This window comes from Peromyscus eremicus, chromosome 11, assembly GCF_949786415.1.
Source record: "Peromyscus eremicus chromosome 11, PerEre_H2_v1, whole genome shotgun sequence".
NCBI lineage: Eukaryota > Metazoa > Chordata > Mammalia > Rodentia > Cricetidae > Peromyscus > Peromyscus eremicus.
Window position 1 is genome coordinate 14,093,885 of NC_081427.1, and position 144,179 is coordinate 14,238,063.

Sequence of the window (144,179 nt, forward strand, 5' to 3'; positions counted from 1 at the left end):
TACAAAGCCTAAAACTTCATTATCATGTTCTTTACAGAAAACTTACCGACTCCAGATCTAGGAGTCATTAACTAGCGCTATAGTTTTCTGATTATTCATGATGTTGAGGGAGGGCAATGTCAGGAATTAAAAATTCTCTGTCTATTTTTTTCTGGAAGTTATGAACATTAACTGGGGAGAGACAATTCAAATTTTCATTTAAGATTTTCTTTGAACTTCTATTTTTATTTTTTTAAGATTTATTTATTTGTGTATTACACATGTGTGTGGAGCTGGGAGTGTGTGTGTGTGTGTGTGTGTGTGTGTGTGTGTGTGTGTGTGTGTGAGTGTGTGTGTATAGAACCAGAATGGGTGGTTGAGTGTTCCCCTTTATCACCTACCACCTATTCCTTTGAGGCAGGATCTTTCTCTGAACCCCAAGGCTTGTATTTTCACAGCAAAGCTGGAAGCTGACATGGTCCTCATTTGGAGCTAGAGTTACAGGTGTGTACGGGATGCCCAGTTTGTTACTTTGGTGCTCTGACCCAAATTCACATTCTCATGATTGTGCAGTAAGGAGATCTTAAATGCTGAGCCATCTCTCTAGCCCATCAGCCTCCCTTAAAGGAACTGGCCCTAGATTAACATTTGACAGAACACAGTCAGATCTCATCTGCAATTTGTGGTGCAGTGGTTAAATTTATTGGTCTTGGAACTACAGTGCTTATGTTTGTATTTTGACAACTCTCCTGACAAACTTGGACAGGTCAGTCATGGAACTGCTCTTTGCTTTAGCCGAAACTATATCAGAGGACCTGCAGTCCAGGGATGCTGTGAGGTTCGATGAGTCAATGCCCAGAGTGCATCCAAAAGTAGCTGGCCTATTAGCCAGTATTCTGTATGCCTTAGCTCCTAGTAGCATCAATTTGATATCTTGTGGTGGTATTATTTTCCCCCAAATATTGTGCACCCTAGTAAACTTATCTGGGGTCAGAGACAGAACAGCCACTAGATACAAAGGCTAGAAAATGGTGGCACTCACACCTTTAATCCTAGCACTCCAGAGGTAGAAATCCCTCTGGATCTCTGTGAGTTCAAGGCCACATTGGAAATGGCCAGGCATGGTGACACACGCCTTTAATCCCAGAAAGCGAGCCTTTAATCCCAGGGAGTGGTAGTAGAAAGCAGAAAGGTATATAAGGCGTGAGGACCAGAAACTAGCAGCATTTGGCTGGTTAAGCTTTCAGGCTTCTAGCAGCACAGCTCAGCTGAGAGCCATTCAAATATGAGGACATAGAGGCTTCCAGTCTGAGGAAACAAGACCAGCTGAGAAGTTGGCCAGGTGAGGTTAGCTGTGGCTTTTTCTGTTTCTCTGACCATCTAGCATTTCACCCCAATAACTGGCCTCAGGTTTGATCTTATTAATAAGAACTTTTAAGATTCATGCTACAATATCTGATCATCTGTAACATTCTTGGACAACTTCCCCTTTCCCCCCTTAGCATGCTCCTTGTTGATGATGGCTCACAATTTAGTTAGGAGAGAAGAATCAATTGTCTGACTCAAGGTTCTGACAAATGTTCTTCCAAGTGATTTTCAAAATGTGGTTTCCAAAATAGCAGAATCAGTATTGCCCAGCAACTTCATAGAAATGAAAATCTCCATGTAAGATTTATTGAGTCAGAGACACTGAGGATGGGGAGCAGCTGGTGGTGTTCTGGTAAAAGCTCAGTAACTAGTTCTTCTGGGAACAAACGCCATATAGTTCTGATTGGTTTAAGTTCTCTTGCAGGTCTGACTTCAAAATTCCAACATGATGTTTTTGCAATATGGAGTTGGGAAGAGATTCATTCAAAGCAGTGCTCCTGAGCTGGCAGGAACAATCTGATGTCATGTCCTGACTGTTCAGTAGTCTTTCCTTTTATTTTGGAGACACAGTTTTCTATGTAATCCAGGTTAGCCTGGAACTCACTATGCATTCCAGGCTGGCCTTGAACTCACAATCCTCCTGATCCTGGCTCCCGAGTGCCACGTGCTGGAATGACAGATGTGCATCGAAGCTTTCCAGATGATTTTGATGTGTGCATGCCTTCAAGCACCATTATCCTGACTCATCTCCAAAAGATTTGCTTCTCTAGATTTGTGATAAGAAAATGTGGCAGAGTGCCTGCCATCCTTTGGCACTAGGGTGTCTGGGCACAATCCTAGCCTTCACTTGTGGCCCACATGTGGTTGTGCACAACTGCACATCACCCATTATAGCTGTTCCAGCTGTGGAGCTGCTGCTGCCGCCAACCGACACGTCACACATTTGAGGTGCTCCGGGGACTTTCACTGCTGCCGAGGGCCTTTGGGTAAGATGATGATGTTCCCATTGCTGCATTGTGTGGGCAGATCTGTAATCCTTCCCTGGGGCTTTGGCACGTGATGGACTGTACCTCACAGTGATTATGTGAGGCTGAAAGTGGGTTTTATTGCTAAATTTTATGGGACAATCATAAAAATGCTCAACATGGTAACTTACAGAATCTTATTACCACGTTAGGTCCAGGCTGTAGGCAGGAAGAAGCATCACTTTCCCCTCCTTGAGTTACTAAAACAGATTTGGGTGGAAGGGATCTTAATCATTTCTTTCTGATTACCCTCCCCTCCCCCAATTAGGTCAGCTGGCTTCATGTGTAGAAATGCCGCAGAGGCAGAGGTCAGTGTGGTAAATTTGAGTCCAGAGATGTATCCTCCACTCCTCTGGCCTTCTTATTTGCAGGCTGTGTTCACACTCAGTGTTCTCACAAGCTTCACACTCAATGTTCTCACAGCATCACACCCACTGTTCACACAAGCATTGTACTCAATGTCCGCACAAGCATCACACCCACTGTTTTCACAAACATCACACTCAATGTTCTCACAGCATCACACCCACTGATCTCACAGGCATTGGCTTTACTACCCAATACAATTACCTGAGAGAGAGAAAAGCTTTGTTTCCGTGCATCCTTTTGGAGGTCTCAGTCTGTGATTGATTTAGCCTGGTTCTTTTTCGGGGCTGGGTCAAGGTAATACCTCATACAGGGATCTTGTAGTAGAAAAAAGCTGCTCACCTCTGACCAGGAAGCAAAACACAGACAAAAGGCTGGGATTTTGTGCCATCCCCAGAGGTCAGACTGTCAATGACCTAAAGATCCCCCCCCCCCCCCCCCCCCCCCCCCCCCCCCCCCCCCCCCGCCACCAGCCTTGCCTCTTAAAGGTGCTGCTACTTCCCAATGGTACCATGGAAAGGCGACATAGACCTTTGAGTCACATTTAAGATACAAACTACAGCACTGGTCTTCTCTTCTGCTATTTCTTCCTTGTTGATTCCCATCTCCCAGGCTACCTCCTCCTCTGGTTTGTAAACATATCCTTCATTTTGTCCAGATACCACAGGGAAGTGTGGTATTGGAGAGTTCAGTCCTCATCCAGCCCCAGGAGTGAATCTGATTGTAGCTCTGTTCACCTCAGCATTTTGTCATGGTAATTATCAGTCTACATGTCTAACATCCCTGACAGTGAATACCAGCTTTATGAGCTAATGAGCCCTTAACATTTGGCCTTTGTTACTGAGCAACTGAAAACTTAATTTTAATTAGTTTAAAAGAGAAGTTTCAGGCTGGAGAGAGATAACTAGGCAGACAAGAATACTTGCTATGCAGAAGACCCAGGTTCAGCTCTCAGCACCTCTATGGCAGCTCATAAGCATCTGTCACTCCAGTTCCAGGGGATCTAACACCCTCTTCTGGCCTCCATGGACATTGTACACATGTGGTGAACATGCATACATTCAGGCAAAACATCCACACGTGAAATAAAAATAAAGCTTCATTAAAAATAATTCATCTTCAAAAACAAACAAGCAAACACCTTCATTGTACACACACACACACACACACACACTCTTATAAAATAGAAAATACTTTATATGGCTGGTGGCTGTCATACTAGATAGCACATAGAGTCTAAACTGTGATAATTGCATCTGCATGCCAAAGGTCAGCTTGGGAATTACCATGTGAACCAGTCTAAGGATCCAACAGTGAGGGATGGAGATCTGGGGAAGACTGTTTTCCTGTTAAAGAGAGGAACGCCCGGAAGCTCAGGCCACCGTTACTTCTCACCAGTTCTGTCCCGTCCCTTCCTTTGTTTCTGGCTATGCCCATCGCCATGTGCCCCATGAAAGGTTGCTGCTTGGGAACTGTCTTATAATGCTAAGAAGAAGCTTCAAATAGGTTAAAAATTGTAAGAACTAACATTTGTACAGTCCTCATTGCATGCCGCGTTCTAGATAAGCACTTAGTTGACTTAACCAATTAATGCTAACAGCAAGGCCACAAGGGAGGTATTATTCTGTCTAGTTGACAGAGGAGGAACTGAGCCTGGGGTAGTAGACAACTCGTAGCATTATCTTTATAACCCAGGAACACAGGACTTAATCTCAGGGAGATGTGGTCAAGGTTCTGTTCTTTGTTATTACACCACCACCGTCTTCTAAGGCAGGGATGACTGCAGAGAGCCACACAGCCCTGTCTCTAAACTTCTTGTCAAGTGAGAGAAGCACGTGAGCTTCTGTTTGGAGCTACATTAGGTCACACCTGTCGCCTGTACTTTTAGCCTCACACATCCTCGGTGATAATGGGCATTTTGAAAGCGGCTCCCTCTCAGTACCTGAGTGACTCAGTCCTCTGCCAAGGGCGCATTCACTGCAGCTGTTGGTCAGAAACCAGCTCAACATCAGAGGAAGAAACAGCCATCTAAGGCTGGGGACAGCAGTGGAGATTGTGGTCCCAAATGGTGGAACCCACAAGAAGATTCCATTGGTGTCCTACTCTAACAAGCCTGCTCTCTAACATCAGCTCCTCACTTATCTCAAATTGGGAAAAACAAAACAAAACAGAAACAAAATAACTTTGCCCAAAGGTCAGAACAAACCATCCAATGGTACAGGCTAGCTTTGAGAACATCTCTAAACCGATGCTGAGTTCAATCCTTACGCATTCTCTCCTTATCATCCACTCAGGGGCTGGGTTTCTCCAGTATCCCCAATCGTCTTTTGTTAGCATTCAGGATGACTTGATGTTGTGTTTCACTGATAAGTTGAGTTTGACATCTAGACTTACAAAAGTGTGGAAATAGATAAATGTCCAGCCCAGTGGGAGGTAAATGTGGACCAAGGGAGATGTTGAGAGCCTTTGCTCAACAGTATGGGATGCGGTGAGCTGGCATGAGACACACTCCCACACGAAGCCATTGCAGGAAATCGTTTTCCCTCCTCACAGTTGCCAGGATTCTTGCCTGGGCTGACGGATGGCCCTTCCTTCATCCATTCCCAGTTGCCTTCTCCTTCCCTGATGCTCCTGTTGCCTGAGTCATGGACGTGTTACTCTCTGCTGACCCTGACAGCCCGTTATTAAAGGTGGGCTTGCCCCTTCATCCTCAACGGACAAATGGAAAACACAGGGAAGAGGGAAAAGCAGAGAAGGGAGCTTACAGTACAGCCACGCTGAGAAGAGGAAGAAGGAGGTTTAGTGACTCCTCCCGTTCATCTTTCAGGGTCCTGACACGAGGTTTAGGTTTAACATGAGGTGTTCCTATCTAAGCCAGTCTGGTCAAGATGTGCCCCCGGTCATCACTGTTTCAGCTTCTGATCCTGAAAGGCAGTCTGATGGTTTGTCTCTCCCAGGGAGACCACCTCCTCCTTCGGCACCAGACTTCAGCCTTTTCCTCCCGCCAGCATGAGACTCCTGGGGAAATTTCAGTCCCTTGGGGCCATTCACTCAATGGTTTGATAGTAAAAGGGAGTGTCTTTATCAAATATCTTTTCTCCTGCCAGGATGTCACATCCAGCATAGGCTCAAGTGGGGACAGAGCTGCAATAGCATTAGGGGGCTTAATTCCAGAGGAAGGGAGGGTGAATATTATCTTCAGAGAGTCCCTGGGCCTGTCCCTCAGCACGATCTTCTCTCTTTCCTCCACTCAGAGTTACGGAGTATATCCTGTGTGCAAAACATGGGGGACACAAGCATATGTTATTTATTGTCAGGAGACAAAGCAAATGACTTGAGCCCCCCTCCCCCGAGTTCTATTTCAGGGTCTTTTTCAGTGTATTTAAACTCCACGCATCACCTTCGTATCAAAGCTTCAAGACAGGTAGGTTAGACGTCACAGTCTCATTCCTACGAAGAACGGACATCAAAAGACGTTCTCATGAGATGTGAGTCGTGGCAGAATCAGCTCCCAAAGCTGCATCTTCTGACTCATCACCCTCCTGAGTCATCTGACGTCAGAGCCTGGCCTGGGCAGGCCCGTCACTGAAGTTATCCCCCTGCTCTGCCACAGAAATTTCCAGGGTCCTTGTCTTCCTTGTGCCAGGAGCCCTGCACAGTGGGGGAAAGGAGTACTACCCGCATCCTGCAAGAGCCTTCCAGTTAGCCTTTGAAGTACAGAAGCCTGGGATCAAAGGGAACATTTTTTTGAACTCAGTATTTGTCCTTGATCTGCTACAAACCTTAATTTAATTAGCAACATAAACTTTGTAAAGACATCAGTTTCTTAACTTGGTTCAACTGATGCCATTTCTTTTAGTTATAAGTAACTAAGACCAAATATGGGAGAGATATAAATGAACACAATAGACTATATAATACTTCTAGCTCCTGAGTGTGTCTGGTGGTACTCACCCAAACGCGTATGCCTGTCATGCTTTGATGAGTAATGAGTTATGGTGGGAAATATTTTGGATTCAGCTATTAACTTTTGTTCCAGAAAGGCAAGCTTCCCAGATTCCTTGATGCTTGAAATGATAGTATTTTTGGAAGGAGCATGCTAACATTGTGATGTAGTCCTTAAATCAGGCATTTTAAGAGTATCAAAGCATTCCATCTTTATAGGGGTCTGTGACACAGGTGTTCCTTTTTCTAGGTCAAAGAATGGATTTCCCATGTTCACACAATCTAGATTTTAATTCATGAGAGCAGAGGCCAACCAACCCCTGATGTGGTTTAGTGGCTCCTGGTAACTTCTGACCTTGGGAAAATCATCCAGTCTTCTCTTTGCTTGAGAACTGAAGAAAAGTCATCCTGGAACTTACAGTCTCTGAAAAACCACACATTCCAAGCCATGGTCTCTGGGGAGAGTGACCTTTTCACTCATTCTTACAAACAAGGGTGTGTGTGTGTGTGTGATTATTGTGTGTTGTGTGTATGTGTTTTTAATATGTACTTATCAGTGTGGGTGGTTGCACATGTGTCTTAGTTACTTTTCTATTGCTGTGCCAAGACACCATGACTGTGGCAACTTATAGAACAAAGAGTTTATGGGGTCTCACAGTTTCAGAGGGTGAGCTCATGACAATCACGGTGGCCAGCATGGTGGCAGGCAGGCAGGCATGGCAGTGGAGCAGAAACTGAGGGCTTACATGTTGAGACAACAATAATGAGGTAGAGAAAAGTGCAGGGGGTGGTGGTGAAGAGAGAGAGAGAGAGAGAGAGAGAGAGAGAGAGAGAGAGAGAGAGAGAGAGAGAGAGAGAGAGAGGTGGGGTAGACTTTCCATCCATCTTCCCAGGGTCTGCATTCATTGTAGAGAGATCTAGCATAAGCATTTACTTTAGGGAGAATTCCATGGGGAGGTGGAGACCTCGCTGGCCAAGATTTCATTGGCCTTGAGCAATGTCTTCTAAAACCTATGTTTGTAGCTGTAGACGTGGACAGTATTTTGGGTTGGTCATTTGAGTTCGCCAGATCCCATAATGCATGGTTTCATGACTCTGGTAATAAATGACATGGTAAGACCATGAGCTAAAATTAGGGCTCCCTGCTTCTATTTTTCACTTTCATTTTCACCTTCTAATGACCCCATTGAAACTCTGTAAAGCATGGGCTAACATAAATGGTAATTTGTTCTTCTTAAGTCAGGGCATGCTCTTAAAACAAGGCAATAAAGGGAGAGAGCGTAGTGTGGAATGAAGGAAGGAGGAAGAAGAAGTAGAGGAGGAGGAGACGTTTGGGGAGGAGGAAACCCATGCTCCCTGACTCCAAACAGAGGTCAGTTCTGACACCTTAGGCTGCCTAGAATTGTCTCCATTCATTCATCCTAAAATGACTCTTCACAGGTCTTTGTCTTTCAACAGTCTGCCATGTCCATCCCCTGACTTGGCTGGAGTTTTCTGAAATCTATGGGATGTGTATTTCCCTCCCTCTGCCCCTCACCCTTCCCACCACTGCCATCATTTCTTTGGCTTGGAAACCTCTAAGCTTCTTACTGGAATTTGCTGCATGAGGTTAAAACCCCAACAAGCAAAATGGGATCTTGGCATAAATCATCCGTCTTGTGTTAGAGTCACATTCAGAATAACTTACAATGAAACAGATTGCCTGGTAATGAGGCTCCTAATGATTTCTCTGAAATCTTAATTGAAATGATTACTCTAGAGGAGTGTTGCCAAACAAAGAGCATGTAATTTGTAATAAAAACTATTTCAGTGTGGGATGAAACATGAGGACAAACATGGAGGCAACAGGGAACGTGCTCTGGCTTGCAATGAACTTCACTCTTCTTCCCTCCCCTTTCCCTTTCTCTCCCCCTCTCCCTCCCTCCCTCCCTCCCTCCCTCCCTCCCTCCCTCCCTCCCTCCTCTTTCCATCCCTTTATTCCTTCCCATATCTACTGAATACAGTTATCACACTGAGTGGATGTTTGCTGGCTACTGAAACTGGATAATTGGCACAGAGACTAACAGTCTCTTCATTCTGTTGTCTACACTTGACACTTTCAATAATAATAGGAGACAATTTGTCAGGGTCATAGTTTGCTGCAGTGGCTCAAGGTGACCGCACTCCTTATGAGAGATAGTGTGGGCCTGTATCAAACACAGAGATAAGAGTAACCTACTGTCGTTCCTTGGGGTCAAGGCTGTCTTAGAACTCTGGAATCCCCCTCAGTTACCCAGAACCATCTGCTGAGATGGACCACCTCCAAAGTTAGATAGACTGCTTATTTGGGCAAATCTTTGTTGCATTTCCTTCAAAAAATGCCTCCTTCTTTTCAAACCTGGGGCCAGGGATGTCCCAGAAAAAAATGAAAACAAGCAAACAGGTAACAAAAGAAGAAGAAGAAGGAGAAGGAGAAGGAGAAGGGAAGGAGGAGGAGGAGGAGGAGGAGGAGGAGGAGGAGGAGGAGAAGGGGAAGGAGGAGGAGGAGGAGGAGAAGGGGAAGGAAGAGGAGGAGGAGGAGAAGGAGAAGGGGAAGGAGGAGGAGAAGGAGGAGGAGGGGAAGGAGGAGGAGAAGGAGAAGGGGAAGGAGGAGGAGGAGGGGAAGGGGAAGGGGAAGGGGAAGGGGAAGGGGAAGGAGGGGAAGGGGAAGGAGGAGAAGGAGTAGGAGGAGAAGAAGGAGAAGAAGAAGAAGAAGAAGAAGAAGAAGAAGAAGAAGAAGAAGAAGAAGAAGAAGAAAAGAAAGACAGAAAGAAAGAAAGAAAGAAAGAAAGAAAGAAACAAAGAAAGAAACAAAGAAAGAAACAAAGAAACAAAGAAACTAAGAAAGAAACAAAGAAAGAAAAAGCAAAGAATGGCCAAGAGGAATGACTGGTTTATTACAATGTTAGTGGTGCTAACATGTAGTGGTTGTTTTCAACTTTAAAGAGCCACCCAGGAGAACGGAACAGAGTAGGGGAATGGCATCTAATTTAAGAGCATTTTCCTTGGAGACTTTTACAAGGCCTTTTCCTGGAACCTTCAAACCACTCTCCCGAACCGTTTAACCATGTTCCAGCCTAGCAGGGGCCAGGCACTGCGGTGGGAGTACAAGATGATTGGGAAAGCCTGCGGTACACAGTTAGTGGCTGGGTGTGTGAGACGGTTCCCAAGTAGAAATCTGACCAAAGAGACAGGCAGGAGACAGAAGAATAGACCAAAAGCAGTGATCCTGAGATGACTCATGCGGCTGCCACATACTTCCCACCTTACCCAGGGGGCTGTGGGTACAGTTTGAGGCTTTTGACATTGTAATTACTAGGTCTTGCTCTTTCGGGGGAGTGCCTTATCCTACCTATTCCAAATAAGCAGCGTGTTCAACCACACTCCAAGCAAACGGTTCTGTTTTGGATTTTCCAGGGAATAGAGGAATGTACTCCGGGCACATAGTTTACCTCTCCTGCTGCACCAGGGTAAACTTCCTAGAGCGGCTAATTCTCCTGTGAGGCTTGGCAGTTCCAGGTCACCAGCAGTGGGGATCAATGCTCCTCCCTTCTTCCCTGAGTCTGTGGCCCCTGCATTCCTCTTCTGCCTGATACCCACACACTGTCCCCCGGCAGTGCCCTGGCATCTTCAGGGACAGGGAAACAACAGGACTCTTGAGGGACCCTGGGTGCTGGTGAGTGGTTCTGGGCCTGCTCATCCCTGCGCACCCCTGCCGCCCAGCATCACTGGAGTTCTGCCACCCTCAGCTGTCACCCCCTGCTTTCCTGGGGACTCCTGTACTCTTACTCTTTTATTCCTTGGGGAGTAATCCATTTTCTGTCCCTATTCTTTCTACAGTCCCTTCTGTGGGCTCTCCCATCTTCCCTTTGACCAAATTTCCTCCACGGGGCTGGGTATGTGCATTCTATCAACAACCCACGATCACTTCCTGTCTGTTATGCTCTGTTATGTTATGTATGTGCTCTGTTGAGAATTCCATGGTTTGTGATGCTTCTTGTATCCCTTCACCCTCACTATGTGTGAGATTCTGATGACTAGGTCCTGACACCTCCAATTCAATTAAGTGGTGGTGGTGGTGGTGGTGGGTGTGTGTGTGTGTGTGTGTGTGTGTATGCTCACACTAAGTACTCTGGCTACCACAGCTGAGACTTGAGTTCCAATTTTGATTTTGTCCATCTTTGGATTATTTCCTTAGTGTTTTTAGGTTTGCTAGCTCTTTTCTGAAACATGGTTCACAGAACCTTCCTATGATACAGTATTTGGAGGATTCCACGAGAAGATACATTCAAAGTGTTTAGCATGTGTTGGGTCTAACCTGAGCTAGGTCTAACCTGAGCAGCGTTGACTATTATCATATTTCGTCTGCTGGCCTTCCTTCTTAACTCATCATCAACCGAGGAATTTTCCATGTTCTTCGGACCTGCACATCCATCTTTAATTTTTTAAACATTTATTTATTTTAATATGTGTACGTGGCGCAAGGGTGTGCAAGTGTGTTGTGGTGGTCATATGAAAGTCAGGGGACAACTTGCAAGAGTTATCTCCTTCCATCATGCAGGTTCTGGGGATCAAACTCAGATTGTCAGGCTTGGTGGCAAAAGTCTTTACCTGTGTGCCATCTGGATGACCCCCAACACAACCGTTTCTCCTGAGAGTTCCTGCCTTCCTTATTCCCAGGACATGCAGCTCCCACACACATCTTTTCTACTTTCTAACAATTGTCTAGCTCCAGCCCCACAGGTTTCTTAACTCCTTTCTTCTTCCTGTTGGTAGTGATTCTCTCCTGTTCCTTGCATCCTTATCTGGCCTCATCCTGCATCATCAATCTTGCCGGGAGTTTGCGTTCACTGAGATCAACAGAGACTGTGATGTGTGTCTGATTCATCTCACCTGAGTGTCATGTCTATTCTGTGGTTATAGCTCCAGTAATGACTCCATTCTATGGGATTGTATGGGGCTGAACCACTCCCTGAAGCTGCCTTTCAAAGCCCCAAACTCGATGACATGTGGAGTACCTGATCATTTACCACTCATCAGGAGACTAGGCCCTAGGTCACAAATGTCTTTGATCACACGGGGTGAGTTGTGTAGGGTGTGTGCTTGGTAGAGGAGGTGAGATGGCACTTTTCATAGAGATTTTTACTGTCTGAATTGTGTGTGGAGTTTGGATGAGAAAGGGCAGAGTTGTGGGAAAACTCCACATGGGCTTATATTCCTATGATTTTCTTCAATTTCTCCTGAATTTTCTTTAGTGTGTTTAGGAATGCAAGTGTGTTGCAACTCTGCAGAAGCCCACAAGGACAAGGGACTCTACTATATGGAGAGACTGTTACCAGGGATATTGTTCTCGTTTGGGTCAGACCCCTAAGGCAGGACTCCAATGGGAGACAGTCTGCCTCTGGCAGAGAGAACGCTGAGCACCAATTAAGAAGTTCTGGGTGACTGTGGAGCAGAGATAAACCTAGACAAATTGGCTAAGGACTTCCCTGCATCAGGGACAGGTGGAGCCAGGACATGAGGGGACAAGACTTAGCTCTGCTGTGCCTGCTTCTTCCAATTGCTCCGAGGGTGGAGTGGTTTTTCCACAGAATGGAATAGGCAGAAAGAGAAATTCTTGAACGTAGTAGAACACGCGAGCATGGCCATGTCCTCAGACTATTCTGTTTGAAATCTATCAATTCTCAGAAGCCAGAGACATTTCTGTCTAAGCTACGTACCTAAATGCATTCTAGGAATTTCATTGTTAGGATAGCAGGTCTGTCCTTCCACGAAGGCTGCAGATTCATGTCTGTAACCCTGGATGGTATCGTCTACTTCCCACATAGGCTATATGGTACAGTCGTCAGTTTCTAAATTACAGCGGTGCATCCCTAACTGCCGTGTGCTGTGGGCAGTTGTAACCCACTAACACCAGATGAGGAATTTTTCAGCTCTGCTGAGTCTTACGGGACCCCGTTACATCTGCCTGCCATCTATCATCGACCAAAGTCCTCAGGTGGCATGTTACCATACACAAAAGATCTCCCAGAAGCAGCTTCTTATTGGCTGTCATTAGGGAACATTTATTCATTCTTATAAGGGGAAATTAAGACTAGAACATAGTTGTGTGATATAGGGAGCTGGAGAACTGGCCTCCCAAGCTCTGTTCACCCACTGTAAGGCTGTGTGACTTAGAGAGGAAACATCTCTTCTCTGCATTCTCAGAGCTCTTTCATCTTTTTCTACTTTCCCCTTCCCTCCTTCCCTCCCTCCCTCCCTCCCCCTTTCCCTTCCTCCCTACCCTCTCCTCCTCCACCACCTCCTCCTTTTTTCCTGTATAACAGATTGAACCTGGAACCGCACACTTGTTAGGAAATAACCTATATCCACAGTCTAAATACCTTTCTCTTATTTCCCCCTTTTTGCCATCGTGAAGAACAAGAAAAAAAAATACAGCAAATACTTTGGGTGACTCAAGGGAACACAGTCGTCTGAAATGCCCACCAGACTGTGTGGTGTTTAGGTCTTAAGGAGACCTGCAAAGTAACACACATGGCTCCAGAAATCACCACAAGCGGTGCACTTGGAGAGAAATAAAAACAATGCTCTCTGTTAAAAATAACTGGGGTTGAATAGAGAGGAGGAGGAGACCGGGAGACAAGCACAGAGGGAATTCCCAAGGACCTTGGGTTAGTTAAGTGTCTCTTCGTAGGCGTTCTTCAGTTCCACTGACCTTTTCTGACTTGGGTGACAGTGTTCTGGGGCTGCCAGGACAAATCCCACAAGCTGGGTGGCTTAACAACAGAACCCTGAGTTCTCACAGTCCCAGAGTCTGGATCAAGACCCGGGAGGGGATGGCTCCGGAGGCTTGCAAGCAGTCTTTGTCAGCACTTCCCTCCTGACTCCTGGCTGGGCTGTCAGCGGTCCAGGGTGGCTCCTGTTTTGTAGACATGCCGTTCCAGTCTTCGCCTCTGTTACCCCACGGCATGTCCCCTGCTCAGAAAGACATCAGTCACATGGGACCAGGACTCTCCCTGACCTCCTTTTAACTTGATTGCATCTGCGAAGACCCTCTTTCCAAATAGCACCACCCTCACAGGAAGGGGCAGTTGGGATGTCGATGCAGTTTGGAATGCTGTCCAGAGCACAGCTCTGACCCAGTGAACAGAAGTGTGTTCCTGGCCCCAGGCACTGGGGAGTTCTCCGTGAGAACAATGCCTCCAAAGGCAGGGAAGGCCGGCCTGCAGCGAGCTTTGCGCATCCTCAAGCTCAGATAGATAGGCTGAGCTTTGTGTGAATTGTCTGTCCTGGTTTCTGTTTGCCTTGTCCTAACCCTCGGGTGTTCAACTCCTAGGCTAGGAGTCTATTTTTAGTTTAGTGAATAATTTATATGTTTTGAAAATGACTAATGAAAAAAATCATCTGCTTTGGACTGAATCAGAGTGTGAGTGTCTGGTCTCCGCCACAACTTTTCTTCACGTCCCTCTGCGTCAGCTACAAGGAAAATGCCTACTTGACCTTTTTTTTTTTTTTTTTTGAGTATCAGCAGAGGTGGGTGGGGTGGCCAGAGAGTGGGATGTTTTCCTCTGGGCAGAGCCACAAACCTGACATTTACAAGCCCCTCATGTTATCTCAGGCCTGAAGTCTGGTACGCATTCTTGGGCTGCCTCGGGTGTCCTGATCACATCCACACTGACCTTAGATTAGGGCCAATTCCGCACACGTGAGTCAGCTACTTTCTAGCTACTGCGGCCAGAAAATGACTTTTTTTTTTTCAGGAGTGTCTTGTGAAATCGTCTTGCTAAGTCTGAGAAACAGTGGCATTTCATTTTTCAGAAACAGTTCCTTTTTGGCAGTGTTAATAAAATGAATGATCCATGATTACTCAAATGAGTTTTGACTTTGTTCTGGAGGTTTTTTTTTTTAAACTACAGTGCCCCCTAGCGGGCCCTGTGTTACTCATGGTTGTTCTGGTTGATCAATTTTCACTTTTGGGTTACATTGAGTCTTGACTTGGCCTCTTGTTTTGTTTTACCCACAAGTAAAGCTCAGCACTGGACTCCAGTACATGATTTGAAGTGTGTGAATGTAAAATCCACGCACAAACCCTGAATCTTCTCTTCCTCTTCGGGGGAGAAGGGATCCCAGCGAAAGGAAATGTAAAATGGGTGCATGAGGAACTCGCCATGGAGACTCGAACTGTTGCCGATGGCATGATGTAGATTCCCAGAAAACCACCATGCAACACGAAGCTTTAAAACTATGATTTAGAAAAAAAATCAAAGCAGGATGTGAAATCAATGTGATTTCACAAATCAAATTCCACGTGAATTTGACGTCTATTTTATGCCGGAGGGCCAGCAACAAGAAACCAGCTTTAGCTGGAGGTCATTTCCTGACTGCTTTGCCCTTCTCCCACACTGGTCGGTTAGCAAAGGCTTCCGACCCCCGGCTGTTCCCTCTCTGTTGGTTGGGCAGCTGGCACAGCCAAATGAGCCGAGAAGTGGGGTGGGGCGTGGCCAGAGAGGAGGATGTTTTCATGTGGGCAGAGCCGCAAATCTGACTGATTTGACTACTGGTTTTGGATAAGGGCAATGTGTAGAGAGTTGAACGATGCCCTCTAAAGTTATGTCCCCAACCTAATCTCCAGAATATATAAACATCAAAGTTCCTGGGATGGGGAAATTATTGATCACTTGTGTGGGTCCTGCATCCATGACAGGAACCCTCATAAAAGACACATGTGTGATGTGAAGAAGGAGGAGAGATTGGCTTGATGTGGCCAGGAGCCAAGGAACGCTGATCGCTGCTGGAAATGCTGATGGCCAGCAGGCGAGAGCCAAGGAGACGTCCTCCCTGCACAGCCATGCTGACACTTGGACTTCTGGCCTCCAGGCCTGGAGGAACATTGTTGTTGCTCAGAGTAACCGAGTTGCTGGAACTTGGTTACAGCAGCCACAGAAGGCTGCAGCAGTCTTCAATGTGCTGGGACTGTGTTCTACACATTTCCTGATATCTGACAGTCATGATTTTTATATTTAATGCTACTTCCAACTGCCAACATTAGACAATTATTACACGCATGTACGCATGTATATGGGTGTGATACGTGTGGAAGGTAGAGGGACTTGCAGGAATTGGGCCGTTTGTTCCGCATGTGAACCCTGGGGACAGAACTCACAGCATCAGACCGGGGCAAGTGCTTTTACCCACTGAACCATCTTGCTGCCCCCTCCCAAGCCTCCCCCCCCATCTTGAGTCATCAAGCTCAGTCAGGCTGTGCATTTCACTCACTGCATTTTATTTGTGGAGCTCCAGTTACACAATAGGTTGTTGGAGTGTGGTTCTTGATCAGTTTCTCTGCCAGTTCACGCCTAGCCCTGGAGACCTGTGTGCCTTTACCAGCCAGCTGAAAAGAAAAAGATTTATTCTAGCTTCACACATGTTGGAACAAAATGCTAGGGACTGTAGAGAATGGAACAGTCTGATGTCTGAAGAGGAATCAGTGTCAAGTGGCGCTTCTGAGCAAGGGCACTGGCGTACGTCTTTTTTTTTTTTTTTTTTTTTTTAAAGATTTATTTATTTATTATGTATACAGCATGTATGACTGCAGGCCAGAAGAGGGCACCAGATCTCACCACAGATGGCTGTGAGCCACCACGTGGCTGCTGGGAACCGAACTCAGGACCTCTGGAAGAGCAGTCAGTGCTCTTAACCTCTGAGCCATCTCTCCAGCCCCTGGCGTACGTCTTAAAAGCTGCTCATGTGACAGACCTTATTTCCAATCTACAACCATTAAAAAGGCTTTGTAAGTTCACATTGTATAGTTCTCATGCTTGAAATAAGACACAGGGCAGCTGGTGGACTAGACTGTGGTCCTCCTGGCAGCCAATCCATCCTGGGAAGGAGCCTTTGAAAGCAGAAGGGAGTGGGGGAGGAGCAGGAGGAGGAGGAGCAGGAGGAGGAGGAGCAGGAGGAGGAGGAGCAGGAGGAGGAGCAGAAGGAGGAGGAGCAGGAGGAGGAGGAGCAGGAGGAGCAGGAGGAGGAGGAGGAGAGAATATTGGGAGAGGTAGACAGGTGCCCCAAGGATGCCTTTGGTCTCTGTCCTCCTGAAGGATTGGAGTTCGTCTTTGGCACTATCTACGTGGTCTCTCTGGGCTTGGGACGACAAAGAGGGAGATCTATGCAGTTAGTGTGTGGTTAGGAGACTTTCTGGGTTGGAATCCAGCTTTACTACTTGGGGGTAGACAAGGTCTCTATTTTCTCTTGACCTTCATCTCTGCTTCTATGAAATGCCTATGATAAGTTTACTTTTATAAGGTACTATGGCCGTGGTTGAGGGAGATAATGCAGGCAATGTTCTGAGGCTGGTTTCTGGATACAGGAGCTGCCTTAGAGCTGTCAGCTGTCAGTGGTCACTCACACGTTTATGCTTTAACTGTGTGATTAGTATGAGACTCCTTGAAACTGAACCTGAACTTCTATAATTTAGATGATTTCCTCTAAGAGGATCACAACAGCATTGACACCTTGTGTAACCTTGAAAGTAGGGTTGCAAACAGGATTGTATCATGTAGGAGTGAGCAGAGACTGTGTAGAGTTGGTATTGTGCTGTGTGCTGTAGGTAGATACACTCGAGGACACTGTGCTGTGTGCTGTGGGTAGATACACTCGAGGACACTGTGCTGTGTGCTGTAGGTAGATACACTCAAGGACACTGTGCTGTGTGCTGTGGGTAGATACACTCTAGGACACTGTGCTGTGTGCTGTAGGTAGATACACTTGAGGACACTGTGCTGTGTGCTGTAGGTAGATACACTCACAGGACACTGTGCTGTGTGCTGTAGGTAGATACACTCGAGGACACTGTGCTGTGTGCTGTAGGTAGATACACTCGAGGACACTGTGCTGTGTGCTGTAGGTAGATACACTCGAGGACACTGTGCTGTGTGCCGTAGGTAGATACACTCGAGGACACTGTGCTGTGTGCTGTAGGTAGATACACTCGAGGACACTGTGCTGTGTGCTGTAGGTAGATACACTCGAGGACACTGTGCTGTGTGCCGTAGGTAGATACACTCGAGGACACTGTGCTGTGTGCCGTAGGTAGATACACTCGAGGACACTGTGCTGTGTGCTGTAGGTAGATACACTCGAGGACACTGTGCTGTGTGCCGTAGGTAGATACACTCGAGGACACTGTGCTGTGTGTTGTAGGTAGATACACTCGAGGACACTGTGCTGTGTGCTGTAGGTAGATACACTCGAGGACACTGTGCTGTGTGCTGTGGGTAGATACACTCACAGGACACTGTGCTGTGTGCTGTAGGTAGATACACTCGAGGACACTGTGCTGTGTGCTGTGGGTAGATACACTCGAGGACACTGTGCTGTGTGCTATGGGTAGATACACTCGAGGACACTGTGCCCTGTGCTGTAGGTAGATACACTCGAGGACACTGTGCCCTGTGTTGTAGGTAGATACACTCACAGGACACTGTGCCGTGTGCTGTAGGTAGATACACTCTTGGGACACTGTGCTGTGTGCTGTAGGTAGATACACTCTTGGGACACTGTGCTGTGTGCTGTAGGTAGATACATTATCAGAGACTTAGCAACAAATTGCTCTTCCTTATTAAACTAACCTCCCTGTATCATTCTTTGATTCATTAAAGAATTTATCAAATTCTGCCTTTACTTAAAACTTTATTCGGGTGGAGAGATGGCTGAGTGGTTGAGAGCTCTTGCAGCTCTTGCAGAGGGTGTAAGTTCAGTTCCCAGCTCACACATCAGGTGGCTGAACTACCTGTAACTATGGCTCCAGGATCCAACGCCCTGTTCTGGCTCCTGCGGACACCTGCACATATGTGGCCTATCTCTCCCCTGCCACATACATGTAAATGGATATAATCAAATACGCTTTAAACATTTCATGAGTGTGTGAGTGAACAAATGATGGATTTCGTAATGACATTTCCAAACGTGTCGTGTTCCTTGACCGTATTCTCTCCCCTTCACCCTTCCCTAACCCTTCTCCTCCAGTAGTCCCCTCACTCTTTCCAATAATTTCCATTCCATTTTCCTGGTGTGTGTGTGCTTGTGTGCATGCATGTGTGTGTGAGATAGTGAGAAGGGGGGGCGGGAGGGAGATACCTAGGTTTTGCATATGAGAAAAAGTACATAAAATTTATCTTTCTGCATCTGTCTTGTTTTTTTTCAGCAGGATGATCTTCGATTCCATTCATATTCTTGCAAGTGACATAATTTTATTCTCCTTTAAGGCCTAAATAAACTCCACTGTGTATAAGTACCACATGTTTATTTTGTGTGTGTGAGTGGAGGGGGGTGGGGGGGCACATGTGTCATTTCCTGCCTGTGGTGGTAAGAGAGCAACCGGGGAGGGTCAGTGCCTGCTCTGTACCATGTGGGTCCCTGGGATTGAACTCAGGTCTTCAGCCTCGATGGCAAGAATCTTTATCTACTGAGTCATCTTGTTGGCTCCCTGGATTCAGATAGGCGTTCTGAATAGGGTGAGACAGACTTGAGGTGTAGACCTGCAGTTCCCGGATGACTAAAGATGCTGAATGTATGTTTGAATGTATGTATTGATTTTACGTCTAATCTATCATTTCTTCCAGGACTTTAAAAAAGCTGCCTGTCTGGATTTTGACCGTTATTTAAGCTAAACTATGATGTAGGCCATATTTTATGACCTGCAAACAATAAAAGTTTAAACAAAGGATACTAGTAGACGAAAGCTCATCAAGCAGTTGGATTCATTGCCCAAGCAATACTATTCCAGTCAGAGGAAAGAGTGCTCACTGGGGCCTTGCCATTATAAAGGAAGACTCGGAGGGAGATGTGATCTGCCTGGCTTTCCTCTGAAAGGCGGGGTTGTCTATTTGAGAATGCCAAGGGCTGCTGAAAGAATTCATCAGAGGCAAAAATATAACACCCTGGAGGTAGGGGTAGTGAGTAATTGACTTAGACTGAAGTCTAGCTCCTGGGGTACACTTTGGATCCTAGAGAGGATACCTAAATCACCTGAGCTCTAAGGTGAGGGAGAGTCAGGTTCTTGGGGTCTTGGAAACCAGGCTTAAGTGTGGGAGTACCATGGGAAGTATGGTTCCCATAGAGATGCATGTCTATCCCAATGACACACAAAATGGGCAGCAATAAGTACCTATCCCCAACATCAGATGCAGACAGGGGTACTGTGCCCTGCCTGTGCTAGATGGCCAAGGAGTGTGTGCATTGTCCCAAAGTGATATGGTTAGCATGGTGGCCCTCTCTTCACTTCCCATGTATTGTCATGTATTGCAGGTCATATTTTATCATTTCTGTTCTATCTTCCCAGTTGGACTGGAAATTCCTCACTGAAGAGGTCATGTCTGATCATTTGTCTTAGTCAGTGTTCTATTGCTGTGATGAGACACCATGACCATGGCAATTCTTATAAAAGAAAGCATTTAATTGTGGCTTAATGCATTTATCTAAATTGTTCTATTATCAATAAAAACTTGGGAGGCAGATATTGGATTAAAAATGTGATAGACAAGAAAGTGGTAGAGGAACAACCAGCTGACCCTCTCTCCTCACTTCCAAGATCAAAAAGGCCTTGCAAATTCCAAGTCCCTCCCTTCCCTTTCCTGTGTGTCTCTCTATCCATATTCCTGGCTTCTCTATGGTCACTGACTCCAGCCCTGATTCAAGATTAACTTTATTAATAGTCTCGGAGTGTCACAGTGTGATCAAATATCCTGCAACAGGGGCTTGTTTATCGTTTCAGAGGTTTAGTCCACTTTCATTATGTTGGGGAGTGTGGCAGCACACAGGCAGACATGGTGCTGAAGAAGTAGCTGAAAGTTCTACATCTGGATACCCAGGTAGCAGGAGAAATGAGCCACTGGGCCTGCCTTGGGCTTTTGAAACCTGAAGGTCCACCCCTAGTGACATAATTCCTTCAACAAGGCCACACCTCCTAATCCTTCTAATGGTGCTACTTTAAAAACATTCAAATATGTGAACCCATGGGGACCATTCTTCTTCAAAATACCATATAATTCCTTCTTAAATGACTAACCTTAAAAACTCACAGTGCTGGGGCTGGTGAGATGGCTCAGTGGTTAAGAGTACTAGCTGCTCTTCCATAGGTCCTGAGTTCAATTCCCAGCACCCACCTGGCAGCTCATGACTGTAACTCCAGTTCCAAAGGATCTGGCACCCTTGCACAGACATACATGCAGGCAAAAATGGCAATGCACATAAAAATAAGTCAATTTTAAAACCTATTACTAATTGCACATATGAAGCATTTATCTAGTAATCTTTATCAATAAAAAACTGAGAGTCAAATATTGGGGTAAGAACCTGAAAGATCAGAGAAGCAGGTGAGCAGCCACAGTCACTTCCTTCCTCTCCCATTCCTCTGAGATCCTCTTTCAGCCCTGCCTTACCACTTCCTGTCTCCTCTCTCTACAGTCCTCCAAACCTCTATGGTCAGCTGGTAGCTAGCTCTGCCCTCTTACTCCAAGCAAGCTTTATTTGTCAGAACACAATAAAAACATCACACAACACACATAAGTTAATATACTACCTTTACAGAAAAGCTCAAATGCAAAGCAAAATTCTCTACTCATTCCTATTCATTTTTCTTTCCACCTTCCTTAGGACATTTCCCTTCTATTCTTAGTAGATGCTCCTGGATAATTCTTCTGTGTTCTACCATTCTCCCTCTAGTTATTAGTTGTCACCTGGACATGTTTCCTATGCGATTTCTGTTACGGGGTAGGAGTCCGATATTCTCAGTTGAGCATGGTGACACGTATCTGTAATGCCAGCACTTGGTCATCCTAGGCTACATGGTGAGTTCAAGGCTATCCTGAAATCCTGCCTCAACAATTAAAAATAAAAAATAAAAGAAAGAAAGATCAGTGTGTTCTAATAGCATTTCCTTGCCTCTTCCTCTTCCAACCTTGCTGCATTATGTTGGTATTTACATGGCTATATTTATGATTTAGTTCTCCCAGTCAGGTGGGATATGTAAACTCATTTCTTGTATAAACTTATAGTTTTCCTGAGGTTGCCACATCTTCTCTTCTTTTGGTTGAGAGCCCTATCCTTTAACTGTTGAGTGATCTCTCCAGCCACTGTTCTCCTTTGTTGTGTTGTCTCTGTATTCATCTCATTTTCACATGTATATCACACTTACTTTCCAAATGCATCAAATAATCTTTAGATTTGTTTATTTTTTTTTTGAGGTGCTATAGCCTAGATCATCAGCCTGTGGCATATTGGGAAGTGGTAGGACCTTAATGAGTGAGGCCTAGTGGAAATCAGGTCATGAGGAGAATGGGGTGCCAACTCTTCCTTTTACTTCCAGCCACTATGAGGAGGCAACCAACTTTCTCCGTCACAGGCTTCCTCTGATATACTGATTTATGGCACCATCAAGGGTTAAGTGACCACACACTGAAAGCTCTCACACTGTGAGATAAAAAACTCAACTCCCCACTTTTTGAACCTTCTTTTAAATTGACTATCTAAGGTATTTTGCCCAAGAAAAGGAAAGCCAACTACCACATAAGAGCCCCCCCCCCCAGGCTGCACACCTCCAACCTTGCTCGTTTCCTGATGAGTTTTCTGACGTTGCTGTAGGGGCCAGTACCCTTTTTGGATGGCTTCCTTCTTCTTGATTTTGACTAGATTAACAGAGTCCTTAAAAAGAAAAAAGGCTGAAGAGGCCTGATTCCCCCCCCCTTTTTTTTTGATGGGCAGATGTGGGGGGGGGGTGAAGTACAAGTATAGGAACGAATCTGTAGCCCAATCTTCCTGTGTTGGAGTTTGCCATCCTGACTCTCGATCCTATGCTTCTGAGGGTTCTGTGCTTCCTGGGGTCCTGTGCTTCTGGGGATCCTGTGCTTCTGGGGATCCTATGCTTCTGGGGGTCCTATGCTTCTGAGGGTTCTGTGCTCCCTTGGGTCCTCTGTTTCTGGGGATCCTGTGCTGCTGGGGATCCTGTGTTTCTGGGGGTCTGGTGCTTCTGGGAATCCTCAGCATCTTCTCTTTATTGCTGGGCTTCTGAAACCTCAGGGTCTTGTGCTTTCTCAGGATATTTCTACTTGTGCTTGGCACTCAAAGTGAGCAGCAATTCTGGGAAGGTGTTTCTATAATTTCTCCTCTTTCTGGGCTATCAGAACTGTGGGGTTGCATGTTGTGGATTTCCTTTTTACTCTTGCTTTCTATTTACCATTGCATTTGTTTTATTTCCTAGGATTTCTACCATGTTAATGATCTGATCATCTATGAAAGTTTATATGTTGACTATCATATTTTAACTCCCAAATCCCATTGTTCTCTAACACTTGATTCATGCCTTCTTGTTCTTGTTTTATGAATGTAACTTTTTCCCCCTCCAGTATTTCTGAGGGCATTGATATGTACCCAATCCCTGGGTTTCTAACTACTTTGGAGGCCATTCCTAACCCCTCCAGCTTAGTTCATATTGCAAGCTTTCTTTAATAACTGTGATCCTTGGCTATTAGGTTTTTTAAAATTAAGACTAAGGTGCTTAGGAGCAATTTGCAAGCTCTAAGTGTGTGGGAAAATGGGTCTAGCCAATTTTATCTAGAAAGTGAATTAATCCTTCCATTAGGGAATGAGGTCTCCAGAGAAGCCTCCAATCTCCTGCTGCAGGGTGTGTTAGTTTCTTTTCTCATTGCTGTAAGAAAATACTAAGTGAAAGCAACTTAAGAAGGAAGGTTTATTTTGGTTTATCTTTGGGTATACTCCATCACATCAGCAGGTGCATGAGGCAGCTGGCTACAGGACATCCAGTCACTAAGCAGAGAGAGATGAATGCCGGTGTTCAACTCACTTTTCCTCTTTTTATTCCGTTCATGATTATAGCTCATGCATTGATGTTATCCACATTTAGAATGAGTGACATCCATTTTCAGTTAACCTGATCTAAAAACTTCCTCGTGGACATGTTCATTAGTATGCCTTTTAGGTGATTATAGATTTTTTTTCAATTTGACAGTATTAATCATCACTGGGATGTCTTGCTGGCTACAGCCACTGGGACTCATATTATAGGACATGTTACAAATGTTCTCTGTCCCAAGCCACATTTTCAGGCCTATGTCTCATGCTCTCTCCTCTGGGCTCAGCAGTAACAGTTATGCTGGTGGTCTGGGTGTGCACCGCCAGGTACATTTTCTTTCATGTAGGAACCAGGGAGCTCTAGGTGTTTATCTCAGCTGAAAGGGTGAGGAGGGAATTCCTGTACAACCTTGGGCATTTCTTGCTTTTAAATCCTGGACTGTGCAAGGATGCTGTGGAAGAATAAAATGACATTCAGAGTCTCTGTGAAAATGACAGTGTGGGAACATTTTGTTTTTCATCAAAGGAGCCAAGCAAGGAAGGATTGCTGGGACTTGTCTGCTTAGGAAGTGAACACCAAGCTTGGTCTCAGTTGAGAGAACCAGCAGGAGCTGCAGGCTAGTGGCTGAGTCTGCCCGTTAAATGCAAATATTCAAGACCTGAATTAAGGACAGCAGCTATAACAACCACATATTAGGACAGGCCTCATGCCTAGGCGTAGTTGGACTCAAAATGAACAACTCCTTTGCAGACTTTTTGTTTCTTTATGCTTTATTTGGACAATTTTTGTTTTATTGGTCTTTTGGCTGTTTGTTTTGATTTTCACCTTGGTGCTTTGTTTGTTTCTTTCTCTTTTTTGTTTTTGTTTCGTGTGTGTGTGTGTGTGTGTGTGTGTGTGTGTGTGTGTGTGTGTGTGTTGGGGTAGGAGAACAAGCAGAAAGTTGGCTAGGTAAGGATCTAGGATGGGCTAGGAGAGAGAAAACATGGTCAAAATACATTATATGAAAACAAAAACTTTAAATTAAAAATATACCATATACGGGTCTAAATATTTTAAGATGTTGGCTCACTTATCCTCACAGTCAGTAAGTTTTGATGTAGTAAAAAATAGCCCCAGGGTTCAGAGCTGCTAAGTAATTTACATTTCTTGCTCACATATGTCCATCATTGGACTGTATTTCTGGATATCCAGTCCTGACACACATGATAATATATTATCCCAGTGCTTAGGAGTGTGGTGGGATGGCGTGAGTTCCGGAACAGCCTGGGATACTCTGGGATACTCTGGGATACATAGCTAACTCTGTCTCAAAAATAAAACAAAATAATAAAACAGTAAAAATAAGTGTCAAACAAAGCAGACCTGCAGTACAGCATGTGTGATCTCCAAAGCCGTCAGAGTCAAACTCTGCGTGTCCCATTTTCTCAGAGAGAAAAACAAGCAAATCCGATCTCAGCGTCATCACTTCACTGGGGAAGGGAAACAGAATATTAATATTATTTTCTATATGGATCCTATTTTGTTTTAGTCAGGGGATTGAACCCAGGGCCTTTTACATGCCACGTACATGTTCTGCCACCAACCTCCAGCCCTAATTGTTTTTATACAAATAAAACTCAGGTACAGAAATCTAGATTTCTCATCTCCAAAGAGGTATTATAGAATGTCCTAGTCACACCGGAGAATCTATTTTGTCTTAGATTTTTTCATGCAATGTTTGAACTTACCAAATCGATGAAATTTAGTCAAGAAAAAAGGGACATTATTATTTTAAGGAGAGAAAATTTTTTCTTGAAAATAGATTTTTTTCATACAGTAAATTCTGCTTATGCTTTCTTCTTCGATAACTCCTCCCAGATCTCCCCCACTTTCCCACCCACCCAAACCATATCCTTTCTTTCTCTATCTTATTATAATACAAACAGGCACCTAAAATAATAAAACAAAATAAGGTAAAATAAAAGCAAACAGCCAGGTGTAGTGGGGCACAGCTTTAATCCCAGCATCCCAGCACTGAGGAGGCAGAGGCAGGAGAATCACTGAGGAGTTCGAGGCCAGCCTAGTGTACAGAGTGAATTCCAGGACAGCCTGAGCTACACAGAGAAACCCTGTCTGAAAAAAAAAAAAAGCAAAAAATAAAAATAAAATAAAAACAAACAAAACAGAATAAGACAAAAAATTAGGAAAGAAAGAGAGATAGAGCTCACCAAAGAAAAAGCACAAGAAACACATAGAGACACTGAGGCACAGACATTCAAACACACAGAAAACCCATAAAAACAAAATTGGAAACCATAAAATACAAGCAAAAAATCTGTAAGGGTAGTAAATAAACAAACAAACAAATAAATAAATAAAGCAAGCAAGAAAAAAAACAAAAACAAAAAATAAAACAAAACAAAAAACAAGCCAAAATAAAAACAAAACAAAACAAAACAAAAACAGAAAAAAGCACTGTGAGATAAAAAAAAAATCGAATTTTTGTTGGCCCTCTACTGCCTGTCATGGGCCTGGCCTTAAGTGTGGTTTGTATACCCAGTGAGACTCCATCAGTGAAACTGATTTTTCCTCTGTGAGCGGTTATCAATTGGAGATAGCTTCTGAGCTAGGAGTGGGGCTTATGTCTACTCTTCTCAGCGCGGGGATCCCATTTGGCGCAGACCAGTGGGCCAAATGCACTATGCATGCTTTCCCTGTCTCTGTGAGGCCACATGTGCTTCCGTCCTGCTGTGTCAAGAAGTCCTTGCTCCCTGGGTGTCCTCCACCCCCTCTGGCTCTGACACTCTTTCTGCCTCCTCTTTCACAGGGTTCCCTGAGCCATGAGGGGAGGGATTTGATGGAGACACCCTATTTATCCCGAGTTTTCCAAGGTGTCTCATTCTCTGCTCACTATCCAGCTATGAGCCTCTGTATTTATTCCCATCTGTTGCAGGAGAAAGCTGAGGGTAGAAAATTCTTAAGGGAAAATGATTTCCGATCAACAGAACCGTATCTTTAGCTTTTGTGTTACCTGTGAATTTTAGAAGCACATTTCCTTCCTATTGTGCACTTGTTGGTCACAAGACCCATCTTAACGCTGACGCTTGTTTCCCCAGATTCCTACGTTGTCCATGAGAACTCTTCCCCGGCTTAGTCTTCATTACAGGGCGGAAACCAACCAAGCAGCTGTCTCTGAAATTTCTTGAATGCGTCTGCCACCTTGTGGCTGTTTGTGAAATCAGCCCGGTAAATGAGATACATGGATGAAAATAGGGAACCTGTCTGAAATACATGTCTGCAAATAAGGAGCGGCCCGGTGCTCCCAAACTGCTAAAGGCTCAACACCACGGAAGCTTATGGCACATCTTACATGTGCTGAAATGTGGCGGTGCAAAAAGAGCCTTCTTACTGCTGCTGCTTCTATTCAAGCTCACTCTGGTGATGCCGGAAAACTAAGGCAGGGTAAGGAAAGGAGCCATCAGCATTAAAAAGAAAGCTAGAGGCCAGGTGTGGCAGTACACACCTTTATTCCAGCACCTGGAATGGAGAGGCAGGTGGATCTCTATGAGTGAGACCCCATCTCAATAAAACAAAACCAAAAACAACAAAAAGAATCTAAAATGAATAAACACATACCTAAATAAACAAAATGCTAGAAATATTATGGGTTACAATGTGTACATAATAGTCAATTACATTCCTTTTCTATGAAACAAATAATTTTTTTTTTTTTTTTTGTTTTTCGAGACAAGGTTTCTCTGTGTAGCTTTGTGCCTTTCCTGGAATTCGCTTTGTAGACCAGGCTGGCCTCGAACTCACAGAGATTCACCTGCCTCTGCCTCCCGAGTGCTGGGATTAAAGGCGTGCGCCACCACTGCCCGGCACAAATAATTTTTATGTGCCTTTCATTCATTCCCATCTTTGACGTTTTCATAAATCGATACAATGTCCTCTAGTTATTCTCACCTTACTCTCTCCAATCTCCCTTCCAGCCCTGTCAGTCCCTCCTCCTCATAAGGCCCTTTCTAATATTCACGTCTTTTTCTTTCTGTTTTGGGATGCACTGAGTTAAACTGGGACCATTTGTGGTCCGTGTGGTCATGCTTTCCTTTAGACTATATGTTTTTGAAGGCAGGGATTCTATGCTTAATCTCATTTTCCAATGCTCTTAAAAACACACTAGTTATTTTGAGATAGTCTGTTGTGTGATATTTTGTTTGTGATTCTGACAAATTAAGCTTTCCTGGAGATCAGAGGGCAGGGTTAGCCACTAGTTAACCATAGAAGCCGTGGTGGCTCATGCCTTTAATCCCAGCACTTGGGATGCTCATACCTTTAATCTCGGCACTCACGAGGTGGAGACAGAAATGTAAAATAGGTGGAAAGAGGATCTCACCCCCTGTTTTGGTCTGAGGATTCAGAGTGGTAAGAAGTCATTGGTGGCTATTCCTCTGCTTCTTTGATAAGACTAATTAGGTTCATGCTTCCATAGTCTAGTAATGACGATTTAAATAAATAGCTTCATCTCAGGTGTATTTAGTAGGCGAAAACTTTCACTGTAGTTTTTCAGTGTCTCCTTGGCCCTCCCTCCTCTTCTCAGTGGAGAAAACATGTACATGTGTGTCCTGATGCTCCATTCTGGATGAGTGCATCCCTCACCCCAAGGGGGCTCCACAGGAAAGATGATTCATTATCTTCCATCCTGATCTCCGCTTAAAGTTTCCAGGAGCCATGCAGGATACTTTTGAATCCATCCAGCTAGTGAATGTCCCTTAAAAAAATCTTTCTGGCCCTTTCCATTTCCTGGATTTTGAACTCTGGGGTGTCTACTAGGTCACATGAAGACATTTGAATTCAACAGCTGAGCCAAGATGCAAGGAGTCCATTGATAGACTCTCACGGTGGATTTCCGGTGGGAAATGGGAGTGCTCTCTATCACAGGGCTAAAATGTAGGGCATGGTCTCAAATGAAGAAGAAAAAGGTAAAGAAGAAAGAAGCAGGGAAAAGCAAGAATAGAATCTCTTGAAATACAACTTCTTCTTTAAATTTATTCACCCATTGCTTTAGCTAATACAACATTTAAGTCAGATTTTCATCTTCAGTATTTGTTTAAAGTTCACTCTAAAATGTCTGGCATTTGACAAGAATTTAAGGAACTGTTTACTTAGTATACTCAAGGCCTTGTGATCAATCTCCAGTGCTGTGAAGAGCAGAGGAGGCCAAGGAAGGAGGAAGAAGATGAGGAGGAGGAGGAGAAAGAGAAGGGGGAAGGAGAAAGAATTTAAGGGAGAGCTGGGAACTCCCTGACCTTCATCCCTAGTTATCCCAAGAGCCTCGGGTCTCCTGGTTGCCAAGGTCCACTTGAGACTTAACAGAAGAGGTAGTACGTGAGGGCACATATTTTCAGGAGCTTTGGCCTCTTAGTGGGGACTATGACACTGTCCAACAGAGAATCCCTGTACAGAATTTCCTGTTTGGACAGCATTATTTTCATCTCCTCAGAAAATAGTAGAGTCACGCTATGGCGGCTTCTGCAGTTCAGTGATTGATCAATACGTGGCCTCACCTATTATACCATTTCCAGTTAAGAAAAACTTACTACAATTGTCCCTTGTGAAATTAATTTCTCCTTACATTAAAGGGCTATATCAACAGGGTCCTCTCAGACCTGGGTGGTAGGAAGTCCTTCTTGCCACACTCCCACCTTTTCTTTCAACTGATAACCGAAGTTAAATAGTCTATAATATTTTCTTTATCAGCTGCCAGGAAGCTGAGAACTAAAGTCCTCCAGCAAATGCACTGACACATTCTGCTAGTTTTCCATGATGGCTGTTGATAGCTTCTGCTCTCCCCCACCTGGGACTTAATTTTACTAAGTCCTCTCCTTAATGGTCCTACTGGGCTGCTGCAAAATGAACTTATAAAAGCACATATTGAGTGGTGTTTAACAAATGGGTTAAGGTTTCCATATTTAAAAAAAATGTAACACTTAGAATAATCTCAAGAAGTAGGCAACATCCTTCTTGTTGTGGGATGTCTTTCTGTACACTGTGAATATGTGTTGCTCTCATTGGTTGATAAATAAAGCTGCTTTGGCCTGTGGCAAGGCAGGATACCAAGCAGAGATACAGGAGAAGGGCTCAGTCTGGGAGATGCCAGCCAGCACCTAAGGAGTAACGTGCCAGTAGACCTGTAACGCCACAGCCACGTGGCCACACATGGGTTGATAGAAATGGGTTAATTTAAGATGTAAGAGCTAGCTAGTCATAAGCCTGAGCCATTGGCCAAACACTTATAATTAATATAAGCCTCTGAATGGTTATTTGGGAACAGATGGGTGGGAGAGATTAGTCCGTTTACACCTTCTTCTCCAGATGAAAAGATGAAGGCTAAGAAAGATGAAGGCTCTGTATAACAGTTTTCCCCCAGACTGAAAATTCCATTCTGTTCTGTATGCAGAAAGTAAACAATTCAAAACAGCATTAAGACGTCCCTGAAACTGACCAGATCCACTAAGTCCTTCCCTGTCAGAGTAAACCGCAAAAGTTGAGAGTCCCTCTCAAGCTAACTGAAGTAAGCTGCAAAGAAGACTCAGAAAAGTCAAGCTTGCAAAGACTCTTGAGACAAGACCAGCTGCCTGGGAGAAGCAGAAAGTAGCTGTGCTGCCTGGAAGAGGTTTAGATCAGAGTAATTTGGAAAGGGTATTCTCCAACTTGTTGAACTGCTTGCAGGTTGTCCCAGCTTTTGGAGCTGTCACTCATGCTGGGGTGAGCTTTGGTGATGCAGCTCTCTTTGACTCATTTCTACTCCTGTAAGTAACCCATCACCTGGACTCTTGTAAGTGATCCCAATAAAACTCATTGGTTTGCCAAGTTGGACTTTGGTGTTTTCTGTACTTTGGTTTGTCATGAGATCCCTATGCTGTGTCTCCCCAGGAAAAGTTTTGTCACAATAGAAGGAATTTGCAAAAAGCCACATATCTACAAAGCAGAGGTGAGGCTAGGGATTTAACTCATTGTCCTCTAACAGCCAAGTCTGTTTGCTTAAGCCTCAAGATGCTCCATTTATAGACATCTAGCTATGTCTTCATGGAGAACAATGGGTACCCCAGAGAACCACTCTGTATAAATATAATCAATTCTGCCATTGAAAAAGATGATTGAAATGATGAGCAGTTAGGAATCTTTGATTCACAGAACTGGTAAGAACCCTTTCACAGGACACTATTAATTAAGGTAGACAAAAACCCAAATAGTGAATTAGCATTGGAAAAATGAGGAGTGATCTATTGGTAATGAAATATATCATCAGTCTTACCCAGCTGTGAATTCCAAGAGACACAATAATGATCAGCCTGGTAAGACATGCCCACTGGAGCAGTAGTGGTGTGGATGTCACGAGAGTAACCAGCCCCTCTTTGCTGGATCTACAGCACATTCCACAAAATGAAACCCATTCCTGTTGCTGTCATTGGGGCCAAGAACCTGCAGCTAGTGAGGTCATGGGCCCTAGAGTAGAATGTGTTACTATTATTATTCTTAAGGAAACCAGCTCCAAATGACTTATTGTTGTACCCATAGACTAGTAAATCTCTCAATTCTAATCAGAGAAGCTTCTATTTTCAAAAGACCTAATTAATAGAGACCCACAACTGCCAAGGTGCAGAAAATAAGAGAGTGCAGAATGCTCACTCCTAAATAGGACAACTACTATGTCATACCCTCTCTTTCCAAGGCTCAGGGATCATTGTGGAAGAGGGGGCGGAGATATTGTAAGAGACAGAGGCAGTGGATGACTGTAATGAAACAGTATTTTACAGGCACAGTACGGTTCCATGTATGAACCTACAATGGTATGGGAAGTGTGCACAAGACCTGTGCAAGTTCATGCCAGACAAAATCCCAGTATGGAGATGGAAGGTGGGCATGAAGTCCTCCCCTAGCCAAGCAACTATGGCAATGACATATTCTGTGAAATGGAGAGTCAGTTTTCTTTGTGTGGAAGAAACTTCTGGGAGTCACTAATGCTCCAATAGAAGGCCACACATCCAAGAATATATGTGCAAAACAAACTGAACTTGATGGGTTTAAAAAACAAAAAGAGGACACAAAGTTGGGTGAGTAGGGAAGGGGGTGGATCTGAGAGGAGTTGGGGAAGAGAGAGGAATATGATCAAAATACATTGCATGAAATTCTCAAAGAAATAGTAAAAAAAGAGAAATATATGTAACTTAATCCCTGTCTGTACCTATGAAGAATTATTGGGTGTATTGGAAGAAGAGTTCTGGATAAACCAGTTTTCTTAAGTTCTTTTGATTGTACTGAATTTGTTTAATCTTATTGGAGAGCAAAAGCCATAAAAATCAACACAGCTGTGATTGATAGGCTCAATAATAGACCCGTATACAGAATATTTCAAAGGGTGAAAAACCTTTTGAAGTTTAAAGCTGTCATAGCTGCGTTATTAGGAGCAAGAAAGAGGAAAGTAATGACTTGCCAATATACAGTGTTGAGCTGCTCTGATTTGGCAGGAATTCTATGTAATAGTCCATTCAGATAAAGCTGGGAAGAAGCAAAAAGTGTTATGTAGAAAGCAGAACATTGTGCAGTGTTCTGAGTTCACCAACCTACAAAGTTAATATAGAGATGAATAGGGAAGGCTAACTACAGGTTAAAAACTCCTTGTTCCTGTGATTGCTATTCATTGATGCATCACCTTAAAACCAAAAAAGCCAAAACAGAGAGGTCATTTGCTCTAGAAGTCCAAGGGCCAAGCCAGATCTTTCTGTTCTGAGGTCAGAATAAGCTACATTCTTCATCCATGTGGAGGCAGTCAGATACAAGGGAAGCAGAAAGATGTGGGAGGCATGACATTAAAAAAGTCAGTGCAGGGAGAGCTGATGAGTAGATAGGCTCTTAGCAGATAGTTCTTAGTCCTGAGTAAGTGCCCACATTATATATATTCTAGTTACCAATGCAACAAATGGTCAATTGCAAAAATTCTTCATTAAACATAGAATTTTATAACATGGCATTAGAGACTTATATTACTTATAAATTGTATGGCCATGGTGGGCTTCTTGCTATCTGTTCTTATATCTTAAATTAACCCATTTCTATTAATCCATAAGTTGATCAAAACACCAAAGTCCAACTTGGCAAACCAGTGAGTTTTATTGGGATCACTTACAAGAGTCCAGGTGATGGGTTACTTACAGGAGTAGAAATGAGTCAAAGAGAGCTGCATCACCAAAGCTCACCCCAGCATGAGTGACAGCTCCAAAAGCTGGGACAGCCTGCAAGCAGTTCAACAAGTTGGAGAATACCCTTTCCAAATTACTCTGGTCTAAACCTCTTCCAGGCAGCACAGCTAGTCTCTGCTTCTCCCAGGCAGCTGGTCTTGTCTCAAGAGTCTTTCAAGAGTATTTGAAAAGGGTCTTAGTTAGGGTTCCCATCGCTGTCATGAAACACAGTGACCAAAACCAAGGGAAGGAGGAAAGGCCTAAGTTTGTTTATGACTTCACATCACTGTTGATCACTGAAGGAAGTCAGGGCAGGAACTCAAACAGGACAGGAACTTGGAGGCAGGTGGTGATGCAGAGACCATGGAAGGATGCTGCTTACTGGCATGCTCTTTATAGTTTGCCCAGTCTGCTTTCTTATAGAGCCCAGGACCACCAGCCTGGAGTGACCCCACCCACCATGGGCTGCACCCTCTCCCATCAGTCACTAATTAGGAGAATTCCCTATGGGCTTGCCTACAGCCCCATCTTATGGAGGCACTTTCTCAATTGGAATTCTCTTCTCCCAGATGACTCTAGTTTGTGTCAAGTTGACATAAAATTAGACATCACAGAAAGCTAAGTTACCTTCCACCCCACTTCAGAAGTAACATAAATTCCTGGGGAGCACCACTGTCGATAATCGGGGGACAACCCTGCAGACCCCCCCCCCCCCGTATTTCTCTACAACCTCAATGAGAAAACACTCTACACATTGTGCAGCAATTTGCTTTAGGCACATGAGAGCTTGTTATTGACACCTTTATTTGTGCCTGGTATTGATAACATCAATAAAGAAAATGAAACAAACAAAAAAATCTTCCAAGAACACCGATACTCTAGCGCGAGGGCCAGGATTTTCCAACTGTGTCAAGTTCTCTGGGCACATTCATGCAAATGTCCATTTGATTTTCACACATGGGGTTTGCTTCTCCTTCATACAAGGGAGTTGGCTCTCTTGTTTCATATCACCTTATTTATTTGGAGAAAAAATCTTCATTCTGATGTTCATTCACCTTTATTTGAGTAGGAGCTGCCTGAGCTTGAGAGACGAGAAACTGCTTGGGAACTTAGGGGATTCATTGGGAGAGCGGAGATTGGTAGACACTGGAACTTGGGCAGTGCTTACACTTGGAGTGGGTGATGCAGTACCTTCTGATTTGCTTATAACAGAAGGGTGAGTCCTTGACGTTCTGCTGGCAACTTGATTTTTGCGTTTACCAGTTTATTTCAGGCACCATTCCTTGCACTGGACTTAAATCAGAAGTGTTTTCATTAGTTTAACCCTGCAGGAGCAGATTTGTGAGTAGAAGCGCATCCCACCAGCGGATTGTCCAGACTTACGGCTCTCTCAGCTCCACAGGCTCCTTCAACAGCCTCGGTAAAGCGAGTGGATGTTCTACAACATTCTTTATGCCACAATAGCTTATCCTCTAAAGGATTTAAGAGGGAAGAGAGCCCCCACATTAGGGGCTACTTCCCCTAAACTAAAGGCCTTGCCCTTTAATCCCTTGCTTGGTGTCTTGCGGCAACAGGCATACCTCGCCTGGAAGAGCCCTTGCTGGTTGGCAAGCAGACCCTGTTTTCCCTTCGGTTTTATGTGATTTGTTCACACAAAGTGCTGGCGAATAGAAATGTACTTGGGAACAGAGGAATTTGTGGGGGAATTATGGGTGATGGAAGGGAGTGAGAACTATTCAGAGGGACTCAGGTTGCTTTCATCTGGAGAAAATTCTGCCAGTACAATGCCAACACCAGCCCGTCCCTCCCACTTCAAGGCCTGAGCTTCCTCATACACAAGTGTCTTCTCAGGTTTGCAGCTATCCTTTTACAAACACAAAGAGCAGGGAAAACGGGGAAACTGGAGTTAAGCCGTTTTCTCTCCGTTACCCAGCCTGTAGTAACAGGGAATGGAATTCAAATTCCTCAGTGGTAATCTTTGGCCTTGCTCTTGAAGCAACCTGCCTGATTGCTGTTCCAGGGGATGGTGGGGGCCTTGAAGGGTGGGTAGAGGGAACTCTACCCAAGTCTGTCTGAGGAAGACACCCTAGCAAAAAGCAGCTTCCTCTGTACCCAGCATGACCAGAACCAAACAAATCAATCCAAACAAAATAATAATAATAATAAAAAAGTCTTGCCTTGCCCAGCTGGGTAGAATGTCATACTCAATTTTCAAGCAGAGTTTCTCAGGCTTTTCATTCTTGACATGATTGACACTTCGGGCTGGAGAGCTGTTGAGGGGCTGTCCCCAGGCCTCTGTCCAGTAGACGCCAGTTCCATCTCTCCAACTCTCACGTGACAATCCCTAATGACATTGCCAAATGTTATCTGGGAAGCAAGATGGCTCATAGCACTGATTAAAGGCCAAGGGCACCCTTTCCTATGGCCACATGAACAGAGAAGCTGGGGTTGGAGAGGGGAAAGACAGGGATGAAACCAACACACAGATGTTGATATTTTCCTTTGAAGAAAATCTTAAATGTATATAGGAGGGAAATCAGGCACTTTCATGTATAATACCAACTAACCCTTTGCTTGTAATTTGTAGATGAGATCTGTTAGTTCTGTGGCTGAAATTTTATACTAGTAGAGTGGAATTTACTTTCAAAATGGGTCTCTGGGGGGGTTTGGGTCGCTCTAGTGAATAGTTCAAAGACACTTCAAGCAAAGGTGGCTGGACTAACACTATTGTCACTGTGCTTTCGCTTCATTCATCTTGTTTTATCCGGGAAACTGAGGCTGACGCCAGGCCTTGGTGGTTGGAGGGGGAGGCAGGACAAGAGAGTCGGAGGTGAAGCTGGAAGGTGAGGTTAGGTCTTTCTACATAAACCAATGTCAGGGATTCAACAGAGCCACGATTTCAAAAGGCTGAATAGACATGGGTGAATTTTTTTTTTTGGAACTGGGTAATTTTAGTGACAAAGAGTCCCTTATGTTATAGGCAATTTTGTGGCAAGTCATTTAGCAAAAATAAATAGTTATGGAGCAACTTGTCTTTTTGATGAAAACCTTTATAATAATGTAGGTTAAGGCTTCTTGGAACAAGTTTCACAGGCAGGTTAAAATGACTGTGATTCAGTATACAAGCTGTGTAGTCTAGCCTTGTTTTTTGGGGAAAACATTCATTCTTTTGGAAAGGGAAGCATCCCCTTTTCATGGCTGTGATGGTGAAAGTTAATTAAATTTACCATGAATCATATCCTTAACCCTAGAAGCTCCCAAATTCATTACTCTGTAACATTCACGATACAATTTCCTACAATTCAAAGCTTCATATGCTAGATTGCTAATTCTCCGAGTGTGTATTTTAGAGATGTTTGGAAGAGAGTATGCCCTGAGCTGTTAGAGGAGTGGCCAAAGATGAAACTAATCCACCCCTCACTGTTCTCTCTGTTTCTATTGAATCTCCCCCATACCTGAGTGCATGCACTCACTTGTGTGGTACTGTGGATTGAAGTCAGGAAGTCAGGGCCTCCAGCATCCCAGGTAAGTGTTCCATAACTGAACACACCCTTGGCCTGCTCCCCTTTCTCTCTCTGTGTACACACACACACACACACACACACACACACACACACACACACACACATATGTATATATATATATATATTATTAAAAGGGGGCAAACAACTAAATCTAATGGGAGACAGCGTCAAGGAGAGAGGCTTACAATTCTGTTCATCTGTACAAGCTTTTGCTTCCTGTTTCCATGGTAACCATTGATCTGTATTCCAGTCACACCTTTGGAAGGCTTGTTTTCTCTCTCCATTCTAAAAGCCTAGCCAGAAGCACCAAAGGTGTTGAACAATAATTATCTTATCTGTTATTTTTGAAAAATTAAACACGAAGATACACAAAGGAAGACAATTCCTACAGGCTTATCCTGAAAATACAGTAGAAATGTCTATTAATTTTAAGATGATCACTGGGATAAAAAGTACCTGAATCCTAAGCGAGTGATGCCACACCATGTAACACCCACCCACCCCTACCCATCTCTACACACTACTTAATTCCTTTAGCAAACAGTAAATATTATTAATTACAAACATTCATCTTATTAATAGAGTGAAATAGAGGCTCACTTTAAGAAGTTTAAAAATAACTCATGGGCTGGCTTTCAACCTGGTATGGTTTTAGCCTCCAGAGGACATTTGGCCATATCTGGAAACAGTTTTGGTTGTCATAACTGGTTCTGGTGTGGGAATCACAGCATCTCAAATAGGCATAGCTTCATAGGTGGTATGCTGACATAAAAGAAAGAGATGTTCAATTGAATAAATCTCATTTGTGATCTGATTTTCTGTTCTTGTACTGTCTGATTTCTTAATGGGTTTAAGCAGTGGGAGGGAGGGAGGGGGAGAAGAGAGAGGTTGAAAAAAAGATCTATCTGACTATCTATCTATCTATCTATCTATCTAGAGAGGGAGGGAAGAGAGGGATGGGGATGGGGAGGAGAGGGGAGGAGGGAGAGGTTGAAAAAAAGATCTATCTGACTGTCTATCTATCTATCTATCTATCTATCTATCTAGAGAGGGAGGGAAGAGAGGGATGGGGATGGGGAGGAGGGAGAGGAAGAGGAAAAGGAGGAAGAAGGGGAGGAAGAGGAAGAAGGAGGAGGAGGAGGAGGAGGAGGAGGAGGAGGAGGAGGAGGAGGAGGAGAAGAACGAGAACCAGCCACCACAAAACATTTTCATCTTTTTCCCATCACTCTTTGATTAAGATTTGACACTTCCATTGACGCTCTTATTAAAGTTCTATCATTTATTTTTCTGCCGGGGGAGAATCATCTTTCCCAGGTGAGATACTGACGGCAGGCACTTACCTTTGGCGTTTGTCTCTTTAAATATGGCTATGTTATGTCATCGCGACCGACCGTGGAGGGCAAGCTCCTTCGGAATTCATGCTCCTCTCTGAGGGTAGATCCAACCAAGAGAACAACATGCGTTTCCATTCCCCCTGTTCTTTTGGGACGAAGCAGAACAAGCGAGCAATCCCGACACAGCCAGAGGGCGCCAAAGTGCTGCGAACGGAAGTTCCAAGGCTCCATGGGTTTCGGGATGGTAAAATTGGCTTTTGTCTGAAGAATGCCGTGCGTGGTTCTAAAAGATGTCACCACGTATTATTTTCCAAATTTAAAATTTGATTTTGCATTTTTTTCCTTTGCCAACAGGTAAGCAAGGCGAGCATATCTCCTAACCCTATTGTGTAACCCGGTGTTACCCTAAGTGGTCGCCGACCGGGACACGCGGACTTAGCAAGGCTGGCCACAGCCTGTCTGGGTGCGCTTCTGAGCAGCATCTTAAACAGTCTGAGAGCTGGTGACTTCCATGAAAGCATAGGCACAAAGAGTCGAAGCCCGTTTTTCCTAGGGTGCATTTCTTCCTTTCTTCCTCTCCGAAGTCGGGAGAGCATCCCCCGAGGGGCGGTGCCGCCCACCCTTCCACCCGGACCTCGGTTCTGGGCGGTGGTGCCTCGCAAAGCTGCAGCCTCCTGGTTGGCCCCGAGGGCGAGCATCTGCTTGGAGACGCCCCAGATGTGCTTGCCTTGGGGGTACACCCTAAAACCCGCGGACATCTGTCTTGATGGTTTCAAGGGAAGCATCGCGTCTCCCCCCCACAACCTCACTGCCTACGTGATAGCAGAATCTCAGCCCGACGTCTGGAGCGGGCTGAATTGGGGTGCAGAGAAAGCTGGCTGCGGCGGCGGGGGCGTAGTTCATCAGCCCCTTAAGTCTGAGCGAGAGCCTGAGCTACTTATTCAATGCTTTCAAATAAAATGTGTGTGAGACAGAGAGAGAGGGGAGAAATCCACAGACAGTCCCGCCGCGGGTGGGGGGATGGAGGGGCGTGCAAGGAGGGAATAGGAGGGGGCACTGGAAGAAACTGTTGGGGAGGCGGGCGAGGCACCGGGCTGGAGGGGAGGGATCTGGATGAGGATAGCCGAGGGTGGGGGTGACTGTGCCGGTGTGGTGACAGGGTGGGGGTGGGCGCTGGATCACGGGGCATCTCGGGGCGCAGGGGCTGCAGGAGGAGAGAAGTTGGGGACCCCCGGGTTAGCGGGGCGCTGACGGAGCGGGCGGGGGCGCGGGGAGCCGGGCGCGGGCCAGGAGCGAGCGGAGGGGCGGGCGGGCGGGCGGGCGCGAGGCGGGCGGGGTCGGCGAGCGAGCGGTGGAGCTGGGCGGGCGGACGCGCGCGGGGGGGAGGGCGCTGGGCAGGAAGGGGAGGGGGAGCGAGCGAGAAATGCAGAGGCTGCAGCGGCGGCGGCGGCGGCAGTAGCGGCAGCGGCGACGGCGGCGGCGGCAGCGCTCCAACTCGCTCCACGCTCCGGGCTCCGCCGTCGAGCCGGGAGAGAGCCTTTGCCCAGCAGCCAGGCACCGGGCCGGACGACGCCAGCCACCCGGGCCCCTTGGAGGCACCGCGCTCACCCAGGGCCGGCACAGGCACCCAAAGCCTAGGTAAGGAGGCGCGCCGTGGGTCCCCAACACCACAGCGGACTCAGGGCCATCAGTTCCCCCAGGGCCCCGCCCCACCCTGAAGCCCAGGGTTCTCCCATCGGTGCAGCCGGGTGCGGCCGGGGATTAGACACAGTGGGCGTGGGGTTTCTCTATGGGGGATCTGTCGTACTGGGGGGATCCCAGGTGATGCTCTCCCCCCCCCCCCCCAAGTGGACAGCTTCGGCCTTTCGTAGGGTGGGGAGCTTGAGGAAGGTGGTGGCGAGGCTTCGGAACCGAGTTCGGAAGGGAGGGAGTGGAGGGGTGGGAAGCTGCTGGTGACCGGGAAATAGCGAATGCGAAACCCTTTAAACGCATGGAGTCCGCCAGCCGCGGTTCCGTGGGCTGAACCCAGCCCTTCTGTCATCGGAACCGGCACAGCCACGGCGAAAGCGCTCGCTCCCTGTGAGGGGCGCAGCAGCAGAAGATGGAGGATGGGGGTGGGGTTGGGGAGGGAGAAAGAAGACACGGAATCTGGTCCGATCAGAAGGGGCGGGGGTTGGCTTGGCCCGCGGGAGTCCTGGATCTTGGTTTGGGGTAACCGAGGAACACGAGGTTCAGAAGGCGGTGTGTGCACCTCCGGGGTAGATCAAAGCCCCAGACCGGTCTGCGGCGGAGCTGTTTTCCCACTAACCTGTGGACATCTCCAGCATTTTCTTTTCTTTCTTTTTTTTTTTTTTTTTTTTTTTTTTTGAGCCTTGCGCTCAGAGAACGCGCCGCCGCCGCCGCCGCCGCCGCCGCCGCCGCCGCCGCGCGCCTCCACCGCCGCCCCAGCCTGGGGGGTGTGGGCTTGAACCTGACAGCGCGCGGCCCGAACGGGCTCAACCCTGCTGCAAGCCAAGATTTCTGTAGGGTTTTTTTTTTTTTTTTTTTTTTTTTTTTTTTTTTTTTTGCCCCGTAGCTCAAACGCTACAACCCAACGTCCGCTTCCCGCTGCCCCTCACCATTTAGAAGGAAAATTGCAGAATGCCTGGATCCGATAGCACACAATGCGTGGCTGGGGACCGCATTCTTTTCATGAATATTCATCGAACGCTTGGCCCTGTTCCTAATCTGCTTCCCCCGAGACATTTCCGCCTTGAAAGGAACTCGGTGGACGGCCTCTGCCCCAGTGATTTTCGCTCTGTGTAAAGGAACACCACGCACATGGGTGCAATTTTCAGTGTTTTGTACGGGGGGGGGGGGGTTGACACACCTCTGTCTCGGCTAAGACCACTGGCCACTTGCGTGGCGGGGTTAAAATAAAACATGAGTATTCAAGGGGCTGCTGTCGGGGTGTGGATTAACCTCCACCCCTGGGAACATAGCAAAGGCTCACAGACCTCCAGTACTGCGGGCAAAATGAATGAATCGGGACTGTAATTACCTATTCCTTTGTCTTGGCCTCGCGCATGCGCCGGAGAGCAGGGTGTGGAGGGCCAGGCAGCCCCATCTGATCTCCCCATCATCCACCCACCCACTCCCCTCCCGAGCCCAGGAACAAAGGCGTTTGCCCTAAATGTTTCATGAAACCTTTGGACACAAATGACACCCCCCTCCCCGCCCTCCGTCTTGGTCATGTGCGTGTTTCTTTCTTTCTTTCTTTTTTTTAATTTCCCCCAGGCCATCACATCTGACACATTCTTACAGATTTCAATTACCCCCCACCCCACCCCCATTTATATCAGCCTTTTTAGCGAGGGAAATTGTGGATATTTTTTTAAACGCACATTGTCCATTGTCCTTTCTGTTCTTAATGTATCGCACTGCAGGGACAGTGGTTTTCTTATAGTTTGCATCCGTTAACTGTTTGCCTGACAGATCTTTATTGCGGGTCACTTGACCAAGGAACATTAGTCTCAGACCAGCGATGGTGTTGCCCCTGGTGATACCACCTGGGACAGATTAAGACATCTTGGCATTTAAACGAACAAGATGGCTTACAGAAAGCCAGCGTGAGAAAATGGTTACCTTTCCAGCAGCCTGAGCCTTTCTGAATTCTCTTGATCCCTACTTTATTGTTTCATTAAGGATTCCAAGAGGCAAGCCCCACTGAGATGGGGAGGAAGACGGAGCTAGGGTTGCTGGGAAGAAGATGGCGAAGCACCACGTTCATAATGCCCGACCCCCCCCCCCCCCCACACACACACATCTACAGGAGCCATGCTAGTCCTTTGATGGGAAATTTTCTTTCAAATGATGTATTTCTCAGTTTATGGACCTTCAGATTTCTCTGGGGGCTGGTTTACTTCTGCTATTCAAAATAGGACTCCCTGTATGTATCCGACAGGAGCCTAATGCTCTGTCTCTGCCATGGTGGGTTGTGTCTGAAAGGATTTCATGCTAAAGGATTTCCAGTGTGTCCTGGTGGAATGACACGTGGTAGAAAACGGCAATCCTCCCTTTTGTTCCTTAAAAAACCAAAAATGCCCTCATTATTGACCACGTTTACTATATCACAGCTTATAATTGGCAGGGCCAGTGTCTGGCTGCCCCCGAAGTGGCAAGGATTTTATTCTCTCTGATCCTTAGCAATGAGTTTTATGTATTTAGAGTTCTGTATTATTCTGTATGAATTATACATTGAGTAGTATAATTTAGAAGGCTATTTGTACTTAAATAAAATCTCCCCACCCCCCCTCCAGGTAGTGTTTTTGGAGGAGTACTAAAATATGGTCTAAAATCAATAGCATTTCAAGTCAATGAGCTTTAGGTTTTTAAACAAAATAATTCTAAAATCCATTAAAAATATTGTGTTACTTTTTTTTTTCTTTAGCCAGTTTTCTTGCCAAGCATTAGCAGATGGAGAAAGGGAACTCTTGAAAATCCTGATATATTGCCCAGCAGTTGACTATATTGGCTGGATAGTGGCATGTGTGCTCCTTAACTGGTGGTGAAGCTGTCTGTGGGTTGTGAGATGGAGCTTCCTCCATTACCCTCATTTAAACATTCAGTGGAAGAGCCCTCCCGTTAGTCTCTCTGTGCTCGGAGGCCTCTTTATAATCCTCCTGGATTTTCCAGAACAAATCACATTATGGCTTTAAATGTACTAATTATGTTTTCTTTATTTTTATTTCCCTTTAACTTCAAGCCATTTGCATTTCATGGTTAGAATAAATGGTGCATGAAATCAGAGGGAAAAAAAAAACCTACCTTTTGGGAATATTGTTCATTGTAAAATAGGTGTCTGTGTTACCATGGAAGTTTTGTAAAACATTGCCCATGAGAATCATTCTTCAGACAGCTCAAGTAGCATGTATATACCACATGTACATGTACACACAATGACGTCTACATACATATTTATATGTACACACTATAAAATCTTATTAATGACAGTACTAAATGAGTTGATATAGAACGTTATTTTGCAGTGGTTTTATATTGGTCTTTGGAAAACAATTCTTTTCTCTCTTTATAAAACATGTTCGAAAGGGGAAGTCTTAGTAGCCTACAAACACCGTCCTTACTTCTAAAATAAATGGTTTGTATTGAGTTTAGCTAGGATGTTCATTTTTCAGGCCTCGAACTCTCTCTCTAACCATCATTAGGCTTTAAGAGCTGGAACAAACTCCACCAAATAAAGGATTTATACAGATTTTTTTGGTCTTATTTTTGTGATCTCTTGTAAAAATTTTGGTTTTCAAAAGCTGTCCAAAAAAAAAAAAAAAAAAAATCCTAAGAACTGCATCAAAGCAGGTGCCCTGGTATCTGGTTCACTGGATTTGCACAGGTCTTTACTGGTGTGAGGAGAAATTTTCACCTTCTGTTTTCCATGATGATGGTTTCAGCTGGTAACTAAGGTAGCTTCTGAAGATAGCCTCCAAGCACGTGGACAAGTTGGCCTTCTCCAGGACAGGCACCATCTCTGTTCAGGTTTTCTCTCAGCTCAATCCTTTCCAACTCAGTCTCTCCCAAGACTTGAGCTAATCTGGTGAGCATGAGATTTACTCTTTGAAACTCCAGAGTTACCACAGGCAGAATTGCTGTAAAGATAAAATTCCTGCTCTGGGGGGAAATTTGCAGGGAGGTTTCCCTGGAGTTTAATGGAAAGAAACTGGGTGTGGACGATCTTTACACAGTGGCTTGTCTGTCTACTTAGGGCAAATGATGTAATGACATCACATCTTGATGAATTTCCTCCCCCCCCCCCCCCGTTGTAAAATTACAGATAGTAATGCCCATTTTCAGGTTATATTAAGGATTACACATGTCTATGAATGACTAAGAATAATGACTGGCTCTTGAGGGCGCCTTAATCTCTCAATCTGTGACGTTTGATGTAGTAAATGGAACTGACATTACTCACCAGTTTCTACAGTGTTGAGCTGCATTTCTGACCCAGGCTGACAGATGAAGACCTAAGTACTTAGCAACATTCAGCCAGAAACAGCCTTTCTCAATATGAAAGGGCCCAGGTATCTCATATGTATATATCATGCATATATGTATATGATATATGCATATGTGTGATGTATATATATAATTTGGTATTTTGTGGGCACTGTGTAGATTTGCTCCAAAGTGGGTTGCACGGTCTCAGGCTGGCCCCTTTGATATCAACCTAGGGCTGCTGATGAAAATCAAGAGGGGCATTTAAGTTGATTTGAGAAACTGCAGAAACCTCAGTTTCTCAAAACCACAGCCATAACCAGTCTTCTGAAGGAGAGCTGCTGTTACATGTCAATCCCTCTGTAGCTAGAAAGACAGATGTGCAGATAGATGTCACGTGAGAAGGTTGCATGGTGAATCATTTGAAAACAAAGAGAATCATAGTCATGTTTTCAGTAGGGTGCAGATCAATTTTAACTCTGAGGAGACACAAATGTAGGAAATAATAGGTGTCAAGCAGTGCTCTCCCTTTTCCTCTGGAAGTTAGGCATGGGATGAAGTCAGAGGCAGAGAGAGCCACGTAGTGGGTTTTCCTTTTGTGCCCAGAGGAGCTAAGTACAAATCCAAGGAAACACATAAAGGAGAGAATTTTGAGCAGCCTAGGCATTTGGTGCACAGAGGGTATGACTGAGTGGAGTCCAGGAAGACATTCCCGAAAGCTTTGGAGATTGGGAAATAGTTCCTATCTGTGAGCACAACAGGGGACTCGAACATGAGGCAACACTTCAGGATGATGTCGGAATGTGGGGTAGAGCGGAGAAGGCTCAACCTTTGCATGGCCTTTTCTCCTTGTCACTTAAAAGCGTTTTTGTGAACTTTTAATTCATAAAAGCTCACTTTGGGTAAGGGAGAAAAGGGACTGTGCTTCAGTAGCTTCTATAAACCTTTGAAATATGTGTTTCAGCAATAGTTTGGGCATTGTGTATAGAATATGGGATTTAGGGAGTATGATTTCTATCGGTTGGTGTGGCTGGGGTTGTGGCCACCTGCATAGATTCCTGTCTCAGATGCCTCAGGTGTGGCTAGTTAGGTGAACTTTAGTAAACTAGTTAGCTTCAGTGTGCCTAACACTCATCTTGAAAGTGAGATTGGAATACAGAGTTCTTGTAAGGATGAAAGGAAACCATGAAGGTAGGACAATGGCCCACCCATCCTCAGCACATCCTTTGAGTCCCCATTCACTGTAAAGCGGTGGACATGCCTATTTCCCTTACTTTATCCCTTACTCTATCGATAGCTAGTCACATGCTTCTTCAAATCAGGTCAATGTTACAAACCAGGCCCATGAGAATGCCTTGCGAAGTGTTTGGAAGAACTTAGAAATTAATGGCTAAAAAACAAACAGACAGACAAACAAAAAACAAAACAAAACAAAACCAACAAAAATTCATAGCTGTAGTTCCTTGAGTATGTCTGTAGGACACTTCCTAGTTCCAGGATGTCATTATGTTGTGATGACGCATGTCATAATTGAATTTTAATCCCCTCAGACTAATCATAATACGTATTTCACCTGAAAATAAATGGGAAGTAGAGATTCAAATAGTGTGCCTAAGATCTGATGGCTTTCAGCCATATTTCATTCATCAATGCTAACTGGCCATTTTATCTTATGTAATAGAGAGTCTCAAAGCTAAGTAAGTAATTCTTAACATGCTAACACCCACAATATTTATCTAAAGTGAGTGAAACTAAATTTCTCAATGAAAAGAGATCTACTGAACAGTGTAAATAGTCAAGCACCAGATGAAGCCAGGGCCTATTGATTAGAGATGCCTTTGTCATAGTGTCCAGGGGCTAATGTCCTTAAGTCACATTTTTTTTTTGGAATAGTGATGATGATGGTTGCTGTTATTCAGATTTTCAGTAAGCATGGATTCACTTGATGCCTCTCTTGCCTTCACATATCTCACAGGTAGAAGCAACGGCCCAAATGTCTTATCTGGAACTTGGCTCTGCAGATATGAATGGGGTAGTAAGTAGTATACATGTGTCCAGTTGTGCAGTTGGGGTTGCCTTGTTAGAATTAGCCCATCTACCTTCACGCAAGATACATGTACAGAAACTCCCTGGCTGCTTCTAGTTACTATCCAGACCTCAGCTTTTGTAAATTCTTGCCCCACTGGAGTACAAGGTTGGAAGGCTCAGTACTGAAATACTTATCTTGGAACTCAAAAGGTTCTTAGAGAAGTCAGTGGTTTGCTATGAGCTGGTTAGTGGCTAAGGGGAAGCCAGGTTATTTCCCAATATAGATGTCATGTCTGCTATCCCATCCAACTGAGAGAGAGTGAGGCAGAGGGAAAAATCAAAATGTCCAGTTGGGTTATTCATATCCACAGCCTGAAACTTACAACAAAAAATTCATACCATTTCTCTCACCGTTACTGTTGTTTGAGAGTCAGTTGGGTTCCTGTGTTTCTCACTGGTTCTCTCTAAAGGGCCTCTTTCACCTTTATTACAGCACACTTGCCCACATGGGGAACTTTCTAGAAACTACCTGTTATTGCTCTATCCCCACGCCATCCATCTCTTTCAGTTTACTTATGTCTACATCTTACATTCTATACATGTGATTTCCTTCTTATTCCAAAGAATATATGGCATGCGTCAAAATGACTCACAACACCAGGCTTTGATACTGTGTCTTGCCTTTCTTCCTAAAGTGAACAACGGTTGTGGCTGGAATGTACATGTTTGAGAAAAGAGCAAGTTTTGGACTCATTTTGCATCACAATGACGTAGAAATATTTCAAGGCCTCTGGGCACATCCAGTGTGTGCACTTTTGTAGACAGGTGATGGGTGCCCCGAGTGTTTGTGTCCTTTGCTGGTGGCATCTGGCCTGGAAGTTTCAGAAAACAAGAGGCTTAGCTTTTCTTTAGAATTACCAGTTATACTGTTTGAGCTGATTTAGGGATTTAAAAGAGCTATGGCATTCTGAAGCAGCCTGTTAAATATGGAACTTAATGTGGAGCTTAATATTGGAATGTTCGGAACTGTTTTTCACAAGTTTTGTTTACATGCACTCAGATTTGGACAAATTGTTAAGTTTAGCTTTAGCTAGGAAACTTTAAGTTCAGATTTAAATCGTCTAGAAGTTTCTGTGACTGGAGCTTTGGGGAATTTGTGTTTTTCCAGAGAAACCTGCAATATGAGAATGACTTCACAGTTTTCAGAATGCTTTAGTGCTTTTGATCATTACTCATGCACTCTCAGAAGTCAATATAGTCCTGGTGTAAACTGGAATTAAAGTTTCATCCTAAACTGATGAAGAAACAGGCGTGCAAGGAAAGCTTGGCGGATTGAAGTTGGGGTATTACGAACTTCCTGGATTGCCTGGCACAGTAGCTTTGAAAAGGTGCACAGCTCGTTCCCATTGGTGGCGGCCTATTCAAAACACTGTTACCACAGACAAAGACAAGAGCAGCTTTAAAAACTAACAAATTCTATTCAGGGGAGTTAGTGTATCAGAAGGGAAAATAGCCGTGCCCTGTTCCCATTCCTTAAAGATACAGGCAGCAAAGTTCTGGTTGGATTACTGAGTCTCTGCAGAGGCTTCCACAGCCCAGGCCATCTGAGGCTATCTCAGAGACCTAGAGTGATGTGAGAGTATTTGCTGTCTTTGACCTTTACAGATGTTCCCAGCTGTTTCAACAGGGGAACCGGTATCAGCATTCTGTATTTGCTTTTAGGCTTATCAAATATGATTGGAAAGAAGGGTAAAAAGGGAGAAATCTGTGACTTGCAGGTGCCCAGGTGCCCCATGGCTTTGTCCTGTAGTCCATGAATAGGGTGGGGGTGAAGTTGGGGGATTACTTGGATGTTTGCTAAAGACATCAATGTGATCAACTAAGGTGTCTTGAGATTGCATGACTCATGTTCCCAAGGGCAGTGGAAAGAATCTTGGTTCACAGTTGGTGGTGATAGTAGTTCCTGGAGTTTCTGACCACACAACCTTAGGTAAACATGACAAGCAGCACCCTATTGACAGGGGTTATGGTGGTATCTGGGCTCCCTCAGTAGCCCTGGTGATCTTTTGTTGACATTCCCCGTCCCAGCTTCCTGGGGCCCACGCAGCTGGACTTCAGAATCTCGGTGACTGGTTTCTCTACAAACAGGAGTGTTGTTCATCAGGTGGATGACAGTCTCCAGGGTGCGTGTTCCTTCTGGTTCACAACAGAATGAGGGAGCTCTGTTCCTTCCTCCAGTGCAGTGACTGACCAATGGAAAACCCCATGGAAGCTTTGGTATTCCTTTCATGGTGGAGGAAGCAAAGGCAGGAAAAACAAAACAAAACAAACAAACAAACAAAAACCCCATTACTAGCCACTTAGCCCAGCACTGCTTTTCTGTTCTGGCTGCTTCTGTTTCGGCCATCTAGAGAGCTTGGCTCTCAAGTCCTCTGCACTGAAGTCTTGGATAGGCAGGGTCTGGGTGAACTCAACTGACTGTAGTGTGGAGAAGGGTAAGGATACCATGGGAGCCCAGTAATTGGTTTCACTAAGGTAAGGCGGGATGCTCTCTCCATGGAAAAGGAATTCTACTAACGCTATTTAAGATTATGTCTAACTGAAAGCAGAGGCTACCCCTCTGAAAGCAGAGCTTGTCAGGAAAAGACAATGTAACAACAACAAAATAAATGCAAAAGTCAACAACGAGCTTCTTAGGTCAAGTAGCCCCCAAACGTGTTAGCTAACAAAAATCACGTTGTTACTCTTGAACCACGAAGGCTGCCCACAGCAGCACATGCTTTGACTGTATCCTTGTTTCTAGCAACAAATGCTGTGTTAAGGAGAAAGGAAGGGGCAGATAAGGCATTTGGCGGACTGAGACAGTGGACTTGTGCTACTGGAGTTTCTCTACAGGAAGAGGTGGGAGTTGATGGATCTCCGGTTTATATCGATATCCCTTGGCTAGGCATACCTTCAAAGGGGCCTTTGGCATCTCTACAGTGAGCTCACCAAGCTGAGAATCTTAGAGAAATGGCAAAAGAGTCCAGAATGATGCACTGTAGCTCCACTCACCACCCCCCAAAAGTGAACCACTGTATGGGGAGTGGAACCATAGCTGGTTTTGAGCTGGGTGTAATTTCTACTAGAGGAAGGTGAGAACTGGAGGAGGTGTGCATTTCAAACAATGCCCTTAGGGTATTAAGACAGTTGTTAACATTAGTAGCACACAGGGCAAGTCAGCATGCCCTGGCATGTTAGCCAGTTTGCTTAGTTTACCTGGTAGAGGAAATAGCCCACAATCAGAAAAATGTTCTAGAATACTAGCCTACATTTAACTGTCTGAGATGCCTTCCCATGAGAATTTCTGATAACACATTTATCTGCCCCTGCAGCTGATTCCACGGCTCCAGTCTTGAGGGGGCAAAGAGGCATTGTGAGCAGTAGGGTTTTTCTGTAAATAGAGATGTTGGTTTAAAAAAAAACCAAAAACCAAAAACCAAACAAACAAACAAAAACAAAACAACAACAACCAAAAAACTCTTCTGCAAAGGAGGAAATGTCTGAACACGAGGGAAGCCTGAGCCAGGGTAATTTTGCAGCTCTATTTCTGAAGGGAAGAAAGGGGAAAGCCATTCTGTTCTGCTTCTGGAAGTCTCTGGATTCCCCTAATGTGGGTAGGGTTTCTGATAAGTACAATATAGGAAGCAAAACTACATCGTTTGATGTCAGCAGCCTATGACTTCTGGGATCCAAACACCACCATTGGCCTGTCGTGTTGTCGGCAGGGATGAAAGGGGAATGGGGATGAAGGAGGGAAGGGGAGGAGCCGAGGAGAGGGGAGGGGTGTGGGATGGTGCACACTAGGGAAGCGGGAGCACTGTGCCTTGTTCTCATCTTAGTGGGCTCCAGTAGCCAACACAAAGCTTCGTAGACTGGGTTACTTTCCTTGTGGTTCTTGGTGACTGGCGTCCAAGATGAAGGAGCGGGCAGAGTTGGTTTCTTCTGAGGCCCCGCGCCTTGCTTCCTCAAGGTTGCCTTACATGGGCTGGATTAGTTTTCTCACAGCTGTGGCACAAACAACGTACAGGAGACAGTTTATTTCAGAGGGGACAGTCAACCACGGCTGGGGAATCACGATGGTAGGGGCACGGAGGCAGCTGGTCACATGGCATCTGCAGTCAGGAAGCAGAGAGAGAAGGGAGATGTTGGTTTAAAAAATCAAACAAAAACAAAAAAAACCAAACAAACAAAAACCAAACAAACAAAAACCAAAAAACACCAAGTGCTGGTGCTGAGCTGGCTTTGTCCTTTTTATTAACTCCAGCATCCTATCCCATTGAATAGTATCCTACTCACCTTCCAGGGTGGGTCTCACCTCAATTACCTATATCTGGAAATACTCATATAGACACACCTAAGAGAGGTTTCCATGGTGATTCTAAAGACCGTCAAATTGATGATGAAGATTAATCATCATAGATTGTGCACATCGCTGTTGTCTTTCTGGATGTCCCAGTTTCCCTATCTTGGAAGGACACAGGCCAGACTGAATTATGCTCCATCTCACCAGTTTCAGTCTTGTAACATGAATTGCTAAATGGTCTTTTAATAAAAAAAAACCCGGAGCCAGATATTGGGGTAAATGCTGAAAGATCAGAGAGACAAAGGAACAAGCCACAGCCACTTCTCACCTCTCCAACTCCACGAATCCTCTGACTGAATGTCTCTGAGTCCTCAGCCAAAAGGGGTCCAGCTGAAAAGACTTTAGCCCAAAAGCCTTTAGCTGAAAGGGCTTTAGTTCCCGTCTCCTCATGCCTTATATACTTTTCTCTGCCCAGCCATATTACTTCCTTTCTAGTGCTGGGATTAAAGGCGTGTGATTCCCAAGTACTGGAATTAAAGGTGTGTGCCACCACTGCCTGGCTCTGTTCCTCTCCTAGACTGAGTCAATCTCATGTAGTCCAGGGTGGCTTTGAACTCACAGAGATCCAGACAGATCTCTGTCTCCCAAGTGCTAGGATTAAAGGTTTGTGCCACCACTGCCTGGCCTCTATGTTTAATCTAGTGGCTTGTTCTGTCCTCTGATCTTCAGGCAAATTTTATTAGGGTACACAATATATCACCACACAGTATTCATTGAATTACCCCATGATAGGCCTATTTTTCATGTACAGTCACAATCTAGAACACCAGAAGGTGTGGCTTCAACTTCAGAATTTTAGGGGTATGTAATTTAGCCAATGACAGTTTCTGATTGATCTTAAATGGGTTTCTACAGAAATCATTGGACACTCATTGTCTCAAGAGGGAGCGAGGGGACTCCGTACAGCTAGAGCCCTGGCTGAATCTTCATGAAGCCATGGGAGCCAAGCATGCACCCAATGGGATGAAGGGAGATTCCTTTTCCTCAGATTCTCATCACCAGACAAAGCTGGTGTAGGATTCAGAGACAGGTTCCTAGACTCTGTTAGGCCAAGGATTGTAAATGGGCCAAGGTGTGGAGGTCCTGTTACCTGTTCTGTTCTCTTGAAGGATGTGGGTACATGGGAGGGGGCCTCAGAATCTTAACCCAGTGCTTTAGGATGCTGATGTCTCCTAGTAGTTATACAGACAACAGAGTAAAACTTAGTTTTCCGTCTGATACTGTGTTATGAAGCTTTTCTTCTGTACGGAGACTGCCTAACACTGTAAGAGACTGTAAAAAGGATGACAGGGGGACTTGCCCAGTGTGAGTAGAGGGAGCCAATCTCAAGTTTTCTAGACTGGAAGGGGGTTATTCTGAGGGAGCTCATTGTAAAGTTCTATCAACAGAGGTAGTGGTGGGGTGGGGATAGAAGCGTTGAGCAGAGGCGTGAACCACTTCCAATTGTACCCCACCATCCACGATTATTGGTAGGAATTCATTAGACTTAACTTTTACTAGGAGATAATCTTTTTTTTTTTTTTTTTTTTTTTTTTTAAGATGGAGACTCTATCCAAAGCAGGTACCAGAAGAGCCTAGGACTTTTATGGATCAGTAAAACATTAAGATAGGGACATTGTTGTCTTGGTCAGAAACCATGTGTCTCCTCTGACGACTACGCAAACCGAGACTAATAAAATTTGGGGCCTTTCCACGCAACAAAACAGGTAGCGACACATAAGGGGTTTTTTTGAGGGACATTCTCAGCATGAGCAGATGCAGGTATGTCTGCTCTTATCACGTGCTCTTTTTCAAAGAGCGGCTTGCACGTGTAGAGGGTGATTTCTCAAGGGAATCAGCCATTGGCTTCGTGTTTTCCATCTCAGGCCATGTCAGGTAGTGTTAACTATAGCAATGCAAACGTGACCTCATTAGCCCACTGTGAAACCAAAGATGACAATTTCGTTTTACTCCATGGAGCCAACAAGCGCAGGGCCCTCACCAAATGCAAAGGTTATTTAGTTTTTTTTTTTTTTTATAAAAAGTACACTGGTAGATTATCTCCTGTGGAAGCTATGTGATGTAATGACTTCAGAATTTCAACATTTTAACTCCATGCAAAGTCTATTTTCAAACCGTCATCAGTGGTCCTCTTGAAGTGTACACTTTGTTTAAATGGATCTTCTTCCCTTCAGGCCTAAAAGCTGCCATTCCCTCTAAGGCCCATCCTGGGTACCAAAACACTGTGGCCTCCCACATCTGCCCACTGTCGTATGCCGGAGCCACAGTTGGTGTGGAGTGCCCATTCTTCTGTAGGACCATGACGTGAACATTTGCTTTCCATCCTGACATCTCTTCACCCCATACTCGCAATCCCAACTCTCTGTTGCATGTCAGATAAAACACAGATGGCTTTGGCCAATCTGTAAGGTCCTGCATGTCCATCTTTTGACTCCCTTCAATTGTACTTGATCAGCCCTCAGTGGCGTGACTACAGTGCCTGCTCAAGTTCTTATCCTGCTCCCAGTCATCCTTACTGTTTCTTCTGCCTGGAACATTCTCTCCACAACTGCCAAAATTGTATCAAGTAAAAAGCACAGGTTAAACGACATCTTCGCAAAGATGCACCGACACCTCATAGCACTGTGGACATCTTTGTGATTATTTGATGTCTTTGCTCCTCTAGATTAAAGTACCCCGGAGGCAGGAATGTGCCACTCTTTTTAACCCTTACAGTATCTTGTATGGGTTGAATATATCCCAATCACTCTGCATTTGTCCAACATACAGTATATTCATGGCAGGCACATGTCTTCTGCTGGTTGCCCATGAGAGCTGAGATGACATTCGTATAGGGACACTAAATTTCACCTCATCAGTTGTGCTTACTATGAAGATGAATAGCTGATGAACTCCAATTAGTGTAATTATTCTGTTTCCAGGCAGTAACCTCGGTAGTAATTGTCCTAAAGCCCTGAGACATGACAAGTAATTAGTGTTGATGGCTCGTGCATCTGAGCTTTTTCTTAAGGTAGAGTCTCAAATGAAGACTACAACTACTGTTTGTGGGAAACAAATAATATTGCATTGTGGGAACTCTGCACAACACAACTCAGAGTGAGAGCTGGGGCAGGGTGCCGTGGACATGGCTTGTCTGTTCTTCCAAATCACTGAGTGTCCTTCGTTATTCGTTTGCTTTGGGTCAATCAGTACTGAACCGTTTAACCGGGCCTTTGTGAAGTTGGGAGAGTTAGGCCTGCTGACGAGCATGTGATTTGAGATTGTTACACATTAGTCAGCTCCACACCTATTCCACAGGGAGAAGGAATTGTTCCTGACTCCACGCTAGGACTGCTTACTCTAAATTGTGAGTTCTTCGAGGTCAGGACTTTGTTTCCTTCGTCTTTGTAAGTCCATTTCTAACTGCGTCTGTGGACTGGGAAAGGGCTGAGCGCATGGGAGGGCATGCCTCATTACCACGTACATAAAGGTAGACAAACAAGACTTGTTGCAGAAAGCTATCCTTGGCTTTACTTCACATCCAGGAAGCAGCTGGTAACGAACCTTCAACAAACACAGTGACATTTGTGATTTGTCCCCTTCCTCTCTGATTTTAATGGACTCCATGACAGTCTGCCCTGATGTTTTTCCCACTGTCTTATTCATAAATATTTTTGGCTTTATTTTTAACTGTTGGAGGTTAAGTTATTTTTATGTCTCTCCTGCAAACTGTCACAGAATGTGTCTAGTTTTCTTTTTTAAACAATATTTTTATGTATTGTATGTATGTGTGTCCGTAGCATGTGTGCAGGTACCTGCAGAAGCTAGATGAGGGCACTGGACACCCCTCCCCCCAGGAGCTGGGGTTACAGGTGACTGTGAGCCATCTAACATCATCATAACACTACTATGAACTGAACTGGGTCCTCCATAAGAGCAGCAAGTACTCTTCACTACTGAGCCATCTCTTCAACTCCATTATGTCTAGTTATCTTATGCTTATTCTAATCAGTAGAGTGCTTATTATATTAGTAGTTTTATATTTTTAAAACTGTGGCATGACGTTGATTTCTGAAGTAATATCTGGTTGAAAACTAACAGTGCTTTGCTTCAGTGGATGTGCCATTTCTAGTGATGCTCTTTATACACATTCTGCACACTTTCTTTAAATAATTCAGGTGGTTCTCTTTTACATGCTAAGATTGTAGCTATACTTGATGTAATTGTAGGGTTGGGGTACGAGATAGTCTCTTGCCTTTTACATAATTTATACAATACACATTTGAGACTTTATTAAGTCAACACCTTTTCTTAGAACTGTCTTTGGAAATGGGTTCAGTTCATAAATTGTCCAGGTGTGTCTTCCCTTGAGACTTCTTTATCCTTCTCCCTTCTACTGCCCTCTTCTGACACATCTCAGGACACTCCCTGGATAGATCTGAAGGAGCTGCCCACGGGGAAAGGGACCACATACCTACAGATCACGGATCATCTAATCATTATGTATTAGATTCTAATGGTCAAGTCTGCTTGATTAAACTAATAGAATAAAAAGATAGAGAGAATGGAGGCAATAGAACAGGTAGCTCCTTATGGTTAGTTTTATTCTATCCTAAGTACAGTTTAGAGTCCCTGACTTATCATTACTTCTCCTGATTCCTCACATGCCAAATTCCATGTGTCATTTGTTCTTGGTTCATATGGATTTTATGGTTGGAATGTCTAAGGAGCTGGAAGGACAGGATATGATGTTTGAGCAGCAAGCAGATTATGACACTAGCTAGTGTCTGGGTGACTAGTCTACCTTTAACATGTATTGCCAGGCATCTGATAGGTTTCTTTCTTTCTTTTTTTTTTTTTTTTTTCATTTTCCTCATCTTGCCATTTCTTTAAATTTCTGATGATGATATTTGGTTTTAAAATTGGAGAATTCAGCAAGAAAAGCTACCGTGGATTACTAAGGGGCTGAAGGCATGAGTGTTGGAGATGTTAAGGTTGCGCTGTGGCTGGCCTCTTGGAAACCTCGTGGATGGGCCTCAGTCTGTTGGCAGTGTAGCTGATCCTTCTCCCCGCATTGAATACGGGATGATTGTTCTGTTCCTACTATTCACTCTCATTGGGTTAGAAGAACATGGTACACACTTAAGCATCTGAGACTTTGAATAAACATATTTTTTATGTAGCTGAAAGTTGCAAAAATTACTCTAGTAATGAATTCCCTTTCCCTATTAATGATGAATAACAGTTGTAAAAGAGGTCCATGTGTTTCCCAAGTCCTCCCTGGAAATCTATGATGAAGAAATGGTCTCTGCTCTGTTAATTTCAACATTCGAAAATCCAAACCGCAGTAAAAATATTATGACATTAATTTTTATTTGTTGATGGAGTTGGGAGACACAAGGATTTATTATCTTTTTTTTTTTTTTTTTTAAAGGAACATGCAGGCAAGTAAGTAAACCGGCAATTACAGGGAGATAAGTATCGGCCTATAGATTCACTAGACTCCGCCCTCAGAATAGGCATTAAATCAGCTCTGTCAGCCACCAGCCTTTGCCCTTCCTCTTTTGCTGCTGTCTATCTGTAGATCTGAAGCCACGCGAGATAGCCCAAGTTCAATTATCTATTACTAAAAGAGTTTAATGTAAAGAGCTCTGTAGACAATGCAGGGGAATTCTGAATTGATTCCGTTTCATTCAAAGGTCTTAATCACTAGAAACAAAAAGACATTTAAGTATCTTAAGTTTCCATTAAAACTCAAGCCTTTGGGGGATTAGATACAGAAGGAAAAGCCTTCCAAGAGGAGCCAATGTGAACCCACAGTGAGAGTGTGCTTTGATTTTTATATGGGCAGTGAATTCTTGGAGGTGCCAGATTTCTTGAGGAAGTGTCCCTTGTAGTCGGAAGGTGACAGTTTACCCGTGACAGCACAGGCCACTTGGTTTGGAAAACAGGAAAAATTGCTGTGGTTCCAACCTTCAAAATCTTAAGAAAAGCTGCCAGTCGTTCACAAGATCTTTCAACTCCTTCCTGTAGAGAAGTTCTTACTGAATCCAAGGAATGAACAGTGTTTGTTCTTTGTTCTGAATCTAGACAAGAGTGTAATGGCCAGCACAAAGAATTTCGGGGCTGTGGAAGGGACTCAGAGCTACAAGGATGAAGGGGGTTTATAAAAGGGAAGTGTTTTGTTTTGATAAAATATGATCTGAACGAGTCAATGTAAGTTTTTTGCAAGGCTAGCATTGACATCAGATTATTACCCATAACTGTTTTCCGTAAGTGTACTTCTGTACATGCCTAGACAGATGTGGGTATGATTTCTGCCCTAAAGTGCTGGCTTCCTTTGACTCCTGAATAGCTTCAGATTAGACCATTGGCCATGGTTTCTTTCTTTTTTTTTTTTTAATTTCTCATAAAACTTGGGTAGAAGTTATCAACCAGCCTCATTGCCAGTCCAGCCTTCACCCTCTACTGTTTCTATTCCTGTCATCTGGAGGGGATGATCGATTGACTTCGTAGGGAAACTCCTGGACATTTAACCCTGTCTTCCTGGTCTTTGCTTCCCTAGAATTTCATAGAGTACTTGGCCCAGTGTAGTTGTTTAATGTGAACTTTGAGGCAATTTTATTACCTTGCTAGAAGAAAAACAGAACCAATTTATTATTACTCTTTTATTTACCTTGTGGGAATCATGGGCAAGTCACCTGGTGTTGGTTCCCGGGCTGATATATGGAAATTATTGCTACGTAGTTACGTGGCTTCTATGCCCTGAAAGCATGTCCTAAAAGCTTGGTTTTCATGTCATTATTGGAAAAGAAGCAGAAATAGTTTAACAATAGGAATGAAAGGTTCATTTAATGACACTGATATTTGAGATTCTAAGAGTTCAAATATAGTGAGCTGTGCATTCTCTTTATTAGATCCTTATCTTTTTCTTACTAGATCATCTTGGTTTACACAAACCACAGTTCTCAAAGAATCTGCTTATGCTACTGTGTAATTCTTCTGGAATTTAAAATACCTGGGATGTTTCAGTATACCTTGCAAGCTCCCTAGTGGAATCTTCCAGCCCACACCACAGTAAACAACCAAGAATTCTTCATGGACATGGAATTAGGAAAACTGATGAACTGGTCTAGTCTGGGCCAAAGAACTCCCTCAGAGTTCTTCTGGCATGCTATTCCAAACTAAGGCATAGACGGAGAGTCTGTTCTCAACACGAGTGATTTAGAGACTTGCACAGTTAGAAGGACCACTATCCAAGTCTCCAGCTGGAGACTCTGGAAGTGAGAGACTTCAGTGGTCTCCAACCCTGTTCTTCTGTGCGACTGTCTCCTGACATGGAGGCCTTGTAGTCTGGTGTCACTAAGCCACACAGAGACACAAAAGACGCTGTCATTTCTTAAGTACTTATTTGGGAGTCAGACACTTGTCTTCCTCTGGGTAGTGTTCCTTCTTTGAGTGATCTAATCGCCCATCAGTTGGAACTCCCCAGGACACCTCAGTGTGGGCTTTGACTCAGGATATTTTTGTGAACAATACCTAATCATTGTCTAGGTGCCTTTCTGTGTGTGTGTGTTTGTGTGTGTGCTTTATCTAGTCTCCTTTTTCAGAACGGAATTAACTCTCACAATTCATTGCCTTTCCTCACTGTTTCACAGTTCCGCAGGCAAAGGTGGCTGCTGTTTCTGCCCAACTCATCTTCATGGCTGGCACGCTGAGTTTTTATTTCACTAAAATAAAACTTCAAAGAACTGGAAGAACCTCGGGCCTCCCTCCTCTCCCTTTCAACTAACACCTACTGATGTTTATCTTGGAAATAATTTGATGCCTATTTGATGAAACCTGTAGTTAAGTGTGTTAATGGAGACTCATGCCAGCTTTAGGACAATGTGGATAGACTTTTAATAGTCTGTGTTGAGACTTAAACACTCACAAGGTCTGTGGAACCCGTGAGAGCTGGGATGAAAATGCTTGTCTGGTCCCCAGGTCACCTCAGTGGAATGTCTAAAGCTCTGTCATAGTTGGATCCCATCTGAGATTAAGATACCCCGCTTTCTGTTAACTTTTCCATGTTGTCTCCTTCCCAGCACTGTGAACTGGACGTAATTTCTGACAAATAGGTACTGTGGAACCCAAGGTGTGTAACTGCTATAGTATGACTCATTGTGAATTGTATTTAATTACTGATAGGACTTCATGAGTTTTCAGAGATTGTGCAGAATTGTCTTGGAGGTAGGTGTCAACTATTTCACACCTATTTTCTGTTTAACTTGTTTATCTTCAGCAAAGTTTCCTTGTCTTTCCAAATGGGGACTTCCGAGTTTGATAATAAATGGTTAGGAAAGAGGAAAAACTGGTTTGGCCCCCACTCTTAGCTGTATAAGAAGGCTACTTAGCTTGGTTCACCTGGTGGGATGTGTGAATGAGCTGAGGACTGAAGCCACACGACTCTCCTTTATCTGAATAATCAATTGACACATATCTAAATATTACACATGGCCTTCAGCACTTTCTGAATGAAGATATGAAGTATGAGGGAAATCCTCTCATTTACTGTAGGAAATAGTTTTTTTTGTTTGTTTGTTTTGTTTTTCGAGACAGGGTTTCTCTGTGTAGCTTTGTGCCTTTCCTGGAACTCGCTTTGGAGACCAGGCTGGCCTCGAACTCACAGAGATCCGCCTGCCTCTGCCTCCTGAGTGCTGGGATTAAAGGCGTGCGCCACCACCGCCCGGCAGGAAATAGTTTTTTTAGGTCAACAAATTGAGGGTATGTTTAAAGTAGGTCTTTATTTATTGAACTTTTTTGAGACAGTGTCTCACTATGTTGCCCTAGCTGTCTTGAAACTTATTTTGTAGGCTAGGCTGCCCTGGAGCTCGCAGAGATCCTCCTGCCTCTACCTCCAGAGTGGCCAGGCCCTGCAAAATAGGTCATTGTTAGTAAACTCAGCAGAGGGCCTTAAGTTTGGTGACAGTCATGGACCCCAGGCTCAGTGTGTCCAGCAGAAGTGACTTGGGCACTTGTACAAAGATTTCTAGCCTTCCAACACCTTTTCTGGGGCTTGAAGTGAGGCCGAGCCTGTTGACCGGGGGATTCTGATATGTGTGGCATATTTGCATGTGTTAATACCCGTTCACAGTTGGCAACACACACTTGGGTTAGTGAAATAAGACTCCTGCTCCATTGTGGGGAGGGGGGTGAAGAGGAAGTAATGGGGAATGGTGAGTATGACCAGAGCATGTGACATACATGTATGACTATGTCACAGGAAATCCATCATTCTCTATGATTAATTTACATAATTTCATTATGATTAATAATAAAAGACTCCTGACCTAGATTCCAGATCTGTTAGTTTATGCTGAATTAAACCCTTTTTCTCTGGAAACTGCTGTAAAGGAAGTGTTACTACAGTAGAAAGGTAATGTTTGCTCTCTTTCTTGAGTAGTCTCTGGTAATAAGCACTGTTTATAGAGACCAGGTAGACAGTTGAAACTGTGCTATGCTTTCACTGGATTGTCTCTGTCCAGAACTTCTGTATTAGAGCCTAGTACCCAATGATAGCACACTGAGGGGAGGAGCCTTTCAGGATGTGTGTCATGAGATTAGGGTTCTCCCAGAAGTCAACGGGAACATCCTCTCCTCCTTGGTTCTCTGTTGTAGACATCACAGCATTGAGAGAAGTGGACATAGCTTGTTTATAATTCCCTCAGACTCAGGATTTTGTCACAGGCATAGGAGTGGGCTAAGACAAAAGACAGACAAGGGATTGATAAGGAGACCAGGTTGTTGGAATTTTGAACCTAAGCCAATAGTATAAAACTATTATTTCAGGGAAATTGAAGCTAGTCAAAGATTTATTTTTAAAATTGTATTAAAAAGCACGTTACGGTCTCTTTTAATTACAATGTTATGAAATAAAATCTTGTAGTCTGTGGCACACACCCTTGCCTTGTGCTTATGTTCCAAGCAGTCTTGCATGGTTTATAAGAATACACAGCTGGGGGAGGCAGGTTCTATTGATATCCTCTTTGTACAGATGAGGAAGCTGTGGGTCATAGTCCGGGTGATCCATGATATCCTACCCTACTTTATTATGTTCACGTTTTTCATTGATTGGCAATATTCCAGTCAATTAAAAGTACAGTTTAATTTGCTGCTCTCAGCTTAAGTTCTCTGATTTCTTCAAGCAGGTGCTCTACATCGACTGCAATAGTAGGGGTGAAGGGAAGACCCAGAAATGTTTTAGGTCTGTGTTGGAACTCGAGTGATGCCCTTTCCAAAGAAGGTTCTTTTCTCCAGATCATTGCACTGTTATGGGTGGGAATCTGGCCTACGGGGCACATCTCAGGAACAGATTGGAGGATGGACAATTCAAGAATATGCCAGAACACTAGCACCTAGAGGCAACATAAAAACTCAGGCTTTCTGAAACCCAGGGTTTTTAAAATAATAAAATCGAGAGGGTACCTGAACTGAGATATTGAGCCACTATGCCTCTGTTAAATGCAGTACTACATTTCAAGGGTAAGTGGGTATCATCAAAAGAAAACACCCTCCCATTCACTCCCATTCTGCATGTTCTCTTGATTGACAGGAAGAGGAAGACAGTTTTATTATTCTGTTCCCTGGAATAGGAAGTCATTCTTGTTCTTACAGTAATAGTTTTAGCAATTAGAGTGAACTGTAGAAAAATCTGTGGTTTCTTTTTGCTTCTAAATTTTGTCAGTGAGTCAGTTAGTAAAAACGGCAAAGGAGAAGAAGAAAGGCAGGAAATGGTAGAAGTTCTCGAGGGTATTTTCATCTGTAACGAGCAGAGGTAAGAATGACCTGGTGGTTTTTTCTCTCTTCCTCTTTAATAACATATTTTCCAGATAAGTTTCATTTTCATAGCTAAATTGAGCAGAAGGTTCAGATACTTGCCATATGTCTGCCCTTCCCACGCCTGCACAGCCTCCCCATTCTCCACCTTCACTACCAGAGTGGTGCTTCTGCCACAGTTGGTGCAGCTACATTGATGTGTGCCTGACACCCTAATCCATCCTTTGCAGTAGAGTTTATGTTTGTTCTTGTACACTGTACAGGTTAGAAGAAACTTACTGTATGTCCACCATTACAGCATGACAATCTTTCCTCCTCTTCTGTTGATTCTGGTTCTGGGGAATAGAGTTCTGAGCCATGGAGGCAAGTGTGCTGCTCAGCGACATCTCCTAACTATTTGTCTCTTAATAGATGCTCACGTTGGGACTGCTCATTTAATTTCCGAAGGGTTCAGTGGTGATAAGAGCATTTGTTAGGTCACTGTGCCCGTTTAAAGAGTGCGTGCTGTTTCCAATTACAACTTTAAATCACAAACGTTAACGTTATGTGTAAATGGCACAGACTAGCTCCACTTGCTCGTGTCTTTCCAGGGTGGAGGTAAATCAGAAACAAAAGTCAGCCTAGTTAACGAAAGGCACTCGGTGCTGATGGCCCAGGCATATCTGTAGTATGCACTTAGAAGACTCAAGCTGAGGCAGGAAGGGCAGCAAGTCCCAGGCCTGCCTAGGCCACAGCAAGGTCAAGCCCAGCCTGGGAAACTTAGTCACGGCTGATTCAATATTAAAAGTTATAAAAGGACTTGGAATACAGCTCATCCATAGAGTACTGGGGTTTTAATCCAGTAACACACTCCTGCCCCTCCTGCCCCCTTCTCTCTCTCTCTCTCTCTCTCTCTCTCTCTCTCTCTCTCTCTCTCTCTCTCTCTCGCTATTTGCCTTCTAAAATGATTTTTTTAACTCTCTCTCTCTCTCTCTTTCTCTCTCTCTCTCTCTCGCTATTTGCCTTCTAAAATGATTTTTTTAACGGAGGAGCTAAGTCAGCTGACATGTGCTTATGCTTTGTATCAGTGTTCCCAATTCTGTAAACCTGTACCCTTCATAAAATCTGGGTTGTAGAGTACCATATATGTCCAGTGTAAAGGAGAATATTCTGGAACACTTATAGTATATATAGTTGACATCAAGCTGTTGTGGTAGATGATGAATGGGTATCATGATAATTCCACCTGGCTGTAAGCTGGCGTTTCATCCATTATTGGTGTCTGCTCTGGTATGAGCCCACTCCTCTTCCTTAGCTTGTGTTAGCTGTTAGAAGTTGACATGTGATGTCTGCCGCATGCTGTTGTAAAGATAAGCTGGGCACACAGTCACCTGCCTGCGGTGTGCTGCTCCTGACATCCCTTCCTTGCTCTCTCCCCCAGTTTGGAGACTCTTTGCTTCCTTTAAAGCACTTGTGGTACCTTAAGCATTCTGTTGGTAAATTTGTCTTTCTCATTTGTGCAACTGGAGGATGGTGTGGTTGGAGAGCCTGCCTTGACCTGGGACTTACCATCTCCTTTCCTAGCCTGCGGTATAAGCACTGTGCTATCAGGCCTCATTTTTGTCTTCATGGCTATGTCTTTGAGACTCCAGATCTTGGTTTTTAGTAGAAATTTGACCACAGCCAACGAAGAACACCTTAGCTCTTGCCATAGTGCTCATCAAACATAGTAAGTTCTGAGTACCTTAAGGAACTGAGTGAATTAATTCTTTGTGTGTATTTACAATGTAAACTGTGAAGCAGAGTTAAAGATTCATAACTGATATCTTATATTCTCAAATATTGGGAGATAGAGTTCAATTTGATGAGCTTTCATAAGCAAAATTCTTTCTCATGCCTTCTGATAGAAATACATACATTTTACATTTCCAAAGTCTGGGGACAGAAGGATGAGGTGAGTGGTTGGTCAACATCTTGTATGGGTCTGACTGTCTGTCTTTCAATCAAGTATTATCTCATGCCAGTAATTAGATTTGTGTCCCCACATGATCTACTTTACACATAGGATTTGGAATGATGTCATTTTGTCTGGTTTGTTTTATATGTACAGGTAAAATTTTACTGATCTTTAAATATGAATAAGACAGAAAAAGACAGGAAAACACATTCTACTTGAATGATATGAATGTAGGTGTGTATGTGTGTATGTATGCATGTATGTGTGTGTATATGTATGTGTGTATTATGTATATGTTTATGTATGTATGTATTTTGGTGAGTATCTAGGACTCTGTATTCTAATTAATTACTACAAGTGTTTGTGATTGACATTGGCCATGCTCTGAGGACTTCTGGGAGTCATTTCCTCCTATTTCTCATCCCAGGCATCACACACACACACACACACACACACACACACACACGTTATAGTTTATAAAATTTACCCCCAAACCAATTTAGAAATAAAACCTTTCCCCCTGTAGAGGCTACCAAATAAGTAATACTAAATCAATGTTTGTTCTCTCCCTCTGTGAAGATGGCATGCATGTTATCATTAGGAACACTATTTTCTCAGTAGAGCTAGTCTGCTAATATCCAGTTGTTAAAAGATACTATAAATGATAACTCTAAAATGCCAAACACTTGTACATCTATATTCAGGAGATCAGACATAAATACCTCCATGTTTCCATAATAAATTCTGTTTTCATGAGCATTCTTACTTCAGCAATTTCATCTCTGAAAGTCTGAGATTTGTGATCAATAAATTTTAAGTTCTATGGCTTTTAAAATTATTGCTTTCTCCATAAAAATTACAAGTTTTTCATTCCCGTTAGATCTCGAATCTTTTTGGTCTTAATATGTAAGTTTCTCAAGAAACAAACAGAAAAATTTCTGTAGTGTGGGAAGGAAAAAAATGGAGAAAAGGAGATGGGATGTAGGTAGAAAAGGGCTAGAGTTCCTGGCAAACCCAGGTGTTCAATGAAGTACCAGGATGCAAAAAAAGATCATCTGTGGAATTCCACAGTCCGGGTGAAAACGGGAACTGTCGAAAAGCACAAACAAATTGCACAGTATCATGAAATACGTAGACAGAGAAAGAAATATCCAGGAGACTCAAGAATAGGAAACAGTCAGCTATTTTCTGGAACAGTAGGTTGTCTCATGGCCAGGGTCATGTCATTCTCCTGGGTATTTCAAGTCAGCCTCCTTTCTCTAGAATTTGGAGGATGCTTCTCTGCCGGAGTCTTGCCTTCAACCTGAGGGGATGACCTTTACTCCCTTGGAGAACATCAGAGACCGCCCCGACAGGCACAGAAACTCCCTGGTTATGGACAGGTTCTAGATTGCAGAATCTGAGACAACCCTGAAAAGATCAGACAGAATGTTGGTAGGAGGCCAATGGGGCTGATTTCTCATTAATTCATGGCAACCAACTAAAGGAATAGAGCCAAGGTTTCCAATCTACAAATGACTCCCCGGATCCTGTAGGGGGAAGGGGAGGCTCATCAGTGACAGACAAACAGTCTAGTTAGCTTGAGAAGTGTAATCTAGATTTAAAATGCAGTCCGGGTTATTACCTTCGTTACTGCTACTTAAGTGAAACTTTGTTAAGTATCAATCAGTACTAGAGAGGTTGCGGCATACCTGGGGTGAACCATCTTTCTGACCAGGCAACTTGGAAACATCTGGAGTGGCCACCTTTCTGTTAAAGGTCTTTGAAGAAGTTGCACCCACCCTCCCCAGGCCCTGATGAACTTTTTGTGAACTTTGAGAGTCACCCAATTTTTAATCTAATCTTGGATTACCTTGTACGAATGGTTTGGATTTCTTAGCGTTAGCTTGTTACAATGTAAACGTCTGAAGTAGTGGCCTCTGAGTGTCAGGCCTTGGATCTAGGTGTCAGAATGTGAGAATGTGTCCTGCAGTTTGGGGGCTATGGATCACAACTTTTATATACGTCAGCCATTTCTTTATTGTTAGGTCTTCATTTAGTTTAAAGGATTGAAACTATAAATGTTTCCTTGTCTTCATTTAATTATGAAGAAGTAGGTTAAATACCAGACAACCCAACGAATGTATTTTCTGTGCCCTCTGGGGCTTTGAGACTGATTCAAAGTTGTAGCACTCACCACGGATGCTGCTTCTTCAAAAGGTAGCTGAGACTGGGAACCAGCTTTGATGTGGCCTATTAGGTTTCCGGGCCAGCGTTTAAGCCAGCCTTGCATGGCATGCTGCCTCTCTCAGACTTGTGGAACCTGGGTCTCTTTCGCTGTGACACAGTGGCAGGTGTGCAGCAAGGCCAGGTCAGGGCTCTTGGCTCTTCAGGTCCGAGTTCACATTTGACATTAACTTTGGGAGACTTCATGCGATGTGAGTCAAGGGAATAAATGCTTTGCAGGGGACCTGAGCAGTGGTTGGCATTTCTGTATTCTGTCCATTGGTGCCCCCTCCTTCCTGGAAAGGGTGCCGGGGACACTGGATCCTTGTATCCCAGGCTGCCATGAAGTCCTAGACTCACACTCAACAGGCTTTCTCTCTTGCTTTCATTGGTTTAGTTGCACTCATAAACACCCAGATCTTTGTGGGCAGATGCTTCCAGGCTAGTCTGTAGCCAGTGACTTTGTCTTATTTACACGGGTGTGTGTAGACCGGTTGTCAGAATTCTCACTTCAGATGTAGCCAGAGCAACTTTTTGGTTTACTTGTAGATCTAGCCTTGTCCCTTCCTAAAGCTACAGTTAAAGGACCCACTTTACACCCAGTGCCTACCCTACGAGGCACTTTGGTGACTTTATCCTGACTTTAGTCTTATTCATTTGATGTGAAAATAGTGATGTTACACTTTTAAGGAAGGTTTTTGTTTTTTCCTCTCTCATAGTCTGTTGTTTTTCTGCGAGCTGGATAAGTTTTGTAATTAAAAGTTTTTCCAAGTGTCGGTGTATCGTGGTGTTAGTTCTATATTGGACTGTCAGTCTGTTTGCTGTTAACTGAAGGAAGGCTGCTACAGAAACCTATCAGAAGGTTTCCCTGCTCCAGCTTGAGTTCAGTTGTAGTGCGGGTAGTGATGATGTTTACTTGTCATTACTATATGAGGGCCCAATGCCATGCCATGCCTCAACATCCTCACATTCTCCTTGCATTAATAAAACAAAATTCAGCTGGGTGGTGGTGGCGGCGCATGCCTTTAATCCCAGCACTTGGGAGGCAGAGCCAGGCGGATCTCTGTGAGTTTGAGGCCAGCCTGGTCTACAGAGCGAGATCCAGGACAGGCACCAAAACTACACAGAGAAACCCTGTCTCGAAAATAAATAAATAAATAAATAAATAAAACCAAATTCAGACACTACCGTGTTCTTTCAAGCTCCAAAGGCAGGAAGCCAATGTGCTCTACTGTACAATGTAAATGACTTCCCGCCTGCAAACTAGCACCAAGTCTTAAAACAAGCATGCCCACATTAAACAAAATGACACAGAATGGCTGTCTCTTGGGGGAAATATATATGATGCTTATATACACCGGTGCACCTATTTTAGGACTTCTGAATTCCTTTCCTTCCTTCTTGTTCCTTGTTCTATGGCTCTACCATCTCCTGGGGGAGGCCTAGCTCAAAATCTTATTAAGCATTAACATATGCTCACATCCTAAATTAAATGTAATTTGCAAAATTAGAAATATGTTGAGTTGTAAAACTAATTGGCATACCTATTACTGCAGAAGAACACTAATTAAAATCTGGAGGTCTTCATCGTTGTGGTCTAGGGGCGTTACTGACTTGAGATCTCACTTTCTAGCCTGCCTGTGAGCTCAGCCACTCTCGCTTGCCTGTACAGATCCTATCTGTTGCTGCTGGTCTTGCATCCACTCTTCTCTTGGTGGGGTGAACCTGTGTGTGGCACAGTAAACGTCAGTCTTAGTGCACCCTTCCCCTAGTGACTAGAAGATGCCATCTACGCCCCTCTTGGGCTTTTGGGCTGGCAGTTGCCTCCTGAGCTGTGGGGCAAGGAATGTCTGGATGGATGTCATTAACTAATGAGAAGTTTCAAAAGCCAGATGGAGTTACTGCTTTGAGATTTTCTGTTTTATTCAATCAAGGTAGAGTCAAAATAAAAACATGAAGAAGAGAAAGGGGTTGTGTAAGTGATTTTCAGTTGAGCTAACTGAACTGGAAGCATATGTATGCATGCTTCTCTTTCCCTGTCTTCTATTTCTTTCATTTTGGTCTTGGAAGACTAGTTCTCCTGTAGTTCAATCTGGTCTTGAACTCTCTCTGTTAAATTTGAACTCTTGATCATCCTGCCTCCACTTCTCGATTATTGGGATGACAGGTGTGTGCCCCCTTGCCCTGCTTGTCTGGTTTTTCGTATCTTGCAATGGAATTGTAAAAAGATTTTAAGTGAAAGGAGAGCACAAGAGATCACATGCAAGGCTAGTAGTGCTGATAGTGAGATCCCAACATTTGTGGTGGGTAGTGGAGTGCTTAATGGTTCTCATCTCTTAGCTTTGAATACAAGAGAAAGAATAGGTTCAAGCAGATGAGAAATAGGTAGCTGTCCTCTCATTTGGGGAAACTCTGAGCTGGAGGTTTTTGAGAGTTGTCCATCTGGTTGGTGTACCATTGTGCCTGAATGTGAAGCCTAGGCATGAGAGTCAGTGGTCTGGACATCATAGCATTTCAGAGGCTCTGGAAACTCAGAGGGGTTTAATGTCTTAACAAGAGCAAGACTACATGAGGGGGACCCAAGGTGATACTCTCAGGAATGTTTGGAATCAGCCCTGGACAGGAGACAAGAGCCCAGGCTAGACTTAATAATGGAAGAGAGCAGTCTGGGGAGAAACTCATGGTATGAAGCAGATAGCATTTCTTTTCTCTTCCTTTCACAATTGGATGATTTTCTGATATGAAACCATCATAGAGATGAGTATTTCAACTTTGGAGTGGGTCAGGCATGATGTGACCACAAGGACCCCACAAGGCCATGCCATCTGCTCAAGGAGAGTATTTTTTTTAATCTGTCACTTTAAATTTTATAAATAACCTCTCACATATTACCAACCCCTATGACTTGCCCAGTGTGTTGACCTGCAAGAGCTGTGTTTCTGTTGCATCCTATGTTTCTTTGCTGTCAAGAAGTCTTAGTTATAAACAAACAAACAAGGACCCTCTGCAACCCCTAAACAGCCCCCTTCCCCAACTCTCTTTGTTCCCAACTGTGTGCATTCCCACGTGCCATTCTTCCTCAGTGACCATCCTGTTGAAAGCTAGCTCGTGTCTCATTCATCTTTGCGGTCCCATTAGACTGAGCCAAAGATTCCCATCTGGTCATTGGGTAGAGGCCTTTCGCCCGAGATTGATACACAGTCCAGCAAACACTCTCTGTCTATTTCCTTCACTTTCCTGCCGACCTGGGTCTGCATATGGAGCCCACAGCTTCATATTTGTGACCTTCCTGTCTCAGCTCCCCAAGAGCTGGGCTGACAAACGTGTTGCCACTCACACCACTCCCAGTTAGCACATTCAAGGGCCAGGCAGGAACTGTTTGTTGCTGGCTACTCAGTGTCTGCCTCAGTTATTCAGCTTTGCTCTTGGGGTGCGAAGGAGCAACAGGCAGAGTCGGTGAACAGCGAAGCCTGAGTTCTGGTGGAACTTCATCTCTGGAGATCCCCCACCCCCCATTTGCTGGTTGCTGCTCTGGAAGAAGAGGTTAAGTTCTGGAATTTCCAGCTTTAATCCGACAAATAAAATCACCTGACAGAACCGAAAATCCGCCGTTGCTGTTCTTCATCTGCAGGGTTCAGGGGACTTAGCTACGGTTCTAAAAATTCCTTGTCTTTACAGTGTTACCTTTCATAAGCGAATCATGCCTTTAGGAGGACAGCCGCAGTCTGAAGACAGAGGCTCCTTTGGTTCTGCATTTCCATTTCTCCTGCTTGCTTTCGATAAACTTGAACAACCAAACTTCTCCCAGTATCTTAAAATGAACCATATCTTTCAAAACTTCCCTTCGAATTCAGTTGATTACCAAACCGAGAGGCCAAGTGACTTTGATTGCCACATCTGTGTTGGCCGATGCCTGTGCGCTTACAGGCTGGAATCCATGGTCGAGGGAAGGCTTGACCTCTCACATTATTAGTCAGCCCATGTGTACTTTATCCACCAGCAGTGAGAAGATAACTAAGTCACGCGGGAGGCTTTATGGAACCTAAGACTCTTTCAGGGTTAATTACCACATACGGTGCTTTGTATTTGTTTGTGATATGTAAGGATCTATCTGGCTACTTGAGAAAAGGAATCTGCATTTAGGTGCTTGGACAATGTATTCTAATTGGAAATCTTTATTGGCACCATACTTGAGAATATTTAGTATTTTGAGCTAGACTAATCTTGAGGGGGATTTTTTTTTCTGTCAAAGAAAAGAGCAAGCTAGTACTTTAATATCTTATATGCAAATGCATGCTGATTGTGGAAAAAATGAGCATGATTCATTTTTAAAAGACTCAAAAGCAGTTTCTCTACTCTGTGTTAGCAGTTAATTCACATTTATTGGTAATTGAAAAAGTTAAGTTTCTGTGAAAACAACTGTAGTTCAAGCTCTTTTTTTTTAAATATTACTTTTCCCATGAAAGGTTGTATGTAATGCAGGGGTGTAGAGGCCCATATCTAGCAAGTATGTATCTGCCATTGGTGCCCCTCCTGCCTACAGAGCTTAAAATAATTCTGGTATGAGTGACTTCTGGATGGCGGATTGACTGGGGGTAGGTATGGGGGTGGGATGGGAAGACCTGTTGAGGCTGAGAATGTCACTAATTCTAATTCTAAGGAAAGGGATGTGGTTTTGTCCAAGAGGATTGTTCTGATTTTGTGGAGATATATATATATCTCGTTTCCAGGCCACAGTTAGATGGAATCAGTCTGGGTGCAAAAGTAAAATGAGGTAGTTTGATTAGTGGGTTGTTTGTATATAGTAAGATCTTGATGATGTTTTAAAATAAACTGTCATTTGTTTTTCAGAGTTTAACTTGACAAAAAGTGCAAGTCCCAAGTGTAAGCCATCACAAAACGTGAAATGTGTGACCCAGACCACTGAGAGTTTAGTCTAACTCTCGTTCTAACCCTAAGACATGTTAGGATTGTGTGAGAAAAAAAAGAGAGAGGCCACTGAGAAATGGAGAGAGTAAATATTTCTCTCCTTAGGGAGCTTTTAAAGTTTGATTTTCTGTTCACTGAGGAAGTAAGAGTTTCGTAATGTCGATGTCACTCAGGTATAACCTGCGCTCTGGTTGCATTCACGCCCAGCACCTTCTCCTGTCCCTGACCCTTCTAGTCCATTTCCTGTTTCCAAATTCCCCTCTTTCTACTTTCATATCACACTATGTATCGTTTATGTTCCACGTAGGAGAGAAACGTGGCATCTGTCGTCAGAGTTGGCTTCGTCCGACATCTCACTTCAGTCAGAGGCGTGTGATTCAGAAAGCAAAGAACACAAGCTGGTGGGGGCGGGGGATGGACGCACGTTTGTTCACGATTGCGGGAACGGTGGAAACGTGAAGTAGTCCAGCCACTATGGAAACTGGTATGGAAGTCCCCGAAAAGTTCAAAAGCAGGACTGTCACTATGGCTGAGCCGCTGACAGGTGCTTGCCTTGCTGGCCTGTCCACTGAGTTCCACCTCAGAATCATGGTAGAAGGAGAGCTGATTCTTCAGCATCGCTCTCCGACTTCCATACCCACTGCGACACACACATTACCTGCATTCACACACACACAACACACACACACACGTACAATCATAATACATTGAAACTCTAATGATCACGTGGTCTATTCATACTACATCTGGAAATATATCAAAAGGACTCTAAGACAACATACCACAAAGATACCTGTACATCCATGTTTCTTACAGGACTGCTCACAGTAGCCAAGTTGTGGAATCAGCCAGCAGTAGATGAATAGACACACACTAGACACACACACACACACACACACACACACACACACACACACACACACGGGGAGGGGGGCCCGGGGGGGAGGGAGGGAAGGAAGGGGAGAGAGCGTGGAGTGTTATTCAGCCATAAACAACAAATTATGTTATTGTGGGAAAATGGATGGAACCTGAGATTGCCAAATGAAGAGAGCAGATCTTTAGTGCCATCGACACTGGGTATCTTTATTTCAGTAGCTATCATGTAGTACAGCCTGTTTCAGTTGGTGCCAAAGGAAGTAACATTCTGGTTCTGATCACTATCTCTGTCGATGTTCCCAGCTTAGGCACGGCCTCGGCTAGTTTCAGCTCACCCTCTGCTTCTCCTTGGTGATTTCAGCTGACTGAAGATGTGGCTTTGGTACACACACACACACACACACACACACACACACACACACACACACACACGCTTTATGTGATAATTCTAAGCGGCAATGTTTTAAAATCCATTTCCCAAACATGTAACCAGTTTGAACCTTCAAGTGGACCGTCTGCAGGAAAGGGAAGGAAGGCGGCTCGTGACACACAGTAGGTCTGCAGTCAATTTTGTTTATGTCCTTTTTACCAAAGACAGTGTCACTGTTGTACTCACATGTAACAAAGTCAAAAGAAAATTCTACGTTTATCATATTTGTGTCTTTGATTCATGGGATTTTTTTTTTTTTTTTTTTTTTTGGTTTTTCGAGACAGGATTTCTCTGTGTAGCTTTGGAGACCAGGCTGGCCTTGAACTCACAGAGATCTGCCTGCCTCTGCCTCCCGAGTGCTGGCATTAAAGGCATGCACCACCACCGCCCTGCTTTTTGTTTAAAAAAAAAAAATCATGGGATTTTTGAAGTGAAGTAGCTCAGTTGTTTTGTAAAGGAGATTTTGTGTGTGCTGCTATGGATATGTGAGGGAAAGGTCCTGGGTTTTTGGTTCAAAAAATCTATTTTAGGTCCCCTTGTCTTTTGTGAATGACCCAGTAAAACAATCTACCCATTTAATACTATAAAAGCTTCCTGCCTTAAAACAGGTTTGTGAGTATCTGTGCTTTCCTTACCATCTGAAAGGTGTATGAAATCTCTGGTCCCCATGTCAGTGTGTGGTTGCTCTCTGTGTTGAATCTCTTGCCCTTCATTGGCTGCCCTGGGCCAATCGGGAAATGTAATTTGTAATTCACCACTCCTGCCGGTACAATAGGGTAGGGAGTTGGAGTGGTGTAAGAATGGCTGTGTGCCACAGCCACAGGCAGGAGACATGGTAAAGTGCCTAGGAAAGGGTACCTGGTTTCTTCACCACTAGAGAGAATTTGTGCCTGCTCAATGAATCTGGAGATGCACTGTTACTAGCATGAGAGACTCAATTTTTGCACCTTTGTCTACATACTTCCCACATCACCTCATTGTACCCCATTTCCTAGCAGCTTACACCTTGGTCCATGTCTTAGTCAGTGCACCACAATTTTGAAGGGAGAATGAAGAAACCTTCACTGTGTATTTTTCTACTCTAGTTCTTGCAAAATAAATCAACTTTCTATTGTAGTTGATTTGCTAAAATTGTTTAAACTGCTTTATCTGACTTTGGTCCTTGGGCTGACCTTTGACCCTTTCAAGAAGCAGATTTGACCTGTGATGCTGACAGGAAATATCTACGAGAGGTCAGGGTTGGTCTGGTTTTTTCAGTGGGCGGCCGAGGTGTAGCGCAGAGTCAAGATGTTCATATGGTTTCTGAAACAAGTCTGTACATGGATTTGTAAGGCGTTCTCATTATGCACTTATTATTATCACACATTTTCATGAAGACCGATGTAGAGAGCTAAGAGATGCAATTCTAGACATTTATACCACAATCGCAGTAACCAACCCTGGGAAGTTAAAAGTGGCCTGTTCAACCTGAACAGTTAGTGTCAGGGCTGTGGTGAGGCACAGTCCTTGCCTGAACAGATGTTCAAAATTTAAAAACTTAGAAACCCCATGTAATGAACAAATTAGTTGGTCTTCTGTGGAGAGTAACTTGGGTCCTACTGAATGTCTTGAACAACCAGGGAGTCCATGTTCCGGTGGTTCTTAGGATCTGGGAAGCTGAATACCATCCTGGCAACATGTGGCCTCCAAGCTCAGTTTCTTGGCTTGCTCTCTCCAAATCTATAAGAAAAAAATGTTGATGGCTGATTTTTGTCTTGAATTTTGTGCTAAGGTTGGTGACAGGTTTCTGTCAGCTCTTTTCAGACTTTGTGCTCAAGTATATGGCTTTACAGGCTCGGATGGAAAATAAAATATTCTTGTGGGAAAAATAGCTCAATTTAAAAACTATTTCTGAACTTCAAACAGGTAAATTGAGCAAAAGAGAGCAAAAGAGAATATGGTGTTTAGTTACCATATTCTTTTTGCCACAGCCTCCTAATCTAACCTGAAGTAAGAAAGATGGAAATAGCTTGGAAGGAAAGCATTCTATCTTCTGGGGGTGCACTAAATGAAATCCCTCTTGCTTGTTGCCTGGGGGGCATTTTTCTAAATGCTTGACCCAGCCATTTGATATTCTGGGTTTTATTCATGCTTTACTGGTGTAGACTGTCTGTTTTCATCATTGGGAGATTTACTTACATTACTTGCTCTTAGAATCCTAGAGTACATAACAGATGATGCATTTTTGCAGAGTCCGACCCAGAATTATAACGGTAAGGAAGGTGCTTATTTTATTACAATTCAGTCAATGCTTTCTTGTTGCGAATGCAGTTAATAGTCTGATTGCTATCTCCTTCTAGATTTCTGGGGGGTAACTTGAATTTCAGTTTGACTCTGTTACATGTATATCCAACAGAGGCTTTGTTTCAGGTAGAGGAATGTAAACAAAAATGGAGGCTACCCACTGTGTGTCCCCAGTGATTTCGCTCTCTTCCCTACAGTGCATTTGATGCTGTGGTGACCCTGCTGACCCCCCTCTTCTTCAGGCAAGTTTGGCTTTGTGGAGGCTGACTTCCCTGCCCAGGTCACACAGCTCAGCAAGGCCTGCTGACCTCATACCCCACATTTTTTTTTTAATAGAGAATACTGGGTCAGAGTTCAAGCCGCTGAAGTTCTATGTGAACCAAAAGAGAAAAACCTGTTTTCTGAAACATGAACTCTAATTACATAAAGTGGATGCTTCTGAGAACAGTATTGTCTCATAGCGCGGGCTGCCGATCTTGAACAGCAATCAAAGCCTTGGCTTATGTAAGAAGGGAGCATTCAAAACCAAATAGGACCTGTCCTGCACTCCCCACAATTCAGGACAAGAGCACGCCTAAGACCTGGTGCCTGCAGGCAGGGGTTTCTCTGGACTGTGGTCAGGGGCATTGCTCAGCAGAGGTTGCTGTGTCTTGCTCCCTGTATGGCTAAACTAAGGCACTAATTGAAGGGGTTGGCAAGAGAGCAGCGGGGGTGGGCAGGGGATGGGTGAGGGATTGGCTGCTGGAGAACTTTTGGACTGCGGAATATCGTGATGCGTTGGTAGCTCTGCCTGCCAAAAGCACTCAAAGGTAAGATATCTTAAGACTTGATGGCGTCTCACTGGGGCTAATTCCACTACATTCTACGTACTCTCATCATTTGCAGGTTAGACCAGGTTAGGTTTCCCGGCTTTCTTTTTTCCTTATTTACTGTTAATTTTCTTTGTAGCTACTAGTAATCTTGCTGGTTTTCTTTTTGTGCTTCGGGATGTATAGTTGAGGGAAAAGTTCTAGGCTTCTTACACGTCATGTCTGGACTTCTCGGTGTGTACTCTTGGCCATGTGCTAGGCTTTTATGTGGCATATTAATGAATAAACAGATTCTTAGGATCTAGTCTGTGCCCTCCAGTTAATCTCCTGAGATGTCCCTGTGGCCCCACCATCTGCCTTTGATTTCACTAGCTCTTCAATGATTGTGGTGAATGCCAGTCTTACTGTTATTGGACACATTGTGTTGAATTGGTGGCAAAAGTAAGAGAGTTTGAAGGGGGATGCTCTCAGTTATGTTGAAATCTGGTTATTCCTGTTAGGACCCATTTCCATTCATTCACTGCATGAATGAGTGGTAGTGAGTTGCGCTGTGCTCTGGATCTTCTTCAGGAGTCCCTGAGTGAGAAGCAATAGCCTCATCTCTGTTGAAACCTCACACCACACGGGAACATTTCTTTCTTGAATGGTGTCTCACTAGGTAGCTTGGAAGCTCAGAGTTGAAGAAGGTGAAAGTGTGGAGGAGAACGTGAATACCGAGGGAGAAATGTGGGGGAGACATCTCAACTGTCAGGAAGAACCGGATGATCAATGCCATTGAATGGTACACCGTGTTGTCTGAACTCAGCTCTCCAGTTCCTTAGATGTGGGCCTAGACCATATTATTTGCCTGAGGACTTTTCATTCCTTTATTAACTTAGAAAACATTTGCTGAGCCCCTCTGTGTGTTAAGCAAGATACCAAGGAAAAGCACATTCTTTGTTTAGTTGATTAGGGATAGACATAAAGAATTCTTGAATGTTTTTCTGTGACAGTGATTAAAACTAGAAAGGTGTTTTTTTGTTTTTTTTTTTTAAGACTGGACATACTAAACTTGTTGATTTGAGAAAAAAGGTACATTGAAATATCAAAATACGGCAAGTTTCAGCAGTCATAAAATGTGTGACTCATCTGTTTATATTTGGGGGTAGGAATGACTGGAAATAAGTTGTAGCTCTTCCTGGTGTTGGTGGACCTTCCTTCTTTGTCAGGCAGATACAAGTGATAGAAACTGTCACGGCTCCAAGCCCATCACATCCTGTCTAGTCCACTAATAAGCAGTAAAAATATCTCAGCTGCTATTAGTTATTTTCCCCCATACTTTATTTTGGACTGTGTTTGAGAGTTCTAAATTAGTTGTGGTAATACGATATATTGCTTCCCCGAGTCTTTGGAAGGGAAATGTGGCTTAGAAATGATCTCAGCAGCCTGCATTTCCTGAGGTAGCTGGTTGTGGTTCACTTACCGTATTGACTGCAAGCACAGGTGGATTCATAGAGAATCCTGGGTGAGGATGCTGCAGCCAGCGCTTTTGAAAGGACCACCGGTTAAGTGCAAATAAATAACAATGAGAAGCCTCGGTGGACTCTAAAAGCATATTCCACGACTGATGAAAATGCATAATGCATGAGTTCTGAGAGTGCTCGCCTCATGTGGCAGGATGTATTTAGAGGGACTCTGCATTATGTCCACAGCCAGTCAACCTTTGCATTCGGAGAGGAGCCTCACCTGCCGGTTTCGCGGCAGCAGCACAGTAATCAGCTCAGACTTTCATGGTTATAAACTCATAAGATGGGTCAGTACAGTCTGAGAATTGACCTGCCCAATGGGCACACAGTTACCTAAAGTGGGAAAATCGCGACAATATTGTGTGTCGGATGTCTGTTAACTGTAGTGTTAACACAGTCACAGAGTGTTGCCGTGGATACTGCCGGGGGCCTACTCACATTTCTTTTAATGGAATGGAACTCTCAATTGTACCTTTGCGTACTTATTTTTTTTCTACAGCTACGTGAAAGATGGGTTTACATAATTCAGTGTGTAAACATCATCATATTGATTCTTTTCATCTTAGAATTTTATAGCCAGAGTTTCATGTTCCTATGTACAATGAGTTTATAGTATTTATCAAGCTCCCATTGAGCAGTAACTACCATAAAACAAACACAAAACAAAACCTTTGTTCTACATACATCAGATGTATTTGAGTAAGTATGGAAAAGCTTTAGGTCATTACTCAAGTCTATTTGACTGCTAAAACTTTCAACACAATATAACAGAATATAGAAGGATTAAACAATCAAATGATGAAGGACTGAAGATGAATAGTTTATCTAGACCTAAACCAGGTTTTGTAATAACGGAGAATAAGGGGTTCACATGAACCCAGGCCCTTTTGGTAGTGGTTGAAAATGTGCACTTGAATTCTTGCTTAGTGCCTCCATGTCAGAGAAGCCCACGAAACCAGGGGGAGTGCCATGAGTCTGTCTACTGCTACATGGCACACTGTGCCACAACAAGACCTTCCCATGTCTAATGGTTGCTAGGCCAGTTGTGTAGTCTTTCAGCTGGTGACATGCCTGCTCCTTTGCTCCCAGGACTTAACACATTCCATGTTGAATATGAAAGAGCCAAGAGAATAACTAACTAGCCAAATGAGAAGCTAAAGCTCTGAAAGCTTATGGTCCAACATTACTATCCAGAGATCTTGTGAAGTGCTTGGCTTGGAATAGTTCGTATTTCCCCATCCATCTAGAAAAGAATGGGGTTGAGTGAGGGGACAACCATTAGAGTTGGATTTACTTCTCTTTCCCTTCTGAATAGCAACAGTCTCTCTTTATTAAGCTGAGTTTAGGCATACATCTCTGAGTCTTCTAGAACCTTCTTCCATGAATAGTTTTTCATCTTTCCACTTCAGTTTCTTTGTTCTTTGTCTAATCCCATATATATAATCCCATACATATCCCATATATATATATATATATATATATATATATATATATATATATATCTCCATTCCACCCAAATCACTATTGCAAAAGAGAGGTCAGCCTTGCTGATACTCTGGAATCACTTTGCTCAAACTCTTAGTGTTGACTGAGGTGAGGTCCTCTCATGCTGCTCAGATATTATCTGGGCCTTCCTCAGGAGTCAGGCATCTTCCCCCAAAAGCAAGGTCATGGAGAGGACAGTAGTCCACAGCTCCCTGACCTGGTCAAATTGCATCATCTGTTCTTGACTTTCTTAAGTAGTATGACTTCACAGAGATACTTCCTAAAACTCTCTCCTTGATACTTAAGATTTTTTTTTTTTAATTTTTTAACTGGTCCCAGAGTTGGCTCTTCTGTGTTCTGCCATGAGAATCTACACACGTTTCCCATGAGGCAACCTGTGCCTTTCTAGTCCACAGTTCTCCACGCCTGGAAGAGCGTCCTTGCCTGCTTCACAAATGTCAAAAGGGTTTCAGAAAATCTTAAATGTACACTTCCTGTTTGTTCCCAGGGACACTGACACTTTGCATTTTCTCATGGTTTTCCAGCTGTAAGCTTGTTTATCCTTCAAGGCTACTTGCCCTGTGCTGGAGGAACAGCAGCACTGTCCTTCCAGGCTGCTTTCCCTCTGGCTAAGGAGGCACAGTGAGCTGGATGAACTCCACAAACCGTTGGTTGCTTGCTGGCCAAGGGCGAGTTGTTTACCACCTATAATCCTCAATTTCCTCACGGTAAGGTAGGACTAGTAGTGATTTCTTCCGTATAGGACAGTTAATATATTGACGTATGCAAAGAGTAACCTTTAAAATCATCTTAGGGAGACTAAGTCATATATATGTAAGTAATTTTGATATTTCTACTTAATCAGGAAGGTTTCCCTGCTCCTCTGTCCTCAACTGTCATCTCTTGTTTTTTTACTCGCGTGGTATTTATATGCTTTGTCTCTGAGTGTGCTTCTGTAGGACTGGCCTGGACTGGCTGAGGTCTAACAGGGAGCTCACTTATGTTCTTTGTGCTGAAGAGCCTTTCTCTATTCTTGTACATTTTTGAGCTTTTGTAGAAAAAAATTCATCATGGTCATCTGTTTGAAAAAATTGGGTTATAGAAGCATGAGTGTATGTGTCTGCACACGGGGGTACTTTTTTTTTCTGCCTGCCTGACCTTCCCTCTCTCTCTCCCTCCCTCCCTCCCTCCTTCCCTCCCTCCCTCCCTCCCTCCCTCCCTCCCTCCCTCTCTCTCTCTCTCTCTCTCTCTCTCTCTCTCTCTCTCTCTCTCTCTCCAATAATGCCTCCCAGTATATTTTCATAACACCGAGAACAATAACTTGTCTTCAGAATGCTTTCTCTGAGTTTTTACTCATGATATTTCAAAGGTTTTCCTTGGGAACTTAGGCTGGGTTGACACCTCTTAATACAGTTCTCTTTCCCTGGAGAACATTGCCATCCCTGAATGGGAGTGACGTTAGAATTGCTGAACAGAAGCTTCGACTGAAGCAAACAGTGGCACATGGTGAGTCTAATAATGGAGATTCTCACCAGGCATGGAAGCAACTTGACAGCCAATCATTGTGATGGAACACACACTGGTAAGAGTACCCCAAAACACACGGGCTACACTCTCTCCACCTCATTTCTCCCTTTTAGAATAAAGGTTTTGACCATTTAAAATGAAGGAACCAATCATCTGTTCAAAATAGTAATCAGTGGGCCTGGCAGACTATTTTAGACACTTTCTTCTGTTTATACTTACTAAAAACACTCTTTGCTTCTTCATTCTCTGTTAATTCTTTCCTTAAGGTAAGGAGAGACTCCCTCCCAATGTACTTCAGGTAGTACACACACACACACACACACACACACACACACGCACGCACGCACGCACGCACGCACGCACGGACAGACACATGAGTGCAGTGATGGTGTGGTTGGTAGTGTGGTATGATAGTGTGGTGGTGGTGGTGTGGTGTGGTGGTGTGGAGTGGTGATAGTGTGATGGTGATGTGATGGTGATGTGGTGGTGGTGTGATGGTGTGGCAGTGGTGCGATGGTGTGGTGGTGTGGTGGTGTGGGTGATGTGGTGGTGGTGGTGGTGGTGGTGGTGGTAAGGTGATGGTGTGGTGATGTGTTGATGGTGTGATGGCGTGGTGATGTGGTGGTGGTATGGTAGTGGTGGTGTGATGGTGTGGTGGTGGTTTGTGGTGTTTGTAAGAGAGAAATTTCTGCTGTGTAGCCTAGATTGTCCTTGAACTTTCAATCCCCCTGCCTCAGCTGCTCCAGTGTTGGAATTATAGGAATGCACATACCACTACACCCAGTTATAGCTAGATTTGATAAATAGCTTAGATGCTTCCATCCTGAGTAATTACAAATCCAACTTGTCTAGTGATAAATATGTCAGCAGATGTCATTCATGAGCCAATTGTAACTTTATATTGCTTTCAAAAAAAGTCAGTAGTTGGGTTTCCTGGTATCTAAAACTTCTTTACTTTGCAGCTCTTTGTTAAGGGAGTGATAATTGCTTGTTCAAGTACTGTAGCCATGTACCAAACTTTGTCAAGAACAGAGGATTGGGGCCTAGCATCCTTCCATGTCATACATATTTTCTTCTGATTATAACATAGAAACACAATCAGAAGATTATGTTTTCTGTGTCCTGAATGATGAACTTGAAATCTACCCAGAGATAACACTCTAGTCTCTATACAGGCTGTTATATATTCACGTTGGGTTTTACTGCATGTATGGAGTTGTCTGCATGATAATGCTTGCTATCATACTTCAGAACTCTATTCTGCTGATTCTAGATGGAATGGCCAATTAATCCAAATTTGCATTTTCAAAATAGAAATTTTGCAGTGTTTGGCAGATTTTATGTAAGCAATGCTTAGATGTTGTTAGTGCAAAGAAAGAAGACACAAGTAGAGATAGCCTGCGAAGTAGTCAATATCCTAGCTTTTGGATCACACAGAGGAGTTCAATGCCATTTTCCTGTCTTCTCGCTGTTTCCATGTGCTGGTTAATGCATGCAGTGAGTTTTATTAAGTTACAAAGATGTGTTCATTGATGGAGTAGTGTTAATATAGAACTTGCTAGTGAGAAATGGAATTGGGCCTATCATGGAGAATGTTGTTAATGCCCTGGATTTGCATCTTCATCCAACTGTGCACTTTCTGAAGAGGGCCAGGGCTCTGATTGGGGATTCTCTTCTTCACTCACTCAAAGAACTGGGTAGACTGAGTCATGGTGATAGGACAAAGAAGTTCTGCTAAAGCGGAAAGGGAGGGATTGCAAATCATGTTCATCTGCATGTCATGCATCTGAGATACATGCATTGCAAATCATGCATCCAAACTTCAGAACACAGACTGGGAAAGACACCCACATGCAAGTGCCTTTGTTTTACATGCTGCCAAGTTGAGGGCCATTGGGGTGACCCAAGTCGGTACAAGGGCCTTTGTGGATTCTTGATCACACATCACTATTCAGACCAACCTCAAAGAGCTGAAGACTTGTGAAGATTAATACAACTCTTGTTTCTTCTATTCACTGCTCCATTTCTTTCAGAGCTCTCCTATTCTCCTTCATCTACACCCAGGCACACCACTGAATGTGTCAAATTCAAAGAACAGAGAAATGGCATGGTAACAGGAGCTCCGCAAAAGCCACATTTTATCAGGAAATCATGTGAACAACTTCCATGGTGGCCTACCTGTGGATCAGATAATATCCTAGTACATGGGGCTATGACGTCTCGATTTTTATATGACTGTAGTTCTTTAGTTTTTAAAGCCATAACATTCTGATTTTTTAAAAAGCGTGGTGTGTGTGTGTGTGTGTGTGTGTGTGTGTATGCTTACACACACGAGTATACAGAGTATACATGCCCCTTTGCATACAAAGAGGCCAGAGGAAGATATGACTACTCTGTCCTCTTCATCTTATTCTCTGGAGACACAGCTGCCATTGGAATTTGGCTGGCAGCTAGCTATTCCCAGCACTCCTCCAGTTTCTCACCCTGGTCTGGTGGGCTGGGATTATAGTCACAAGGATAACCATTCTCCACTTTATAGGTGGGCTCTGGGGATATAGGTGGGTTCAGCAAGTGCACTTACCTTCTGAGCTATGCAATGCCCTACTGCAATTCTTTTTTTTAAAATTTTATTAAGAATTTTTAAAATTCATTTACATACCAATCACAGATCCCCCCCCTCTTTTCTCCTCCCATCCCTCCAGCCTCCCACCCCCCAACCGACCCCTTGTTCCCTCCTACAGGAAAGTAAGGCCTCACATGACTCCCTACTGCAATTCTTTTGACTAAAACCGACAGAATGTACAGGTAGTGGGGCTGAGCATGCATTTTAGCTGGTTATTACTGGCAGGGGTTGAGGAACCTCATCACTGCCAGATGTAGTCTTCTGAAAAGGATGCCATCACTGCTCTTTACCCCCTGAAACTGAGTCCGAGAGTGTTTCCATTCACCAAAGCAGTTCGTCAAAGGCCAAGGCCCTGGTGGATCTCCTGATTCATAATACCATTGCTTTTACTTTGGTTAAAAATGGAGCTAAGGCTTCAACCCTCTGCTGCTGCGTGCTTTGCTCCATGTTCCTCTGGAGGTGTCCTTAGGATAAATCTGTGACTCCAGTTCCTGTGAGGTAAAAATACGAGAGAGGATTGGGCGTGGAGCAGAAGATCTTCCAAAGACAGCATCTGGAGAGGTAGAGACTTGGTGTCTCTCAAAATGAGCAGCTCTTTGCCACTCTGCTCTCTTGATGGCATTCTCACATGTTAATCTTCACGCGAGAATCAAGGATCTGTGCTTCAGGTGACCGTGACTTTGCCTTGCTCTTCTCAAAGCAAGGCCCATGGCTTTAAAAGCCACAACTAGTCTTCAAGATCCTCGGCTTATATTCCAAACAAAATCTTACAAAACGCTGTTCTTTAAAAACTTAATTTTTTTTTATTGTCTTAGACATGGTCTTCTTCATCCCAGGCAGGCCACAAATGTGCCTGTACCCCCTGAGTGCTGGGATTGTAGGTATGGACCACCACACGCAGGGCCTCCTGTAGAGATTAAGCAATCTCTACCACCTGAGTGAGCTGCCTTCTCAGCCCTAAAATGTTGCCCTTCTATGACTCTGTCAAAATGGTAATGCGTCCTTGTTTTATTTTATGTAGCTTTTCTATTTTAGTAAATATAGAAATAACTTACCCTTTCAGTTGGAGAAAAAAAATCAATGGATAAGAATTTCTTGGATAATTTCATTATTCCTGAGTCTATTAGAGAGGCCATGGGTATTTAGAAATGAATTGAGTATTTTTCCTTTAGAAAATAATTCCCCGGGTTTCTGAGCTCAATTAAAATCAAAACAGAAAATGTTTTCTTCCAAGGTGAGAGGTATTAACTGGAGAGAATACTGTTTGTGTGTTAAGCCCTTGGGCCTATGGGAGGAAGGAAAGGGAACAGTCTTGGCAAAATTTTGGCCTTTTTTTTTGTGCTGTAATATCTTAACATTTATTTCTTTGGAGGGATTTTTTTTAATATTCTCTTCATAGAATTCAGTATGCTATCATTCCCCCCTCTCCACCCCCGGAAGATCAACCTGGTTATATGAGATCATCCCCGCCTGCCCCATTTTCTATATTTCATGCTCCTGGGACAGAGGAGCCTGTGGTTAGGAACGGAAGAGCCATCAGATGCATTGAGGAAGCTCTACTGCTGAGATGGTTCTGCTCACCTCTAGCAAATGCGTGAGAGGAAGTGTCGTAGTTCATACAATATGCGTCTATATGTGGCTCCGCTTTCAGAGTTAGTGTCCTGCGAAACAGCAGGGCCCCGCTTTGGAAACACTAGGGTTCTGTGTGCATGGGTCACGCTTCCTGAGGCTCTGCGGACAATGTCTTCTCTATGGACTGTTCTGGAAGATGTGCTGGAGGAAGCAGCGGTAGAATGATAGTTCCTACATTCCCAAGAGTTGACTTGTGTTTCACAAGTGTATTTTATATGCAGGAAACAGATTTCTTAGTTCCTCTTAAATTATTGAAAACTGAACTTACATATTTAAATTGTTCTCATAGGATGCAGAGTGGGTAAAGGAAATTGTTTTAATCTTGCTCTCTGGGTTCTACCTCTGCTTACTTACCTTGGCTTAACATTTTAACACAACCTTAAGCTGAATGACGTGTTAACTTGTGGGGTTGTGGTAGCCATCCTTCTGCTTAAGCTGGTTTTGAAAGGACATATTTGGCATGGCACGGATGGGATCCATGCTTCGGCACATCCCTTCCCCTGGCAGAGGGTGAGTCGTGCTGAGCAGATTGTGGATGGTGGTCGACGACACACTACAAGTAGGGAAAGGGGGAACGTGTCTTTTATAAATGATGGCGACACTGTTGATAGCTCCATGCCATGGGAGCTAACGAAACCTGAGCTTTCTGACTGCTATGACTCTGTCTGCGATGTGTTCAGCGGGAACTCCCATTCTGACTCGCCTACAAGCTGACACACTATTAAAATATCTCCTCATTGCCACCAAGATCCCTAAAAAGTCCTGTTCTTTGGCAAATATTTGGTAAAGATCATCCTTGGTAAAGATCATGTTTCATAAAGCTTTATTCTTTTAACTTTTTTGATAGTCTAAAGTGACTGTTTTCTTATTCTAGTTTTTAACAAGTGTCATAAATATTGACACAGTGTCAGAGACATTTTATCACAGTGGATGTCAGTTCAATTTTTTTAAGGAATAAAATGGCCTTAGATTTATGATCACAGGCACATAGAACTTTATAATGTCATACTTTTATCCTAAAGAGCATTTAATATACTGCTGTAAACATTCATACTCCCTCCCACCCCATGCCAAAACTGAATAACCTTTCAATACCATTACTTTACTGGTCAGGGAATTTGAGACCCAGAGGGAAGACACCCTACCCAGATTCATGCAAGTTTTCAACAATTAAGTCTTACCACATTTAGCAAACTTCAAACTGAATGTCACAAGTCTTAAAGAAAAAATTTTTAGAATTTGTTATTTTTTTCCCTAAAAGTTGTTTTGTGATTGACCATTCCAACTTAATCTTCCAAGATGGAAAAATAAATTTTAATTTAATTGGCTGCACTGATAGACTGGCTTATTTCAAGATAAAAAAAAATGTGAGCTCAGGAATGTTCAGGAGGAGCTGATGTTTTCAGCACCCAAATCACACTGTAGTTGTTGAGAACGAGGGTGGTTTTGTGGACTTCTGTGATAATTGCACAGAGCTGATTGGGGCCTGCTGTGTCCTGGAGATTGTACACAAAACAAGCACAACTTACGTAATGTCAACAGCTAAGGGGTATGTATTCCTGTTCTCTGACAGGCTTCCTGGAGAGGAAGCAATAAACACAAAAGCATTTCAGACCATCTCTGTAAGAGTGCCTTGATTATAAGTTCCGAATTATTTGTCACCTTTAATCTCCCAGAGTTTCAAATAAACATAAAAGATAAATATTTATGCACCTATTCAAATTTTGCGTAGCTGTAAAATTTCCAAATGTAAACTCTCAGGATCAAGAACCAATTTATCATTAAGGTTTGCTGTAGAACCGATAAAAAAAAAAATCACATTTCTCTTCCCTATGAAATTGAAATTAGTAGTAAATAATTTTTCTCCTATAAGATATACCTGTCAATGCCTGAAATCCTAATACTTGGTTTAGAGGAAGAACTGAAGCATAGTTTTTTAAGGATATTTATTGCTTTTTTCCATTACTTTTTAGGGCAAAATAAATCACCATACCTGATCTTTCTGGCTAGGAAACTGTTCCTTTATGTGCCTTCTTGGGTGTGAAGAAGTTAAAGAAACATGGCTGTAGATGTGTCATGAAAGGAGCTGGGGAGGTCATTGAGTCAGGTACTAGGACCTGAGTGCCATCTCTTAAAAAAGCCAGGCATGGTGGCGTGTGTTTGTAATTCCTGCACCGGGGAGCTAGGAGAATCCTGGGCCTCCATTTGCCGGTCTAGGCAAATTGGCAAGTTCCAGGCCTGTGAGAGACTATTTCAAGGAAACAGAAGTGACTGTGCCTGGGGAATAATTGTTGGCTACTGACTAGTTACTTTTCTATTGCTGTGATAATACACTACGGTGAATTTAGCTTATGAAATTTAATTTGGGGCTTATGGTTCCAGAGTCTCTCATGGCAGGGAGCATGGCAGCAGGCAGGCAGGCAGGAAGGCAGCAGGCAGGCAGGCAGGAAGGTAGGCAGGCAGGCAGGCAGAGAGGCAGGCAGGAAGGAAGGCAGGCAGGCAGGCAGGCAGACAGGAAGGTAGGCAGGAAGGCAGCCAGGCAGGAAGGCAGCAGGCAGGGCACTGGAGCAGTAGCTGGGAGTTTGCATCTTGATCCACAAGCAGGAAACAGAGAAAGAGAACTAACTGGGAATGGCTGGTCTTTTGAAACCTCAGAGTTGGCCCCCAATGACACACCTCTTCCAACAAGGCCACGCCTCCCAATCCTTCCCAAACAGTTCCCCCAACTGGGGACTAAGCATTCAAACATAGGAGCCCACGGTGGCCATTCTCATTCAAAACACCACAGTTGTGATCCACAACCACTACTGACTCCCTGTACCTCTTTTGTGCCTCTCTCTTTTTTCTTACTCCTCACTCCAGGTCACTTGCTAATGCTGCTAGCTGATGGAGTGGCACTTTCTCTTTTTGCAACAGAAAGCAGATCTTTCAAACATTTCTTCTGGAGTACTGGTTTGTATCCAAATGTGATGAATTAGATAGAGGCTGAGTTTCTAAAGAGAGGAAAAATAGAATTAGGAGATAGTCATGGGAGATTTAGAATATAGCATATGTTAGTGCCTTAAACATACTGAAGTACTACTTCATTTTTTGATAGTCAAGAATTCATGTGTAGAAAATCACCAAAAAAAAAGATATTTCCCATGTTATTTCCTCTCATAAACATCTTACCTTTGACTTGTAAGCCAAAATAAAATAGAGACTTTTTTCTTTATCCTTTATATATAAATTTGAAGCAATTGCTGGCCTTTAACTAAAGAATGTAGATTCTTTTCCATCCCAATGTGAAAAATAGAATTTCTTGTTTCCTTGAAATAACTGATGGAAAGGTGTTGGGAACACAATAGAAAGTGAAATGATCCTTTGTTTGTGACCACTCAGAACTAGTTCATATTCAGAGGAATGGATTCACAATACAAATATAGTTTTTTTTTTTAGAACAAGGCCTTGCCATGTAACCCAGCCTTGCAGGTGCTAGGATTACAGACCTACTATGCTCAGCTTCTAACTTACGGTTTTACAAGTCTTTGTCTAAAACAGATTTCTCAGTATAATGGATTATTGTTGTGTTTGGAAAGACTTGTTTCATCATGAAGAGTATATATGTCTAAAGTGTTCTGAGTGGAGAGGTAGACGGATGCTGGTGTCAGCCATTCTGCTGAGCAAACTTCTCCTGCACATCTATCTGTAAGGACAGCAGGAGCTTGATTGGAGCATACGCATCAAACATCTTTCGGGTGTTTGCTTTTTAAACAGTGTTTTAATCACAGCGCATCTAATGGCTATGGTTCGCCTATGGAGAACCTAATTTTTGTGATTCTGTTCACGTTTGTAAGTGCAGAATTCTCTGGGAATTGTAAAATGATGCACTGGGCAAGATTTCGGCAGACCCGTGAAACGTCAGACATTGTACTGTTACCTCACTTTAAATGCCCACGAAATTGGCATTTATTATTTTACAGGAAATGGAGAGACAACAGGGTTTGTTAGCTTGCTCAGAGAATTCAAGGCAGGTGTACTTTGGAGGTGGGATTCATGGCTCAACCGTGGCCTAATGTCCAAACATCACTGTTTATCCTAGTGAACCCGGCCCTCTTTCTCCCTCTGCTATTTGATGGTAGTTATGGTTTTTTTTTTTTTTTAATGTGTATTTCAAACTGTGATTCTGTCATTTTTGGCTCTTGTGGCAGAGAGCGTTCTTGCCCTTTTACAAGAAAATGTCGAAGGTGCTTCGTGTGGAGGTGTCATAGGCGAGATGGCCTCCAGTGTTTGCCCTCATAGGAACACACCCATCTCCAGTCCGTGCATTCGGCATCTGCCCACGCTTTCCCACAGTGCCACTTGTTGCTAGTGGACATTATCCTAACTGTGAGGAAATGCTAAGGCAAGCTTGATGCTCTCGATGCCATTTTGGATTAGGCTTAAGTAACTTCCAAGACATTACTCATTGACTCAAGATACCTATTTCTCCCCCACCATGCCACCTTTCTCATGTAGGTATGTGTATGGTGTATGTGCAAATGTGTGTGTGCAAATGTTTGCTTGTCTGTGTGAAGGCCCAAGGTTGATGTCCAGAGTCTTTCCGGATAGTCTTACTCTCTACTCATCAAGACAGGTTCTCTCAATGGCACCCATAGCTAGTTGATAAGGCCAGGCTAGCTATTTTGCTCAAGGCATCCCTGGTCTCTACCTTCCTAGTGCTAGAATTACAGGTATTTAGTGGGTTGTGGGTCCAAACTCCAATCCCTACAAGCAGCAAGCACCTTTAAGCTGTCAAGTCATCTCTGCAGCCTTGTAGCTATTTTTACTTTTCTAAAACTCAAGTGTTCTGACTTTCTATACTAAATTATTTCTCTCAAAAAGAGAAGTCTTAAGAAGGAGAGGGCCGGGCGGTGGTGGCGCACGCCTTTAATCCCAGCACTCGGGAGGCAGAGCCAGGCGGATCTCTGTGAGTTCGAGGCCAGCCTGGGCTACCAAGTGAGCTCCAGGAAAGGCGCAAAGCTACACAGAGAAACCCTGTCTCAAAAAAAAAAAAAAAAAAAGAAGGAGAGGACTCATTCAACTCCATGGCCATGCTCCTTGCTTGCTCTTATGTCTTAGGGATCTAATAGAAGAGCTTTGCTAGCAAGTAGGAGGAGGAGAGGTTTAGGCTAGACAGTACCTGGGAAGTTTCTTCTGTATCTTGTGTCCTCTGAACGTGTTGAGCTCTGGGCCATTCTGGGAGGTCTTGCCTCAGAATCCAGGAAGGTAACATTCCTGGGTGTAGAGCTCTGCTTCTTAGTGGGTAGAGTTCCCCCATCACCTGCCAGGTGGTGCTTCTCGCTCCAACACATTCTTTTTGGCTTTGACCTTTGTTTTATCGCACAGCCTCATGAACTCAGCTAGTTAGAATTTCCTTTTCAGTAAAAGGAGGATGCTAATGGCACACCTTTGTATGACGCTCTTGAGGAGGTTGAAGATTTAGATAAATTGTTTAGGATTAGTACTGTTCCTGACACCTTAGATTTTAATTTGTAACTTTAATTTACCCCTCTGCGTGCTGGGGAGGTGTTCACTCATATTCTTGTGGGAAATAACCAGACAACTGTTTTCCTGGGACTCTCCTGCATTTCCTAAGCCTCCTCCTGGAGCTCTGCTGTGTTTCACACAAGTAAATCAGCTGAAAGCCCGGGGTGTTTGTGTTTAAAAAATCAACATTATTGAGACACATTCTCTTACAACTTGATAGTGTGTTTGTTCAATTTCTACCAAGAAAAGAGTCACAGCTGGGCTTAAGACAAAGAATAGAATGTGGCTTTCATTGTGTTTCAGAAAACCAATTTTAGTATCCTAGATTTTAGGTTTGTAAACCAACAGGACTTTAAACCTCTAGGGATTGCTATATAGAATTTCATACTGTGGGTGTCAGAACCCAGAGCTCCATTCTTTGTTCACAGGGAGACTACGTTTACTCTTTGCTTCACAGGCTGTAATTCCTAGGTCCGTGTATGGCTTTCTGTTATACACTTGGGAGAAGAATCTAAAGGTGGACTGTCAGGTTTCCTATTTCCTAATTCAACCGAATGCATCAAAATGTAACTTGGAGTATAGGATAGGAGCTGAAGTCATGTGTAATATCAACAACTGGTAACACATCTAAGAATTTGATGAAGGTGTTATAAATTACAATTTAACTTATTACTCAAGTTTATATTTTCATTTATTGCTTAGTGGTAATTTTTTTTTTTTTTTGGTTTTTCGAGACAGGGTTTCTCTGTGTAGCTTTGTGCCTCTCCTGGAACTCACTTGGTAGCCCAGGCTGGCCTCGAACTCACAGAGATTCGCCTGGCTCTGCCTCCCGAGTGCTGGGATTAAAAGCGTGCGCCACCACCGCCCGGCTTAAAATATTTTTAATTGTGGTTTCGCCATATATTTGCTCTAACAGAAAGTTAAGTAAAATGGGACCAACTGCTTGAAGTGAGTTAGGACTCCAAGCCGTTCCTTCCCCTTTTAAGAAGCAGAGCAGCAATTCTTGGATGACATGATAAAGACCTTTCTTGAAAATAGGAAGGATAATTTAGTCATCCTTGTGTTTTTTTTTTTTTTCTTTTTCCCTGTCTCCTCCAACTCGTAAAGTCAACCGAGACAGGAAATTAGCATAGAATGGTGAGACACATTTTGACTGAAGAATAGTACTCTGTCTAACACTCAACTCTCAAAAAAACGTGGGTTATTTCACTATCATGAATGGTGATCACAAGAGGTGTAGTGAAGAAAAAGCACATTCTCTGCTCTGAATGGATGATAGTAAGGGGGTGGAGGAGAGCTGGGTGAGGAGAGCTCTACTGTGTCCGGTGGCCTTGCACCGTGCCTCTCCTCTGACCTACTCTTCTTGCGGGGACCAACAGGGCAGTGGAATGTTAGCGTTTAAAAGTTTGGCCATCTTTCATGAACGAAAAACAAAATTTCTCAAGAAAGCAACATCTCAGTGATTTCTCACAGGCATAGGATGCTCCAAAAACGTGCTTCCGGAAGCAGTAGGTGTCGACAGATTTCTGATGTGTGCTGTGCAGATTCTTCAGAAGTTATTTGTAAATTATGAGGTGGTTGTTAATTTTTTTTTTTTTTAACCAGCTATACTGTGGTCCTAAAATGGCTGTCCCTGCCATTTTGTGCCGCCGTGTTCAATCCTGGATGTTTAAGACAGATATAAGGAGACAGATAAGAAACCAACACCATGCCACCCGACCTGTCCTCCCTTTTGGCAGCTGGGGCCCATTCAATCGATTCTTTGATCCCGTTAAGAGTCTGCCCACTTGCTGGCCTGCAGGCTTCGTGGCCGAGGCTTTCTTTTCTTTGTTCTTTGTTTTCGACGTGTTACTTCTAAGGGAGGCAGAATGCGGGTGACATCCAGGCTGCTGGGTCCCCCACCCCGGTGCACTTAATTGCCTGAAGTCCTTGACTCCCCACTCTGCAGGGGGCCTCCTGCACGCTCGCCTGCCTGGCTCTAACGCCCCAATGTCCCCCCTTGTGTTTCCCTGCAGAACTCCAAGATGGGAGGCAAGCTGAGCAAGAAGAAGAAGGGCTACAATGTGAACGACGAGAAAGCCAAGGACAAGGACAAGAAGGCTGAAGGCGCGGGCACCGAGGAGGAGGGGACCCCGAAGGAGAGCGAGCCCCAGGCGGCCGCCGACGCCGCCGAGGTCAAAGAGAGCGCGGAGGAGAAGCCCAAGGACGCGGCCGCGGACGGCGAGGCCAAGGCGGAGGAGAAGGAGAGCGACAAGGCGGCGGCCAAGGAGGAGGCGCCCAAGGCCGAGCCCGAGAAGAGCGAGGGCGCCGCGGAGGAGCAGCCCGAGCCCGCGCCGGCGCCCGAGCAGGAGGCGGCCGCGCCCGGGCCCGCTGCGGGCGGCGAGGTCCCCAAGGCCGGCGGCGACACCACCACGGGCGCCGAGAGCACGGGCGCGCCCGACGGCGGCGCGGCCAAGGAGGAGGGCGAGGCCAAAAAGACTGAGGCTCCCGCCGGCCCCGAGACGAAAAGCGACGCGGCCCCGGCTTCAGACTCTAAACCTAGCAGCGCCGCCGAGCCCGCGCCCTCGTCCAAGGAGACGCCCGCCGCGGCGGCGTCCGAGGCGCCCAGTTCCGCGGCCAAGGCCCCCGCGCCCGCCGCGCCCCCCGCCACCGCCACCGAGCCGCAGGCCGAGCCTGTGCCAGCCGCCAGCTCCGAGCAAAGCGTGGCCGTCAAAGAGTAACCCGGGACAGCCTAGGCAGCAGCAGAAGCGACCGCCACTTGCAAAACGACCTGTCTCACGCTCTCTCTCTGTCTCTCACTCTGTCCTCTCTCTGTCTCTCTCTCTCTTTCTCTCCTATACTAACTTGTTTCAAATTGGAAGTGAGGATATGTATTGCCCAAGGGATTAAAAAGAAAAAGAAAATCTAAAAAAAAAAAAAAAGAAGAAGAAGAAAAAGAAAAAGAGGATGTGTCCCATCAGGGGAGGGAGGGGGTGGGGAGAATCCAAATAGTATTTTTGTGGGGAAATATCTAATATACCTTCAGTCAACTTGACCAGTCAGTCCTGGATTTTAGAGATCATTGTCAGAAAGTACATCATTTGGACCTGAAACCGCTGTGCCCTGGCGCTCCACCCCTAAAACCCCTCCGGCATCTTTCCTGAGATGCCGTTGGGGAGGGAGGCGTTTGATTCTGCCCACAGGGCCAGTGCCAAGGCAATCAGATCTTTATGAAAGCAGTATTTTCTGTGTTTCCTTTTTAATTTACAGCCTTTCTTATTTTGGTATTTTTTTTTAATGTTGTGGATGAATGCCAACTTTCAGACGGAACCCACTTAGCCTGTCCACATGTATCTCGATGCCAGCCCTCCATTCTTCCTCTCCAGATATTTTTGGGAGTAACAAACATTCTCTCATCCTACTTAGCCTACCTAGATTTCTCATGACGAGTTAATGCATGTCCGTGGTTGGGTGCACCTGTAGTTCTGTTTATTGGTCAGTGGAAATGAAAAAAAAAAAAAAAAAGTCTGCCTTCATTGCAATTCCAGTTCTCTTCCATCTGTGTCACAGACACCAACATACCACCCATTTGGAAAATGGAAAATAAAAAAAATAATAAAAAATAAATAAAAAATGTACAATGGATGCATTGAAATTATATGTAATTGTATAAATGGTGCAACAGTAATAAAGTTAAACAATTAAAAAGTAGCATAGACTGTTGGCTTTCGTTTCCCTTCCTTGTCCGTCATGGGTGTTCTTCTTTCCTGGGTGTGATCGAACAAAGGTGTGAAGCAGGATCCTTGACCATTATCTTTAAAAACGAAACAAACCACCACGAACAGTGGAGTCAATGTCAGTTCAGCCACCCCGTAAGGTGAACAGGTAAACGTTCTATGGGTTGACACCCAACAATGGTGTGGATGTCATTATTAATACTTTATTAATAATTGATAATAGCGAATATTTTGAATGTAACATTCACTGACCATTAAGAGCTGTATCCTGAAGGCTGGGAAGAGTAACATGATCTTATAGAAAGATCCTATGTGTGTACATTGTGCAGCCATGGGCCAGCCTCCTTGCCTGCCCCTCCTTCGGATGACTAGACAGCAGAGCAAGGTGAGGGATCGGGAATGCCATGAAGGTAATAGGATAACAGCCAAGACTTCATTGATGGAACAGTGGCCATCAGTGTGCCCAGGGTCCCCCTGTGCTGCACGTGGAAAAGAGGTTGGGGAACGGTGGCTTCTGTGCAGACTTGGCAGGCACGTCAGTTCTTGAGTGTAAGAAACAAAAAGAGATTGTCTCTTGGATGTCTGAGAGTAATTGGGGTATTTTCCAATCTGATACTGGAGATGGCATTTAAAAGAGAAACCTAGCCACTACCAAGATTTCTCAGCCTTGAATCAGTGAAATGCCCAGGAAAATAAAGAACAGTGTCATAGCTAGAGTGTCACTTGAAGAGTTTGCTGTAGACTTCGTGGAGGCCATGATGTGCATGATGCTGTGGATAGGAACCAGCCTGGCTCCATTCCTGTGGGCTACACAGAGAGGAAAGGGCTCCTCTCCAGATAGTGTCTGAGTGAGCATCTGGAATCAGTGCCACATCTGGAGAAACAGAAATGGTAAAGCTGGGCTAGTCAATGTACTTTTCGAGTTTGAGCCATGCCCATGGTCACGTCTAGCTCCTGGGGTTCTTGTTTTTATAATGAAATACATTTGAACTCTTAATGCATGAAAGCACAGCACACATGAGCTATGTAAAAACATTAACTGCCAGCCAACTGTTTTAGGTAAGAAAAATAACAGGGGAGTGTCCAGGGCATTACCAGTTGTCCTAAAATATATAAAATCAGGTGGGGGAAGGGTTCTGGTATTAGGGAGGTGACAGATTCAACAAGCTGTAGGAGACATTTATAAAACTGCAAACTATCTTTAAAATTAAAAAGAACACTTATTTTTGAAAAATCAATTAAATTTATCAATGACTGCAAAGTAGTTATAAATATTAAATGGCATTCATTTATGGCAATAAAACATGCTTGGTGGAAGTAATATTTGATAGATTTACTTTCTCCTCCTACCATTTTAATTAAAATGTTCACAGGCTTTTGGATGAGAACAATCAACTTGGGCTCTCAGGGTACTATTTATCATTCTTAGTTTCTGTACCGGGTAAGTGAAATAAGGAGACACACTTCACTTTATGTGTAGGGTTGAAGGATGTGGTACTAGATAATTCAGATCTGAGCTGCATCTATTCACTAATTTTCTCTTATTTTGTATATGACATTTAATTTTATCATTCTTCAAAAATGCTTGAAATTGTTTATTGGTGAAATTATTATGGCCACTCCATGTAGTTAAAAGGGAGGTTTATTTTGTGGGGTAACTTACAGGTGAAGGGATAGTTTACAGGGTCTGGGAAAGGCGTGGCGCAGTCCAGTGGTGTTCTCTGGAGAACTCTACTCAGTCTACCTTCAGCGTCCTGAGTCCAGGAACCAAGAGAGCCGGCACATCTGGATCTCGGGTCTTCAGGGTCCTCTCTCGGCCCCGCCTTGTAGGCGGGACAGTTACCGAAGCCTCAATGGGGGTTGGAACTTCCAGACCAAAGCTGGAATGGTACCCACTACAATTGTTCTATCAGCAGAAAGCCTAGAGCATGGGAATGACTGGCTCTTCTAGGAAGAGTTCGGTACTCATGTTAAATTGGAACTAACCTAAGTCATTTCCTCCTTAATCCTAGAAAGTGAAGGCATATCAGTGCATAGGCTGTGTTAAGTCCCAACTGCCTATGAACTTCAAATGTTTGCCTCATTAACTTGAGCATCAAAATCTTTTCTGAAGAATGAATGGCTCTAGGGCTCACATTCATTGGGTGCTTGTGTATATCTTGCGGCGGGGTAAGGGGGTAGGGATGAACAGGAATCAAAATGAATGTTTCCAAGGTTGCTGGGTTTGCTCTTCCTCTTTGGTGGTCCTATCCTATAGTTGATGTCGGGGATAGATGTAGGTAGGCCCAGAAGAGCTGGGCTGTGCCATCCACCCTGGGATGGTCCAATGTGACCTCAAGCCTGGAGGAGGTCACCTTTAGGCAGCTTCCAGTCACTAAAGAAGGAAGAACTGGGAAAAAAAAGGCAGGGGCATCCTTCAGTTTCTTGGAGCCTCTTTTGCTTACTAGAGTCAAGACCTGGGCTGGGTAGACAGTAAGGACCCAGTTATCAACTACCTGACACATGAGCTAGACATTCTCTGGCTACCAAAGTTAGGCAAGCTATTTGGTTCTAGATACCCAGGTACCCAGAGTCTGCTTTCACCGAGCACCCTGGAACTTTAATCTCTGTTGAGTGAAATACCATAGCAAACGAACACAGGTTCCTTTCTGAGACAGACAACATAGCAACTTAAGTTCATCACCCAAACTGGCCTTGAATGCAACATCAGTTTTATATTGCTCCTTTCTATATGTTAGAGTTTGATATATGGCAAATTACAGTTATTTCATTTATTAAGACATGCCTGCCCCTGCCTCCTAAATGATGGGACTAAAGACATGTGCCACCAGGTCCAACTGGCAGGAGCTTTGCAGACACAGCTATGGTTTTGCATCATTTGGAATTGGCAGTATTTTTTTTCTCTGCCAAGCAGTTGATATTTAAAGTATTTAGCAATGGGATGGCTCTTTAACTGGGCTGTCATTCTTTCCAAACCCTGTCTGCTAACAGAGAATTAAAAAGGGCCATCCAGAAGGTTTTCATGACAATTTGGTATGCCATTAGTTTTGAAATAAGCCATTTTTCATCATGAGATTATATGCTTTCTGACTTTTTAATGACAGAATTTTCAGTGGTATATGAAATCTCAGAGTCTGGAGCCTGGCTGGGTTAGTACAGTCCTCATTCTTAGTCTCCATGTTATTAAGAGCAGTTTCCACTGGGGAGCCTTACGTTCCCATTCACATCTGTATTCCAGGGTAGAGATTCCTAGAGAGACTATGATTGGAAAAGAACACAATCTTGGGGAAAAAAAAAATCCTAGTGTAATTGTATTCATGAAAACAAAAGGGTATCTCACCTACCCTTGACTTTCATATTTTTATGAAATATAAGCATCACATTTGTTTCTTAGTTTATTATTAGTATTATTATTTTAATTTATTTTACAAACCAACCACAGTTTCCCCCTCCCATCCCCTCCCCAAACTCCTTTCTTAGTTTGTTTTGTTAGTGATTTTTATATTCCCTCTGGGTTCTCCTCTGGATTCAGGAAATTCACTTTTAATGTTACATATAAATCAACTGCCATTAGCTAACATATCTTTCTTTTACTTCTCTCAGGTCAGTGTGTTAAAATACCAAGGGGCGAAGGGCAGTCTAACCTGTCCAGTTTTGGAGTCATTTAAGGAGACACTCGGACTTGCTTTCTTTCATTCAGTTTTGCCTTCACAGTTTCCAAGAATTAAGATACTAAGACCTTCCCAAGAAAATGTGACCATCTCATTAAAATAAAACAAAACAAAAAAATGTATACCCCACTAATTGCTGACCAGAGTCTCAGATAACAGTCAAAATGAGAAATTTTTAGTTTCAAGTTTCCCTGTGCATAGAAAAATTAAAGCTTTAAACCAATTTATTTTATTTATTCAATTTCTAAAATGATGTAGATATTTTGATAAACAAAAAGCCTAAGATCCTCAATTCCAAACACTAGAAAGAAAGACTGTATTGGCACCCTCCCAGTCTTTTTACCTTTTAAGCTGTGAGTTTATTCAAATAGAAAATGTTTGAATAGGCACCAAAGACTCCTGGCTGGTAATGGAATGATGAAGCCTTGACACTCTGTAGTTAAGAGTCACATAACCTGGAATCCAGCTACATAATAACACTGTTACTCAAAGAAGGAAGAAAAAAAAAAAAGGCACCTGTTTTGCCTTGAGGAAAATATGTTGACTTGTGACACACTTTTGTTAACAAATGGAGTGACGTGGGGGTGGATGTGAAAAAAAAGAAAAGAAAAGAAAAAAGAAATTCCCAAGCCTTCACTCTGAAGAGAGAGCAATCTTATTAATGAGAGAGAAAGACTGTGTTTCACTATTTCACTGACAGAAACAGTCCAGCTTTTTGAGTTTTGCTGAGAAAAAGGGATAGCATGTCTCATTAGACGAGCCTTTTGCACAGGTTGGGGCAATTTGACTTGACAGGTGAACCCCATTAAAAGAAATGACTCTAAGGTTCCATAGCAGCACCAAGCAATCTGTCCCACTCAGCCTCAGCACAGACATCCCAGAATAGAGCTTGCTCTCAGCCGGAACCACCCACTTCAGCACTGAAGTCTGACTAGTATGCAAATTCCCCAGAGGGTATTTAAAATTTTTTTAAAGCTAAGAATAATAGAGACTGTATTTTGCTTGCTATCTATTCAGCTGCCTTCTCTTCCAGGAGCTGAAATTGCCTTAGTATTCAGAGCAAATTCTAGCTTTTCAAAATAAACACACACACACGCACACGCACACGCACACGCACACGCACACACACACACAATCCCCAACACCATCACAGTAATATGAACTACTAGAACACATAAAAAGAGAGTGGCTTACATTTCTGAGGCTAGTCAGAACATTGCAACAATTTTGTCCTTTAGTTGCTGGGTATCGTTTTCCCCACGTTTTGTTGCAGGTTCTACTTCTGGTTGGTTAATCATTTCTGTTTGCTCTCTGCTTGCCTGCCTCCCTCCCACTGATTCCACACAGGGCTAAATGCTCAAGATAGATTAGAACTATAAAAATCATAAACATCTTAAATGTTTGCAATGACCATTCTTTAGAGGTTTATTTATTTTTATTTTTATGTGCATAATTGTGTTTTGCAAATGTGCATTACAGGTGTGCTTGGTGCCCATGGCGGCCAGAAGAGGTGTTGGATATCTTGGAACTGGAGTTGTGAGCTGCTGTGTGGGTGCTGGGGATCGACCCTAGGTTATCTGCTAAAGCAGCAAGCACTTTATCCACAGAACCATCTCTCCAGCCCCAGATGCATCATCCTCAGTACAATTCATCCCTCCTCTGGCTTCGCAGAGCCCTTACACTTCATTTGTTCTGGAAATGAACTGCCAAGGAACTCACCCGTGTTTTGTGTATTTTTTCTTCTCCTACCCGCATTCATCTGTAAGAACAGTGGGGAGATTAACAGAGGATGTAGTCAGAATGTAAGGTAATTCAAAATGGTCCCCACATAGAACGCTTTTCAGAAAGAATCTAGAAGGTTCTACCACATGCTGTTTCCAGATGGATGAGAAGTTCTTAAATGCCATTCCATTTGGTTACAAAAGAATCTTTGTCTGGCTGGGTTTAGAGGCTTACACTTCTAATCCCAGAATTTGGGAGGCAGGATCTGTCAGGCCAGCCAGGTCTATTGAGTAAATTCCAGCCTAGGACTACACTGTGAGACCCTGAAAAAAAAAATCCCTGATATATTAAAACAAAAAAATGTCATTCAGTTCCTGAACTGTGACCCCAATTCTGCAGTTCTTGTGGAAGGTAATGAGTGGGCTCGAAGCTTGATCAAACTCTTCTTTGGGGTTCAGCAGGGATATCATGACTTTCATAAGATGTGGAATCAATCTGGGATTGGTGTATTGGTCTATGATTTAAAGAAAATTATTTAATATCTCTGTGGCACACATTATCAGAAAAAAAATGGAAAAATATTAACATAGTTGCTGGGGATATTTTTAATAAGTCCCGGCTCATGATGCACGGTTAGCCCTCCATACTTATGGGCTTTGCATCAACACATTCAACCATCCATGGACTGAAAATATTTTAAAAACATTCTATTTGTACAGAATATGCAGACTGTTTTCTTGCCTCTAGTACCTAACTAGCATGCAGTGTGACAACCATTTACATGTATTAGATTTCTCATTTACAAGTAATCGAGTAAATACGTGAAATGTGCAGGAGGAAGCACGTTGGTTGTATGTAAATATTATGCCGTGTTATACCAGGGACTTGAACATCCATGCATTTTGGCATCCGTGGTGACCCTGGAACAAATCTCCTAAGAATCTGGGAGCTCTTCTGCAGAAAGTTTTGATTCCTTTAAAAAGCTGAGACCCTGGCTGACAAGACGCGTAGTGAGCAGAGGCGCTCGCTGCCAAGCCTGATGACCTCGGTTTGAACCCTGGGACTCACACAGTGAAAGTAGAGCGCCAGCTCCTGTATGCTGTCCTCCGACCTCCCTAAGTGAGCCCTGGCATGTGCTCTCCCACACAAGTGAATATACAAGTAAGCAGAATAAACAACTTCAAAGGACACAGGAAGCTTCATCCTGTCCACTTTCTTTATAAAGGAACATTGAATAGAAAGATATTACTTAATACTTCTTTAAAAATATAGTAGAAAAGACCATGGAACTGACATCTACGTTACCTAAGAGGGCAAACAGCTTTGTGGGGAAATTTAAAATAAGCACAATATAGAGAAAGCATTGTTTTAGGGGACATGAAAATCCAAGATGGTTTTTCCAAGAATGTTCTAATCATATTACTGAGGTATTTGGGACATAACCCAGAGAACAACAAGTCGCCTTTGCATGTGTTGGGGGATGAGGTCCTTGGAATTCTATGCTTAACTACTTGGTTGCCTTTGTGGCCAGCAAACAGGTTTGACTTCTCCGGGCCTCATGCTTGCTTATCTGAGAACTGGAAGATGAACCTGCCTGGAGGACTTGTGGAGAACACAGAAGAGGGTGCTTACACACTGCAGTCTCTAAGCACCCCTTAAAGGCACGTACCACCATTACCTGTACTTGCTTCTGAAGTAGGTGAACTATGGAGGCCGTGGCAATTCTCATTTCCCTTCATCGGACTTTAAGACACAGATTCTCTTAAAAGGGAAAAATCTCATTTTATAGATGAACTTTGGCCTGCTGCTTATTCATTTTTTACATGTAACCTTTGAATGTGCCAGTTCTAACATTCTCGATCACTTCACTCATTCACACACACACACACACACACACACACACACACACACACACACAACACGAAGGGAAAAAAAAAAAACAAAACAGTTGCTGTCTGCCAGTAACAGGTAGTCATTATATCACTTCAACTTCAAAGACCTAAAGAGCGGGGGAAATTGAGTGCAAACCCACTCATCTAGAGACCAAGATGTAACTCACCCCAAATCCCCCACCCGGACAACTTGCAAGTATCTTAAAGGTAAGATGTCCAAAAGTTAACTTCTAATCGCCTACATCTTCCCCTTCAGTCTCCTGAGGCTTGACACTGATGACTTCATCCTGCAGATAAGCAATTGAAATCATCCACTCTACCCTTGATTCAACCCCCCTTTCTCATGCTTTAGCCCACGTGTCAGGCACCATCTATGCGACCGCTAGAACCCGGATACAGGCTCTCCTTTCACCTGTCTGTAGCTGTCTCTTGTTCAGATTGTAGCAAGAGCCTCCTCATAATTTCTCAGCTTCCACACTCACCATTGGCTAACATTTCTTAACGTAACAGCCATTACCACCTTGCTAAAATACAGTGTGATGTTCAACACCCCATATATGCAATGCACTCACACACACACACACACACACACACACACACACACACAGAGCTTCAAACCTTCAACTAAATAATTCTGTACTACTCACAGGAAGAGCTAAGATCTTCAGTAGACTAGGTCTGGTGAAGAGACCAATGGCTCTCAGGTACTCACGTGCTTATAGGGGTTTATTTTAAAAGCTTCAAGATGACGAGAGAAAAGCACTAATTAGATCAGGAGCTCTTCTGAGTGTGACAGCTTGAGTGACTGTCCAGGTCTTACAGCCAGCAGGCTGGTCCTCCCTCTTCCGTCTTCCTCCACTGTCTGATGTCATCTCTGACGCCATCTTTGTCCTCTCCTTCTGCCTACCAGTGCCTGTAGCTGCTGGCTATGCTCTGATGTGAACTCTGCCGGCACTGGACTGCCGTTGGGCCTTTACTCTAGCTAGTCATCTGTCTGGAGATCTCCACAAGCCTTACATCCTCCATGATCTTGTTCTCTTGCAAATGAGGCCATCATTTCTGACCATCTCTTTTCACACTGCCACCCCTCATCCCAGCTCTTTGTACATACACACCTTGACCTCCTCCACATTCCCTCCTATTTTCTCCTTGGTGCTGATCACCAAGTTATGATGGCACCCTTTTCTGAAGTAGTGTGATATTTGGGGTTTCCTTCCATTGAACTATAAGATCGAGCAGAACCGTTCTCCCTTTTGGTTTAAAGTTATATCTCAGTGTAAAGCACACAGGAGGTCTCATTTGCAGGAATGACTAAATCAATGGTAAAGGGTACAAAAACTAAACCATCGCCCAATAGCGTTTGTATTAAACCTGAGTTAGGCAATAGGAGGAGATGTAATCCAGTTTCTCCAAAAACTGTAACCCTGACCAGATACAGGTTGAAGAGGAGTAAAAATGAAACAGAAGGAAAAGCATGGAAGAAGGACCTGTGTGGTTAGTGTCCAAGGATCAGGGCAGGGCAAAAGAAATGGTAGAAGACCATGGTAGTGGATGTTTGAAGAGAAAAAGTAAAGCAGGAAATGATGCGTCTGATATGTACCTGGGATCTGGCCCAGCAGGCCTTTGTAGGCTGGGTTGAGGGCTCAAATCTGTATTCAAAGAGTTCTGAGAAACATAGAATGCTCAATCCAGAACAATAACCTTAGGTTTAAGGCGGAGAACTCTGCAGTTGTATCGAGGGCCGAGAACAGCAACAGGAAGGTTCTTTGCAGAAGACAGGCTAATGGAGGTGGTAGCCAGGATGCAGAAAGCCAGGCTGATGACACTGTTATTTAGGACATCATGAGGACTGATGACTTGACTTCCATTCCCATATAGGATGAGAAGCTCAGGCAGATGCAGGGCTCTTGGGGAAGAGATGAGATCCTCCTGATTACAAGAGAAGAGCAGGAGAGGTCTTTGTGGAAGGGACTGCAACTCTGGAGGCTAGCAGCTAGTGACAGAGACTTGGAGAGAGAAGGGCATGGCTAGGAGTCTGTGACCGTTTTAGGAAGAAGGTTGTCTGGACAAATGGCAGAAACCCCAAAACACCCTCTTGTTTTCTAGGAGAAGGTGACAGAATAACATTTCTGAGGTAGTGGTAGGGGACACAGAGGAAAACATTCTTATGTAAGATGGCTGCTGGGCAGTCATGTTCAGAGGCACTTCAGCAAAACCAAGAGGAAGAAAGGGTAGTACAAAGAGGGCCAAGGGTAAAACTGAGTTGACTGTGCTCAGACAGCATTTTACAGGGCATACTGACAGCATGCAGGAGGTTAGAGGAGATAACCACCATGTGCTCCGTGATGGGAAGCAAGAAGTTATCCATGATGACTTTGACTTGAGTGTGCTGAGTCATGATGCGGGATATGAAAATGGGACTCCAGTAGTCTCATAGAGGACTATGAACCCTGGGCATAATGACCAAATATTTGATTTACAAGACCTTAGGTAGAGGACGTTTAAATGATTAGTAGAATGGCTTGTCCGTACTGAGTATCATGGTGAATTTGACTTCTTCAGAGCTCTGGTAACTTCTTAGAGACTGAACTATCTTAATGAAAAGAAAGGAGGGAGTCCCTAATTTTCTCAAAAACAGCCTCTGCTTTGTCTCGGTAGACACAGCAGGCTGGCCTTCAAACCAAGCACATAATGATGAGCCTGTTGTATACCTCTAGGTCTTTCTGGTCCCTCATCTTCACTGTCCCATTGCCCACACTTAGAAGATGCTAGCAAGGTTCCGGTTTGAAGCTTGTCTCTGAGGCTTTACAGCTCAATTCACCTTGAGAAAGCCACTGAACCTCTTTGAATTTATCCTCCTCCTCTGTAAAGTAAGAGTAATTATGATTTAATTCACAAGGTTGTCATCCGAACCAAATGGCATAATTGATCTATAGCACAGTATATGGAACATGGTAAGAGATTAAAGAAAATGTATAGCCTGGTTCTCCCCACCTCTAGCTGTATTAAACTGTGCCAAACTCACCCCACTCTCAATACTATGCCCTCCATGTTGCTTATCTCTGAATGCCATCCTCCACACCTTGAGTGCCTGTAACCCCTTACTCATTCTTTTCCTGTCCCTGGCATCTGCTTGTCACGTGCTGACTCATAACTAAGGCTCAGTCACTCCAGTGTTCCTCTTTGCTCACTCTAAACTCCCTTATATCATGTGCCCTTCACCCAATGGGTTGTGCGGGGCTGAGAATACTCAAATCTTTTTATCCCTGGTACCTTGAGCTGTATGCTCAAGCACTCTAGACGCATTAGCTGAGACCTGAATAACTTACGTAGTATGGCTTGTCTTTGCTCACCCAAACACAGTTGCCCTTTAAATGGGGGGGGGGGACTTTAAATGAAAATAACTTCCAGTTTTCAAATTTCAGGTAACAGAGAAAGTAAGGTTACCCTGAGTGTCAGGATTATAGTACAGTTGGTGGGTAATAATCCAGAACCTTGAAGCTAAATTATCACTGGGAGCATTTTGACTACATTAATAAGGCAGTCCTATATCTTATAGTAATACAATGTTTACCATATTAATGAATTTAGAATCTCATATATTTGGCAAAGGAGATATAAATGCTTAATTCTAACATAATAAATGAAAAGATACGAAGACTTTCAGATTGGAGACGAGAGCTAGCATTTTATGAGGTGTTGGCTGTACCACTTTCTCATTGGCTTCTGCAACCTGAGTTGCAGTCCACTAGTCTTCCTAAAGGATTAGATAGGAATGGAATGGAATGTGTCCTCACATGATCTGTTGAAAATACTGTTATTTAATTTAAACACGGATAAAACAAAAACAACTAGAAAATGTTTTTATCTACCCTAGTGAGCCCAGCTCTCTATGTTCATTTTATTTTAGTAACTCACATAAAATACAAAATTGTTATAATTATGTGATATTTTAAAAAACTTGTATTATTATTGCTGTGTGTATGTATGTGTGTAATGGGTGAAGGTGTGGGCCCACGAGCGTCATGGGTCATCTGTGGAGATCAGTAAACAACTTTGTGAAGCCAGTTCTCTCCTTCTACCTTTATGGGTTCCAGGGATGGAACTTAGGTCCATAGGCTTTCATGGCAAGCAATTCATCCACTGGGCCATGTCTCTGGCCCTCTATGTTGTATTTTGAGAGGAAAAAAAATCTTGTTGTTATGCACAAGCATGCTTAGCTATAGTGTTTATAGAATAAAGAAAATAATCTGTGCAAGACTGCAAGTTATGTAAGAGAATTTTATTTTAAAAATATTTGCATGTATTTCCTTCACTTCAAGTGGAAGTTTAACTCAATTTGAGAAGGAGTTTGAACTAGTTTTTCTGTATGTCTAACTTGATTAATACTTCCTTATAACTTATAATTATGTCTCTAAGGAAATATCTGGACTTAGCTCTGGCTTAACTCAGAGTTCACTATATTCAATCTTGATTGCTTTTTTTTTTTTTTTCCTAAAGCTACTGCCCCATCGCATCCCATCCTTGATGATGATGTTTATACCTGTGCTGTGGAATAATCTTTCTGTACACTGATATATATTATTCTCATTGGTTAATAAAAAAAACTGACTGGCTGGTAGCCAGGCAGGAAGTATAGGTGGGACAGCCAAACTGAGAATGCTAGGAGGAAGAAGGAGGAGTCAAAGAAGTCGCCAGCAGGGAGAAGCAAGATGGGCATGCTGTACTGAGAAAAAGTACCAAGCCACTTGGCAAAACATAGATAAGAAAAACAGGTTAATTTAAGTGTAAGAGTTAGCCAATAACAAGCCTGAGCTATCAGCCAAGCATTTATAATTAATATAAGCCTCAGTGTGTTTATTTGAGAGCAGCTGTGGGACAGGAAAACTTTGCCTCATACCTGCTCAACCTTTGCAGCCCAGATTCACTCACATAGACTTTGTGATTCAAGTAGGAATTCTTCCCATGCATTTTTCTATCTCCCAGTTCCCATAAGAGGCCCAAGCTCATATACAGGAGAGGTTTCATACCAGCTACAAGCTACCACTCAAATGCAAGCCAAGCAAGCCAAGGTATTTCTGTTTTTTTTTTTTCCAAACACTTCTATTGTGTTTTACCTAAAGATACCTTTAGGTTTTGGCTTCCTTGCACCTTAGGCTATGGTTTTATATTATTTCTTGAGGGAGTTTCAGGATTATAGAAAAGCTAGAAGATGATTTTGTGTGAGTGCTAAGGATTTAATAAAATCAAGATCCTGGGTTAATAATAGCAAGTAGGATACCTGACTGAAAATAGCAGGCCCAGAAAGAACAAGTCCCCTCAAAACCAGAAAATCAAGTGCAGAAGAAGCTGGCAAACCATGTGAGCACCCAGTGAGTAGTCGATGTCAAAAGGAGAAACCTTTGTGACTTGTAAAGTAGAAGACCCGGTTATATGTGCACCTAACTGAAGACCTCAGCTTCCAGCTGTCTGCCAACCCACATATTGCTTTTAGATTTCTCCCTATTCCTTCAGGGGTTTCCTGAGCACTTGAACCTTAACTAATTTCAGCTGGGTTTTTAAATACTGCCTAACAAAATAAAAAGAAATGTTACTGCTTCAGATGGTAGTGGTGGGGGGTGGAGAAAATGTAGGTACCTTCACCAGTGAGCAAGTGTATTTAAAAATGGTAACTATAAAGGAGCCTTTTCTGCATAATTTTCCAAAGTTTTTTTTTTTATAATTACATCAAAGAGGGAAATGGATTAGTATATAGTTTAGAGAATTTCTCAGACTTTAAATATGTATAAATCATCTGGAGCTTTTGTTAAATTGCAGATTCTGATTCAGTGGGTTTGAAGTTGGCCAGCAGATTCCACATTTCTAGAGAACTCACAAGAGATGCTATGTTGCTGGTCCTTGTTCCACACACAGGACTTCAGGGGATTTCGGTTAATTACTATTATTCTACACAATTAGATGTAATCTCCTTCTGAAAATGTCTGTCATAGGTACATGTCTAATTTTTCCAGTATGAAGCTCAAAAATTAGTTCTGTATTATACTGTCTATACTTGAATGATTGGTAGTCTTAAGTGGTGAAATGGATGTTGATTATTTCCCAAAAAGAAACTCTACATGATAGCTTTTGGATCTTTTCTCTAAAGATGGCTAAAAACCATTCCTTCTACTCACACATCTACACAGGACTATGGTAGAAATAGTTTAAAATTTAAAGCTTCATGGCTTTAACTTGCCCATAAGGGAGAACTTATAGAATGTTTGAGTTCTCAGAGGGAACAGATTCAAATTCAGTCCTTGCCCTTGAAGAAACACTTATTCACAGCACATTCACTGGATTTAGAAGGTGGAACCCCCAAATGATCATTCCATGCAAGAATCAGAAGCTCCTTGCATGGGCAGCTCTTACTGGGTCCCTTTCCTACCCATTTTTCACTCTGGAAAGTTTCCGTTCCCACATATTTATCCTTGTCCTTTGTATAAAGGACCAATCCTGATCTCAGAGAGTTTGGGGACTTTAAAACCCTAGTCCAAGCCTTGTAGTTAATGAGGACACTGTGGTTTTTGGCTTGAGACACAGTCCATCCCTCAACTCCACTTAAGATCAGAAACACATCCCATATTCTATGTCCCTCCACTAAGCTTTGCTTCTCCACAACTGAGTTTAGCCTAGAGCTGTCCATCTCCCACAGAATCTGCTTCCTCATCCTAGTCCTGCTGTCAGTAGGAGGGTCCCATGTGTAGCCAACTCAAGCTTCTATAAATTAGCTTTTACCCGTTTCAGGATCCCTTCCCCCTAGACCCATAGAGACCCGTACATCTCATGACACTGAGGCTGCTTGCCTGGATTGGACAGGTTGCCAAATTCTCCAAATGTGAACTTCTGCTGCCAGTCTTGGCTGTAGCCCTAATTTGGCAGGAGTTGGGAGTTTGAGGTTCCCCGTGTTATGGTGTAGGACCATTTCTGGGTCTACTTCCTCCATGACTTCTCTAAATTATTACAAAGTAGAAAGAACAGAAACAGGGCATGGACATGCTGCATGGATGTCCTGAAAGCAACCAGAGAAGCAGGCTTGCTTTCTGACCGAAAAATCTCTCCCAGATTTTTATACTAATTTTTTTTTTTTTTACTTATTTCTATACCCTTGTTTGCATTCAATGGCTGAAGTTTTCTGAAAGTTTGACTCCTAGACTAAGAGAGGTGCTCCCACATTACTGCCTTGAGGGATTAAACTTTTGTTCTTCATCAAGTTTATTTTCTACTTTCAGTGGCTAATACAGTAAGTTAAAACAAAAGACTATTATTTGTATTACAAATAAGCCTGGAGTTTCATCATCTGTTTGTCTAGTTAGTCAGACCTCTGAAAGGGCAGCATTCCAGAGGCCTTGGGAGGGACTACAGCTGCAGATAACAGGTTCACGTAAAGGCAAGGCTAATACGCCCATTTTATTAAACATGGGAAAAGGAACAAGAAATGAGACAGAGGCGTCAAAGACTGTGTCTTTTAGAATACTTTGAAGTTTGTATGTGGATAAACAAGTGACAAATATATTTATGTTTGCATGTGTTACTTATCTATATGGAACTAGGTGGGAACGATTCATCAAAGGTTGGAAAATAATTCAACCATGGTAATCAGTGCAATGCAGGAAGAGGGATATTGCTGTTCCCACTGTTTTCTTTGCTTGTTTGAGCTGCCAAAGTCCGAGACATATTATTGCTATGTCAATGGTAAGCTGTTGAACAACCAGTTTAAAATTTTCTCATAAAACAAAAATAAGACTGACTGGAAATGGGATTGGGGCATCTAAAATATTTTTTTATTATAAAGCAGTCTAGACATTAAAAATTATACATTTATTTTGAATCACTCACACACTGGGGAAGCATCCTTTTTATATATGTTATTGTAGTTCATGTTATAAACAGTTACCCAATGAAGCATTCAGCTAGCCATACCTACACTTACATTTCCAACAGTGGTACAAGAGAAATGTAAAAAGTGTAGCTTGTGAAGACAATGTATAACCTTTAATGAATGCATTAGGATCATGACATCACTCTTATCTGGTAACAGTGGGATCAGGCTTATGGGACCTCATAAGATGGGCAAAACTGTGAACATCAGTCCAAGAAAATTCTTGTCCCAAACCCTACACATGGATCTTTAGGAGTTCTTAGTCTCTGACCTAGACAGTTGCCTAAGATAAGGGAGTAGGTGAAACAAATTAGGGCCCCATTATTCAGCGCCAGAATCTGTTCATCTATAAAACCCACAGTGGGTACCTGAAGCCACAGATAGCATTGCATCATCTATATAGAGAGCTGCATGGCTCTCTATACATCCACCACATGATCAAATTTAGTTAAGAAATTAGATGCAGTATGAGATGATCAACAATAATAGTAAAAGCAGAATAATTATAACAATGGACTGTAAGAACAAGACAAGCACTATTCTGGAGTTCTAGGACCAGTGCACACAAACACTGAGGTATCCACACAGTTGATCTAATAACCAAGATGGTTACTAACCGACTAGGATGTGAGTAGTATATAGATGTTGGATACACTGAACAAAGAGATAATTCCAGTTAAGATGGAGCAGACAGACCATGGAAAATTGCATCGTGCTACTCACAACAACATGTAGTTTAAAGCTTATGAATTGCTTACTTCTGGATTTCTCCATTAAGTATTTTCAAGATATATTTGGCTGTGAGTAACTGAACCCATGAAGAAAAAAAAAAATCACACACAAGAGGAGACTAGAGTGAGGAAGGAAAAGGGAGTCAGTTATAAACAGCTGATACATCACAGCTCAAGTTCAAGTGGAGTCACATGATTCAGAACCTCTTGATAGTGTCCTTGGGCTACACAGCACAGCAAAATGTCTGCCCAGCATAAAGACAATGGGATTGCAAAGAAAAGCTTCAGTCATGCTCATTGTCATTCACAGGTCAGCTCCTTTTCATTTTGCCCAGCAGACACTCATTGTTCCCTGCAGATATACCATTGTGAAGAGTGCCTTCCCCTCCTTCTGATCTTTTTAATGTCCCCAGGTACCAAGGCAAAGCTCCATCAGTCTTCGACATTAAGTAGGCAATTGTCGTATCCTATTAAACCGTGCTCCACACACAGTGTACCAATGCAGAGCTGTCATCTGTAACTATGCCGCTCTCCCCAGTCACCTGCAATCATGAGCTGTTATTGCACCTGACCCCCTTCTTCCATCTCCAGCACTGCTTTACCCAGACACCCACAAGATGCATACTACATACTGATTAGATTCAGGAAGGGTGTCGGGGCTGTGACAAAGTGCTCTGGACCAGCTGCAACTCATTCCTACAGACGAATGCTATAAGTAAACGCAGGCCCTAAAGCAGCCACATTTTTTTTTTCTAAAAGAAGCCTTTGAATTAGATTTTTATGTGAATTTTTCAAAATTTTTATAGATAAGTTAATATAGTGCTTAATATGTACAAGCTAAACATAAAGATTTGTCAGAGAGATCTGGTATATATATTAGAATCTGTCATCCCATTGTGAACTGTTCCCTATCCCTCATGACCTTCTTCTAATAAAGAAGGTGTTTAGGACAAAGATGTCTATTAAGATACAAATCCAAGTTGGGTTACAATGGTGATCTTGCATAATAATAAATGTATATGTAATTGTGGTGGTTCGTCTTGCTTGTCAACTCGACACATCTGGGAAGAAGGAACCCCAATTAAAGACTTTCCACCATTAGACTGGCTTGCAGGCATGTGTGTGGAGCACATTTTAGTTGTTAGTTGGTGTAGGAGAGCTAGCCTACTGTGGGCAGTACCGTCCCTAGGCAGATGGGCCTAGGTTATCTAGGAAAGGTAGCTGAACAGCCCTGGAGCAACCCAGTCAGCGGCATTCTTTCCCGGTTTCTGCTTCATGCTCCATTGTTGTTCCTGTCATGCTTGAGTTCCTGCTATGACTTTTCTCAATGATGGATTGCAAACAATAAAATGAAATAAACTCTTTCTTCCCTAGTTTGGTCATGGTTTATTACATCAACAGGAAGCAAAGTAAACAGTCATGATATATTGTGATAATATAACTCTGGAAAGCAATATATTTCTCTTTAATTATAAAAGGCATGTGTTGTGTGTTGGGGGTGAAGCTAAGTACTAGAGCTCTTGCTGAACATGTGTGGGGTCTGGAAAGAGTGAGAGTGAGCGAGAGAAGAGAAAGCAAGTGTGTGTGTGTGTGTGTGTGTGTGTGTGTGTGTGTGTGTGTGTGTGTGAGAGAGAGAGAGAGAGAGAGAGAGAGAGAGAGAGAGAGAGAGAGAGAGAGAGAGAGAGAGATCCTCTTGGATTTATAACAGAACAAAATAAAGGTCAAGTTAGTATTCTATAGTGACTGTAAACTTTCCTAAGATATAAAATATAGTTTGGGGACAAATTTAGGACTGTGAGAATAGTAATTTGGATTTGGTAAAACCTAAGAATGACCTTGTCAACAGTATGACGAACATGCATTTAATTAAATCATGCTACTAAGAAACTCAGAATGAATTTTGTAGAACAAGGGAAATAATTGTGATATAAAACAGTTTCTATTGCAAAATTGTTTACTTATTTATTTTACTTTGTGAGGTTCTGTGTATTGAACTCAGGAAATATTTGTTTCAGTTGACAAAATAACATATGTTCATGTATGATATCATATAGTACATGAGTAATTTCTGCTGTTAAATACAAGTTTGTTATTTTCATATGAACTCCTTTGTAGAGTTCGTGGCTTCAATACAAACATGAGAAGAGTTACCTAGTCATCCTTGAAGTGTGAATTATTGTCCTTCACATCTGACACGTGCCCCAGGTGCTCCCAGTTTAGCTCTTGGTAACATAATTCTGACAAAGGCATTGCCTCGGGTTCTCGTAGGTACTTTTAGTTGGCTTTGTGGCTGCTGACCTGTGCTAACCAAGGTGACTGCTCAGAAGATGGAAGAAGACCAAGCATCCCATTCCCTAGGTCCACCAAGAGGAACCTTAAGGACTGTCACCACCCCTGAAAATCCACTCGTCCTGACACCTGGCCACGTTGTTCCCAGGGAGCCCCTGAGTGCACTAACATGTTTTACTAACCTCTTTTCGTTCCCTGGTGTAATCGTTGATGTTTACTGCCAACTTGACATAATCCAGAATCATCTAGGCACTAGGCCTCTGCAGACGTCTGTGTTGATGATTCTGATCACATTAATCCAGGTGGGGAGACCTGCCCAGTAGGAGTGGCACCGTTCTTTGGCTGAGAATCCAGACTGCAGGAACTGGGCAGCAGCGTGTGTTCATCTCTGTCTGTTTCCTGAGGTGGGGCGTGAAGACTCCCGCTGCCTCGACTTCTCTGCCATGATGGACAGCCCTTCCACCTGTGAGCCAAAACAAACCCTCGACCCCTCAAGTTGCTTTTGTCCAGATATTTTATCTCAGCAATAGGGAAGGTAACTAAAATCCCTTATCAGCCTTGAGTCTTCTGTTCTTTGCCAGCATGGCAACTCCAGATATTTAAATAAGTTCATCATTGTCCTGGGACATATTTTCTGAGCTCAGCTGGGTAGTCAGCTGGGAACACAAACTGCTCCCCAAAGGTCACCATTGGCATGGCCATTGCTTTAACACGGAGACCCATGGTTTCTTCTGAAAACTTTTGTACAGTGGTTTCTCCACTCAGTGTCACAATACCGAATCTTTTTCCTTCAGTGTGGCCATTTGCAAAGGAGTTTGCTTTTGTTGATATTATATACTGACCCAGCATAAAGGACAGGACAGCCATTCCCTTGAGGGACCACAGCAGGACATAAAGACCCCCTCGAATATGCGTATTATGGTGACTGGCTTTGGAAAAGACTTCTAGTCTTTCAAAATGAAAGTGGCCAGAATGTGCTAGTCTTCCTTCACGCTGGTAGGAAGAGAGTACCTTCAGTCAGAGATGGAAAAGGATTCCCATCCACCGTGCAGCAAAGACTGTAGGTGATTTCTTGTTGCAGCGTGTTATTTACCCACGCCATCTTGTTTGTTTCATATTAAACCCATAAGGATCTGGTCTAGCCACCAAGCACTTATAGTCATCCCGACACAGTTAAGCGGTCTGCTAGCGCGTGCAGTTTGTTATACTCAGGGAGGAGAACACCAGTGGGGAGGAGTTCCTTCCTACAGAATCATTACTCTGTTTTGTTTTTCCTGGACTGATCTATTAAATACTTGCAAAGAAAGGACTGAAAACTTTCTGTTAGTCTTTGCAGTCCTGGCAATGGCTTGTTCCTTGAGTTCTAAGTTCCGAGAAGGAACGTTTGCTAAGCCTGTTTGCTCAGCACCTACCAGGACTTGAGCATGTGGTTCCCTTGACTATTCACTCAGTGCCAAAATATTAATGAGCAGCCATGCAAATCCTTTCTCTGGAAGACCTTCTTCTAGCTAGGGTGGAGAAATGTCCACGTCCCAGGCACAGTGTATCACAGACTGTGTGTTTGGACACATGACGTGGTTTACTGAGTCAGTGTCAACAAAGGGGGAGGTTAGGGTGACGGTTCAGCTGGTAAGGGTGCCTACTGTGTGAATGAGAGGACCTGAGTTCAAATCCTCAGCAGAAAAAGACAGGTAGGTATGACTGCAAGTACTTGAAACCCTAGCCCTGGGCAGGGGCACAGGCACATTCTGGGTGCTCACTGGCTAGCCAGTCTCATCAAAACAATGAGCCTTCAGTTCAGCAGAAGGCCCTGTCTTGAGGATGACAGATGATGCTGGTGGTCTCTGGCCTCTGCATGTGTGTGCATAGGTTCTTTTACCCTCAGATTCACTTGCGTATGACACACACTCATACACACACACTCATACACACATGCACACACACTCACATATGTCAATGAGTTTAAACGGTCAAGAGAAACTTTTCTTGTAGAGAAATGTTGCATATGATGACATTTATCTTGTTTGGAGTTTGACCTAAGCTATGATGATAACTCAGTTCAGCCAGTTACGTACAAAAAAAAGTGGAGGCTGCTTGGTACGGTTTTCAGTATTTGGGGAGAATTCTCTGAACAAGGCTAGCTGTTTTGTGAAATGATTAGTTGAAAAGGCAGAGTCATACAATTATAGATACAATGTTTGGATCTGTCTCTCTGCAAGAGTCCTTCTAGCAAATGCATTAGGAAGGCTCTTGCTAATTCCAAGGAGAAATGCTTAGTTTGTTGAAGGAAGACGACGCCTCTCTCTTAAAACAGTCATTCTGAAGGATATTAAATTAGAATCTGGTAGAAAGTCACACTGACGTAACTCCAATGAACACAATTTCCCCCTTCAGTACTATGCAGTAAATGTTCACGCAGAAGGAGTCCTTAGTGGAATTTTTGTGTTTTTTCTTCTTTTCTTAAAGGTATAGCCGATATTAGAAATTTAAGTATAATCTTCAGTAGTGTTTTGCACAACACAGGCATTTCAATCCCATTGGCCAGGAGTGTTAACATCAGTTCAATGTGAACCCTGTCATCTTTGTTGAGTTTCAGGGGTTAGAAAAAGTGAACAATACATGTTGTGAAAGTAGAATGGGGCCAGCACTACACTCTTGGGGGCTGAAAACAAAGTTGCATGAAGACAAAGATGATTTCAAAGTCAGAGCTTGGAACAGCTCTCAAATTTGAAACCTTGAAATGATCACCAAGTGACTAGTTGAGCAGTTACATAGCTCTAGATAAAAATGGAATTTTTATTGTCACACTTCACTTAAATGGTGTTGACTTTAGGTGACAAACAGGCAGGGGTTAGTCCTGCCTGATAATGCCTCAGGTGATGTCAGCAGGTGTGTGCTAAGTAAATAAATGAGAGATTTCTTTATTACGATTTCACAATCAAACAACAGCAGTCTCTTTCCACTGCTTTTTCAAACAAGGTTTCTGCAATTTCAGGGCAAACCTCAGAGGAAGTCCACTGCTAAATCTGAGTACCAGTCATTATTTTTTTGTAATGATAAAGATTAATGACAAAAGTACTCTGCCAATCCCAGCTGGTTTCTCCAGCCACTGGAAGTGACCACTTGTAAGAGAAGTTTGGGAACAGCTTGTTTCTCCATAGAGGTCTGGTCCAACTCCTTCTTGCACTCTGAAGCGAGGCAATTCTCTCTGAAGTTTATATCTAGTATAATGGTTTCACCACTGTTATTATTTTCGACAACAATGACTACCATTTGTAGTCAGAAGTTTTCCTGCATCCCACCCGTCCCACAGCCACTAGGACAAGTAAACACACAGAGGCTTATGTTACTTACAAACTGTATGGCCTAATGGCTCAGGATTCTTGCTAGCTAGCTCCTATAACTTAACTCATTTCTATTAATCTGTAAGTTGCCACACAGTCGTGGCTTACTGGTACTTTCACACCTTGCTTCTCCTGGCGGTGGCTGGCGTCTCTTCCTTCTTTCTTTTCCTGTCTATCAGCTTGAATTTCCTGCCTGCCTCTAAGCTGCCTTGCCATAGGCCAAACGGCTTTATTTATCAACTAATCAGAGCAACACATATTCACAGTGTATAGAAAGATATCCTACAGCAACCATTTATTGAGGTCTTATTAACCATTCATTAAGGCTTAAATATATTTGATCCTTAGGGGCTCATTGTACGCATTTCCAGGTTGTCAATATGACTTAAAATCGATTCATAAATGGATTAAGAAAGGGGGATTGAAAAGAATAAACATGAGGGGCTGGAGAGATGGCTCAGCAATGAAGCGTTCCTGCTGTTTTTGGAGAGGACATAGGTTTAGTTTCTAGAACCAACATGGTAGCTCATAACCATCTGTAAGCCCAGTTCCAGGGAAGATGGTGCATTTTATGGTCTCTGTGGGCACAAAAAGATGCACATGGTGCACATACATACATGTAGGCAAAACACTAATGCACATTAAATAAACAAATTGTCAGAGTAAGAATACACTTGAAAGCAAATCTCAAGTGCTTGTACACAAGTTTTCATAGTGGCATTACTCATAATAAACAGAGTGTTCAAGCAATTTGTACATTGTTGTTCATCAGTGGATGAACTGACAGGAAGTTGTTGTAGATCCATGTAGCAGAGGATGTATCACTCAGTTAGAAAAGGAATGAGGTACAGGTATGGGATACGGTGTGCCTGAATGAACTTGGAAGACATCATTTGAGAAGTAAAACTAAAAAGCAAAGAAAGAAGCAAGCAAACAAATACCACAAAAGGTTGCGTCTTGAATGAGCCCTGTTGATGTGAAATTGACAATAACCAAATCCATGGAAACAAAGCAGACTGATGTTTGCCAAGGGCTGCTGGTGGGGTGGACATGAAGTTTTCTTTTAAGGTGATACAAATATTCTGGAAGTAGGCTGAGATAGACTTCTGGTTACACCCAACTGTGATTGCACTAAATGCCACTGAATTCTATACTTGGAAGTGGTTAATTTTAGGTGACGTGAATTTCTTTTCAATAATAATTAAAAGATGAAAGAAAACTGAAATAAAGTAAAGGCCATCTAATCTTCCATACTCTTCATACTTTTGATTGTCAACTTGACATACCCCTTACTGGCTTGATGCAGATTTGAACTGGTCTCACTTCAGGCCTCCAGTCAAAGGTCCAAATGGCCTTACTGGTCTCTCGATCACAGATGGCCACCACTGTCATTTCTTTTATCCTTTATCTTTAAATTTTAAGTCATTCTCCATAAACAATCATCTATCATCTATCTATCTATCTATCTATCTATCTATCTATCTATCTATCATCTATCTATCTATCTATCTATCTATCTATCTATCTATCATCTAGCTACATACCTACTTATCTATTACCTATCTTCTGCTGTTATGTTTCTGCTCTTAATCATGTATTTTATTATTTTTATTCATGGTTGTGCCTAAAATCCTGCCTAGCCCATAACAGGTGCTCAACACACATCTGGTGAGGGAATGTATGGATGATATAATCTCTATATCTGGTTCTATGCTGTTAGAACACCGGCATTTAGTGTGCTAAACCTGGAGGCGTTGTGAGTTTACGGTCAGCTTGGACCACATAAAAGGTTCCAGGTTAGTTTGGGCTGCAAAGTTATGACCAGGTCCTTTGAAAAAGTAGAAGGAAATTGAATTCTCTTTCTGTCTGACTCATGAGCTGGGAGGCTGCTCTCTACTTGTACTTACTGTGCCTTCTTTTCAGGGCTTTGCCCTCCACCTCCGGCTTTCCTGGGTTTCCAATGTACAGGTCTTGGTTGTCTCGACTCCACCATCGTATGCATGTGTACCTCATGATAATGAAGCCCATACACATATACACAAATATACATTTACTTGGCAGATTCCTCTTACTGGCTGTGCTAATCCAAAGAACAGAGAAGGCAGCTTGCTGCAACAGGGGGAGTGAAACGCGACAGTCCTGCCAAGGACAGCGCAATCGGGGCAGTTCTATAAAGACATTTATGAAAGACAGGGTGAAAATCTATTTAGTGATTTTTTTCCCCTCTGAGCATTATGAAAAAGAAATTATCTTGCCAAAGTCAAGCAATTGAAATTCAGCTCAACAAACATTTATTGTGCGCGTGCTCCGGGGCACACACTGTTTTTCAGGGGAAAACAAAAATTGAGTTGAATTTCAAAAGAGTCTTAAAGGTCATTGTTATAAATGTAACCAGTATATGAATAACCCCTCTTAGTTCTTTGTCCTTTTGTGGATATCTCTGTGGTATTCTCATACAGAGTATATTTTCTTTTATCTTTTCCTACTTTCTGGAAAAAAATGATTAATTTTCAATATATTTAAGACTTTCCTTAAATGTTTCACACTATTTACAATTGTATATGTTTTTATGTATAACAAGTTGTTTGTAATCATATGTTATATATTAGTTCATTATATACATATAATGACATTACATTTTTTGGGGGTTTTTTTTTTTTTTGTTTTTTTGTTTTTTTTTTTTTTTGAGACAGGGTTTCTCTGTGTAGCTTTGCGCCTTTCCTGGAACTCGCTTTGGAGACCAGGCTGGCCTCGAACTCACAAAGATCCGCCTGCCTCTGCCTCCCGAGTGCTGGGATTAAAGGCGTGCGCCACCACCGCCCGGCCTGACATTACATTTTTATGCATGACTTTTTGCCTTCTTCCCTAGGACTAAAATTTACTCCCCATTCCTCATCAGCTATCTGTCCAGGCTGGATATTTCTTTCAGGTTTTCACTTTTGATCAAATAAGCAGAATGAAAGCCAGAACTGGGCTCCATCCTTGTGACTGTCATTTCATTGTGTAAATTAGTTGAGGTTCTGGGGCTCAATCTCCTTCCCTATAAGATTTATCATCAATAAAATATGGAAAAGTAGTCTCTTAGATTCATTGCTGGAACTGTTGGTTGAGTTATAATTCAGAAGAAGAATGATGGCAGGAGGCCCACCAGCTGAAAGGTGTCAGTCTATTAAGCTCACCCCAAATTAGCATGCATTGAACATTTATTTAGTTGCTCAGAAAGGCAGGATATGGTGGAAGGATTGTAAAAAACAAAGCTGAAATATTTAAAAGGGCCTTAGATTATGATAAGTCTGACATAGCATAAGATAAAACACTTGTCTGGAAATTAATTTTTATTTTCTGTGTGTGTGTGTGTGTGTGTGTGTGTGTGTGTGTGTGTGTGTGTGTGTGTTTACACATGTGCATGTATGTGTTTGTGGTGTACCGGCATTGTGTGGTGGTGTCCCATTTTATCATTCTCCTTAAGTGATAGAATCCTCAAGACAGGATCTCTCACTGAACTTGGAGTGAGACTAGCAGTTAGCAAGCCTCAGAAACCTTCCTGTCACCCCCACCCTGAGGTTACAAGTGTGTGTGTGTGTGTGTGTGTGTGTGTGTGTGTGTGTAACTATTCTCATCCTTTTTGTGTCTGTACCTCTGGATTTGAATTCAAATTTTCATGCTTGTGTTGCAAGTACTCCTTCCCACCAAGCCACTTTCTCAGTCAGTTGTCTAGGAAGTATTTTATATGTTATCAAGAAATAAAGGCTTTATGAATGCCTTCTTTCTGTTTTGAATAGTCTCTCACGGTACACGGTCAGGGCTGTGTGTGTTAGGAGATGTAGCTCTGTGGTCTGAAAGCAACTTCCCATGAGTGCAAGGCTGGATGGGTAGGAGGACGTTGGAGTTCAGTGGTGCATTCTCAGAAAGACACATGGAAAAGGGGCAGAGTAGAAAATAAGGAAGATCTCACTATTGCTTGAGTGTTAACTGTTCCCTCTAGGCTCCTGTGTTTCAACACTTGGCACCCAACTGGTGACACTGTTGTAGCAGGTTATAGAACCCTTTGCAGCCTGAGTGGAGGAAATAGGTCACTGGGGGTGGGCTTAATGTGGTAACAGCCTGCCCTGGTTCTAGCTCAAGTTTGAGATCTTGTTCCCTAATCTGTTGAGATGTAATCAAGCAGCCTCTTATTTCCTCTGCCACAGTTGAGAGTTACCATTGACTATGGCATCTGCTGTACCTTTCCTGCCACAGTAGGCTGTACTTCAAGCTGTCATTGGAATAGATCCTTCTCCTTTTAGTTGCTTCTTTCAGGTGTTCTATCACTGCATATGAGAAAAACAGCAGGGACAATGCAGATAGACATGTCATCCGAGAGTCTGTGATGTCTTAAAGGACATGAGTTTTTGAAAGGTCACATAGAGAAAACAGCATTTGATGAAGTTTTCTTTACATGGTTATGCTGGAATAGGTTGAAATATGCATGACTCCAGAACACGCATGACAATGACTTACTGTGGTTTTTTTTGAACTAGGTAAGGCTCTGCACTAGTTGGTCCCTTCTGCTTTCTTTTCTTTTCTGAAAACATTTTGGAAACACCTGCTGTGTGCTGGGACGTCTGTGCAGCTTGTCATTGGCTTGTCATCTTTAGAGCTGGCTCATTTCCAATGCCTTGGGCTTTCATTGACTCCATTTAAAACTGTTAAATTTTAAATAATTGCCAAACAATAAATAAGATCATCATTTAAAGCTGTTAAGCACAAAACTGTTAAATAACAATTAAAATTGTTATTATACAAAATTATTGATTGAGTTAATATTTCAACAAAATACTCTGGTGTCTTGGTGTTTCTAATGCCAGTCCTTGTTGAACTATGCCTAGCATAACCAAGGATCAGTTCTACCTGGGGCCCTGTACAGTACAGATTTGAGGACTCCACCCAGCTTTCTTGAACCAGAATCTCTTTGGTCAGGGCCCAGCAGTCTGCATTTTAATCAGGCTTCTGGAGGATTCCATCCAGTGCTCCAGTGTGAGCAGCTCAGCTCTAAGATCCATCATGGTTGTGCCATGGACTGTTCATCTGTGTAGATTATGGTTTTAAGTTTTGATGAGGAGTGTCTAGTGTATATAGCACATCTGCAAAATCCTATTTTTTTAATGAAATTGAAAACATTGCCATGATGAAAATCATACATAAGCAGATGAAAAATCTTATTAGAAAGGGAATATGAAGAATTAGTTTAAAAGGTTGGGAAAGATATTTAATAATAACTTGAAGTGAGTTTTCTTTTTAACTGAAATGATGTGAATCATTTAATTCGAAGAGGTTGAGTCAGACATAGGAAAAAAATTTTTTTCTTTTTTTTTTTTTCAAAATAAAACATGTCTTTAATTCTTTTGAGGTGAGAGGTGTTTCTTTTGATGACAATGGCTATTTCATAATGCAGAATTCATTTGTTACTACTTCCGCACTCCTCACAGTCCCCACAGTCTCCATAGTCACCGTAGTCCCAGAGTTGCCACAAAAATGTTCAAAAGTCCATTGTCTCTTCTGAGACACAAAACAATTTCTGGATTCTAAATCCTTGAGAAATTTAAAAATGAAACAAAACAATGTTACATGGATCCAATATATAATGCCACTGATTTAGTGTCTCCATTCCAAAGAGATAAATGATGTTATAGCAAGGAAGGTTTAGATTGTAGCTTGACCAAAATTACAAAGGATAAACATGACATCTTTCAACTCAACTTTCAGCATCAGGCTTGTAATGGAATCCTGTGGTCTCTAAAAAACTTGGTGAAGCCTTCCCCTCAAATTCAGCAATCTACAGTGTGTACATCTCTCTTGACTCAACTCCTTCTTCTTCTTTTTTTTTAAAAAATTTTTATTTTGCAATACAATTCAGTTCTACATATCAGCCACAGATTCCCTTGTTCTTCCTCCTCCCGCCCCCCTCACCTTCCCCCCAGTCCGCCCCCCATTCCAATCTCCTCCAGGGCAAAGCATTCCCCACAGACTGAGATCAACCTGGTGGACTCAGTCCAGGTAGGTCCAGTCCCCTCCTCCCAGGCCGAGCCAAGGGACCCTGCATAGGCCCCAGGTTTCAAACAGCCAACTCATGCAATGAGCACAGGACCCGGTGCCACTGCCTGGATGCCTCCCAAACAGATCAGGCCAATCAACTGTCTCACCCACTCAGAGGGCCTGATCCAGTTGGTGACCCCTCAGCCATTGGTTCATATTTCATGTGTTTCCGTTTGTTTGGCTATTTGTCTCTGTGCTTTATCCGACCTTGGTCTCAACAATTCTCTCTCATATAAACTCTCCTCATTCTCGCTAATTGGACTCCAAGAGATCCACCTGGGGCCTAGTCATGATCTCTGCATCCAGATCCCTCAGTAGTTGGATGAGGTTTCTAGCACGACAATTAGGGTGTTTGGTCATCCCATCACCAGAGTAGGTCAATTCGGACTGTCTCTCTACCATTGCCAGCAGTCTGTTGTGGGGGTATCTTTGTGGATTTCTGTGGGCCTCTCTAGCACTTTGTTTCTTCCTATTCTCATGTGGTCTTCATTTACCATGGTCTCCTATTCCTTGTTCTCCCTCTCTGTTGTTGATCCAGCTGGAATCTCCCATTCACCCAAGCTCTCTTTCCCTCGACCCTCGCCCTTCACTACCCCCACTCATGTCCAGGCTGTTCATGTAGATCTCATTCCATTTCTCTGTCATTGGGCGATCCCTGTGTCTTTCTTGGGGTCCTGATTTCCAGGTAGCCTCCCTGGTGATGTGAGTAGCAGTCCAGTCATCCTTGTTCCACATCTAGTATCCTGTTATGAGTGAGTACATACCATGTTTGTCTTTCTGAGTCTGGGATACCTCACTCAGGATGATTTTTTCTAGGTCCATCCATTTGTCTGCAAACCTCATGATGTCATTGTTTTTCTCTGCAGAGTAGTATTCCATTGTGTATATGTACCACATTTTGTTTATCCATTCTTCAGTTGAAGGGCATCTAGGTTGTTTCCATGTTCTGGCTATTACAAACAATGCTGATATGAACATAGCTGAACAAGTGCTCTTGTGGTGTGGTTGAGCATTCCTTGGGTATATGCCCAAGAGTGGTATAGCTGGATCTTGGGGGAGATGGATTCCCAATTTTCTAAGAAAGCGCCATATTGATTTCCAAAGTGGTTGTACAAGCTTGCATTCCCACCAGCAGTGGAGGAGAGTTCCCCTAGCTCCACATCCTCTCCAGCATAAGGTGTCTTCAGTGTTTTTGATCTTAGCCATTCTGACAGGCGTAAGGTGGTATCTCAGAGTTGTTTTGATTTGCATTTCCCTGATGATTAGGGATGTTGAGCAATTCCTTAAATGTCTTTCAGCCATTTGGGTTTCCTCTGTTGAGAATTCTCTGTTTAGTTCTATAGCCCATTTCTTAATTGGACTGTTGGGCATTTTGATGTCTAATTTCTTGAGTTCCTTATATATTCTGGATATCAGTCCTCTGTCAGATGTGGGATTGGTGAATATCTTTTCCCATTCTGTAGGCTGTCGCTTTGCCTTGTTGACCGTATCCTTTGCCCTACAAAAGCTTCTCAGTTTCAAGAGGTCCCATTGATTGATTGTTTCTCTCAGTGTCTGTGCTACTGGTGTTCTATTTAGGAAGTGGTCTCCTATGCCAATGTGTTCAAGACTACTTCCTACTTTCTCTTCTAGCAGGTTCAGAGTAGCTGGATTTATGTTGAGGTCCTTGATCCACTTGGACTTAAGTTTTGTGCACGGTGATAGATATGGATCTATTTGCAGCCTTCTACATGTTGATATCCAGTTTTGCCAGCACCATTTGTTGAAGATGCTTTCTTTTTTCCATTGTACACTTTTGGCTTCTTTGTCAAAAATTATTTGTTCATAGGTGTGCGGATTAATGTCAGGGTCTTCAATTCGATTCCATTGGTCCACATGTTGGTTTTTATGCCAGTACCAAGCTGTTTTTATTAGTGTAGCTCTATAGTAGAGCTTGAAGTCAGGGATCGTGATGCCTCCAGAGGTTGTGTTATTGTACAGGATTCTTTTGGCTATCCTGGGTTTTTTGTTTTTCCATATGAAGTTGAGTATTATTCTTTCCAGGTCTGTGAAGAATTGTGTTGGTATTTTGATGGGGATTGCATTGAATCTGTAGATTGCTTTTGGTAAGATTGCCACTTTTACTGTGTTAGTTCTGCCTATCCATGAGCATGGGAGATCTTTCCATTTTCTGACATCTTCTTCAATTTCTTTTTTCAGGGACTTAAAGTTCTTGTCATATAGGTCCTTCACTTGCTTGGTTAGTGTTACCCCAAGGTATTTTATGTCATTTGTGGCTATAGTAAAGGGTGATGTAGCTCTGATTTCCTTCTCCGCTTCTTTGTCCATTGTATATAGGAAGGCTACTGATTTTTTTGAGTTGATCTTGTATCCTGCTATGTTGCTGAAGGTGTTTATAAGCTGTATCAGTTCCTTGGTGGAATCTTTGGGGTTGCTCAAGTATACTATCATGTCATCTGCAAATAGGGAAAGCTTGACTTCTTCCTTTCCAATTTGTATCCCCTTAATCTCCTTATGTTGTCTTATTGCTCTGGCTAGAACTTCAAGTACTATATTGAATAAGTATGGGGAGAGCGGACAGCCTTGCCTCGTTCCTGATTTTAGTGGAATTGCTTTGAGTTTCTCTCCATTTAATTTGATGTTGGCTGTTGGCTTGCTGTAAATTGCCTTTATTATGTTTAGGTATGTTCCCTGTATTCCTGATCGCTCCAAGACCTTTATCATGAAGGGGTGTTGGATTTTGTCAAATGCCTTTTCAGCATCTAGTGAGATGATCATGTGGTTTTTTTCTTTGAGTTTGTTTATATGGTGTATCACATTGACAGACTTTCGTATGTTGAACCATCCTTGCATCCCTGGAATGAATCCTACTTGATCATGGTGGATAATTGTTTTGATGTGTTCTTGGAGTCTGTTTGCCAGTATTTTATTGAGTTTTTTTTGCATCAATGTTCATGAGGGAGATCGGTCTGTAGTTCTCTTTCTTTGTTGTATCCTTGTTTGGTTTAGGAATAAGGGTAATTGTAGCCTCATAGAAGGAGTTTGGTAATGTTCCTTCTGTTTCTATTGTGTGGAACAATTTAGAGAGTATTGGTATTAACTCTTCTTTGAAGATCTGGTAGACTTCTGCACTGAAACCATCTGGTCCTGGGCTTTTTTTGGTTGGGAGACTTTTAATGACTGTTTCTATTTCGTTAGGGGTTATTGGACTATTTAAATAGTTTATCTGGTCTTGATTTAATTTAGGTATGTGGTACCTATCCAGAAAATTATCCATTTCTTTTAGGTTTTCCAGTTTTGTGGAATAGAGGTTTTTGAAGTATGACCTGATGATTTTCTAGATTTCCTCAATGTCTGTTGTTATGTCCTCCTTTTCATTTCTGATTTTGTTGATTTGGATGCTCTCTCTCTGTCTTTTGGTTAGTTTGGATAAGGGCTTGTCTATCTTGTTGATTTCTCAAAGAACCAACTCTTTGTTTCATTAATTTTTTGTATTGTTCTCTTTGTTTCTATTTTATTGATTTCAGCTCTCACTTTGATAATTTCCTGGCATCTATTTTTCCTGGGAGACTTTGCTTCTTCCTGTTCTAGAACTTTCAGGTGTGCTGTTAAGTCACTAGTGTGAGATTTCTCCAGCTTATTTATGTGGGCATTTAGTGCTATGAATTTCCCTCTTAGTACTGCTTTCATAGTGTCCCATAGGTTTGGATATGTGGTGTCTTCATTTTCGTTGATCTCTAGGAAGTCTTTAATTTCTTTCTTTATTTCTTCCTTAACCCATTGGTGATTCAGTAGGGTATTATTCAGTTTCCATGAGATTGTAGGTTTTCTGTAGTTTTTGTTGTTGTTGAAATCCAACTTTAGACCATGGTGGTCTGATAGAACACAGGAGGTTATTCCAATTGTTTTGTATCTGTTTAGATTTGTTTTGTGACCAAGTATGTGGTCGATTTTTGAGAAGGTTCCATGGGGTGCTGAGAAGAAGGTATATTCTTTTTTGTTAGGATGGAATGTTCTGTAGATGTCGATTAAGTCCATTTGAGTCATGACATCAGTTAAGTCCTTTATTTCTCTGTTAAGTTTCGATTTGGGAGATCTGTCCAGTGGTGAAAGTGGGGTGTTGAGGTCTCCCACTATTAATGTGTGGGGTTTTATATGTGATTTAAGCTTTAATAATGTTTCTTTTACATATGTGGGTGCCCTTGTGTTTGGGGCATAAATGTTCAGAATTGAGACTTCATCTTGGTGGATCTTTCCTGTGATGAGTATGTAATGCCCTTCTTGATCTCTTTTGATTGATTTTAGTTTGAAGTCTATTTTGCTGGATATCAGGATGGCTACACCCGCTTGTTTCTTAAGACCGTTTGATTGGAAAGTCTTTTCCCAGCCTTTTATTTTTAGGTAGTGTCTATCTTTGAATTTGAGATGTGTTTCTTGTATGCAGCAGAAAGACGGGTCCTGCTTTTGTATCCATTCTGTAAGCCTATGTCTTTTTATAGGATATTAATGTCCAGTGATTGTTCATTCCTGTTATTTTTTGGTGGTGATGTGTGTGTACTTTTCTTCGTTGGGGTTTACTGCTGTGGCTTTATCTATTGCCTGTGTTTTCGAGGGTGTATCTGACTTCCTTAGGTTGGAATTTTCCTTCTAGTGCTTTCTGTAGGGCTGGGTTTGTGGATAAATATTGTTTAAATCTGGCTTTGTCATGGAATATCTTGTTCACTCCATCTATGATGATTGAAAGTTTTGCTGAGTATATTAGTCTAGGCTGACATCCATGGTCTCTTAGTGTCTGCATTACATCTGTCCAGGTCCTTCTGGCTTTCAAAGTCTCCATTGAGAAATCGGGTGTTATTCTGATAGGTTTGCCTTTATATGTCACTTGGCCTTTTTCCTTTGCTGCTCTTAATATTCTTTCTTTATTCTGTACGTTTAATTGTTTAATTATTATGTGGCGAGGGGACTTTTTTTGGGGGTCTAGTCTATTTGGTGTTCTATAGGCTTCCTGTATCTTCATAGGCATTTCCTTCTTTAAGTTGGGAAAGTTTTCTTCTATGATCTTGTTGAATATATTTTCTGTGCCCTTGAGTTGGTATTCTTCTCCTTCTTCTACCCTTATTATTCGTAGGTTTGGTCTTTTCATGGTGTCCCAAATTTCTTGGACATTTTGGTTCATGACTTTGTTGGCTTTAGTGTTTTCTTTGACTGATGAATCTATTTCTTCTATTGTATCTTCAACGCTAGAGATCCTCTCTTCCATCTCTTGCATTCTGTTGATTATACTTGCATCTGAAGTTCCCAATCGTTTTCTCAGATTTTCTATTTCCAGCATTCCCTCTGTTTGTGTCTTCTTCATTTTTTCTATTTCCCTTTTCAGGTCTTGGACTGTTTCCTTCATTTGTTTCATTGATTTTTCTTGATTTTCTTTCAGTATTTTATTGTTCTCTTCCAGGACTTTATTGATTTCTTCTAATTTGTTTGCCCTTTCCTCTAGTTGTTTACAACGTTCTTCACATTTTTTTTTTTGTCTTTTCCTCTACACGAGCCTCTAGCTTCTTCATGATGACATTCATAAGGCTATTTTCTTCTGCTTCTTCCAATTTCTGATGTTCAGGTCTAGGTGTTGGAGGAGGGCTAGGGCCTGGTGATGCTGTATTGCTATTCATTTTGTTGTATGTGTTTCTGCCTTGACGTCTGCCCATCTCCTTGTGGTTCGTTCTTGGCCTTATCCGCACACTTGGTTCAGACAGAGCTGACAGATTCAGGAAGTCTCTCTCTCTTGTCCAGATGGGAGCTCTCTTGTCCAAATTGGAAGCCCGGGGCAGGATGGGAGCTCTTGTCCAGAAGGGAAGTCTGGGGGAGGATGGGAGCTCTCCTCTCTCTCTCTCTCTCTCTCTCTCTCTCTCTCTCTCTCTCTCTCCTCCAGACGGGAAGTTCGGGGCAAGATGGGAGCTGTGCTTCAGAAGGGAAGTCCAGGGCAAGATGGGAGCTGGAGGCCGGCCTCTAAGTCTCAGGAAGAGGCTTGGGGCTCGGGCGGATGGGCATGGGGGCAGGGCGTGGAGACTGCAGGGTCTGCCAGGGGTCTTGGAGAAGGGGATCCTTCCCGGTGGGGCTAGAAGGGAACCTGCCTGGTGGCCAGAACCTGGGGCCAAGTTGGACAGGTCTTCCCCGGAGTGGCTGGTGCCTGTGCTTCAGAAGGGAAGTCTGGGGCAAGATGGGAGCTGGGGGCCGGCCTCTAAGTCTCAGGAAGAGCAATTTTTTTTCTTATTCTTACTTATTTACTTTTGAAATAGGGTCTTGTGTTACTCAGAAAAAAAATGACCTTGAACTTTTTAGAATGGTATTTTTATTCATAGTTTAGAAGTTTCATATGTATATCTAATATATTTTGGTCTTATCCACTCCCACTACCTCCCTCCACCTCTCAGGACCCACCAACCCATCATCCTCAGGACTTCATGTTCTCTTTCTAATGATCATTATTAATAGCCCTCTGAGTCTAATTAGAGCTGGTCATATTCAGGTGGACAGAGGGCCATCTAATGGGTATAGGCAACCTACCAGTGACCACAAAGAAAAGTGGTTCTCCCGCCTCCAGCAGCCATGGCCTGGCAGTACCTCCTCAGCCAGGAGTGTGGCTTTGAGAATTCCTCTTCAATGCTGGGAATTTGACTGGCTTGATGTTGTGTATGTCTTGTGCAGGAAACTATGGCTGCAGTGAGTTGATGCATATATTAGCCGTGTCATGTTTAGAAGACAGCCTTTCAGAGCTCTCCTGCCAATCCTCCAGCTCTTATATTCTTTCTGCCCACTCTCTGAGATGTGCTCTGAGCATGGGCTGGGGAGAGGTTGGTATAGATGACCCATCTACAGGTCAGCTTATAGTCATCCCAAAGGCAGGCATCTGTAAGACAGGAAACGGGCCTCATGGGATCTTGACCATTCTGGCACTCTGACCTCTGATGCCCTGTTTGCTACCTGAACTGTGAGGAAACGTCTATTGCGTAGAGCATCTCGCCTGAGGTATTTTGTTCTAGCTGCCTGAGCAGGTTAAGACTGGTATAATTGGTATGGTCTGGAGTGATGGACGATGGATGAACTTTCCCAACAAGGAATGGTTGGAGGAAAGGCCTGTCAGGCTCTTTTAATGTTAAATCGCAGTGTTAGAGACCAAACCTGCAGTTCAGATTATAAAGCTCTAGAAGGTTATCCCCTGGGTTCGTTTTAATGGTCTCTGAGATGACTGTGAACACTTACAAAGTTCTAGGATGTGTCAGATGGTCTTTATGTCTTTTCTAATTAACACCCAAATAGATTAGTATTGTCTATGCCTTTATTCCATCAACAGTCTTTAAGTGCTTGCAAGAGTGGCAGGTACCATTTCCTGTAGGGGATACAGAGACACTCATTTGCTTTTCTTACTCTATTTGGATTGGTGTTCTAAGAACTCAGGAGTGTTGTCAGGGACAGATAATTGGTAATAAGCCTAACAGCCAGGTAAATTATATAGTCTATTAGAGGTGATAATTGCTAAGAAATAAAGGAGGAGGGCAGGGGGTAGGTGTGGGAATTGGAAGCACAGCACATTGTTAGCAGATATTTGAGCCTCACAGACCTGAGATTACTTGAGCAAAGGTTTGGAGCAGATGAGGGAGGTGCTAAGATTGCTTGGTAGATACCAGGGGCTAGAATTATTCAGGGAAACCCAGCTACAGTACTAATATACTTTTGAGACTCTACTAGATTGATCATTTTCCTGCCTCACTTGTGTCTAAAGTTTGTCAAGGCGTTACCATGATATTAAAATGACTACTAAAATCCTATCTTGGCCAACAGGAACAATTATTTTTTCCCTCTTAAATTTTTTTTTTTTTTTGGTCTCAAACCTGTGGCTTTCCATGTGTGGCTCGGCATCAGGAATGTCCCCAAAAGCCATAAGAAAAGCACACAGATTGGCTCATCCCCGTCTCCCAGGATTTGTGTTAACTCATCCTCCAAGCAACTGCTGCTTTGAACTGGAGAATCGCTACTGTAAATCAGTGTCCTGTGAGCTATGGTCCAAAGGCCAAGGCTGACTGGTAATGTTCTCTCTCTTTCCTTCTCTCCTTCCTTCCCTCCCTCTCTCCTTTTTCCTTCCTTCCTTCTTTCTTCTCTCCTTTCCTTACTTTTCCTATCTGTCTTCAGGGTTTTGCTATGTAGTCTAGGCTGGCCTGGCACTCTATCCTCCTGCCTCAGCCTTCTGAGAGCTGGGAGTCTAAGCAGGTGGTACAATGTCCCCTTTGGTTCTTCTGTTTTTAAGTGCTACATATCGAAAGACTTCTATTTTGTGAGCTATGAAAACTGTCTACAATGTGAGTTTCAGTGTCTGCCTATACATACAGCTTTTCGAGCATAGACAGGCACATACATTTACATACAGTCTGTGGTTCGTGGCAACTTTCCTTCTAGCAGAGTACAATGGGTAGTTGTAGCAGAGGCCATAGGACCTGTAGCCTACACCGTTTACTCAGTCTATTTGTTACTCTCCTCACTATCATGCCTGAAGCAGCTTCGTGGCTCTGCTCCAGTGGGTACAGACCTCCCTGACAGGGAAGGCATGGAACAGTGGAGGGAGCGTATGCCTCAGCTTTTCACCCTGGAACAGCCCAAGTTCCATGTTCTAGCACGGAAGCAGCTTTATGAAACTTTGTGGTCTTTTTTTTTTTTTTTTTTTTTTTTTTTTTTTAGTTTTTCGAGACAGGGTTTCTCTGTGTAGCTTTGCACCTTTCCTGGAACTCGCTTTGTAGACCAGGCTGGCCTCGAACTCACAGAGATCTGCCTCCCTCCGCCTCTCGAGTGCTGGGATTAAAGGCGTGCGCCACCACCGCCCCAGCCATAACTTTGTGGTTTTATGGAACAAAGGAAGTTATAAATCAAGGCAATCTGAAGTAGGTCGGTGGGTATGTCCGAGAGGCCGTTACAGTAAGAAGGGGAAATTTTTATAGGCCCGAGATGCTATCCGACGACATTCTTACCTTTTGCACTGATGGAAGCCAGTGGGTCTGCTAAGTCAATAGATTCCAAAGGTTTTTAATCTATTAGTCACAGGATGTTAGTTCGGAAGCCAAGGGTAAGCAAGGAACGGCTGTTTGGGAAGGTGTGTGTATGTGGGGAGGGGGGCCGGGCAGAGGGCAGCTAAAGCTAGCTGAAGAAAAGGTAATTAATCTTTGGACCTGCAGCATTCCAATCTCTCCACCGTACTGAACTTTTAATCTGTCTCTGCAGACGGCCTCTTTTCAGGAGTTTTCATTCATAACCACAGCACTCACAGAGATTAACATCTTTACTATCTCTTCCTTTGCAAAAGAGTTCACTGATGGTGGCTCTAAAGGAGTTTCCTCCTTTGTTCTCCTCTGTCTCCATGCCCTCTTGTCTGAAGCCAGCGTGTGGTACCCATAGTCCCTCCTCTGCTGAGAGAACTTGGGGTCAGAGAGGTTAATTTTTCTTTTAGTGTGATGCTGTGCAGGGAAGCAGAAGCCCTGGATTTCCATATGCAAATTCCGTGTGCATCTGCCCTTACGGAACATGACTCCCATGTAGTTTGCATTCCCAATTTTTTGTTTCAAGGCCTAGGAGACATATTTTCTTAGCATTTGCATACGGTTCTGTGTTGAGAGGAAAGGACCGTGGGGCAGAAGACTGGCTGCCACTGTGGGTTCTGTGTGGAAGGCTCTGGTTTGAAAGCGGTTGATGTTCGCAAACTGTTGACATGAACCCTGGGGTCAAGAACCGTGGCAGTTGTCGGTCTAGATGAGATTGTCTGTCTGTCAAGTTCAGGCCTTCTTCTCTTCCTGACAAAGATTCTCTCTTCACAACTGTGTGAGTTAAGAACACAAATGTACTGTGAACCAAAGTGAGGCATGAGAATGCTGCTGTGGTAAAACAGAATGATTCAGGATTTCCCCACTGCCCTGATCTCCGAGCTTCTTCATCAGCCAGGATGCTTATTTGCTTAATGTTAGTGTAGTAACGTTGGAACTGGGATCGGAGCTAAAACTGATCTTTGAAATCCTTTATTAGTGTCTGCAGAGCCAAGCCGTGGTGCACAGGCAGCGTGAGTGAGCCACTTTTAGCACAAAGGCGAATATTTCATTTTGGCTTTAATTTCTCATTAATTTAATTATATGAATGTCTGCAAATGGCACGATTTCACCTTACTTTTCCCTGGGGGAAACATCATTGAATTCTTAATTCTTTCCAAGGAGGCTGTCTGGGAGTATTTGTGTAGTCTGATTCACGATTTTATTGTTTGATTTTCACATGGCCAGCTGTGCTGTGACTCTGCGCTGAGGGACTGGTGTGTGTGTGTGTGTGTGTGTGTGTGTGTGTGTGTGTGTGTGTGTGTGTGTGTGTTTGCACGTGCAGGCCCACAGGGATTCTTAGAAGAATCAGACTACACAAATTAAGTTTTGTCTTAGTTAGTCCGTTCTTCCCCTGTGGAGAGCAGAGTAAGGAAATGACAGTTCTCTCCCTGCTGTTGGGAAGAGAAGTTTGCAGTACTGTGTAGAATGGAAAGTATGGGCTCCTGGGCAGGGAAGGAGGGCTTTGTACTGTTTTTACAGAGGGTTTCCTCCTCCTCCTGATCCTCCCTGTCTTCTACCTTCTGGACCCCTCTCCTTCTCTTTCTCATTCTTCTAATTCACCTGCATTTTTTTACTGTGAAGCATTTCAAAGACTAGAAAAAATAAAAAAAAGAACATCTCATTTCTATGTATTTATCTGGGAGATTCAACATTGGTTCACACTAGCTTTACTTATGTATCTGTGTATACAACCTCCATCTATCCCTCATCCATCTTCCTGTGCATCTCTTCATATCTTTATCTGTCCTTTTCTGTCTACTCTACTGTCTACCTTCCTGATTTATTTTCTTTTTAAAGTCCATTTCAAATAAGCTGCAGATCTTATGGACCTCAGTTTATAAGTGCGTCAGCATTCATGTCTTCAACATAAACACATCTTTGAGCATGCTCATTACATTTCAATTAATTAGCAATAAATTCTGGATATTATTAAGTATTCATGTTTGTTGAGTTTATATTTAAATTATTATACTAATCATCTGGGAAATTCCACCTTCTTAAAATTTTTTTTTCCTATTCAGATTTTAAAGTTTTGGGGGAAAAAAAGCCCACTTAGAAATGATCACATGTAGTCATTATTTACATTGTGGCTTGCATATCTAAAATTTTGTGGATTTATATAAGTTGCTGGTTATTGTTGCTGATTCTCATCTAGGTGCCAGTGATCTCTCTCTCCTGTGTTTCCTGAATTTTGTATAAATGTTGTTTGTTTCCTTGGAGAGTATTAGAGGGAATTATTTGAGGTTTGGTTTGAACTTAAGATCCTCCAGGATATGATTACTCATGTTGCAACAGAGACAACTTCAATCCAGTGCTCTGTATGTTTCAGTTAACATGGGAGTGGAATTTTGAATTGGAAACTCATTTGAGGGCCAGAGACTGTTTTTCTTCATTCAGCAATCACATCCTTGAAACAGAGCTGCGGCGGCGGCAGTGGGAATTTTGGTTTGGTTCTGGTCTCCTGTGCATGGCACACATCTGAAACCCCAGTTTTAGAAGATCTCTTGAACAGTTTGGATGGGCCCCACACTCTACTGCATCACTGAGGTTCAGTGCGAATCCCTCACCACTCAGCCACTCTCTGAGTAGCTTGAATCCCAGACCAGAGCTTCCAGATTCCGTTTGTGAGGATGCCCAGTATGATGCTCGTTCTGCCCCAAAGAGATCATCCACAATTCAAGGAAGAAGATGGTCCAACTTACCATAGAGAAAGAGCATTTCAAGGCTTCAATTTGATTCAGTCTTAAATTAGCTTAGAATAATGAAGATTTGAATGATAATATTTTGTATTCTATCAAAAGCATTAAACATGTGTTGACATCATCTGGCCAAGTACCAAATGTTCCAGCTCCTGCAGGAGTAGAGGTTGCATGTTGTTCAAATAGGCTGTTTTGCTCATTCTAAATTAGGAAGAGACTAAACAAAGCTCCCTGTAGTAACTAGTCATTAGTAATTAACAGCAGAAGGGCTTCTGCTTTTGTATTTAGAACAGGAACCTTCATCTCCAAGGCAAGGTCTCCATATGTAGCCCAGGTTGGCCTTGACCTCAGGAGCTTCCTGCCTCAGTTTCCAAAGTTCTAGGATTATAGACAAATGCTTCCTCACATGGCTTTTGGGTGTCTTATTTTTGTGACCAACAAGATAGTCTCTAGGGAAAGCCAAATTCTGGCAGTTGCCACTGCTCATTTGAAGGAAGCCAAGATCTATAGTTTGAATCAAGTTTCACAAGTGTTAGAAGGTAGAAGAATAATGCTGTTAGATAATATTATCTTAAATATTTGAATTTTATGACCAGGTAATAAAAAAACATATGCTTCTTTTTGTTTTCTTTCTCAGCTTGATTCACTGGGAAAATCTATACCTTTGAGCGACTATGAATTTATTAACGCAGATTTCCAATGAATTTTCACTGGAGTGATTCTACAATGGTAATAGGAATGTATAGATAGAAATAACTTCTCCATCTTTTTATTTAGATGCGGAGTTACCATGTCTGTTTTGGTTATGTATAGTTTCTGTGCTAGTGCATAATTTTCATATATCTGCTTCCTGAAGAGAACACAGACTAGTATTATTCCATAGTATCAGATGGATTTAAGTTACAACATACCCAAGGTCAAGTAACTGAATATGGATGTTTGGGTCTTTAAATTCTTATTTGAGTAAGTCTTTCTTATAGTATTCCCCAAATATGAATGAAGTGGAAGGTCTCTTTTTCCAAAATAACAAATGAGGTTTTTGTTGTTGTTGTTGTTTGTTTGTTTGTTTAATGTTGGCCTTGGGCATACTGGGCAAACTCTTGACTACTAAACCACATCCCCACCTAAAGTAACATGATTTTGATGTTCTTTGTGTGTTTGTTTGTTTGTGTTTTGACAACTTAAAATGTTGGTGAGAAGATTGTGGGATTAGACCCCTCTCCCATGTTTCTTGGTGAAAGAAAACAGGATGATGCACAGTGATTTCTGTTCCCACAAGAGACACTAGCTTTAAAAGTATATGTTAGTGACAGGTCTCTAAATGCTCTCCTTGCCTCAATAACAGTGGTTAAGCAGCACAGATGTAGGAAGAAGAGGTGAATGCTACATGGATGATAAGAACATGAGACCATTTGTGCCTGGGCCTGCTTCAAAGCACCCAGGCCTCACATTCAGCCAAGGGAAACCCGTCTTCACACACTTCAGTTGATCTTGCCCTCTGGTCTTGTGTTGGGAAGAACTGGGCATTAAGATTTACAAACTCCTAGTCACCACCAGTCACCTACACATCCTTCCATTTCTGCATTCTGTCATCATCACTATCGTCTTGGGCAAAGCTCTCAGTTCTTCAGGTATTTATGGCTCTGGCCGTACCTCAAAGTCGGATGTAAACCTGCCTAAAACAATTCTGTTGTCACCATAGGTAGAGTGATGTGACTAAATCTATCCTTCCTGGAAGCAGACTGCATTGGGTGGGAAGCTCTGTCTTTGTAGGAATAATTCCCCCCACTTCCCTTTCTCTGCCCCATTTCCTTTGAACTCGCTTGCTTGACATTTCTCAGTGTCTACAATCCCAAGCGCCTGAGAATCTGCCGTCCTTGGAACAGTTGGGTTTATTTTGATTGATGCTCATGCAAGTACGGTATCGCTTGGAGCACAATTTTCAACCTGATGAATATTCTGAGGGCTTCTGCTGCATGAGCGGTCTTGTCCATCATATAATCATCCATTAATTTGGGAGGATTCTCATAATCACATGTTCATTACTCTTAAATTTGTTTTGTTCATTAATTCTCACTCTGTCATTATTCTGAAAAAGATCTTATAACCAAATCAATAATTTTGTACTGATGTATTATCTGTTTTATGTGCATAAAGTCTTTTACTTTACTTTTAGGGCCACTCATATGCTTCATATAATATGTTAATTTATGGTATGCTTTGTGAAGAAAAGAGTAAATATATATCAAGATTCAAAACTCACATTTTTTAATGAAAGATACATGGCAATATGATCTTAAAAGTTTAGAGATCATTTAAGTTTTTTTTCCCAGTTACTTAACATTTATCATGTTTTATAATAAATCATTATGTTTTTTAAAGCATTTATTTTTTGTTTTACGTGTAGGACTACGTTGCCTGCATGTATGTATGTGCCTTGTGCGCATGCCTGGAAACACGGAGGACAGGAGAGGGTTTCAGATCCTTCTGTAACCAGAGTTGCAAGCAGTCCTGAGCTTCCAAGTGGGTGCTGGGAACCAAACCACAGCCCTCTGCAAGAGTAGCAGGGCCCCTTAACTACCAAGCCACCTGCCAGCCTCCTCATCATGCTTTAAAAAGTAGATTATTGAGATCTGTTTTGTATTTTATGAAATTCACTCTGCTTATTTATTTATTTATTTATTTATTTATTTATTTATTTATTTATTTATTCAAATAAATGATTTTTAGTATATTTGGAAGATTATAAGAGGTTTTGTGGAATTCAATTTATGAATATTTTTTATTATATCCTAAATATCTAGTATACTCACTTTCTTTCCTCATTTCTACGTTTAATCAACCAGTGATGTGTTCAGTCTTTATAGATTTGTCCTTCCTGGACTTTGGTATCAGTGGACTCATATAAATCAGTGTCCAATATCTTGTCACTGATTTCTTGTACTTGGAGCATGCTTTTCCGACTCCTTCATGGCGCAGTGTGGACTAACCCTTCAATCACTCATGCTTCATTGCCTGATGACAACACATTTTGCTCATCCACCACCACTTGACGACCATTTGGAGTATTTCCAAATGGCTAATAAAGAATAATTTTGCTGTCAGAGTTCTTGATGATAGCCGTCAGGAACCCTTATTTACTGCTGGCAGGACGGTGAACTGGAATAGCCATTATGGAAAGTAGTATGGAGGTTTCTCAAAAAATTAAAAATAGAACTGCTGGATGACCCACTTGTCCCACACTGGGGCATTTTCCTGAAGGATTGTTTATTTTACTGCAGAGAGACTTGCACATCCGTGTTTATTGCTGCCCTGTTCCCAGAGTTGAGGAAATGGAACCAGCCTAGATGCCCAGTACCAGATGACTTGATAGGTAAAATGTGGTACATATAAACAGTGGAATTTTGCCCTGACATTAATAAAAATGAAATCATGAAATGTGCAGGGAAATGGATGGAGCTAGAAAGTATTATATTCAGTGAAGTAATCCAAGCTCAGAAAGACAATAGCAGTGGCTGCTCTGTCATGTGTGGATCCCGTAGGGTAATGTTTGTATATGGACCTGGATGGGTATACGTGTGGCTAGAGATAACTGAAAAGGAGACAAAGGGTAAGAAGAGGTAAGGAGGGTGGGGAATGGAGTGCAGAAGGCACATGGGGCACGGAAGCAGAAAGAGAGAGATGTGGAGACAAGAGCAGGACAGAGAGAGGCAATGGAGGGGGAAGAGAGTCACATGTTTTGTTTAAAAATGTCATTATAATGTCCAATACTTTATATGCTAATTCACAAAAGAAAAATAAAAGAGTCATGCTGATGCGCCCATTCACAGGGATACATGCTTTTATTTCTTTTTGGATAAATTGCTAAGAACGAAATTGCTGAGCATTTTAGTGGCTTTGTGTTTACTTTGTTTGTGCTTATGTTTGGCTTTCTTAAAGCAGTCACGTTGTCCTTTGAAGCGGTTTCACTGTTGTAAACTGTATCAATAATTTGTGAAAGTTTTTTTCCCCCATGTCCACCTCAGCATTTGTTATTCTGTTATTATAGCTGATGTGAGCGGTGTTGTGGTCTTTCATGGTGGTTTCTTTTTGTTTGTTTGTTTTGCTTTTCCTTAATGACTAATGTCGAATTCTAACATATACCATCATTGCTGAGGGCTCTATTCAAATCGTCTGTTGATAATCTTTTGATATTTTCACCAAATCAATGAATCCTCTACAGTGGTAAGAATAAGGTTATGCTGGGTTCTCATTGGGTTGTTCCCATATCAGTGACCTAACTGCCAAAATGGACAATGATGTTTTTGTCGATTAAATACAAACAGGTATTTTATCTCATTGGCTCATAAACTGAAATGCTCCTGCGCAAACCATGCTGGCAAATGTGTAATGTGGGTCAAGTTTAGGAAAAGAGAGAGTCATGAAGAAGCTATATCTTACTTCATAAGGACGTAAAAAGTGATTCAAAAATATTTACTGCATACGCCAAGGAAATGAACTAATCCCTGGATGTCAGGCTGATGCTCCTGGTAAGAGTTACCCAAGACTTTCATCCCTGAGCCTGAATTAAGGCAGTCAGGATATAACTAGGGTGTATTTCTTTGCCATGCTGGTGCTGTGGAAACCATCCAGAAAAGCTTCAATAGTCTCCTCAGCTCTTCTACTGTTCAATACCCCAGGGCCAAATGTAATCCCATTAACAGCTACCACACTTAACCTTTCAAAGATTTTTCTTTTGTGTTAGATCATGCCTATGTATTACATCTAATTTGGCCTGGTAAGGAAACCAAACTGACCACCCTCCTATTTTGTGTCAATGTACAACTCACATTTCCGTCATTAACTCTTTGGTTTTGCCATTTTATCTTCTGATGAAGATGAAACCTTAGTTGGCCACTTTCTTTCCCTTCTTTGCTCACATTTGATGCAATTTTCTAAGCATTCAATTCCCCTTGAATCCTATTTTACTCTTGTCTGAGCATACTTTACTGAATTTATTGAAATTTCCTCTTTTCTAGATTGGATCCTCTACTATTTGAGGGTTTGCCTACATGGGTTGTAATGGGGATATATTCTCTATGATATATTCCTGGTTGTGTAGCAGCATCCTGGGGAGTGCCATTGTACAATAATGTCACTAAACACTGCCAGAGAAGATGTAATAGAATCCTCACTTGAAGACCAGGCTATAATGTTTTTATAATTTTTTTGTTTTATAATGTTTACTCAGACTCTCTTCTGAATTTGTTCCTTGGGAAACATGGGGCATTATTTCTAGAGTGGGTTTTATTTGAGATGATCTGGAAGATAATATCTGGAGCCCGGAGATGAGAAACTAGATGATGAAACTCCAGGCTACTGAGTTGTCTGGTATGCAGTCCGACAGGCCTTTCCACTCTAGTTTATTGCTGTGTCTGGCTTCCCATTTCCTTCTTTTAGTGGAGTCCTTAGGGAATGGTAAATGCCTACCTAACATACTAATGTCTATGCTATGCAAAGTGATGCTTGCTAAATCAGTTTACGGACATAATTCTCGCCTAAGGAAACTCAGGGCTGAGGAAGATGCCCAGCATATACCACACACATGACTCATGTTCTTGTTTCGGGGAGCTTAGGTCATCATCAGACCTGTAGGATCACATAAATTGGCTTTCTTTTCGTTTGGAAAAGAAGTCTATCCTAGGGCTAAAGTTTTAAAGTAACTTTTAAAACTCGCCTTTGAGAACTGACAGATACATCCTGTCTTGAGGTGGTGCTTTGGGATTCTTAGGTGACATCAGAAGTGCCTTAGGAAGTGGGCGCTGGTGAGAGAGACGCTTTTGGTTAAGTTTCCCAGCTCTCTTCTCTGGGTAGAATAAGATCACGGATTGTCTAAAATCTAGGATGAATAAAATTCCACACATGATATTGCTCTATCAGCTTGTTTCTTGCAGGTCTTTTGGCAACACCCCAAGGATAATGAAACGAGGAGGTTTCTGTGTCTTTCCTCGATCTTTCTGACTCTCGGCATTCACAAAAGGCACTCAAATAAGTTCTGGTTTCTCAATATAATAATCGGCAGAGAATTCACTTAACACTCTAACAGTTCATTTATGTGGCATATTTAGGGAATGAAAAGCCTTCTTATTAAGAAAATTATTAAGCAATCTTGCCTCTTTGATCACTAGAACATATATTTAACTGTCTTCACAAGCTGCCGAGCCTCATTAAGATTTTCTATGGACCTCGGTCTAACACAGCCTTCATACGTTGTGCTCACAATGAGGAACTGCAGCCACCGTGCTGCCGGTTGCTTTTAAGTGGCTTGGTGTAGCCAGGGACTCTGCTGAAGGTAGCCCCCAGGCTGCTTGCTTTACTTCCTCTTTGTCGGAATGGGGAAGTCTGTTTTCTAAGAGTCTTTGGGCCTTGTTCTTGCTGACAGTTTGTGTTCTCTTTCTTGATTCTAGGTCTCTTTTAAGCATCCACTTCCACCTGCCCCCAGCTTCAGACTTTACAACAGTAGACAAATGGCCCACTGGCTCTGTTAGAACTTACAACCGGCCAGGCGGTGGTGGCGCACGCCTTTAACCCCAGCACTCGGGAGGCAGAGCCAGGCGGATCTCTGTGAGTTCGAGGCCAGCCTGGGCTACAGAGTGAGTTCCAGGAAAGGTGCAAAGCTACACAGAGAAACCCTGTCTAGAAAAAAACCAAAAAGAAAAAAAGAAAAGAAAAAAGAACTTACAACTGTAAGCCCAGAGGTCCCCTCCCTCTTCTAGTTCAAGTACAGGTTACTTAATGAGTGGAATGTGCTATATTTGATTGGCTAGTTCTTAAAGCTTGGGAACCTTTTCAACTACAGGTAAGAGAAGACATGGACTAGGTAACCTCTACAGAATGGGCATGTTCTTACATCCTGTCAGGGCTCATCACAGGACTCATATCACCACATGAACGTCAGGAAGAACAATTTGACCATGGATCCCCCAGTACAGTAGTTCAAATATGTGTAAATAGTTCTAATGAGTGCCAAATACACTCCTTTACTGTAATCTTAAGAACCTGGAAGTACCTAAGCAGTCAAATTATTTCAAGTTACCTACAGTACTTGGGCCATGATCTATTTAATTCTCCCGAGTAGATTGGAGACTGTACTAATCTCATTGGCACCCTACTTGTAAAACATGCCGAACTTGGTTAATTTACATTTATGATAAACCCGTTTTTCTCTCTTATTATTTATTTCTGTTTGACTTTTAGATTCTATTGCAGACATGCTCTTGACTTTGGCGACTTGCTGCCCTACTATGCTGACTCCATGGTGGGAGCAGTCTGACAATCCTGTTCATTAGCTACTCTCCCCTTGTTCCTCTTGTCTTCTTCCCACGTCCCACCTCCCTCCCTCTCTTAATACAGCTTCACCATCAGTGTGATCATCTATTACATGTGACGTATGATTTAAGCAGAAGCTGAAATGTCCCCTTTGAAATTAGGATCTCTCTCCAAACGATCACTTTAACCAATATTCCCATTAAACCCCATCTTCTCACAGGTTCTTAATTACCTGCCATGCAGCTAGAGAATAGTTCCGTCTTTACCCAAAGGCATACTGTAGGGAAAACAACAGGATATTTTGCATTTCTTGGGTTCAATCACACTGGTTCATGAGGGAAATAAAACTGTCAGCATAACGTGTCTGAGTACAGAATAGAGGATGAGAGTATGGTGCAGGATTCCAAGGACCGCCAGAGGCTAAAGCCACTGTGTAAGTTTTAATTAACTAGAACGGTCAGGGGCAGGTGTCCCAGCCTGCAACACTCTCACTATTTATGTTAATTTTTAATGTGAATATATGAAAACTCCTGCATGCTTTATTTCATAATTAATTTTCTTATAAGTTATGAATGTCCCACATAGCCCCTAAAGGAAGGCTGGAGAGAGCAATTCATTTAATATATTTGGTATTTCAAATGTTCTTCTCTCAGCCATTGTATTTGTGACTACCATCTTGCATTTCTTTCTCATGTGGTTTTCCAGAGTGTAAAATGGCTCTGTCTATGAGGTGAACATGATCAATAACTATCACCACACTTTAAAAAATATTTTGTGTTTTTTGGGTGCATGTTAGATCAGAGGTTAAAGCAAGATGAAGACATTTATTGAAGTTTTGGAGTTTCTGGTGTTTAAATCAGCTACTGCAGAAAACATACACATGTTTGTCAATAAGTAAATATTAACATCTTTCTTTTCAAGTTGAGTATTATCCTGGCAATTGGTCTCAGCAAGTCCAATGTTCTGTCATATGTAAAATGCTTTATGTTTTCATACTTTGTTACTTTAAACGTTTAAGTTTTCTGCTTCACCTTTGTTAACATGAGCACTTTCATTATCTTTACTTAAATGGAAGCAGGTAGGTAGGTCTCAGCTGTTTCTATTTGCGTCACAGTTAAGCAACAAGGCTGATAGAATACGGTTGATAAGAACATTTTCAGTTGAACCAGATTATCAGGAAGGACAGAACTGCCAAGACTCATCAGAAGCCTGAGTTCAACCCTGGGGCTATGTGGGGAACAGGGAGTAGGGGAAGGTTCTGTGGTGTGGAAAAATGAATTTCCCTACAAGAAAATGCTTTCTTTTGAAAATTTTAATGTCTCTCAAGTCATGCTATGCCTGAGATGTTTGCTGTGCAGCCATTTAAGCTCATGAGAACATATACTCAGTCCTCACTCCTGATATGCTTTGATATTGATATTGCGACTTATTTACTGCAAGACCATGGTCAACATATGCAATACCATGTATTCTTCATTTGTAAAATAGGAGTGATAAAAACCCTACAAAATGTTGGGAAGAATAAATGCTGTAACATGGAATCAAATGTAGACCATGAAAGCTGTAGGTAGGTAAATCTGTAGAAGAAAAGGAGGCGGGGAGGAAAGGCATGAAAACAACAGCCATTGAGGTTCCCACTCAATCAACATAATCAGGGAAATTCCCGTATGTATGCTCTGAGGGCCATCTCCAGGTGAGTCTAGATCTCATGCAGTTGGGAGTTGAGATTAGCCATCACAGTGAGGTTAAAATAATATTGACAACTTGAATAATTTCCATATTGGCTATTTATGTATCTCGGAATCAGTTTTACTGTTTTGGGAGCATCTGCCTTTGCTTCCAAGATCGGCATTGGGAGTGCCAGTTCAGTCTATTCAAAACTGCTTGTTGAGTTGTTGTATTTTCCGTCAAACCCATCAGAATACTTAAAATTTTTTTGAATCATTTTGATAAATTGCCTGTATAAAACACTGAGACATCATTTGTAGCCCCAGTGTCAAGACTAAGGTTTTGCAAGGTTTGGAATATTTCCCTCCTTTCCTTTTGTATTTATAGGATGAATCTCAAATATGAGAAGCATAGTCGAGATAAGTGATTCTTCTAAGGTTAGTTCTTCTGACCACAATCAAGCATAATAGAAAACAAAACAAAATAAAAACAAAAGAGAAAAAGAAAAAGGAAAAAAGGACAGGAAACAGAAACGAAATTCAGAGAGAATAAATAAATTTGTGTTGGCTCAGTGTCTGGGAAGTGTAGGATTCTTTTTCAATTTTGTTCAATGTTTTATTTTTAAAAATTTAAAGATGCAGAGGATTTGAAAGAATTTTAAGGAAACACCCATGAACTCATCACCTGAGCTTTGCTGCCAACATTTTCTTCTACTTGTTATACCACACATCTTTGTAAGTATGCAAAGAAAACTTAAATCAAATTTTTTTAGAGTCAGAGTTTAGTTGGTCAGACCTGTGACTCTTTTCCTGTTTTGGGAGCATCTGTCATCACTTCCATGATCAGAAGTGGTGATATCAGTTCACTCTACCCAAAGCTGCTTATTGAGTTTTCTGATGTACCACTGCTCTGTGGAGCCGGCTCAACAAACATTTGGGCAGCTTGTTAAACTGATGCTCTCCTGGGCCTCGCTCCCTAAAACTCTGAGTCAGTAAATCTCAAAAGGCAGTAAAGGCGATTTTGATGTGTGATTGGATTTGGAAGCCACAGATCTTGATAGAACTGAAAACCAATATCTTAGAGACTTTTGAACAAAGCAAGGAATTTGGGATGTCAAGTCAACAATATGACACATAACCAATCACCAAGTTCTGCAGTCTACATTCTTTGTGTGGGATAGATAGGTCATTAGTTTTCTTGGAGGATCAGAGCCATAAACTGGGTCTAAGAGAATCAGCAATGTCTGATGAAGCCAAGAAATAGGAGTCAGATGATCCAAATTGGGAAATACCAAATGGTGAGTGTCAATGAATGGATGAGAATGAGGAATCAGTAATGAGCTTACAGGGCTGGTTGGGTTTGTTGGTATGAAATGCTAGACACAAAGCAAATGTAAAATTCCCAAAATGTGACAGAGCAGCCTTGAGGGGCTCTAGTCTCAGGTCATACTTTATAGCTTCCTACTGTGGTTATCAGTCCAACTCAGTTAATGTACTTAAGATGTAGCTCAGTGGAGTCCTGCTCCTAGCATGAAGCATTCTCTAGTCTGATTTCTCCTGCTTTTATGGGTTTGCAATACTTGTTAATCTGAGCCTCTGAGACTTTCAATGCGGTTTTCTCATTTTGGCATTGGTTCCTTGTTCCAAAACCTTGATTGGTTCATAGTAAACACAACGTTCAGATTTCTTTCCATTGTGCTTGTCTCCAAGATCTCCGGCTCCCACCTCTCTGGGATATTCTTTTTTTTTGTTTGTTTGTTTGTTTGTTTTCCATCCATGATTTACTTTAGTTCTCAATTATTAACTCTGTTAAGCAAGATCGAGAACACAATCAGGCTGTTTTATTAATTCGGAGACCTTTGGATCCTTGATGTGATAGTGGGACTCTGGGAACCGCAATAATTGTCACTCTTATGATCTCACAGTTCCAGAAGGTCTTAAATCTGAACATGAGTAGCTGGTGGATTGGGCCCAGTTATTTTCTTCTGAGGCTATGAATAAGATGTTGCCCTGGTCTGCAGCCATCTCAATATGACTTTGATTCAAAAGAACCCATGTTCTAGCTCACAAGTACTTACAGAAGAGTACTATCCTTTAGTACTATTATCAGAGTCCAGTGTCTTTCCTAGTAGACTTTCTCTATCAAAGTCATTCTAGGAAGAGGGCTAATGAGCTGGAATATACCTGAAGTCTGTGTGTGTGTGTGTGTGTGTGTGTATGTGTGTGTGTGTGCATGTGTGTGTGCATGTGTGTGTGCATGTGTATGTATGTGCATGTGTATGTATGTGCATGTGTGTGTGTGCATGAGTGTGTGTTCATGTGTGAAAGTGCAGGCACAAGGACGCCACAGTGAAGGTCAGAGGACAGCACTGGGAGTCAGTTGTCACCTTCCGCTTTGTTGGGACCCTTGTTTGAGGATCTCTTTTTTGTTGTTTGCTGCTCAGTGTGCCAGGCGAGGTGTCTGTGAATGTCTGGGGATTCTGTTGCCCCCTACCTTCCATCTTGTCACCTGAACACTGGGATGACTGGCATATGCTGAGCCTGGCTTTAGATATGCTTTGGGGATTCAAACTAGATCCTCTCATTGGCACGGTAAGCATTTTCCTCACTGAGCTGTCTCCCCAGCCCCAAACATAAATCTCAGAAGCGATGCAACTTTTGCTGCATGCTGTTTATCTAGCACAGAACAGCCTTGGTACAGTGCGGGAGGGAAGGGGACTATGAAAGATAGGGGGATCAGGAGGTAGAGGCCAGCTACTGTGAGGATATCACCTCAGTTTGATTGCCCAACGTTCTCTCAGTTACATTGTTATCCAAGTGCTTCCAAAATCTGTGTTTTTGACTATGAAACAAGGAAGGCACTGAATGACTTATCAGGAAAGTATCAGTACATGGACTGAGTAGCTTTTGTGTACCAACGCCATGGTGGTTACCAAGGAGGTCACCGAAACAATGAGAGACAAGCTCTTATCCTGAACGTCTTTTCGATATGGTTGAGAAAACAGAACAAACCCCAGGGCATTCAGAACCCCCTTTCTCACATAAACTACAGAAACTCAACTCAACCATAGCTTAGTCAGAATGAAGAATTTCCTGGGAGGCTTGTGCTGCTAAGGGAAGGACAGAGGTGTCGACACAGCTGGATGAAAAGCACAAATCCCCCCAGAATTCTTCCTGTTGGTTTCCCATGTCAGTTGCTTCCTCTGCATTGACCGGCCTCATTCACCCAGCTGTTTGGTCACACAGCTCCTGCAGTCCCTGGCCTGTACCTTGTAGAGGCATCATGTAGATGATAGTGTTTATGTGTAGTTTCAAATGTTAAAATTATAAGGAGCGGCTTTGATGGATTCAGCCTGAGTTCTAGACTGATCAGTAGGTCTCCATCTCTCTGTTCAACCCCCACTGAACACAAGTA

General features: G+C 42.9%; 1 protein-coding gene across 4 annotated transcripts; it reads left to right on the plus strand.

Annotated features, from left to right (window-relative positions):
• Positions 1-39,080: 39,080 nt before the first annotated feature.
• Basp1 (brain abundant membrane attached signal protein 1) lies at positions 39,081-91,457 on the plus strand. 4 transcript variants are annotated; one of them, XM_059276396.1, is made up of 2 exons: positions 39,081-39,285; positions 90,626-91,457. In XM_059276396.1, exon 2 carries the CDS (start codon positions 90,635-90,637, stop codon positions 91,328-91,330), a length of 696 nt encoding a protein of 231 aa, XP_059132379.1. In that variant the 5' UTR covers positions 39,081-39,285; positions 90,626-90,634; the 3' UTR covers positions 91,331-91,457. The 4 variants fall into 4 exon arrangements, with proteins under 4 accessions (XP_059132379.1, XP_059132380.1, XP_059132382.1 ...); XM_059276397.1 differs by lacking the exon at positions 39,081-39,285 and adding an exon at positions 71,247-71,364; XM_059276399.1 differs by lacking the exon at positions 39,081-39,285 and adding an exon at positions 71,251-71,360.
• The last annotated feature ends 52,722 nt before the right edge of the window (positions 91,458-144,179 follow it).

What these genes read in the sequence shown, in the direction of transcription:
- Basp1 (XM_059276396.1), top strand. Translation starts at nt 90,635, where the DNA reads ATGGGAGGCAAGCTGAGCAAGAAGAAGAAGGGCTACAATGTGAACGAC.